The following is a 142,995-nucleotide window of genomic DNA, read 5'->3' as shown; positions in this document are numbered from 1 at the left end:
GTAAAAAATTCTGATGCCTGTGTGTCACAGAGCCACAAGGACAAAGATGCCTGCAGACCCTCAGGCCTTTGGTGGCCACTGAACATCAGCTCACCTGATAAGTGACACAGCCACATTCTCTAGGAAACACAGTTCATTATAGGTGACAGCTTCTGTGCTGCAAACTGGAGTTACCTCTAATAAAAGTGATGACCTCAGACTGTAATTAATTGAAAATGCAAGCCCTGATGGCCACTTCACACCTCACAGGTTTGCTGACTGAAGTCCAGTGCAAGTCAAAGCGACTCAGGAAGAATTTCAAGCAGAAGAGCAGTTTCCTTTGCAACATAAAGCTGGAAGATGAGGGACTGAATAGTAAGCAAGTATCATCTACAACAAGATCTGGAAAAGTGGGATATTTTTCTATTTAAAATATCTCTTTTTATCACTTATTCTTCCTCCAAGGTGTTGTGACTCGACTGGTTTATTTTTTTAGCAGATTTCAGAAAAGATGGAACTTACTCCAGGAGAACATCAGCTTCTTGACCACATTGTAGCAGCACACCAAAAATACACAATTCCTCTTGAGGAAGCCAAGAAGTTTGTAGGTATCCAGCACCCCCAGCCTGCATTGCTGAGTCCCTGCTGCTGTGTATTTTGGCTATATCCAATGTGCAAATGCTCTTTTTGCAGCTACAGGAAACTGCAAGCCCTGAGGAAAGTTTCCTCCACCTGTCTGAGACAGCTGTTGTGCATGTGCAGGTGTTGGTGGATTTCACAAAAAGACTCCCAGGTGAGTTCCTTCCTTTGGGGAACATTAGAGGAACCAAATCAAACTGATGGCATGAACCAGAGAAAAATAAGGCTTCAAGAAAAGGCTTTAAACTGATTATTTGTACTTTTAATGTGCCATGAGGACAAGCTAGAAGCTTTCAGTTCAAAACTTTGCTATGATTAGATTTCTTCTCCATTTCTGACATGGAGTAGAGACATTTTCTGGAAGCATGTGGACCTCAAAATACCACCTTGAGGGAATTACTATCTCACCACATTCTCTGAAATCCAGTTGAGTCTACAATTTATCATAATCACCAAAGGAAAAAACCAGATGTTCCTTCAAAGGAAAAGGCAGCACAGAAGGGACTAACCAGGTGTTCTTATTCATATTTTCCTTTCATAAAGAACAAGGAAACATGCAATTAAATTCACTCCTGTTCAGTGTAAAGTTGACAAAGTAACATTTGACAGGGAGGGTGATAACTTTTCTTTGTAAAACTCACTGACAAAGGTCAATCACCATATCTAAAGCAGGAATTTGATGTCATTCAGCATCTGTGGGGCAGAGCTGAAGGAAGGGGTGAGCTGTCTGTTTGCTTGTGTTACACATCCTGCTTTGATCAGGTTTAAGAAAAAAAAATCACCGAAGTTCCTTTGCTCTTGAATTACAAGTACAGACAGTGAGCTTGTCAAAAGATGAACACAATTTCTAAAAAGAAAATAATGTAACAATTGATGGAGTATCCACAGTCACTGAACAATGCAGCAAATTAACCAGGTGTTAGGCCTATATCAGACATTAGCAAGAATGTTTTGATAACCCTTGCTTAGTCCCAGATTTTTTACTTCTATCTTCCTGTCAATCTTTTAACACTGAAAACTCCCCCTCTTTTTTTTTTTCCCTTTTTAATTGTCTAACCTGCAGACTAGCAAGAAAGATCCCAAGTCTTTGACACATGCATCATTTAACTATGGTTCCTCCTTTCCAATAAAGATATTTACTTTTAAAAAATCATTTTTTTCACATCATGTTGAGGGCTTAAAGGCAGCCCCAGCCTTCCCTGCTCCTGAACGTGCACCTTTCTCTGCAGGGTTTGAGAGTTTAGCCAGTGAGGACCAGATTGCTCTGCTGAAAGGGTCCACAGTGGAGGCAATGTTCTTGAGATCAGCTCAAATTTACAACCAAAGAATGAGTGAGTGCCAGCCATCAACCAGTGAAAGTAGGTCTGAAATACTTGACTTGCATCGTTGTGGGGTGAGTGGATGATAGCAGCTATTAATTACCTATTATACATTGTGTCAAATTTAACACAAGAGACCTTGACCAATAAAAAAGGAACCAAAGAACTTGGATCCAAGTGCCAAAAAGGATTTTACACCTTTGTGGGTCTGGGAAAAATTCACACATTTTCAGCAATGATACAGACAAATATTTAAGATTGCTTTAAGCTTGACTGGGAACTGTCATCTGCCTCGTTCCAGGTCATGTCAGACTTTCTGATCATGGGACGTGTTGTCATGTTCAAAACCTTGATAAAACCAATATTTATTCCATGGAAATGTGTCATAATAAAGAGAGGCCAACTTCTACTACTACCACAGGTAATGGAGGTCTCAGAATATAAACATTGTGAATTTTTTGCTTTACTGGCCCTACTTTTCTTACACTGAGCTACACTGTCCCTATGGCCACTGTTCCATCTCCTTGCCTCTCTTCCTCTCTTTTCTCTTTCCTTCTCCTCTCCCACTCCCTTGAGCTGCTCTGGCATTACCTCCTCAGGTATTACACACTGGCATTACATCCTCATGGCACGGAGAGGTGTCTTATGCTTGCTTATACTCCTTGGGTAATATACACATTCAAAAAAATACACACTACCATAAAACTTTTGTTATTATTTTAGCAATTAACATTGTTTTCACAAAGTTAGTTAACTATTTCATGCAATAGAACAGCCCCAAGCCTCTAAAGATTCACAGAATCACAGAATCGTGGAACGGATGAGGTTGGAAGGGATCACAGTCACCTGGTGCCAGCTCCCTGCTCCAGCAGGGTCATCCCAGAGCACATGGCACCGGCTCATCTCCAGATGGGTCTGGAATATCTCCAGTCAGGGAGACTCCACACTCTCTCTGGGCAATCTGCTCCCTCACAGGAAAGAAGCTTTTCCTCGTGTTCAGGTGGAGCTTCCTGAGCATCAGTTCCTGCCCGTTCCTCTGGTGCCATTGCTGGTCCCTGCTCTCCCTGCAGACAGGGACACCCAGGAATGAGGGCCCCTCTCAGCTGGGGCTCCTCTCGAGGCTGAGCAGCCCCAGCTCCCTCAGCCTTTCACAGAATCATGGAATCACTTAGCTTGGAAAAGACCTCTAAGATCACAGAGTCCAACCATTCACCATTTCCTTGTAAGATGCCCCAGTCCCTTCACGAGCTCCACAGCCTCAGCAGGGTCTGCTCCAGGAGCTCCATGTCCCTTGTCCTGGGGAGCCCAGAGCTGGACACAGCGATCCAGATGGATCCAGGGAGGGTCACCTCACACCCTTCAGGCAATGATTTGGAACTGTTTCTGCACTAACATCCTCATTATTCTGCACCTTTGCTGGTTGTTTTTTTTTTTTTTTTTGTTTGGTTTTGGTTTGGCTTGGTTTTTTTTAAGCAAAAAATGTTTTTTATCCATTTTCAAGGCATAACTGAGGAGTTCATCACCGCCCTATTCTACTTCTACAGAACCATGGGGGAACTCAAAGTGACCGAGACCGAGTACGCTCTGCTCGTAGCAACAACAGTGTTCTTTTCAGGTAAGCTGGGAAGGTGACAACAACGAGCTGTCACTCGCCCCTGGGGAGCTCCTATTCGTCCCCTCAGGGGCGGCGGCGCCCGAAGCATCCCGCTCACCGCTCTCTCCGTGCCGCCGCTCTCCCGCAGACCGCCCGCTGCTGAGGGACAAGCGCCATGTGGAGGAGCTGCAGGAGCCGCTGCTGGGGATCCTGTACAAGCACTCGAAGCTGCAGCACCCGCGGGACCCGCAGCGCTTCGCGCGGCTACTGGGGCGCCTCACGGAGCTGCGCTCGCTTCGCCACGCCCACGCGGGGGCGCTGCGCGCGCGGGACCCGCGCCTGGCAGCGCCGCTGCGCGACCTCTGGGACCTCCACTAGGCGGCGCCAACGCCGCCGGCCCGCGCGCCCCTTCCCGCCTGGGCTGCGCGCCGGCGTTTCCCGCCCTTTTCGCCCTCCCTCAGCGGCCGCCGTGAGGCGCCGGTGTCGCTGCCGGTGTCGATGTGGGCGGTGATGTCGCTGTTGGTAGAAGTGTTGGTACTAGTGCCGGTGCTGGCATCGGTTTGGGTGCCACGCTCAGTGCCGGTGTCAGTGCTGGTGTCGATGTCGGTGCCAGTGTCACTGCTGGTGTAGGTGGTGGCAGCGATGTCGCTGTCGGTACAAGTGTTGATGTCGGTACCGGTGCTGGTGCCGGTATTGGTTTGGATGCAGTGTTCAGTGCCAGTGTCAGTGCTGGTGTTGATGTTGGTACCAGTGCTAGTTGTCACTGCTGGTGTCAGTGTTGGTGTCAGTACCAGTGTTGGTGCTAGTGTTGGTATTGGTACTGGTGGCAATGTCAGTGCCAATATCAAGTGTTGGTGTCACTGCTTTTCTCCAGGCCCACCAAGAAAAACCCGTTCAAACGGCTCGTGTGGCTGTCCCTGAGCACTGGGCAGGGCCCGCACCCAAAGCCCAGTGCGCCCTCGGGCTGTGGGGCTCTGTCAGGTCACTGGTGCCACCAGCTGTCCCCAGCCTGGCTGCAGCGGGTGGGGGACACCAACAGGGACATGGGGACACTGCTGGGAGCCCCCGGGCAGAGTCCTGACCCGAGCACACACATCCCGACCTGTCCTGGGAAGTGTTCAAGGCCAGGTTGGACCAGACTTGGAGCAAGCTGGGATGATGGAAAGTGTCCCTGCCCATGGCAGGGGTGGCACTGGATGAGCTTCGAGGTCCCTTCCAGCCCAACCCATTCCATGGTTCTGTCTGTGTGTGAAATTCGCTGAAGTCATTTCTCTGCAGACTGCCAAGACTGGTGCTGGAAGGAACATCTTTGACTTCAATTTCAAAGACTTCTGCTGTTATTCTCTATGAAGACTGAAGGAAATCATTATCACGATCATCTGCTCTGTGTTGTAACTGCACATCACCGATGATAAATCCATGTTTGATGTGGGTGATCCAGCAGTGAGCAGTGCCCCACTTGGATGCTTGCACTGGCTTTGAAGTCCTGCTTACACCAGACCAAATGTGCAGTGGAAATGTTCTGTCACCAAACTGAGTTATATGAATTAAACAAATTATTGTTTCATGTCGAGGTTCCTTACAGAATATGTTTAGATTCAAATGTGATATTCTGACAGGAGATGAGTTACACTATTTATCCTATTCTTTTGTGACTTGAAAACCTTGTAAAATGGCATTTTCATACTAAAACATAGACAGATGTGGTGTTTAAAACTACCATGGGAGTAAAGAAAAAAAATAAATATCAACTACTGGACTTTAAAGAAATCATTTTGCTTCATGAATCCTTTATCATGCACCTGTGCTCAGATAAGCAGCAGCTGATGAATTCTTCCCATCAAAACCTTCCACTCTGGCCTTTGCCTATAAAGCAAACTACAAAACCAGTGGTTTGAAAAGCCACTGTGAACTATGAAGCCAGAGAGTTCCAAAGCCATTACCAATATTGGTAATTTCAAAAATTGCAGGCAGTTGATTTATTAATTAAAAATCGTATTTTCACATTAGCTGTAATTGTTTTTTTTCTTCTGGATTTTATAACCCTTTACAAATCTACCCCTAGGAAACTAACTCTTAAGTTTGTGCAGAGTTTTAACAAATGCCCAGGTGATGATTTTAATTTGCCATTCACTCCCTGTACTGTGGCAAAATCACTGACTCAGGTAAAACTAAAATAAATTTTACCTTGCACATTCTTTAACATTTTTTAATATTGTCGAGTTTTAATATTCATGAGCAATCTAACAGTTTAGTAGCTGTAAATGTTAAATACAGTTTCACTGTTAGTTTTTTTTAATATGTTGACCAAAATCACTTCATAGTTCAGATATGATTTCACAGGAAGTAAAACTTTGCTCTGAAGCCGATGAAGAAGTCAGCTATGCATCAACTCTGCTTATCTGAACTCTTAGGGCTTCTTATTTGTTCACAATCAGTACCTCAAGTATTATTTAGTGAATATTTCAAGGCTAAATAAGAAGGCAAAGGGGAATAATAATTCTCTGTTTCCTGTTTGCAGCTGAATCACTTAGAGGAGAACTTTTGAAGATTACAAGAGGAAAAAACATCACTTAGGTTTTGCACACTTACAGTCAGGTTCCACCGAGGAAATTTACTTTTCAGAACCTGATTTTCAATATTTTAAGCAGTTTACACTAAAAGTATTTATAGAATATAATGCAAGTGCGTTTGATCTTTGTTAAAAATCTATAAATATATGTAATATTACATTTTAGTAGCATTTTTTAGTAAACATCCTATTTTTCTTAAATATAAAGTTGAACTGAAAATCCAGTTCAGAAAAGACAAATACTGAGCATTTACCTCTTCTATTCTGTCCCACCTGGGGCAGAGTTTTACCTTTAGCATTATTTTGATGCTGGGTTGGTACTGTTCATCCTTGACAATACTACAGGATTGCTCTGGATTGTCTTTGGTACTAATTTGTTGTTTGTTTTTCTGTTTAGCTTTGCCTCAGCACAGTGATTGTGTATCTCAGACTAACAGAAATATCTCGCACTTTCCAAAGAAATGAAACCAAATCCAAAGGGCTCTATGGTCTGAGCCAAACAGCAAATAGGATTATGAAGTATTTTCAGACCATAAATGGAGATTGCTGGCATATGATATGCAACAAAGAGATTTGCTGCTTTACTCTGGGGTTGATAGGAAATGCTGCAGTTAATCCTAGGAAAGAAAAAGAAGAGCAGACTGTGAATCTATAAATTTGAGAGATGAGAGCTGTGTTTTGGGCTGTTACAGAGACTGGCAATAGGCAGACTAGCTTTGAAAATTCAGCAGCCACAGTCTGTTTAAATTCAAAACCTGGCAAAACCACTTGTTTCTATGGTAGCATATCAGGATCTTATTTCCTTTTATCAGTGGAGGGCTGCAACTGGATGGACTTGGAAATAATTCCTCTACCAGAATACTCATCTTTCAGAATCTGATTGGTTTTGTCTGTTTTTCAGCAGCAGAGCTGCTGGTTTGTTTGTTTGTTTGCAAGTGTGGACATGTTTTTATTATCTACAGCTGCATATTTCATGGAAATAAGAGTGGTTCTGCTCTGTAAGTAACCTGCTCATGAGATCACAATGTTTTCTTTGTGTTGCACCACTACCAGGGGCAGAGTGAGTAGGAATAATGTCTGATAACTTCTCATTGTTCCTCCTTTTGTTTTTGGCACTGGACAAGTGATAGAGAATCCTATTAAATTACATATGAGCTTCTGGTATGCACTGAATTTCTGTAGCCCATTACAGAGACTCTTGGGGAATGAACCCAAGGATTTTATAATTACTAAATTCTATTTACAGATATCAGTTGAAGCACTTCCTGTAGAACATCAGCACACCATCATTCACTTAATGAAAGAGTAAAATCACTGATGTCAGGGAATGGATTGGTTTGGTTAACAGAAAGGTTAAAGATAAATAATTAACAGTGTAACTGGCTGTTCCAGAACAGGGCTGCAAAGCTGGGCTATAAAAGCACATTAAAAATTTCTATCACTGAGTCTCTGCAGGTCAGCAGGAGGGCAACCAAAGCAACAGATCCATGAGCACCAGACTGGGGATGATGGATTTTAGGAAACTGTATGGAAGAAGCCTCAGGCACTCACAAATTGTGACACTGGACTTCGTTGTCCTGCCTGTCTTTTGTCTGGCTGCTCCCCGTAGCTCGTGGGACCTCACTCCCATCAGAGAGGTCGTAGTGAATGAGCTCCACGGTCACAGCCATGAGGACAATCCAGGAGGTTTTTACCAGCTTGACAGTTTCTGTAAATGACTGAAGACATGTGAATATCAGCTTTTTGATGGGCAGGATAATGGTGCCAGCAAGGGAAAGGCAGCAGCCAGGAGCTGCTGTGACCATATCAGCATGGGGCTGAGCTGATAAGCAGCACTCACACTGGTCCCAAGCTCCACTCAGAGTCATTTATTGCCCTTGCAGATAAATTAATTTTCATTCTTAATACCTGGTCAGGTATTTCCCCAGTGCACTGGGGAACACTAACAATCTGAACACTAACCAGTGTTCAGAGGCTGGGTAAAAACATGGCAGTGAATAAAGGCACCACTGAGACCAAACCAACTGCTCCAGTGGCTGACAAGTGCCAGCATTCAGTGTCCCCTCACTGGGATGACAGCTCTGAACCTTCCTGACAGGGGGGCTCTGCACCCATGGAACCAGAGACATTGCATCTGTGCAATTGCCTTAACAACTAAATTTGTAATCACTGCAAACAATGAAATTGGGTTTGTGTGGCATGACCTATTTTATGTAACATCAGTAATTATGTTTTCATCCGTTAATTCTTTATCGCTCAAATCCTGTATCAATTTTCTGTTATTTTACCTGGCTGGTGGAGAATTACCTGGGTCAACACTTTTTCCTTAAAATATTGCCATTAAATTAGGACTTTCTTTAATGTTTTGAAATTCCCTCAGTATTACAGACTTCTTGTAATGAGCATTAGCTAGCTAATCATGTAGATTTTAAAGTATTTATTCCTTATATGATTTATTTAATAATTTTTGTTGCAGATCTGTGTGTGGTTGTTCAGTCACTGTGTTTTCAAAAGCATAAGTACTTTGCACTTACTCTGCATCAGCAGCTTGTCTTCATCTTGTAATGTTCCCTGACTTTATTATTGGCCTCTGGCCTCCCAAAGTTTATTTCCTACTCTTCAGCTTCCTGTGCAAGTTTTCTGCATTTTCTCACCTCTAACAGATATTGTTGTTGGTTTTCCTCTAATTTTGTTGCTGTAGTTTTTAATGTTGCACTCTCTTTTTCATCTTTATTATGACTTCCATGCCTTGTTACAATTTGCTACTGATGTCCCTAAATCTTGTTAAGGCAAATTCTTAAACCCTTTTTTTTTAACCCTAATCTCCCTCTGCCACCCTCCCCCTTACATTGAGTTTTCTGAGCTCAGAGAAATTGGCACTTTGAGGCAGCAAGGAGTGCATGTTCTCACACTCTGACCTGTTCTCTGCCTATGTTCTTATAGGGGGTGTTGAGACACTTTGAACCTGGCTGTGGTGGTCTCCAGGGTGCACAAATGCAGCTCCAACTGCCTAAAGCTGTCAGTCTTTAGAGGAAAGAATCAGCTGTGCATGCAAGGGTCACATGTGATATTTTTGCTTTAAGAAGCTGGTGTTTAAATCTTACTTTGAGCATTTTTTGTCCTCTCCAGGTTTTAGTTTTATGAATTTTTTCAGCTTGTGTCCTTTGAAATACTCTCTGTATTTGCCAAGAACAAACATTCTTTTCTGTGGTTAAAGCTTCAAAAGACCAAGCCCATATATGTGTATGTAGTGTGTGTGTGTGTGAACAGTGTATATATACACATTTACATTATCTGTGTGGGGTTGTGTGGTGTACACTGAGAGAATCTGAGTGTTTGTATTCCAGATATATCAGAAAAATACAGAGTTAATAACAAACTAGAGTAGTAGCAAAGTGAGTGTTACTCTCCTGTTGCTAAGTGAGGTGGACAGATGTTACAAAGAGTACAATTAATACTCTGCTGATGTCCCTAAGCCAGAAAGAGGTTTAAACAGAATTAAATTATATTTAATTCCAGAAAAATTATATGGTAGAAATTAACCCAGAATTAAAGACTCCATGAAAACAGAAAGCATTTGGCTACTCTTAATTGAACAAAACCTCTATTATATTATCCAAAAATGCTTGAAAAATTAGTTCAGGACACAGACCTGTGTGCAGCAGTCTGAAACCAGGAAAAGGAGACACTATTGTGCAGGAATTAGCTGAACACCAGTTGGGACCAACTGGATCACTCCTCCAACAGCTCAAAGTAACCATATTTACCACCTCAAACTCATGTTTTCCATGGTTTTTATGGCTATGTAAATCAGGGATGTGGCTGACCTGCATAAGACATCCATCAGATCAGATTCCAGATGGGAGTTAGGTGATGGGCTGGAAGGGCACGTGTTCCCAGAGCTGCAGGCAGGGAGCTCAGGGAGGGGCTGACACAGAATCCTGCCTTTGTTGACCTCTTCTCCCTCTTGCTCCCCCAAATGTATTTTCCCCCATCTGGGGACATTGTTTCATTGGTATTGATGCAATATTTTGTTTCTTACTCTGCTGTGAGGAGTGGTTTTATAAGTTTTTCCCCTATCAATCAATATTCAGTGAATTGTTTGTTACTTCAATATTTGCTGAGCAAGTTCCAGGCCAGCCAATTTCTGTCTTTGTTTGAGCAGGTGAGTGAGGCTGTGCCTGAGCAGGCTGCAGAGCAGTGACTTTGATTTCAGATTTGTTGCTTCCTGGGCACTGCACAGACTTAGAGAACCCCAGAATGGTTTGGGTTGGAAGGAACCTTAAAGCTCATCCCATCCCACCCCCTGCCATGGGCAGGGACACCTTCACTATCCCAGCTGCTCCAACCTGGAGCACTTCCAGGGCTGGGACAGCCACAGGTCCCCTGGGCACCCTGTGCCAGCCTGTCCCAGCTGGGCCTGGCAAGGAGCAAGCAGAGTGAACCAGACCTTGTTAAACCTTAGCAAAACACAGGTGTCAAACTCATCAGCTGTGATTCTGGAGGGCTCCATATCCATTCCAGCCTTCCTGCCATGGTGTTGCTGTCCTATGGAGCAATTAAATGAATCAATAATAACAACTTTTTAAAAGCACTGGTTAGTTTAAAAGCCTGAGGAGAGAATGACTGTTAATATAATTAGATTTCCAGCTCCAGTTTCCAGGTTAGGATATTATGGACACATTTGTTCCTATCACATTTGCTTTGTGGTTCAGTATGAATTTTCAATAGATGACTTTGTGATAAGAAAGCAGCAGTTCACATGCAATTATATAAACAGTAAGATCAGCCTGGAATTAGCCTGGAGAGTATAAAGCACACACAGAGCTTGTGCTGGGTCACTGCCTCTCCCAGCTCAAGGCAGAATCAGGTTCCTGTAATAGGGAAGAATTCTGCTGACAAGAGGTTGGTCTGTCCAGATTGGTGTTGCAGCTCCAGGGTAAACCAGCCTGTGTAATGGATGGCTTTGCTATGGGAAATTGCCAGCTGGAAGAGACTAGAGGGTGATGTCCAGATATTGGTAGACACTGGCATTTAAAGTTTATCATTTAGAGGCTCTAGAGTAGTCCTGAAATTGTCTTAAGAGCTAATCAAGGCTTTGTTCTCAGGATCCACCTGCAGGTCTGAGAAATGAGGTCAGCACAACAGACAGATACAGCAGGATTCATTGACTTGAACTCTTTGCTGATGTTCTTGATTGTAATTTGCTTGAATTTATTATTTAGTTCTTGGCTGTGTTCCCATCTCATCATGCCTCTAAGCCACTGGAAATTGAAAAATCCAGTTTTATGCCTGATACGCACAGCCTTGTCTTTTTGTCTCTTTAACATTTTATAAGATGCTTTCTTTAGAAAATTGTTTTAAAGCAGTGAGATTATTTTATTATCTCTGCTTAATTCTAGAGCTTATGTTCTCTTACATGTCACACTTTCAAATCTTTCAGCTCCTCTTATTTGTTCTGTGTCAGGACTTTATCACTCACTAGTGAGAAATTCCATGTAATGTGCTTTAGTGGGGGGAAAGTGAATTTGTTCTATGTTGTTAATGGCCTCTTTGCCCTTATTCTCTGTTTAATTATTTCAGTAGGGACTGAGATTGGAAAGAAATTGTCAGGCTGTAGCTAGAAATGTTAAGATTACCCCAGGTCTGTGACTGTCCTGGCTGCTCCTGTCCCATGCAGAGGACAAGGCTGGAAGGCACATCCCACTTTACCTGTGCTTTGCTCTGTTTGTTTGTTCTTCCCCATCCAGCATGAGTCCCTTCTTTGTGATGTCTCTCCTCTTTGGCCTGATTTTTGGACAAGCAGCATCACTGTGTGCTCCTTCTGAGTACACAATCCACGTGGAGAAGCAGGAATGTGCCTATTGCCTGGCCATCAACACCACCATCTGCGCTGGATTCTGCATGACTCGGGTATGAGATGTTTCTGGAACAGCCACCACTGCAAACCAAGGCTCTGTTCTCCCACAAAATAGTGTACAAATTATTTAATTGTAAAAGAGTTTATCACAGGCAGAAAAACTGCACTGTCACCATGTTTTCAAGTTAGCTTTTTGCAAAGGTGGGGATGAAAAATGCCAAGCTTGTGGAACTATGGAGCTGATAACACCAGTGGCACAACAGAGATCTGACTGCTGCTGCCACTGCAGAGCCTCTGGGGGCAGATTGTGAGGGGCAGATTATATTGGGTCACTCCTAATTAATGTAAATAGCTTAGGTAACTTCTGCTCCCACTGCTGCTGTCCCAGCTCTGCAGCAGCCACACCACTCCTCACAACTTCACTGTCCAACACAGCATTTTGAGTTCCAGCTTGGGCAGCAGGGAGCCAGAAGAGATCACAAAGCACAGGGAACACTCTGAGCCATGTGGATTAATTAAACCAGAAAAACAAGGGGAATGTGCCTGCGTGGGGAGGGAGCCCCAGTCACAATTAGAGCTCTGAACTCAGTAGTACCAGAGCTGGGCTCAGGTGTGAGTTTTGGCCTCTGCACCTCACAGGACGTTTCTGACACACATATGCCTCAGTGAAACAACACATTTCTCTTCTCTTTGTAGGACAGCAATGGCAAGAAGCTGCTCCTCAAGAGTGCTCTGTCCCAGAATGTGTGCACATACAAGGAGATGCTGTACCGGACAGCGCTGATCCCGGGCTGCCCTCTCCACACCATCCCCTACTACTCCTACCCCGTGGCTGTGAGCTGCAAGTGTGGCAAGTGCAACACTGACTACAGTGACTGTGTCCGTGAGAGGGTCAGGACAAACTACTGCACCAAGCCACAGAAGCTCTGTAACCTGTAAAGCTTTCAATGGGATGGGGGTGAAATGTACTGCTCTGCTCGCACCTCGACAGAAATAAAACTGTTTCGTATTCGGTTTGCAAACTGCTGTGCACAAACATTTATTCTGAAGGTGTGTTGTTAGGTGATTCAATTAATTGGGTGTTTTGAGTCAGGCAGAAAATAATGCTAAAGGCTGTATGTTTGTATTGAGAACCCAGATGAATTTACTTTGGAGAAGGAGGAGACAGAACTGTGTGAATGTATCAGCCTTTGCTCACAAATCCCAGATATTTTCTGAAGAGATGCTCAGAGATTCTTTATATTGACATATTTCAGAATTTGATATTGATTTATTTCAGAGTTCACCTATTTCACTTTATATATTTCAGAGTTTAAAAAAAAGGCCATACACACTCTTGGTATTGAACTTTTAAAATATATTTTGACACATACTTAGAGCCTTCAAATTAGCAGCAGTATTTTTCCATCTATGTATTATTAGTGTAGACACTGTAGATCTGTGTCCTCCCTGCTGTTGTCCAGATCTGTGTTTATTGGGAATGCTTCTCTACATGAATGGTATAACCCCCCCTTCCCTGCAGAAACAGAGTTTGAACTACACCTGTCTCTGTGAGCACTGAGGAATCACTGCAGCTTCAAAGCTGGCTGCTCTGTTCTCTGCAAGGGGAGCGTGCTGCCATCAAATGGAAAGCAAAACTCAAAAAATCCCATTTTTCCCCACAGGTGAACACCCCCCATCCCCCAGGAGTGGAAGGAGAGCTGAGCCCACCCTGTGTGCTGCACATGCACAGGTGAGAGGTGCAGAGACAGGAATAAAGAAAAGTAATGCATGTAATCAATGTAAGCTAACAACTGCTTCCTTTCCACTGAGATTGTAGCTCCCAAGAAATCACAGATATTCCATTCACACATTGCTTGAAATAGTAAATAAAGGAACCAGAATTCACAGGATACGAATATGAATTTAAACATTCTTAGAAAAGTCCTGCTTTCGGGATTGCAGTTTTCATGACGGTTCCTAGAATCTGATTCTCTGTTCCAAACACCTTCATTTTATTTAATCTGTAGCATAACCTGTGAGAAAGCCCAAGGGAAACTGCTGGTGCCCCCCTGGAGCAGGGGTTTGGACTGGATGAGCTCCAGAGGTCCCTTCCAACCTCAACCAACCCATGGCAATTTGAATGTGTGTCACGGATTCTACACAAGGTATGAACTCCAATTATATGTGCATTATTTGGTGATAAAGAAATACCTTCACAGGCAAAGTTTAAAGATTTAAATATTCCAAAAACAAGTTTGAAATTTACAGAAAATCCAGAGCATCTGCAGAAGCAGCCCTACTTCTGTAAAACAGATCCCTTACACATGGTTTAAACAACCCAGTCATAGCTAATTTTGTACAAGACTATTTCTAAAACTCTTCGGAGCAGGAGAGGTTAGTTACAATTAAATTACAAACACTTTCTGGTGGTGAGAATCTGGTATTCCCAGCCCCTTCTGTGTATCACACAGATGAGCTGTGATCTCCCAAGCTCTCCAAGGAAGAGCTGCAACATGAACTGCCGCTCTCCAGTTGGTGAAGAGCACAGGAGTGGTAAAAACACTTGGGAAATAGGTATTTATTGAACAAAGCTGCCCTTATGGTATCTGGTAAATGCCAAAGAAACAAAGTGTTCAGCTTTAAGATAAGCCAGAGCTTTCTCAAGATGTCTGGATTGTTAAAAATACTATTTAGCACAGGAATATATAATTCTGTTTACTACTAAGCAGCACTTGTACTTAGGAAAATAAAAAGAGAGTACTTGGCTATTTACAGTATCAGCAGCACTGCTAAGTTATTGTAATGTCCTTTATGGCCTGACAGATTTGTCTTCAGTACAAACAAAAACCAAGTCTACTTTTATGGTTAATGCCTATGGAAAATCTTTGAGAGAAAATAACTAATGTGCCTTTTTTTACACTTTAGAAAAACCCAAACTGAGACGTTTGCGTTGTGCTAACATATCTATTTAACCATATGCTTCCATGCCCTCCGAGGTCAGTGTTAGGCATATTCAAGTTTAAGACCCCCAGGCCCAGTGAATCCCTGTTCAGGTGATGATTCCTTCCGGACGTGTTTGTTACCTTCCGTTTATCCCAAGACGGTTTCCACATAACTCAGCCATGGATTTGCAGGCAATCCAAACATCCTCACGCAGGGTCCGTCCCTCAGCCCGGGTGGGGAGAGCACAGAACGGGCTGGGGGGGCCGCGGCTGCTCCCGGCGCTCCGGCCCGCGGCAGGTGCTCGGAGAGGAACAAACCCGGGCGCATTCACACGCGGAGCACGGAGAAGGAGAAGGAAAAGCAGGAGAAGGAGAAGCAGGAGAAGCAGGAGAACAAGCCCGCCCTACCCCGGGCGGAGGGAGCGGCCTGAGCTCTGTACCCGCGGGGGCTGCGGCGACACCGCCGGCCCCCAGGGGGCGCTGTGGCAAGGGATCTGAGGGGCGGGGCCGCCGCTGTTCCCCGCATGTAAAGCGCCGTGGGCGGCATTGGAGGTGGGGATTCTGCCTCTCTGCCCTGCTCAGGTGAGACCCCACCTGCAGAGCCGCCTCCAGCCCTGGGCGCCCAGCACAGGAAGGAGCAGGAGCTATTCCAGAGGACGTACCAGGATGATCAGTGGGATGGAGCAGCTCTGCTGGGACGAAAGGCTGGGAGATTTGAATTGTCCAGCCTGGAGGAGAGAAACTTCGGGGTGACCTTATTGAGGCCTTCCAGTACCAGAAGGGAGACTACAAGGGGGATGGCTTCACACAGACAGTAGGTTTAGATTGGATATTAAGAAGAAATTGTTCCCTGTGAGGGTGGTGAGGCCCTGGCACAGGGTGCCCAGAGCAGCTGCAGCTGCCCCTGGATCCCTGGAAGTGTCCAAGGCCAGGCTGGACAGGGCTGGGAGCAGCCTGGGACAGTGGGAACAGCTTTAAGGTCCCTTCCCGCCCAAACCATTCTGGGATTGTGGCCCCGCCCCGCCCGCAGCGAGAGCAGCCAATGGGGAGCGTGCACCGCCCACAGTGGGCGGGGCCTCCCCGGCATGCGGGTGCCTGAGGGGAATTCCGGCGGTGCCGGGTTTGGATCGCGGCGGGTCCCGGTCCTGATCCCGATCCTAATCCCAGTCTCGATCCTAATCCCAGTCCCGGTCCCCAGTCCGGGGCCCTGCCTGCCTCGCTGGCCGAGGGCTGCTCCGTCACCTGGAGCCCAGCCGGTGTCCTGGATGCTGCAGGTGAGGCGGGGGCAGCCCCGCGGTGCCCTCAGGGCCGGGGGGGCTCTGGCCGCGCGGATCGAGTTCTCTCCGGGAGTCGTTTATTCCAGGTTATTTTTATTAGGAAGTTGTTTCAAATTCAAGACACATAGCCGATAAAACGCCACTTCGGAACACATCATAGGGAAGTGAAAGCTAATTTCAGCCACAGAGTTAAGTTTGTTTTCTTTCAAAGCAAGAGGTAATTCTGCCACAGACTTGGCAGCATGAACCAAAATGCCAGTTCTGTCAGAAATCAGAATTTATGCTGTGCCATACACATTATGCAGGAAGTGGTTAGTGTTTTGGAGAACCTCGTGGCTGGAGCACCAATAGAGAGGAAAAAGATTGAAAAGCTTTATTTATTTACATTTTCTATGAACAGCATCTGATGCTGTTAATCCATAGCCTGCAAAGGCTGTGCAATACAGCATTTGAGGGCTTAAGACAACTCAATTTCTTTTTCAAGACACATGAAACGTGTTTTGTTATAAAACTATCAGTATCAAGACAAGTGAAACACTACTCTTCATTGTAGGGAAGTCACAGGGCTGAGCTTCATCAGCTGCTCTGTGATTTCTGAGAGGTACCAAAACTGGCTGAGGTTTCCCTGTGACAAAGGAAGCTCCCACTGAAATCAGTAACTTAGAAAAATTAGACAAGGGAGATGTGAATCAGGATGTTTAGAGACACTGTAAGGGCATCAACAACTTACATCTTTATGCTCTAGAACAAACGGACAGGAGAACAAGAAAATGTGTGTGATGTGCTTTCAAAATTCTGTCACCTGGAGAGATCTGATCTTTTGTCACTTTCCTCTGACACAGGTGCAAGGGACAGGATAAATGGGTATTTTTGCTGCCTTTTGTGGCAGTAACTGAAAAAATACCTTCAGTTACTAAGATGCAGAGAAAACTGCAATTATATTAAGCACCTCACAACAGCAGGAAACTACAAAAGACCTTTATCCCTGGATTCTGTTAAAGGCACTAGTATATGAATAACATGTTGATTTCCAGCTTAATTTATACCAATAACTTAGAGAACTAAACCAGTAACAGGTATTGTCCTGTTCCTGGTATGCAGTGCAAGTATCCCCTAAACCTAAATAACTGCAACCCTAGAGCTTATGCAGGAATGCTCAGAAAATTAATGCTTTCTTTAGAGGAAGAAAAAAACAAATCACAAACCCAAAACACTTCAGCAGAAAGTTTGGTGGCTCGAATCTGAATTTATAGAAAGTTTTTTTCTGCCACTTTTTCTTGTTTTCCTAAGGCACTGGGGTGGTTTTGTACTTCTGGGGGAGTGGAGGGCTGGGGAAGCAACAGCAGGTTCTGCAAGCTGCCTTGGCATTCAGTGCATCTCCAAGCAGGAGTGGGCATCTTCCAAGAAATCTTACTCAAGAAATAATAAATAAAAAGATAAACTCTGGTCCTGTCATTACATTCTGGTGCTACAACTTTGAGGAATGTATAGATGTGTTTAAAATGAACAGAACACTGTCATTATGAGGGGGAATGTAACACAAGGAAATGGCTTTATTTGCAGTCAGTTTCTATCCCTGTAGGACAACAGTCTTGGAACCTGAACCACTGGCTCTGGTGCTATTTTTACTGATTTTCCTGGAAAGCTGGCTTGTCCTGAGTGGCAAAAATGACACTCCACAATTCCAGTACTACCTTGGGACAACACACCCCAGCTGGGCACTACCCCATCATCTCTTCAGAGCACAACCACTGTAGGGACAGTCTCAGGTACACCTGGGAGCCAGGAGATTGCCTTGCTGGCTGCTGTGTTAAACTGATTTCTAAGGTTCAGCTTGAGACCCTCATGGATTTGCTGCCACTGCTCTCTTGGGAACAGGCAGCAGATCAGGGCCCTGTTTCCTGTGCTGCTTCTTGCAGAATGAGGTCCCAGGCCCTGTTTTTAATTAACATCCATTGCTAACCAGCTGTGACAGAGTGACATAAGCCTCACTTTTTTCTGGTGTGTGATTTCATGTGTCCCTGCCAGCCTAAAGCTCAGCCTAAAGCTCAGCCTAGACACAGCTCAGTCAGCAGTGCCTGCCATGCCCAGCTCTTAGTGCAGTGCCACAGCTCATGGTTGGATGATTGGAAAAGAGAAATCCATGTAAGAGACAGCAAGATGTGACAACTAAACCAGAGACTTGCAGCAGCAGCACTACCCCAAGTCCTGAAGTGACAGAAAACTGATGGGAGTTTTTGAGTTTGAGTTTCTTTGGGGAATAAGAGATTAAAAATAGATAAAAGGGTGGTATATCACACACAACACAAAACATATTTCCTGAAATCCCATTTTGTTCCACTGTGTTTCAGTAGAACAAGGAGCCCATGACTTGGAAATTCCAAGGCCTCTTGGACAAAGGTCTATTGGAATGTGTAGTTTAACTGAACTCCCCAGCATGTATGGAACAAGTGCATCAGGAATCTGAACTGGTGATCACCAGACCTGCTGCCATGGGGGTAGAGTTAGCAAAAAGCTGTTCTCTGAAACTGTGAATTACCTTGAGTAAGCCAAAAATTAAGAGATCCTGAGCCTTTGATGTAACTTCTTTTTCTGGGGACAACCTTTCTCCCTTCTAGGCTGGTTCAAAAGGAACATTCTCTTATGAATAAATATGACAAATAGAAAAATTAAAATATAGAAAAAACCAATGTAAACGCAAGCCCTGAGGTATTTCAAGCACACAGTGTAATTTTTATTCCTGACAATCTAATTTATACCTATGCAATCTAAAGGTGCCAGTAAGAAAACTTCCTGCATGGCTCTGTAAAAATGTCCCATCTTTCTTTCCTGCCTTCTGCCCCCAGGAGGGGGCGAGAGGTTGAGGTAAGAGCCCCGTGGAAGCTGTGATAGTCACAGAAGCAGAAACTGAGGATATTAAAGTGCTGTGTGTCATTCTCTGACCGCTTTCACTCTTGGTTTGGCTTCCACAGGCCAGTTAGATTCTCCAGAGATCTGACAAAGGCGCTGCTTTTCTGGACCTAGGCTCCACTCCTGCACCAGTTTGTAGCCACAGTGAGGCTTTTGGGATAAAGAGGCTGCTGAATGTTGATTTTAGTGGCCCCTTGAACTCACAGCTGGGATTTTTGGTCTATCTCAGCCTAGCTTGGGAAGCTTAAGCACACTCTGCACTGCAGTTGGTCCCAAATGACTGCCTGGTCTTGCCAGCTTCCCACCTCTTTCCCCCTCTTCCTATAGCCTGGATTTCCTTGGATGTGTTTTCTCCCCCAGAGCTTTCTGCATTTGCATGAAGGGTCCAGTCCTACAAAAAATAAATACCCAGTCTCTGCATGACAGTGAAGTCAGTGGGTCTACTCTTTAAGTTTGCTGGAGCAGACCCTTAGGCATTAATTGGGTTTTTTTTTTAAATAAAGTACAATTTTATTAGTTCTGCTCTGTTTGGGCTTTGGAAAATAAAGTCACAAAATGGATCATAGGTCTTTTTACAATGGCATTTGTGCCTCTGCTAGTTCTTGGCAAGCAGAGGCTCAGTGTGAGAGGGCTCTGAGCACTGGTCCCTGAAGGATGTGCACACACAACGTGTTCCACCTGCAGATATTTACCTGGACAGGCACTGCACATCCAGGGACCTGCTCACATCCAGAGCTGTTTGTAAGGAGACACATGCAAATGCTTACACAAAGTCTATACATGTGTAAACTCTTAATTGCACATATACAAACATTAAAAATCAAATTAGTCTTAGATGCACCTTTGCTCTTTTTTCATTAAAAAGGACATTTTAAACCCCTTTTTTTGTTCACTTCAGTTTTACTGTAGCTAATACAATTCACCTGATCACCTAACGGGATATTTTCCTCTCAGTATGTTAAAACACTGATTAAAATGCATTACAATTATTAAATTGGGTAGAAGAGCACTTCTTGTAAGCTTAGTCTGGAACTCCTGGGGCACAGTTGTGCAGTGACAGTTTTAGATCATTTCTCTCATGTTACGGATGGTACAGCACAGAACCATGCTGAATATCATGCCAAAGATCTAGAAGAGAAGGGATGTGATTTAGGGATCCACTTACAAAACAGTTATAAAACAATTTGCATATCAGACAATCTGAAGGTCCCTATGGCAGAGTAGTGACTGCTTCCATCTACAAAGCCCAAAACATCAGACAGTGAACATGGAGGAGGTTGCACTGATTTTATCAGCTTACACTGGTTTCACTGTACTTGGTTCTAAATGTCCAGCCAAGCACAACTGCCCCAAATATTAATGTTACTATCATCAATGTAAGTCACATAATAACTGGTGATAATAATATTGGTGGTATCCTGGTATTTCACTGGAGTGTTCTGAGTTTCAGAATGCTTCTACAGGGAATAGGACACACATTAGAGTAAGAGCAGAGGGTGATTGCAGAGCCCCCAGAGCTGGTGCTGAGCTCTGAATAGTTCCTGTGCTCAAGAGCAAGACTGTGCCTTAAATCTAAACCCCAGCTCGTGTCAGGGAACTTGGTCAGCAGAGGGAATGACGAAAGCAGAGAACAGTGGGTGTTGGCAGAGCTCTGCTTTCTTGCCACAGCTCAGTTCCCCAAAGCAGCTGCCTCCTGAGCCTGCACTGCTTGGGGTGTGAGATGGGCACTTAAAGCACTGGGTTCATGTCCCTAAGGATGGGCACAGCTGAGCTCTCACAGCCCAGCAAGTGGCAGAAACAAGCACAGACAAAGGTGCAGGTGCATTTCTGCTGCTGAAGAGGTTGTGGTCACTTCAGGACCTTTGCTGTGTCTGAGGTGGGGATCCAAGGGGAGATGATCCCAGTTCTGGTGTGTCCTTGATGTTATTGATCTCTGTCCCACCCCCACTGTATTTTTGAGTCCCCTCCCGTCTCATACAAACCCCAGGACTGTTCAATATGCACAGCATGATTTCTGTTACCTGCAGAAACCCTTCAGCTGCTTTTCAGTGTCCACTGTGAATGTCCTGCTCTTCCCAGCAGCTCAGGGAGTGTTTCTTTACTAATACTGTGGCTCCTCATGCTGCTGTCTGAGTCTGAACGAAGTCATGGCACAGACTAAAGCCTGGAGGGCCCCAGCCTGCCAGCCCTGCTGTGTCCTTGGGACAGGGTGACATCTATTGGTCACAGCTCTGTGGGTACTCTCTATTCCTCATGAAAACTAAGGAATGTATCCTAAAGGATTGAAAGCATCAGACTGCAGTTCTTTTGGAATACAGTAAATGCTGCTACAGCTTTTCGATTGGTTTTGCTTTTCCATTTGGTTCATGTGCACTCTGCTCTCCTCCTCTTAGAACAAAAGAAGATTACCATCACTTTGGACCCTGTCTAAAGACACCAAATGAACTTGAAAAGCACAGTCACACAGCTCTGCTTGCACTGATGGGGGCAATTCCCAGGGAGAAGACACACTGGAAGCAAGAAGAATTGAGGAATCTCACCAGCTGCTGCAAAACACCTTCCACAAATCTTTGAGTAAGGGGCAGGGTACTGGGCTCAAGGAAGATTGGAGCAATGGATTTACTCACTGTGATGCTAGCAATTGCAATTCCAACAATTCCAACTAAGCGCAGCTGAGTATCAATTACATTCTGAATTTCAGCCAGGCAGTTCTGTTAAAAACAAAATATTTTTTGTGTCTGGAAATCTATATTTCAATCAATTCTATCAACTGTTCTCACTAAGCAATGGATAAACCCAAAAATATTAGTGCAGTCACCAGCCTAATTCCTGCATCTAAACCTTGGGTTTTGCTGGATAATTTTCCCAGCATCTTCCCTTTCCTGGTGAGGCATCTGTACCTCTTGCCTGGAGAGGCTGACATATGCAAGTAATTTTCTTACACTCAGTTTTCTCCCTAAATTTAAACTCCTTTATATAACAGGCCATGCTAAATCAGGAGGTTTGGTGCTTCATTTTGACATTGAACTCACAAGCAGATTCCAGAAAAGACAGAAATTACAGAAATATCTTTCTTGACACCAATGAAGTTTCTAGTCAGGAGGCTCCATGCATGACTCAGGTGGGCACTTGCTAAAGTCCAGCCTCCATGGGGAATTTGGGATCCTGCTCTGTTCCCTCCTTTTCCCTTTTCCTTTCAGATGGTGCAATATTGTCTTGGCTACCATGGGATGCCACAAAGAGGTGTCATGACTGAGGGCAATATGACCTCCAGCTTAATTCTGCCACCACTCTGCTCCCTTCCATAAGGAATTTCATGCTGGAATTTGCAAGGTAAAAAGAACTTCTTCCTTTCTTTTACTTATAGAATGTCTCCAATTTTACTAAAGACCTGACTTGAAGAAGTGATTAGAACAAGCAGGACAGAGGACACTTGCCTTTGGCAGCTGGATGTTCTCTGGACAGGGTAGTCCTGTTGGTTGTTCCACACTACCTTTACCACAGCACTGGAGCTGAATGAGAGAGAGATGAAGGATCAAAGAGGGGAAACCACAGACTGATCCATAATGAAAATCAGTTGTTACTTTGTCCTGGTTTAGGGACATATTTTCATATTGAAAGTGAGACAATAAATAACTAAAAAAAAAAGAATCTGTACAGATCAAATAATAACCTTATTCTCTATATTTAAACTGCTGCTTCTGGTAGAGTTCCAACTGCGTGGGACAAAATTCTCAAAAATTAATTTCAATTGTGTGAGGCCACAGCAAACAGCCACATTTGTATTAACAACAATGACCAGAGGAGATTTTTATTGCAGTATTTCATAACAAAGCAAACAAGTGGATTTAGGAAAAGCAGATCCCTGGCTTACAAGAAAACGGGAGTTAAAGGGAGAATGCAGAAAGTTCAAATATCACATGCAGAATTATGGGCAATGCACAAAAAGTACAGCAGAGAATGCTGGAATTTTATTTTTGACACAACATCGTGCTGGGTTTGGAGACAGTAATAAATCAGAGTTTCAGAGGGTTTGTTTTTCCTGTTTGCCTATCTCCCACAAAATGCTTGGAATTCCTCTTTGGGTCAGAAATAAGAGCTATGGGAGAAGGACAAAAGGGTCTGAGGTTGTGAAATGTTTGTTCTAAAGAACGTGGGAATTGCTGTAAGGAGCAGCAAAGCTTGGGCTTGCTCTCCATGGGAGGCAGTGTAGATCCAGGATGGACACAAACAGGATTAAAGAAGTCACAGGTTGTAACTGATTCAGACATTCACTTTTTGGGTGGCCTGAACTGTGTCACACATGTGTGGTCTTTCACTGAGACTTAGTTCAGCCACACTGTAGGTCCTGGGACACAGGTCACGTTTTCTCTGACAGATGCAGAGGAATGCAGACATTTCTCTCTCTCTCTCTCTGCATTTGCAAGTATTTATCTGTGGATTTCAATATCCACAAGGGCCATAACAGTCATTTCTTCTGCACACAAAGACCAGAAGCATCAGCAATTTCAAAGCCTGGCTTAATTGCACTTTCAAATGTAGAGATCCAAAAACCAGAATTCTGACAGAGCCCTCAGGAAACTCTCAGGGTTGTGAGCCTCTGATTGGATTTGAAGCATATTCAGTTCTATTTTGCCACACCTGAGAGGGAGAAATTCTGGATTCTAAAGGGCAGTGTGAGAGTGGAGCAGTGGAGGGAGGTGTTGAGGGGGAGCAGTACTCACAGCCACGTGGTAGCGATAGATGGTACTGTTGGCCTTCCCCACTGGGTTTTTCATGTAGTCCTCATAAGCATCTTCATAGATTTTCTGGGCTTCCTGTATTGCCTGCAGAAATCAGACTTTCAGTGAGTTACAAATCAGTCTTATCCCCCATCCAAGACTTTCACCTTGTGTCCTCAACCTCCAGGGCAAAAAGTTGTGCCTGGTAAACAGGAATGGTGACTCAAAGGCCAGGAGGGTTTGTGGCCTGGTGGGATTCAGAGGCTCAGAGTGTTCACAGAGCTGTTCTGTGTTTTGGTTAAGCACTCTGAGTTGGGGAACTTCAGTGCCTAAATTTGTTTGCCCTTCTCCCAGGCAATGCCCTCTTTTCATACAGCCCCCCTTGATGCTCCTTCAAGGCTGAACCACACCTCCACTTTTTCTTGAAGAGAGGAGGCAAAAACTTCATCCTGATAACACAAGATGTCATTGGCTCCAGGTAAGAATGCCAGAGAGTCTTGCAGGGAAAAGTCTCCTGGAAAGTTTTCCTATGGAAGAGCCAGGTCAGTGGGCACTGGAATCCATAACTACCCCATCATTACATCAGAGGCTGTTTGCTACTTACCACTTTCTTGCCTATGAAGGCAAATACTCCAGCAGTGACCTCACCTGCAAATATCACCAACAGGCAAGCAAAGAACTGCAGAGGAAGAGAAAATCTCACATGAGTATGGCTTGTTCATGGGGGCTGCCAGCCAGCCCTCATCCTCCCCAGGCCCCAACAGCCCATCCTGAACCAGAGCTCTGAGGGGGCTCTGCACAGGGCTGCCAAGGCAGATTCCTTGTCACATTCAAACCAAGGGGAAATGGCAAAGATGTGGCTCAGAGGGAGCTTCACAAAAATCAGAGAATAATTCCAGGGAATACATCACAAGGGACAAGCAAGGGCACCTCTGCTGTAGCATGGTGGCTGCTGACTCCAGAGACACTGGAATAGCCAATAAAAGGCCATAAGACTGTAAAGATCTTTGCATTAATGACACCAAGCACTGAATGCTTTGCATGGTTTCCCTGCAGAGCCCAGGCCCTGGAAACCTTTTACTCACAGTTCCAATTAAGCACTGGGACTCCCGCGCTGCTCCACAGCACCCGAAAAATCCAACTGCTGACATGATGGCCCCTGCTCCCACCAGTACATAGAGTCCTGTGGAAAGCAGAGCCAGCAACCATTTCAGAGGGTTTCTGTCCCCAAAATCTGCTACCTATTTCATCAGCCCCACACATTTACAGGTATAACAAAGTCTCTGACTCTCACAAAACTGGTTACACAGAAAAGGTTCTCTGACCACAGGAGGAGAGCAATACTTTCTTCAGAGTTCTTGGAGAAGTAAATAAGACAATTTGAGATTAGCTCAGTTGGTTAGAGCATGGTGCTAAAAACACCAACTTTTCAGGTTTCATTCCTGGATGGGCCATTCACTTAGGAGTTGGACCTGATGATCCTTGTTGGTCCATCCCTTCCAACTGAGAATATTCTGTGATAAGAATCTGTGACTTTCACCTTCCTAGTTTGTTGTCCCAGGGACAGTTCAGTGCAGAAAGAACAAACCCCATACCATCCAGAACCCTCTTACACCTCTGCAATAAGCAATGTAAGGCAAAAAAAGCCCAGCTTTGCTAGAGAGCTTATTCCTGGGAAAGCTGGGGCTGGAAATGTGATGTAGTGGGGGAACTGAAAGGAACATGGGAGATGGCAGCATAGCCCCATGCAGATCCCAGCTGTAACCTGACACCTAGAAATACTCTTATTCAACAGGTGTGTTGGTTTTGGTTTTATTTATTTTTTTTTGTATGGGCTTTATCTAGGATAAAAGGAAATCAGAGTTCAGAGTTTTTCTTTCCTCACTTGTGAATGTAAAGTTTTTGATCTGTGTTTAGGCAACACTCAGGTTCCTGTGGGGGTCAGCTCCCACCAGAGCACAACCACGGGGCTGTGCCTTGGCTCTGGCACCGTTGGTGTAATTCCAGTCCTTGTCCTGTGCAGGATGTGCAGAAATCTGCCATGCTGAGCCACTGCTGGGGAAAAGAGCTTTATCTTCCTTCTCCTCATGTCCTTCTGGTGAGGGACAGGGGAGCTGCAGGCAGAGTGCACTAGAGGGCACAGTGAGCCTTGCTCCCAGCCGGGACTGCCCAAGCTTCCACTGAGAGCCTGTAGTCTGCTCAGTTACCACTGTAAACATTAATACAAAATCCGACCCAGGGTTAGCACAGCTGCTGGCATTTGCTGTTAGCAGGCCTTGTGTGACCTGGAATAGAAAATCCTACAGATGACAGTCTGCAATTGCTAGGAAAATGTAAAAGCAGTCAGTGCTTGAGTGCAGAGCTTCCATCCAGCTCCTCTGCCCAGTGGTGCAGCCTGCTCGGGGAAGGCCAGCTCCTGCCTGCTGCCCATTCACTGCCACATCAGCCTTCAGTCTCTGTGTCTATCCCAGTTATTGTGATCCTTGTCCTCCCCTCCCTCCTCCTGCCCCAGTTCCTGCTGAGGGATACATTCTGATAAACAGCAATAAAACAAGGAATTTGGCTTTGCCCTACTAATTGTAATATACACGGTGCTGGGGAGATGCTGCTTGCTGCCTGTGTTGGCAGTTCTTATTCCATGTTTTCTGGATTTTTAATACTCAGCCACCTGGGACTTCCTGGGACTGAGCATTCTTCAGTCTGGTACTTGTACACAGATGCACAGCACTGGTTTTTGCTGGAGTACAAAGATATCTGTGGCTCAGGGGAGAAAGGTCAGCCAGCCCTGGTGGAAGATGAATTGGAAAAGACAAAAAACCCTCGCTCAGGTGCAGAACCTGGTGCTCACCAGCCAAACACCAACACTGCCATTTCCTGGGATCTCCATGGTAACAAACACAGTGTCATTACAAAGATGTTTCCTGGACATACTCAGTGTGTCCCTCCCTACTCCCTCCCTGTACTTATCAGGCCACTTAGCAAAGATAAATTTGAGTAAGGACACAGGAAAGAAGTCTTCCCATTTCTTTTTGTTATTTGCAGCTAGGAAAGACAAAGCTCAGTGAGTCTGGGGGTGAGACCACTTTCAGGAATTTGGATTTGCATTTGTCAGAGAAACAGCCTGAGCATTTCACTCGAATGACTCAGAGCTAAACCACTACCTCGGTGAGAACTTCCCTTTTAAGGCGTGTTACAGGAAGAACTCACAACACTCACTAAACAAAGCTGAGCCCCAAGCTGAGCCAGCCAGGAGTTAAAATCCACCTTCTTCCATCTTCTGCTCAGGAGACTTCATCCCACTTGGTCCTTTCTCAGCCTGGGACTGCCACTTGGTGATACCCAGCTATTTCTAGATGGAAAATAATGTTGACACTTAAAATTTCCACAAAAATAATGATATTTTTACTTTTCTACTATATATACACACATGTAATCTTTCACACAGGAATAAACTTGTGATTTTGGGGTTGTCCTGAGGCCAGGACTTGGCCTTGGTTGATCCTTGTGGATCCCTTCCAATTCTGAATATTCCATGAGACACAGGAAGAGAAGCCTGAAAAAAGTTAAAGGGGCCAAGTTACTTCTCAGCTTGCACTGAGAGTTTTCCCAGCACCCACATCCAGGGATGCTCAGTGGAAGATGACTTCCAGGAAAGATGTCTGCCAGAGATTGAAATGTTTTAATTTATGGCTTAAACATCTTCAGGAAGGACTTTTGCCTCTTGTAGCAAAACTGTATTACAAAAGCTGCAGAGAAGACCACCACATCCTGACTGAGGCCCCACCTAACCCCTGTCACTCTCTCCCTGTCTGTGCCCTCTCCTTTTCTTTTTCTATTTCTTTCTTTTCTCTTTCCTTCTCTTTGCCTCTTTTACTATTAAATAAAATATATCAATTTCTTGGCACCAACATCTAACCTCATTTGGTTTTAACAATATTTTTGGGTAGATTTTGAACATTTCTTAGTTTGATCAGTTTTGTTCACAGACTTAATTTTCTTTGCTCTTCTGTGTTTAAACCAGTTTGTAAAAGTATCAAAGCTGTAGATGCAGAAATATCCTGGATAGTGTAAGTATGTAAGAAGGATCTGGTATTTCTTTTCCTAGAGGGCTGTAAACAGCCGTGTAGGCATGTTCACCTCAAATTCTTGATAAGACCAGACCTAAATTTAAAGTGAGACTCTCCAGAGAGAAAAAAAAAAAAAGCAAAGAGTGGCAATGTCTGGCACACAGCCCTTGGAATCCCAGCCTTACCTAAAGCCATCAAGCCCTGAGAGCTGTGAGGGCCAGCAGTGCAAATCCAGACTTTTAGTGGTTAATATCACACCTTGCCTTGCAATAGTATCCAGTGTCAGAAGTAGCTCAGCTTCACTAAAACCCATCCCTTCCTAAAAAGCAGGATGGAAAGCCTTAATCAGCTTCTATTCATCAGCACTTCCATTGTAAAATACAAAGCCTTGGCATGGCCTCCAGCTTGGCATCTACAGCACAGCAGGGAAACAAAAAAAAAGTCACTTTATAGCCACAAAATGGAACAGGTTTGAGAGCTACAAACTGACACAAAAAATTCACCATGCAGCTCAACATGGCAAAAAGAAGTGTGTGAGTCAGGTCAGGATAGAGAGCTTGTTTAGGTGAGTGGAAAATGATGAGAAGACTCTCCAGCTGCAGCTTTTTGTGCAGCAGAAGGAAAAATGTACAAGGTGGAAAGGAAGCAAAGGTTTGTGGCCTTTGTGAATTTTTTCCTCTCACCTCTTGTTGCCTCTGTTGATTTCCTGCAATTCTGCTCTTTGGTCTGTGTGTGCTCATGGAGAGGAGAGAGGGCTGGCACCTAAACTGAGAGCAGGGAATGCAGAGAGCAGGAACGCTGCTGTGGCACCCACACTGGCCCCAGAGACAGAGCTCTGCCATCTGTGATTGCAGAATATTGGAATATTTACTCCACCTGCATTTAGGACCCACAAACAGGTCACTGGCAGCCCCTGAATGCAAAGGGGTGAAGAGGCACATTCCAAAGATTAAAAATCCATGTGCGAATCTGACAGAAAATTGGTTGATTTAGGCAGCCACAGGGGGTTCTGGAGGAAATAGGGGCTTCTTTATAACCACATGAGGATGAAAAACAACGTGTCACAGAACTGGGGATTTTTGAACAGAGCTTATTCTCTTAATATTTTTTTAATGAGGAAATATTGAGGTTTTGGGGTGTGGTTGGTTTGGTTTTTTTTGCTGTGCTGACCCCCCCCCCCCCCCTTCCCCTTCCAGTTTTTTTATAGCTGTGAAGAGAAATGAAGACTTCTTCTTTTAGCAGTGAGTCAAGTGAGAGAACACCTGATAAATTGATTTCCCTTCTGGCTGTAATGTAGTGTGTGTTAGAGGAGAACCCCCTTCCTCTACAGTTGTTGTATTTTGCAAAGACAAATTTGGAAAGCCATAAAGCAGCAGCTTTTCTGTATATTTGATTTTTTTTGATTCATCCCATGGGGAAAATCATTCTTTCCTGAAAGGAAATTGTCAAATGGGGGTATTCCCTGTGAAAATTCCAACAGGAGGGATTCCCATTTTCTAGCAGACTCTGCTTTGCAATTACAAGGGGAATTAAAATGTTATCTGGCAGTGTCAGAGCATCCTGTGGCTCCCAGTAGTGAAGAATGGCAAATGCACAAGTCAGCAGATCTCTGGATCAGCCTCAGTGCTCGTGGCACTCAGCTCTTCCCTAAGATATTGTCTCCTCTGGAGATAAGGACACAGCCCTTGTTGGGCTGCACTTGGGGACAGGAGACCTGCAAGTCTGAAAAAGCACCTTCAAAAGGAGCAAGGGATTCTGTGTGTTGTTTCTGAGTGTACAAACCCTCTGTGATTAGCAATGCTAGAGAATTCCATCTCTTCAGACCAGACAGAAGAGAAGGATGGAATTTTATAGCTACTGGCTGCAATATATTTTTATGCATATCAAGAGTGAGGGAAGGATCAGCCTGGGCTGGAAGAGATGTCATTTCAGACTCTGGAAGAGAACCCACTCCCAGAGATACTTTTGTTTGTTTGTTTGTTTTTCCCCAGGTCTTACTGAAGGTTTGAGGCACAAATCCCTGCCAAAGAGCAGGAGCAGACAAACACACCCTGTCTCTGTCTGGCTTTATTTCACATGGCTTTCTTGTTTACCTGGCTGCTATGGGCACTTTCCATTTGAAATAATTCTCCTTTTTTTTTTTCCCCTCTCTTTTGGGCTGAGTAAATAACACTGAACAAACCCCCAACTGTTCCTACTCCACAGAGAGAACAAGCAGCTCTGTTCTGGGGGTGAGGGACCCAGCAGCAGCAACAGCAGAGCCTGGGACCCAGACAGGGCTTGAAGGGATTTTCCTGGGGTTGTGTGTTCCTTGCAGCCCCAGAGGCAGATGTCCTCCTCCACAGAAGGACTGAGGCTCTCCAGCCCTTAGGAGAGCACCAAGGAACTTCTAGCACAGACAAACTCCTGGAAAATATGAGAAACACACGTAGGAGTTGGAAAAAAAAAACCACCCAGACAGGGACGGTTGTGTGTGTGGCACCAAACTCAGCTCCTGAAACAGGCTTGTTACTAGAAATTTCCATTGTATATTTATTTATAAAATACATTTACAGAACTGGAGAAAAGCTGCTGAGGCCTCTAAAGTGACATGAATTTCTGGAGAAGTGGAACATACCCTTAATTTGAGCATAATGGATTTATCTGATTAAGTGTCTGGTGTGAATTCAGCAGAGATTCTGTGGTTAATCTTCCTGGAACCATTAGAGGCACCAGCCAGTGTGGAGGCTACTGCTGATGCACAAATCCTGAATTTCAATTTAAAAGCAGCCTCACTGTAATGTAACATCCCAGTCCAGTTCCTCCCTTTCCCCCAGAACACCAGCCCTTGTTACATATCTTGCTCACATGAACCCTAAATAATTATGGCCCAGGTTCACTGGAGGCAGTGTGTTCCCAAAGCTGTTCCCAAAGGCTCTGCCACCCCCACAGACTGCTCTGAACTCAGTGTCACTGCACACCTGTGCCAGCTGCAGCTGTCCTGCCCTGGCTGCTCTTCACAGGCCCCCATGGCAATGGATTCTGCCATTTACTGATGTGAATAGTGTGGGAAACCTTCCTCACATGGGAGCTGTGCAGAGTGCACACTGTGGTCAGAAGCACATGGTCAAATGTCTTGGTACTTTTTCTACTTTCACTTTTGACTAGAACCTTTTTGACTAGAACCACAGAGTGTTCAGGAGTGCACTGCAAATGTACACAATGATATTAAGATTTTTCAACTGGATTCCCATTTTCTTTCTTCAAATTTCCTGACATTTATATGCCTGCTTGGCTGCAGTAAACAAAGCACTTTGAAGTCAAGAGCAACTGATAGTGAGTCTAAGATCATGTTCCTGTGTGGTTGTAGCTAATTTAAAGTCTGGCAGTGTTTGTACTGCTTACATTATCTGTTACCACTTGCATCACTTTGTTGTCACTGTATTTCCTCTGCCTTTGTAACACTCAGTCATTTGGTATTCTGAAATCCTCTCGTCATTCTCTGCAATCCTCTCTAGATTAGGACACTCTGGGTAATCCTGTGTGTGCATGAGCCAGCTCAATCCAAACCCTCCTGAAGATGTTTTTGATCTGACAAGCCCCAAAAAGGAGCCTGAGGGCTTTTTGGTTGCTGGTTTGTTTTGTTTTGTTTTTTTCCAGCAGACAAAACACTTTCCTCTCAAGGGCTTCAAAGTGGACAATCCAAATGTATTTACAGCTCTGTCAGAGCAAAACACGGCACAGGACATTTCCCTTACAGGAGTTGTAATGGGCTATACTGGTTTGCTTGTTATGTAGGAACTGCTTCAGAGCATGTAGAGCTCTCTTAAAGAGACTCTGTGTGAAAAAGGAGCCTGAGCAACCCTGGAGTGTGGGGTGCTGCTCCAAGAGGAATCATGGAATGGTTTGGGTTGGAAGGGTCCCTAAAGATGAGGGAGTTCCAGCCCGTGACCGTGTTCACAGGGATCTTGAGATGAGGGAAGAGACGAGGATCTGACTCCATGTTTGAGAAGGCTTGATTTATTATTTTATGATATATATTACATTAAAATTATACTAAAAGAATAGAAAAAAGGATTTCATCAGAAGGCTGGCTAAGAATAGAACAAGAAGGAATGATAGCAAAAGCTTCTGTCTAGGACAGAGAGTCTGAGCCAGCTGGGCTGTGATTGGCCATTAATTAGAAACAACCCCATGAGACCAATCCCAGATGCACCTGTTGCATTCCACAGCAGCAGAGAACCATTGGTTACATTTTGTTCCTGAGGCCTCTCAGCTTCTCAGGAGGGAAAATCCTAAGGAAAGGATTTTTCAGAAAATATCACAGCTACAAGCCCCCTGCCATGGGACGCCTCCCACTGTCCCAGGCTGCTCCAAGCCCCATCCAGCCTGGCCTTGGGCACTGCCAGGGATCCAGGGGCAGCCCCAGCTGCTCTGGGTACCTGTGCCAGGGCCTCACCACCCTCTGGGGTTACATATTAATGTAACCAGCCACGTTCTGGAGGCATCCAGGGATGGGAAGCACCTTGATGCCCTTTTCCCTCCCGCAGCACCAGTGGCAGGTTTATCCCCAGGCACCTCCTGCAGGTGGCTCTTTCCAGAGAGCTCCCAGAGTTGCTGTGTGAGCTCTGGGCTGGGCCTGGGCAGCCTGAGCAGAACAGGGACTCCTGGAGCCTGGGTGCTCCCCGAGGGGGCTCAGGGCTCAGCACTCACATCACTGCCACCAGTGAGCAGGAACAAGGGGGGCTTCCAGCTGCCTCGAGGGAGGAGAAGGAAATGGGGTAACTGTGGGCTTGGCTGCTATGGAGTGGGACTGGCTGGGAGAAGCCACCCAGGAGGACAATTTAATGGGCAAAAAGCATTAAGTGCATTATCATGCTTAAGTGATTAAAGAAAAAAACCCCTCCTGAACCTCAGCATCTTGCAAATACACAGCAATCACCCCAATGCAGATGGAGAGATTGTCACATTAGGCTAAATTAGCTGGTTTGGCTAGAATTGCCTTTATTCTTGCCTTTATTCTGTCTGGGGGAACGCTAACTCTTAGGAACTGCTGCAAGGTTTTGTGATCCACAACAGAGACCGAAGACTTTGGAACAACTTTCATTTTTAGTAAGGTTTTCTCAGGGGGTGGTAGTGGTGGTGTCATATTTTTAAAGTGAATTTCCAGTGAGCAGCTTCCGTTTTCCACTCAGGGCCACTATCAGCCTTTTCTCTCTAAACCACTCTTCCTGAGCAACAGAAAAAGAGAGCTGCACACAGATGATAGGAAGAAAGACAATTTCATTGCTAAAGTCTTAAGTACTGACTAAAAGCCTCTCCAATACATGATGGCAGGATCATTTAATGCTATTCTTGTGGTTGCACATCTCTTCACAGGGGCTACTTTGCCAACAGCTCTCATTTTAAAGGCTGGTAGAGTTTGAGAGGTGGTGGATTTAGCAGAGAAAATCCTGTTGACTAAGGGTATAGTGCTTGACTCCAAAATACATGAATAGAACTTGAACAAAGTGAGGCACAGGAGCAGAGAACTGCAGTTCACATGGATGGAACTCCAGCCAGCTCCTGTTTGTATGGGCATCCACTGCTATGGAGAAAAGCTACTAATATCCTTCAGCTCCAGACATGACTTCATACCCTAAGGCACGCTCCATCCACGTACCTTGCAAAGCCAGCAGCATCACTCCTGCTCTCACTGACCCCAAGAAAAAGCCACTATCACCCTAAAACTTTTGTCCACAGCTGTTTTGGCCCTGATGGATGCCAGGACCACAGACTGGATCAGGGGACTGAAACAAAGAGAACAGATCAGAGCATAGGAGGGTTGTGAGCTCTGGCTGTGCAGGAGAAGCAACAAATCAGGGCTGAATTGTTGCTTCTCCTGAAAGAGAAAAGCAACCCAGAGCAACCCTGAAAGAGCCACCCAGACTGATTTGTTTGCATTCATCAGGTTTTGTTACCATTCCTGAGGGGGTTTGTTGAGTACACACACTTGACTTTTATTGGTGTTGGCAGGGATGAGACCCTCTGCACTTCATTTCTGAGGAGTACAGAGTTTGTCCTGCTTGTTGCCCTTTGTCCACCGAAAGCAGAGATGGAAGAATGGGGAACTGAAACTGATCCTTAAAAAGTCCCCATGTCAATTTTTGCTTTACAAGTGCTCTACTTGCACTCAGCAGCACTTGGTCTGTACTACTGTGCTTCAGTTTTTCTTAAAATTAAGACCAGCAGTACTACAAGGAATTAATTAAGGACCAACTAATTGTGAGACAGTAATGCTGACACCCTTGGTTCCCACAAGTATCTTACTTCCTTCTGACTCTTGCAGACCTTCCTGCCCAGTAAAAAATTTCCCAGTCTTGGTACAGGAGTCTCCATAGGGACGAGCAATCCAAGGGAATGCCCTTAATTCCACAGATCCATTTGATCTGTGCAGTGTCACAGACAACTCAGATAAAAAGGTATCTGCCAGCTATTGTCCTTTGATGAAATTATCTGGTTTTCTTTCATTTTTTCTCTCTCAAGTGCAGCTGAGAGAGGGATCTATGAACTCTACCAGAGCTGAACTGCAGCTGAACAGGGAAGCCACAGTTTTGCTTCATCACTTGAAGCACAGGCACAAGAACTGTAGTGTGAGATGGAGTAACATAAAAATACATCCCACTGTAGAGGGAACTCCAGAAGCTGGGGAGCTGCAGGGAGAGGATGTTCAGTTTTAGGAGCCTGCTCCAGTGTAGGATGTGTCTGGTAAAATGTCTGGAGGCTCCGTGGGTCAAAGTGTTCCAATTCCAGCCTTTTCTGTTGTAGGTTTTTCACTGCAAACTGCAGTGGGGAATATGGATCACCAAACACAAAACCACAAGCAACAGAAAGCTAGGAACACATATGTGCTTGCCCACAGCACTGCTGCCTGTAAGCTGTTCTCCAACCAACAAAAACATCTCAGTGGCTGGAAAAGATGAACAGGCCTGGTTGCCAAGTCATGGCCCAAACTATTCCAGGGGCAGAAAAGACAGCTGGGCTGCTGGTAAAGAACAGGGCTATTTAAGGAGACTCACTCTGGCCTAATGGAAAATGCAAGGATAGAATTATCAATTATTTTACACTAACCCAACATTTCAGATCCAGGAAAAAAACAATCACAAGGAAGCAGAAGAGAAAAGCTGGTTAGAGTCGGCTGGCAGCTCAATCCAGGTACAGAAAGAGCAGAATGTGCTGCCCTTTAGAAGAAAGAAAATGAACTGTTTTGCAGGAGATGGTGATTCTGGAGTGTTTCAATGCACCTGCACTGTTGTTCCAAGCACTGACACAAAGCTGATGTGATCCCAGGGCCTTGGGTTATCATAAGGAGCCACAAAAGCCATCAGTGGAACTGAGATAAAGAAATCATTTTTGGATGTATAGTTATATGCTGATATTTTAAGTCATACTGCTGATCTGCTTTCTCTTTCAGCCCTCAGGGCAGCTGCTCCTGGTGTGCTGCACAGTGTTCCATATTAAGAATTCCTATGCAAAACCCTGGCTGCCACCCAGAAAGCATGTTAGAGAGCAAACACACAGAGCCAAATAAACAACAGTCCCAGAGACTGAGAAAGGCCCAATACACAACTGCCAGGGGGGACTCTGAGCTGAAATCTCCTTGAGAGAGAAAGCTCTTCAGCATGATCTTCAAATGCAGCTTTGTCTGCTGCAAAGCCACTGTAACTGAACTTCTCCCTGTCCTTTTACCACAGCCTTGGCCCCAGACTGTTGACAGCCTCAGCACAGCCTGAGCCGTGCCATCAGATGCTCAGGAGTCACAGCATTTAGCAGGGTTTGTAATGAGGGAGGGAGGGCAGCAGAAAACTCTTTGGTTTTCTTTCACAGGAATGCTCTGTTCAGTGCCTATTACAGAAAAGGGCAAAACTTTGCTTTAGAATTCAGACCAAACTGCAAGTTTAAAAGAATTCTGAAATCTCTGTGCCCTGTTCCTCAGCACTTCCTCTCACAGTTACATATTTCAACAGGCAGCTCTATAAATACGTGTGGCAGCCCAAAAGCTGAATGTCATGGTGTCTGATGAAATTTTTACAAGAACATTCCTCAGGACTTCCCAAAATTAACAACTTTGAACAACTTTTTTAATTTCTATTCAGGGCAGAAGCAGACTACATCTTTTGGAGATTTAAATACACATGCACCAAAGAATATCTTGTTTACACTGTGTGTTCCAGGCTGTACTGGAGTTGTGGTGCTTATTCACAGCACAGGATGTAGCAATTTCTGCCTTCCAGCAGCACTTGATTTTGAAGGCCAGAACATCCTTTTGTCTTGTTTGCTCTCCTGGGACAAACATAAGTGGATCAGGCAGGGAAGCATTCCAATCTACAGCACAGGGAATTCAGCAGGTATAAAGTGGAGCTGGAAATGAAGTTGGTGATCTAATATGCTGCTGTCATAGCAGCTCAGATGTAAGAGAAAAAGTAAATCATACTTCCTGGCTCTCTGTGTCTGTGGAGCTGCTGCAGTGTGTTTTACAGTAACCCTCAGGTCCCAAACAACGTTTTCATCTGAATGGTTTTATTCAGCCTCACAAAATCCTAGGGAAACATTGCTGGACATCACATTCTCCCCATCTATTCCCATGGCTGCACAGCCAATTCTGTGCCTCTAGCCTGGCTGCAGATGTTAAAGAAACCTGGGCCTGGGGCTGTGGTGGATCTGAGTCAAAGCCTCCACTGAGAGCATTGGGGTATTTAAGGCAACTGCACAATCCTGGAGTGACAGGTAACTGCTGGAGGACACCTCTGTCACCTCCCAGTCCTTCCACCCTGTCAGAGTCACCTGATGGCCAGGGCAGGACCGGGTATTCACTCACACTTAGCATTTGTAGATGGCAAAAATGTTTGCACCAATGGGATTTTATTAGGTCCATCTCGAAGGGTGATGTATTAAACAGAAAAAAATCCAACTTTTCTGGTGTAAAGGTATGTTACAGTTGCCAATGCCAGAGAGCTGCAGTTGCTGGCAGTCCCAGACAGCTGCTATTTAAGGATATCTATAAATACGAAGCACAGGTCCCAAAAACCCACCTGGAAATCCCAGGGAGAAAGAAGTTATCTTAAACGCTAAAATTAGATGTGACTAATCCCAGTTCTGTGGGCACAGGAACAAGCTGATTCCTGCCCAGGCTGGATAAACAGCTCCTGAGATGACTGAACACCAGGTAATATCACTTTTCAGCTGTGGAAGGATTTGCTTTGGCACTTTGGTCCCACTGAGGCCTCCACAGGGAGAATTGCTGAGCAGAATTTTGCTGCTGTCCTGGTTCTGGGAACATTCTGAAAGGACACTTGTTTTGTTGGCTGGAAGCTGCACACAAAATTCTGGAGGGATATACTGGTGAGCCCCACAAGTCTCTGACCTGTCTCACCTTCTATTCTGAGAGTATTAGCACAATTCACTTAGGATATGAGGGGCTGGATCAAATCCAGGAGAAGAGATTAGTTAGGTCTAAGGAAGTGGCTGTCAATCAGAGAAAGGTCAAAAGCCATCACACACATGGCACACAGCACCAGAATATCCAGTTTTGTATAGGTCAGCCCAGAAATTGTTGACCAAGGTGTGTCACCTGCCCCAGGATGCAGCCAAGGCTGGAGGCTGCTGCCCCCCAGCACTGTCACTTACCCATGAAGAAAAGTTCCGGGGACTTTTTGTCTGTAGCAAACTCTGCCATGGGCCCACCGAAGCGCAGCCACAGCCCGAAGGCAATGACAGCCAGTCCTGCCAGCTGCAACACAAACACAGCAGTCAGGGCTGCAGTGACAAGTGGCTGCAGAGCATCACAGCAGTGTCTTGGCACCTTGTGCTTTCTTAAAATCCCACAGCTCAGAACTGCACTGTCAGAAAATTCATGCAGCACTTGCCAGGCTCTGATAACAACAAATTCCTATTACAGTGCAATGTACTTTCTTCTTTCAGCTCCTCAGTGTAGTGGCGCTTCTGAACTTACTAGAGACTCTCAAACCTTGTCAGTTATTTAATTATCAAAACTGGGCCTGAATTGTCATTAGAGATGGAATGGGGCAGGGGACCCCCAACAAAACTAGGAGGTGCAAGGATTGTTACTGGGTCGATATCTTGGATCACAGAAATTACAAACCAGTGATAGATGCTGTCAAGTGCAAGGGAAAATTCCCCTTAATGTGAACAAGACCAGGTCACAAAGGAGTGTCACAGCATGTTGTCTGAGGGAAAAGATCTACAGAGGTTTCAGCCTCACCACGTGCCAGACAGATCATCAGCCTGCCAGGCAGAGCTGTGTGACCTGCAGGCAGAGAACTCCAGCACCCCTCAGGGCAGAGCTGTGTGTCCTGGCAGAGAACTCCAGCACCCCTCAGGGCAGAGCTGTGTGTCCTGCAGGCAGAGAACTCCAGCACCCCTCAGGAGCAGAGCTGTGTGTCCTGACAGAGAACTCCAGCACCCCTCAGGGCAGAGCTGTGTGTCCTGCAGGCACCTCCAGCACCCCTCAGGGCAGAGCTGTGTGTCCTGGCAGAGAACTCCAGCACCCCTCAGGAGCAGAGCTGTGTGTCCTGACAGAGAACTCCAGCACCCCTCAGGAGCAGAGCTGTGTGTCCTGCAGGCACCTCCAGCACCCCTCAGGGCAGAGCTGTGTGTCCTGGCAGAGAACTCCAGCACCCCTCAGGAGCAGAGCTGTGTGTCCTGACAGAGAACTCCAGCACCCCTCAGGAGCAGAGCTGTGTGTCCTGGCAGAGAACTCCAGCACCCCTCAGGGCAGAGCTGTGTGTCCTGCAGGCACCTCCAGCACCCCTCAGGAGCAGAGCTGTGTGTCCTGGCAGAGAACTCCAGCACCCCTCAGGGCAGAGCTGTGTGTCCTGCAGGCACCTCCAGCACCCCTCAGGACCAGGCACCGTGTCCTGCTGCTGTCCAGGCCCAGAGCCCCAGCCTGTGGCACCTGCACAAACTGGACAAGCTCACAAACACCTGCTGCTTCCCATTGGGTGCCAGCCTGGCACAGGGCTCCCCTAACCTGTCCTGCATTCCCTGGCACTTGATCCATTGGCACAGCTCCACAAGCCAAGAGAGCAGGCAGTTGTACAGCTGGAGAGCTTGGGATCACAGCTTTCCTCACAGATGTGTCCTAGCAGAGGGTGAGGGTCCCCTGCCACCCTGTCACAGCATGGGGACCTCCCTGCTGCCAGCCTTGGGCTGCCAGGGCCTCTCCAGGCTGTGGAGTGCCCCTGGCAGTTCGGGATGAATGTCCCAGCCAGCTGAGGAGATGATTCCTTCCATCTCAGCGAAAAGGCAGATAACAAAACACAGTACTTGTCACTTTTGAGAAACAAATAACACAAAGCTTTGTCCTTCTGCTGCCTTGCAGCTGCAGCTGGGCAGCAATCACAGTGCCCCTCCAGCTCGAGCACAGCAGCACTGTGTCCCCGGAGCACGCAGCGCTGTCACCACGAGGGAACAGCCTTTGGTTTAACTGTGCTTCAAGCATAAAGGAGACAAAAGCCCAAAACTGCTTGGTCCAGAGAGGCTGAACAGGATGACTTTGTGGTTTCTTTTAAAAAGACCCCAGTGAATCAGAAGGAAAGAAAAAGACATTTAAGAAGATAACATTGCTGATTGTTTTCTGGAAAGCTGAAGGGAGAACAGTGCATGAGGGAGGGAAAGTGAGAGAAGAGAAAGCGTGAATTCAGCTGCGTGGAACTGTGAGACTATTGAAAAGGTGCAATGTGGGAAGAATGGACACAGCATTCCCTAAATCTCTTGGGGTGATGTGATCCTTTGTCTTAGGATGATCTTGTAGCAGCTGTTGGCTCCCTATTTGAAATGACATTAGTAAAAAGCACCGTGATGCTGTGCAATGTTCTGCTCACTGCACTCTACTGGGGGAACCTCTCTCAGCTTCCTCCTGCAGCCGCGTGGTTGCCGGGGAAATGATCGCTACTTTAAATGATCAGTTTAGACAGATGCCGTCTCTGCTCAGCAATGTCATCTTACACCGAGCCGGCGCTTTATTTCCCTAGGAGCGAGCAGAAGCCGGGAGCGCAGTGTCAGCTCGGGGAGCCGATCCCGCAGGGCTGCCCGGAGGGAGCCGCGCCCGTTCCACCCCCCGGCACCCCCGGCACCTGCAGCAGGTGCCCGGCCCCGCCCGGCCCCGCTCCGCCCGGCGCTCACCCAGAAGGTCAGGTTGAAGATGAAGAGCAGGATCTTGACGCAGCGCATCCCTCCATAGCCCACGCCCATGGCGGGCGCTCCGGCAGCAGCTCCGCGGCGGCTCGGCCCGACTCCGGCGGGGCGGCCCCGGGGGCAGGTGCGGGGCCGGGCGGGGCCGGCGCTGCCCGGGCGGATCCGCCGACCTGGGCCCGCCCCGGGGCGGACTTTGTGCCCGGCGCCGTGCCCGGGGGTTCCCGCGGCCGCAGCTGCCTGGGCGGGGCACAGGCGGGGCCCTCGGGCACCCCCTGGCCCCTGCGCTCGCTGAAATCCCTCTGTGTGTCTCCCAAAGACGCTCAGATCTTGCAGATGCTGCCCGCAAAATTACACGCAGGGTCAAGAATGTGATGTCGTTAAACTTGTCTTGGTTCATAGCCATAGCTAAGAGCCCCTCAAGTTCATTTTCCAATCATTTATTTGTTCTCTAATTTGACCCAAAATGCTGACTCTGCTATCAAAATCTTAAAGCTTTCTCATCTTATTTTTTTCAGCTGCTCCTTCGAGGTCTCCAGGAACTCTGAGTCCAAAGTTACCTGTGGGGCTTTGAGACAGGGGAGCATGAGGTAAGGTTGTGTCTCTGGAAAAGGGATGTCTTCTAAGTTAAACATTTCCTCTCCATATTTAACAAATAAAACACTTATTTCCTATATATGTATATATATATATATATTTAGTTTGTGCTCTACTCATAACTGTAGAGTTCTATCTATTCAGATTATTTTCAGGTTTTGAATAAATTTTCCCTGAGGTGTGTATGGAAACTGTGCAAAAATGTGTGGGAAAAGATGTTTGGTGTTGTTATTTCAAATTACACTCCACTAATGACACAATAATACCAAAGGACGTTGGAGGCGGTTTCCTTTTTCACTCATTTTCCTCTTCGTTTTCAGTTGCGTTAAAGCCTGGCCATATTTTGGAAAAATAATCCCAAACAGTTTATTTGAATTGCAATGACAGAGTTTAATTAAGAATATCTTATTCCATTTGCAATGAATTGCAATGCAATACAGTTTATTGGTTTAGTTACTTGGTTTTTTTTAAAGAAACATTGAATCTACCTTATAACTCAGAGTAAAACCCCACAATTTCCCTTTTTTGCTTCTGTGATGCTCTGCTAGATGGTGTTGACCTACCAGGTCCAATGTATTCCTTCTAAAATAACAAAAGCATGAATGCATTTGAATAATCAAAATAACTTCAAGACAATGAGATGCATCAAACAGTAGCAAAAGTCTTCATTATCCTCTGATACATTTGAAGCAGAGGGAAAACAAGAGAGTGGTTTTGCCTTGGATTGTGATGGCAACAAAAATAAATAGTTTTTTTAGAAGTCTTTTATTAGGCTTCTCTATTTCTCTAGTAATTTTCATGCTGATTTTCTCTAAAAGTGTAGGAATGAAGCATTCAGCCTTCATAAGTAGTAGGTCTCCTTCCCACATAATTCTTGCAATGAATTAATCCCAAGGTGCTGCTTTTCAGCACGTGATTCTTGGCATCTCCTGGAGGCAGCTCACAGCTTCCTCTGGCACTGCCCAGGGGTCACACAGGTTTGGGTGCCCAGGGGTCACACAGGTTTGGGTGCCTGGAGACGTTCAGGCAGGTTTGGGTGCCCAGGGGCACAGGGTTGGCAAAAAGTCACTGATGGGGCTCTGCTGGGCTCGGTTTTAGGGCCGGTGTCTTCATAAATGACTCAGATCAGGACTCAAAGGGATACTGAGAAATTCTGCTGACAACACGAAACTGGGAAGAGCTGTTGACTCCCTCGGAGGCAGAGAGATGTTGATAAACATGAGGGCTGGGCAATCACCAACCATGTGGAGTTTAATAAGGGCAAGTGCTGAATGCTGCACCTGACGAGTTGTAGGATGGGGTAACCCTGGATGTATGGGCAGAGTGGGGAGTGAGGCTGTGGAAGGCAGTGCCATGGAAAGGCACCTGAGGTCCTGGTGATGGCCAGTTGAATCTGGGTCAGTGTGCCCTGACCAGGAGGGACATCCCTGTCCTGGGGGCACCAGGCACAGCATCCAGGCTGGATGGGGGAAGGATTGCCGCGCTCTGCTCTGGGATGAGGCAGCCTCGCCTCCAGTGCTGGGGTCAGTTTTGGGTGTCACAACATCAGAAGGATATAAAGTTGTTGGAGCTGTCCAAAGGAGGGACATGAGGGTGGCGAAGGGTCTTGAGGGGCCACAGGAGGAGCAGCTGAGGGCACTTGGTTTGTTCAGCATGAACGAGCCTGAGGTCAGAGCTCCTCCCGAGGGACAGCGGAGGGACAGCTCCGACTGCTGTGACAGGGACAGGACCCAAGGAAGGGCTGGGGCTGTGCCAGGGCAGGCTGAGGCTGGATCTCAGGGCAAGGATCCTCCCCCAGAGGATGCTGGCACTGCACAGGACCCAAGGAAGGGCTGGAGCTGTATCAGGGCAGGTCAGGCTGGATATCAGGGAAAGGTTCTTCCCCCAGAGGGTGCTGGGCACTGCCCAGGCTCCCCAGGGAGTGGGCACAGCCCCGAGGCTGCCAGAGCTCCAGGAGCGTTCGAACAACGCTCCCAGGCATGCACAGGGCGGGGATCTGGGGCTGTCAGTGCCGGGCAGGGGTTGATGATCGCGGCGGGTCCCAGGCCGCTCCTCAGCTCCGTGACGGCTCCGCGGGTCCCGCTCGGGCCCTCACGGCCGGGCCGTGCCGCGGGCGGCAGCGCCCCCTGGCGGTTCGGCCGTGCCCGGCGCGTCCCTCACGGCCGCGGGCAGCGCCTCCTTAGAGCAGCGGCGCTAATTGCGGGGCTCCCGGCTCATCAGGGCATCTCTGCGGAGAAGCACAAAAGTGGTCAGTGTTCTCATTTCGCAGCCTGTTTGCGACAAATCAATATCGTTAAGGGAAGTAGAGAGGCATTGACTTTTTTATCAGTAGGATTATCAGGTTGTGAAGGAGGCATTTGCTTGTTAGACAATTCAGTGTTATTCCATGAGCTGCTGTAGTTAGTCCTGTTTGCTGGACAGGACTAACATTTCCATCTGGAACATGTCCAGCTTCAAAACCCATGGATTTTATTGCTTTTTATATTAAAGACCCTTCTGTTATCAAAGTGTCCTTTCCCCCTGAGGTAGATGAAACAAGCATGTGGATGGATATTTGTAACAGGCCTCAAGTCTGGCAATTTCTTTGCAGTTAGATTTAAATTATGCAGATCCTAGGGCAAAGACTATTTGGTTTTGGTTATTTTCTGATTGCAGACTATGCTAGGAAACTTTTCAGCCAAGTGTTATCCAACTGTAGCACTAGGTGTTCAGATACTGCTAAACACATGGAATTACTTGTACTCGTAGTGACAGATGGATAAGAAACTGTTCTTGCTAGAACAAGTGCTGTTTAATTTCAATTACTAAAAGAAAGCTTGAGTTATTATTCCCATAAATATCATCCTGACTTGAGAATTAAAATATTTTAAAATGTATTTGTGTAAAGGGAGGGGGTGAATGTTACCATTTTCCTTCCAGTTCTGCCCTACCCTTCCTCTGTTTTTCAGTCTTCCAAATGGTTCTCTGGTAACGATTAACCTTTCAGATATCAGGAGAACACAATATTCTTTTTCCTTTCCAGTGTTTGACTGTTTCCTAAGTGGCTTACAAATCCACTATGAACAGCAAAACTCCTATGAGTGTTTCTTAGCTCTGCAGAGGATTGTTCAGATTCACAGAATTAAAGAATAAAATTATAGAATGGTTTGGGTTGGTAGGACCTTAAACTCATTCAGTCCCACCCTCTGCCATGGGCAGGGACACCTTCTACTATCCCAGGTTGCCCCAAGCCCTGTCCAGCCTGGCCTTGGACACTTCCAGGGATCCAGGGCACAGCCACAGCTTCTCTGGGCACCTGTGCCACAGCCCCACCACCCTTCCTGGCAAGGATTTATCCCCAGTATCCCACCTAACCTTGCCCTCTGGCAGTTTAAAGCCATTCCCCCTTGTCCTATGTGCTTCGTGTTCCTCAGCTGCTTCTATGCATGATAAGGATGCAAATTCCTTTTTCAGGGTCCAAAATAGCCCTTCAGAGAAACATCAGCCAGGGAGTGAGGAGGAGCTTCCTTAATAAAAATAATCTTATTCCCTGACTTAAATAATCTTATTCCCTGATTTTCGTTTATGTGGAACTACAACTGATTTTAAATTCCAAGCAAACAGCCCCAAACCCATACTGGACTGCCATTCTTCCAGGGACAATGAAACTTGCATCACACCTTTGGCATCCGTGGTGCTCTTTCCATTTCCACTGAGTAATTGCCGGAATTCTGGGCCTGGCAATTCTGTCTGTCTCTGAATGCAGCTCAGGAATTGCTCCCTGGAATACAAAGGAGGTCAGAAGGGAGAGTATTTCTCCAAGTGTCTGGGCAAATCATCTGCTCCTTTGTTTCCTTCCATGCTTTTATTTTTTTTTTTTCAATATATTTACTTGCTTTGCATCAAGCACTTGCATGCTGGGTCAGTCTGCAAAGATCACAAGGGGCTGATGGGAACTGCTTGGATGCCCTGGCAAATGCACTGGCCTTGTTTTCTTTTCTCAGGAGTGTTCAGAATATGCTGTGCTTCAAATCCTGGCCTGTCTCTGAAAGCTGCTTCTCAGAAAATGCATTGGAAAGGTGTAAAATCCCAGAATCCTGTCATTTCTACAGCAAGCATGATCTAGATATTATTTCTAGCATCACTCCTTAAAGGCCAAAGTGGGTAGGAGGGTAGAACACAAAGTTTACTTTTCTGCTCTGTTCCAGCAAGACTTTCCCAATCCCAGCTTGGTGTTTTGAGTCCCCTCCCAGCTCTCCACTAAACAAATGAGAGGGGTTCATCCAATTACCAGTTATCTTCTCTCTCTGCAGATTCCATCTCATCTTGGGCCTGGTTTCTCTCTACTCAGGTAGATGTGAGCTGCACAATCCCACTTGGATTCAGCAACTCTTGCTGCTGAGTCCCTCTGCAAGGTGCAGAGGTGCCTGACACTTACCCAGATGATCACTTGTGTGTGATTTTGGTGGGCAGGAGCACAGCATGACCTGGTTTGCAGGCTCTTGTAACAGGCACAGCCTGCACAGCCTCTAAGGTGTGGGTGTTCCAAAGGAACATTCCCACTAAATCTTCCCTTGCCAAGGGAAAGGAGCTTCCATATCACAGTTCAGCATCTCTGCCCTGCTCAGGTGAGACCCCACCTGCAGAGCTGCCCCCAGCCCTGGGGCCCAGCACAGGAGGGACCTGAAGCTGCTGGAGCCAGTCCAGAGGAGGCCCCAGGATGATCAGAGGGCCGGAGCAGCTCTGCTGGGAGGAAAGGCTGAGATGTGGGATTGTTCAGACTGGGGAAGAGAAGCTTTGGGGTGACCATTTTGTGGCCTTCCAGGAGCTGAAGGGCTGGACAAGAAAGATGGAGAGAGACAAGGTCCTGGAGGGACAGTACAAGGGAGAATGGCTTCCCACTGCAGAGGGCAGGGATGGATGGGATGTTGGGAATTAGGAATTGTTCCCTGGCAGGGTGGGCAGGCCCTGGCACAGGTGCCCAGAGCAGCTGGGGCTGCCCCTGGATCCCTGGCAGTGCCCAAGGCCAGGCTGGACAGGGCTGGGAGCAGCCTGGGACAGTGGCAGGGGTTGAATGAGAGGGGCATTAAGGTCCTTTCCTGCCCAAACCATTCTGGGATTCTGTGATGTGGCAAGAGCTGGAGTTGGTGTGCATGGGAAGAGCCCTTTCACTTGACTGCCATAGCAATATCCCATTCTCAGCAGTGGAGTTTCCATGACCAATACACAGGGAGGAACTTTTGTCCCTGGTTTATGTTGTTTCTGGACATGAAGTAGACTTTGAAAAAGCAAGCTTAATTGTTTCTGCTCCCCATTAATCAGTAGCACATTCTGGGCAGTTGACGTTGATTTATCCATGAACCATCTCTGACAAAATGTAATGAATGCTCATGAAATGTTTTAATTTGGCATCATTTCCCTGGAAGGATTAGAAAAGTAAGAAGATGCTTTGTTTCCCAGGAAACCTGGCCTGGAAGATAATAACATGATCTGTCAAACTGTGAAAAACACGAAGGAAAAACAGGTTATCAGAAGTGTTGCTCAAGTTTAATTAGAAGGAATTCTGTTACGTGTGATGGCTGAGGTTTTTTTTGAGTTAATCTGGCTGTTTGGGTCAGCATGGAAAATGAGGTATGGAACTGATTCCATGGTGAGTCACAGGGGGTCTGGGACAGCTGGACAGGGATTAATTCATTTTGCTCAGGCCAAAGAGTCTCTGCTGTGGATTACAGTGGGAGCAGTTCCCAGGAGAAGGAGGTCCTTGGTTGCATGTGGATATTTCTCCTGTATTTACAGCCTTCCCAGGGAGAAGGACAGACACTTTTATCCTCATTCTTACAGACCAGATACCTGAGACACTGCCTGCTCTCAATGCCCAGTGGCAGAGAAAAGGCTTTTTTCCAGAGCTCTTGTGTGTTCATTGTCTCTGGACCCAGGAGGTTTCCACAGGTCCAGGGGACATGTAACACAACCAGTGTGGAGTGGAGAATTTCTGCAGAGATTGGGCCACTGGAGTGATCCCAGAACTGTGAGTTCTTGAGTCTGGTCCTAGCTCAGCCCCAGGTTTACTCCCATATAATCTGTTGTTCTCTTTAGGGAATTAAAATCTAATACATATAAAAGGGTCTAAGAGTGACTTATTTCATAGTGCTCTGGGACTGTTTATTACAGAAAGCCTATTAAAAAGCTCTGCTAATCTCTGAGCTGTATTCCATCATCTTTTCCAACCTTCATGATTCTAGGAGCTAGGGGAGGGTGTGCAGCTCTGCCCTTAGCCTGGAAAGTAGCAACAGCAGAAGCCCAGGGTGCTGTACAGAGCTCCAAACACTGCCAGCCATTCCAGGAATACCCCTGGGGCAATCCCCTGGGGGCATGTGGAATTTCATGCAGTCAGCAGGAGGTCCCAAAGGCCCTGACTCACAATCTGCATCACAGGAGGGAACAAGCTGTTGCTGCTGTCTTGACTTGAAAATTGTTTGAGCCAAGTAGGAAAAGGAAACTGCTCCAAAGGGCAATGGAAAAAAAGAAAGTTACTCAAATTCAAAGCTTATGCCTCAGGATCAAGGAAGTTTACTAGACAGGTTTTAAACTGCACATTTCTGTGGTACTTCAAAAATGCATCACGGCTGGAATGTGAAATCAGAGAAGTGAGTGCTTTCACTGCCATCGGGGACTGGCCTGATTTGCAGCACCATGAGAAATACCAGTTCCACCAGTGAGGTCTGGGAGCCGGGTCAGCTCCGGGGAGGGAGGGAGGGAGGCATTGCTGGGTGTGCTCCCTCCAGCAGAGCCTGGCTGCAGTTCAGAGCTGCCTCCAGCTGGCAGGAGGGGAAGATTTCACTGACAGCGGGGGCTGAGTGGCACTCGCAGGGTTTGCATCTCCTTGTGGTGGTGGAGGGGGTACCCGGCAGACAGCAGCAATCCTCAAAGAGAAGTGTCTGCTTCCACAAAACTGCTTTGAGCTGGGAATTGGTGGAGGCTCAGGCATTTTTTCAAGTTGCAGTAGAAGGACAGCAGATGATGTATGAGCTGTAGCAGGTGCTCGGTTTCACTCCCTGAAACCCAAGGCAATCTGAACATGTTTATGGCCTTTAAGGAGGTAAATTTGTTTGTTGGTATACCAGAAGAAAACAAGAGAACTGAAAAAGCCTAGAAAGCCCATTTATTTTCCTATTTCTCGGAGTATTGATGGATTTCCATCAAGAAAGGCAGCTTTTAAAACAAACAGACAACACCAAGGAGTCTAAAAGCTTGGTCATTATTAACATTTGGTTATTGTTATATCTGGGGCACCACCATGCTGCCTGCTCTACCCTTACTATGAAATGTGATTTTCTCTTGGCACAGAAAAACTCTGCCTGTATTGTATCAGAAGAATATTTGGACATAGCATTCAATTATCTGAGTAAGTTTTGGTTTCTGTTCAAAGAAATCATCACTCCAATGTGTTTACAAAAAATGATTTTGTTAATTTTTTGGGAAGATTTCTCTGCTATTTAATCTGTCCTGCAGGCTACAGGATGGCAAGGGCTCCACTCTTAAACTGGCAGCAGCAGTGCCTTTCTCCTGCTCCTCCTCCTCACTCCTGGAGTCAATTTCTTTGTTGGGCTGCACCTTGAATTCAATGGTTTTAATTCAGCTCCTTCACATGCACATCAGTGTTGGGGGAACTTTGGGCCTCAGCACTGATTAAATGTAAAATTATCCCTGCAGGATGAGCTGCTGAGGACAGAATCCCAGTCAATGACTAAGGAGTCCAAAGAGCTTTTCTGAATTCTACCCCAAGTTACTCCTTTGCAAGGACAAACCAGAAGGGAAAGATCCAAAATGAGCTTTGTTGTGTGAATGGTTTCTTCTCAAATAAACAGAAATGCTGCTGACTTTTCCATTTTCCATGGAAATTTGCTAGAAAGCAGGGGAACTGAGGAGAGGAGGAACTTTAAAAAATGATGTATCCAAAGCTATTCTTGTGCTATTTATACAAAGCCTTTGCATCTGTAACTGCATGTTAGAGAGGTACAAAATGTCCTTCCAGAGCAAATGTACTCAGACTAATTCAGACATATTTGGCAACTCATAAAGGTGTTTAACTGTTGGTGCATCTGGGTAGGAAAGTCAAGGACTTTTGACTTTAAGACTGAAATCAAATGCTAATAGTGACTGATGTTAATCTCAAGAACTTGCCACTAAGACCAATTTTTATGCTAAGTCAAATCAATTCATGTCTAAAATCATTTTTTATTACATGTTAAATACAGAAAACCTCATTGAGTTTTATAAACCTCCTCCCCTTCCTCAGTTCCTATTAACCCCTGTAAGAAACACTCATCAGGACTGTTCAAATATTTGCAGGTGTGGAAAGGAAAACCATGGCAGTACCAGGACACAACTCCTATTTCACATGGATCCCTGTTTCAGTCATGATAGAATCTCATTTTCTATCCCATTCACATGAGTGCTGCTTTTCTGCTTCTGGCTGGAACACTTGAAGGAAATTTATTGATGTGATTGTGGTGTGATGCTGTTTGGGTACAAGAAGAGAAAATTTCCATCAGGGAGAGCCGATCTGAGCACAGCTGCTGCTGCTTGGAAACTTGCCAGTGTTTTAAATAGACTTCTCCATTTTCCCAGGTCTCAGAAGTAATAGAAAAGGCTGTTAAGAGTGGAGTAGGATTAAGTGTTTAGGGAAAATTAGGGGAAAGGTATTGGAGTTTTCGTGCCTGGCTGTGAAGCACAGAGGAGAACTGGAGAAACCCATTTCCAGTGCTCCAGTCTCTGTAACCATGAGCCAAGGGACAGGACTCTTCCCTTGAAATCATCCCACAGCTCAGCCTGCCCTTATTTCCATTATTCTCACTCTCAATTTTCTTCTTCTGATCTTCTTAAAACAAACATCACTGAATTCCAGCAGGCCAAACTGGGAATGTGCTCCTCCTATTCCTACCCTTACATTCCCAAGCTGTTTCCTTTAGCTGCCCATAAAGTGGCCAGGCCATTGGTGCTACCAGAACATACATTAATGACTCTGGCATTTCTTTCAAGTCAGCTCTGAGAATTTCACTACTATGCAAGATGTCTGAAACAATATCAGTCCCCAGGCTGTGCTCTTCCCATTTCCACCTTCAGGCTGGAAAAAACAAACCCATTTGGTGCCTGAGTCTGTTCGCTCACATGGTGCGCACACGACTGGAGCTAAATCAGAATTAGCTAAAACAGGAAGCTTATTTCAAAGCCTGTGCAGCCCAGCCAGGAAAGCTTCCAGAAACATGTGCTCTGAGATGATCTCAGCACGTTCATTATTCACACTGTGAATAGCTTTAAAAGGGCCAAATTTCTTCGGGTTGAATCAGCTAGGAAAGTAATTCAAATGGAGCAGTAAGGATTGCTTGGGCAGTTCAGGAAATGTTTGTTGGAGCCACTAAAAATGCAGGAGGTAGAAAAATAAAATCGACTTTGATAAATATGTGTTCAAAGTTTGGGGTTTCTTATAACAAGTAAATAGAAGTACCATATTTTTTTGTAGAATGATGATGGTCTAAACCCTTTTATATCAAGAAAAACTATCCAATAACAGCAACACTCCACAAGCAGATATAATGGTCATGAAAATATCAGACATGTTGAGTAATTTTGCTATTTTGGGGATAAAGTGAAAGTAGTCATAACTGTAATTCAGGAACTTTATTTAAAAATATCATAATCACCATTAATTTTGCAGTCAACCTGTTTTTCACAGTGGCTTAAGTCATTAAATTCTATGGGTCCATAGAAATGTTTCACACCAAAGACAAACCCTCTCATTTAATACAGAAAACTTGCAAAAAGCATGGACTGAATGTTCTGAAACCACACTAGAGGGCACTTGAGCTGCTTCTTCTTGAGTAGATAAAGGTCAGAGTAGTAGGATGCTTATCCAGGAGCAGCAGTGGACTCAGTTGAACATGGGAATTACCAGGATTTATCAATATTAGGTTGGTAGAACAATCTGGGATTTTCCCCAACTGCCTAATGGAGAGATTAGGGTCTAAATTTTGCTTGTAGGCACTATAAGCATTTAGGAGGAAATAATGTAAAAATTGCTGGTTGATTGCAATAGTGTTTTGTCTTTGTACATGGATCAGCCACAGAAATGTGGGATAATTTGGGAGTTTCAAAGAAAATCAGGGCAAATGTCTGGAGAGCTGAGCTGCTCTTTGCTCCCACTGTAAAAGTCTTGCTCCTGTCCTGTCCCCATTTGGAGGGTGATGCCCTAAAATGATTGATTTTATGGGAATGGAACCAACAGCACTTGTCAGCCTTTCTGTAAGGATTCCATAATAAATACTGAAGGCTGGAAAGGTAGTGAAGACCCCACTGCTTATAACTCACTTTCAGAGGTTTGGTTAAAAAAAAAATTAGTGTGTTGATCTGGTTCCCAATGTGGAAAACACCCACAGAAGTCTGAGTGTGTTTAGCTGGAGCAGAAGAGGCTCAGGGGGAATTTGTGGCTCTGCACAAGTCCCTGACAGGAGGGGACAGCCAGGGAACAGGGACAGGAGAGGGAACGGCCTCAGGCTGGGCCAGGGAGGTTTAGGTTGGATATTGGGGACATTTTTTTCACTGACAGAGTGATCAGACACTGATTTATTTTTTTTCATTGAAAGAGTGATCCACCCAGGGCTGTGGTGGAATCACCATCCCTGGAAGTGTTCCAAAGTCATGTGGATGTGGCACCTGGGGACAGGGGTTAGTGGTGAACACAGCGGTGCTGGGGGAATAGCTGGACTTGATAATCCTAAAAAGCTTTTCCAGCTGAATGATTCCATGATTCTCTGAGCTCTCAGGGATCAAGGCCTCCCTACCTTTGATGCTGGGCCCACATTTCAAGGTCCTGGAGCCCAGAACAGCTCCTGGGCACCCTCCCTGCCTGTGCAGAGCCTGGTGGGCTCAGGTGCTGCTGCACAGCCCCACTGACAGCTCATTTCCTGCAGATTTTCCTGTTGATGATGATGTGTCTGTAAAACAAACTCAGCTCAAGAACTGGCTGCCTCTGAAGCAGGAGGCACAGGAGTGGCTGAGTTTCAAACAATTCTCCTTTTGCCCTGACAGGTACAACCAAACTCCAGCTCTCAGCACCTTCACTCTGTCATCACTGAAACAAAGCTAGGAGCTGCAATTAAATTTCTGGGAGATTTACAGACTTTCTGGTAAGTCAGGTCTCTTATGAAGGACAGAGACACTTTGTGTGTACTGTGGAACACCCATTTGTTTGTGGATCACTCTCCCCCAGTCCCAGGGAATTGCTGGCCAGTTTTGTGACCTTTCTGTCCGTGTTTCCTGTTCCTCAGCCTTTTGTCTTTCCCCTTCCTGTGCCCTTGTGAGACCCCACCTGCAGCAACTCTTCAAAAAACTACGGGTAAATTGCTATGCTACCCCTTCTGCCTTTCAGTACATGTTTCCTCAGGAGTATCCAGGAACAGTGGGGGTTTTCCTGCTCCCAGCAGTGAGGTAGGACTTGTTTGTTGACAGGCTGACACGTGCAGCACGTCCTTGCAGCAAGGACAAGCTGTGTGCAGAGGAAAAAGCCTTGGGAGAGCTGGACAAGCCCTCACAGGATCCAGGAGCCACCTCAGACCTCTCTGCATTCCATTCAAATGCCAGGTGTGCTCTTCTGATGTGGCTCCAGGAGCAAGGAGGCACCTCCATCCCTGTTTCCATGAGGAGAGGGGGAGGATGTCTCCTGGCAGATGCTGCCTTTGCTTTTTTGGAGCACTACTGGGTTATGCTTGGAACCTGTTAATGAGATTAATGCAAAAGCTGAGTGGGATGGAGTGGATGGAGACACAGATCTGGTTTTTACTACTGACATATTGATCTAATCTTTCCATGGATATCCTGGATATTTATGGCATTAGAACACACCACTAGAAACACTGAGCACCCAAATCCTCCAATTTTTATCACTTTTGTAAAGCTCCTCTTTGAAGTATCTTGAAGGGGATTTTTTGCAGTTTAGCTATAATCAGAATTTAGAGCACATGGGTAATAAAAGGAGTTATTCTGTAGTAACCTCCTGAATGGTAACAGTGCTGTGTACTTTGGGGAACTTTTCTGTCTAAAAGGAGCATATCCTTTAAAATTGAATAAATTTTACCTCCCTAGGAGGAACTTTCTATGCCTGGAATAAGAAGAAATTACCTTCCTTCTGCTGAGTGGAAGTTTTGCAAATATATTTTGTTGGTGGTGGGTTTTTTAATTAGTTTTCTGTTGGTTTTTTTTACGCAAATATCATGACTTGAAGTTTTTGGTGAACTCCCTCCTTCCCAAATGTTTTTGGGTGGAATAGAGGACAGAAATGAAAGTTTATTGAAATTCTGAGGTTAATGACTTTGTTCTTTAGCTTAAATTAGATTGTTTCCATGACAATCCTTCAGTTAATTGCACTTACGCCACTTGATACCACAATTTCTCCTGGGCTTCCTGTGCTGATGCATGTGTGGCCTGACAGGAGATTTCTTAGCAAAACAACTGAAATTGCATCAGGGAGGACTCAGAATATGGAAAGGAAAAGAGAAGAGAGCAAGAATAAGAGAACAATGGACAATAAGTGTGAGTCTGACCCAAACTGCTGGGATGCACATGGAGCTAGAGGATGATTTAGGCACAAAGGAAGGAATGAGAGCAAAAACTTCTCCCCTGGGTTCAAAGCTCTTGGTAAAAGCACAGGAGAGACCCTCCAGTTGCTGAGGTCAAACATGGAGGAGATGAGTGTATAGAGATTTAGGATGTCTGGAACTGTCAGCTTTCCAATTAAATTACAAAACAGTGCTCTGAACATGGAGAAACATGCAGGAAGAAATACTGTCATGCCATATGACTTGATTTGGACAAGAGGTAAATTTTAAAAATATTGCATGGGCAGAATTGGCAACAGATCTGGAATCAGAATTTTGGCCTGTTACTGAAAAAGCAGCACTTGAGATTTTAGATATGGAAGTCCTTCTCTGAGCTGTGTGGCTGAAGAAAACAAGATGGATGCAAGTCAAGATCTGTGAGAATTTTCTGGAAGTCAGTCCTTTTCCTTGGGTGTTTTTGGTAACCTTCACCAGTTCCCTGTACTTAGTGCCTATCAGGTGAAGTTGGGTGATGTTGTGTTGGCCAATATTTTCTTTTACATAACCTGGATAATGTAATGGGAGCTCTGTCAGGAATTTATGAATGGCAGCAAAGCTGTAAAGTGCTGCCAGAATGGGGGAGGACAGAACTCTATAATTACAAATAACAGACTGGGGAAAACCTCTAAAAAAGTAGCTATAACTTAATCACAGCATAGGAGATCAGGGATTAGTGTAGAAATAAACATCATCACAGGGACAGCACTGGGAGCAAATAGCCAGGTAAAGTCTGCAGTGAGGAATTTGGGAGATGCTGTGAGCTGAGCAGAAAATGCTGCAGGGAAGGAGGCAACCCCTGGTTAATGTGGACAGGTCCCAGTTTGGGGGTGACCATGACAATCAGCACCCACAGCCCCTGTGGGGTTCTGCTCCCCAGGAAAGGTGGGGACCACTAGGGGACAACCCAGACCAACTTTGAGCTCTCTGATCCCTCCTGGAGCTGTAAGCATGAGATCATTCCATGATATCTCCTGCATATGTCCTACATATGTCTCAAGTCTTCACTGTGAACTCTGCAAATACTGCAAAGAATAATATGAAAGCACAGCCCAGATGAGATGGTATCAGAATGTAGGAAAAAAGTTTAGAATGTAGGGAAAAAAATCCAAGTGACAAAAGCTGGATGAACCTGGAAAGTTTCTCCTTCATAGCCTTGTGATTGGAATCCTGCTTTCTGTCTGTCTTTGGCTGTGCTGTTTGATTGCTCAGAAATGGGAGAAGTCTGAACCCATTTCCTTGATTCTTACAGTCAGAAGCTGAAAGAATAATATAAAAGAATAGTATAAAATCACAAAGAATAATATAGCATAAATAAATAAATAAAAGCACAATAAATAAATAAATAAATAAATAAAAGCACAAATAATAATATAAAATCACAGCCCAGATGAGATGGTATCAGAATGCAGGAAAAAAGCTTAGAATGTAGGGAAGAAAATCCAAGTGGCAAAAGCTGGATGAGTCTGGAAACTTGGTCCTTCATAGCCTTGTGATTGGAATCCTGCTTTCTGTCTGTCTTTGGCTGTGCTGTTTGATTGCTCAGAAATGGGAGAAGTCTAAACCCATTTCTTTGATTTTTACAGTAAGAAGCTGAAAGAATAATATAAAAGCATAAAGAATAATATAGCATAAATAAATAAAAGCACAAATAATAATATAAAATCACAGCCCAGATGAGATGGTATCAGAATGTAGGAAAAAAGTTTAGATTGTAGGGAAAAAAATCCAAGTGACAAAAGCTGGATGAACCTGGAAAGTTTCTCCTTCATAGCCTTGTGATTGGAATCCTGCTTTCTGTCTGTCTTTGGCTGTGCTGTTTGATTGCTCAGAAATGGGGGAAGTCTGAACCCATTTCCTTGATTCTTACAGTCAGTGGCTGAATGTCTTTTTTCCAGCCCTCCCCTGCACTTGCAGGCCAGGTAGGAAACTTCTCATGGATGCTTGTGGTGATTAAGGCTGCCTTGCAAAACTGCTGGTGCTGTTCAAAAGCTGTTGGAAATCAGGATTTCTGGTGACTCTGATGTTGGCTTATATCTGGATTTCTTCTGTGACTTTCACAGGTCCTTGAGAATTAAGCACTTCTGCTGGAATTGTGGTGTGGGAGGGTCACCATTCCCAAATCTTTTTTCTTCCCACCCACATCTCCTGAGTGTTTCTGTGCCTGCTGGTTGTGTTTCAGTTGTGCCCTGTTGCAAACACCTGGGGGGACACAGATTTGTTCTGGCTCAGGATGTTTTAATGCTTTAAATGTAAACATATTTTTTTTAGTGTAAAAATGAGACCATCCACCAACCTTTCCTGCCCTGATGACTGCCAGCTTCTCCTGATCCTGCAGAGGGAAGGACATGGACAGGGTGGGTTTAGATCAGGTGTTAGGAAGGAATTGTTCCCTGTGAGGGTGTCAGGCCCTGGTACAGGGTGCCCAGAGCAGCTGTGGCTGCCCCATCTCTGGAATGTCCAAGGTCAGGTTGGACACTGGGGCTTGGAGCAGCCTGGGACAGTGGAAGGTGTCCCTGCCGTGCCAGGGGTGGCACTGGATGAGCTTTAAGTTCCCAACCCAAACCATTCTGTGGTTCTACAATTTTACAACCCCATGGATACAATGCTTATCATTGAACATTTAATTTTTTTTCTTTTTCTGAGCAGTAACTTCAGCATCCTTTTTTGGTGGCTGCAGTGGATTCTGGGCTGAGCTCAGATATCAGGGTTCTGTATTCCTGGTGAGATGTCAACCAACATTTAAATGTGCATTGAGTCCTGCCTGATAAACCTGGCAATTTGCAGCTTCCCCATAAACACCACTTTGCATAGCAAATATTTTTCAATCAGTATCATCTGTCTTGCAGGTTTTGTTTCTTCCAGGATAACAAACCCTTCCTCTGTTTGCAAGAGTTTTTGCTCTTTCCAAGAGTTGCAAACCATTTACTGAGGCTGCAGCCTCAGTAAAAGGAACCATACGGCTGAGTTAAGATCCTCCAAGGAGGAATATGGCTGGAAGCAGCTCAGGTCTCTGCACTGAGCTGTTAAGGCTGAGCTTCCAAGTTTCTAATCAAAAGCTGAAACCAGATGGAAGTAAAATGTGAGGAATAATATGAAAAATATGTTTCTGAGGAGATCAAATGGAAGAAAGAAAATGAAAATTTTCTCAACTGACTGCAGAATTCCTTCAGAAGCAGCTTTGGAGGAGTCACCTCGTTCCTCCTACACCTTTATTTTGTCCCCAGGTGCACCCAGGTGAGGCCAAGTGGAACCTGTGGAGCTGGGGCTTTGCCACAGTGCTCCTGCCAGCACTGACTAGCTCAGGTTTTCTGTTACTAAATCACATTTAGGTACTTATCAGGTTTTCTGTGCCACTAAATCAGATTTAGGAACCTACCAGGTTTTGTGTGCTCTCCAAAGGCTCTCCCTGCAGTCAGCAGCTGAAAGGACAATAATTGAAGGTGCCAGCTCTGCAGGTGAAACTCTGTTCTTGTTTCTTTATCTGAGGCAGTTAGGATGACTTCTCTGAAGAGCAAGATTTTGAAGGACCTGAAACCTCCTGATCTGAAGATCCAACAATTCAAGAAGGAGAAGGGAAAATAAATAATTAAATCTCTCTGACAAGCAAGATGTGTCCTTATTCAGAGAACAGGAATACCATTCTTTCCTTCTTTGGGGAATACATGAACAGAAAAATGAACCCAGAGACAATAACATAAGAGTGTTGTCAAAGTATTCCAAAAAATAACTGAGACTTGTGCAGATGCCAAGTCTAACTTTGGCTGATTCTCTTTTTTAGGAATGTTGTACAGCAATTTTCTGAATTCTATTAATATAACAAGCAAACAGACTTTGGATGCTCTGGATCTACATTGTGGGAAGTAAAGGTGATTTCTTGGTGATTTCATAGAGTCCAAGAGCCTGCATGCTTTTGAAATATGAACTTAAATGTTATTTATAAATTAAAAGATGGTTAAAAGTTTAGGGAAGGGAAAGAGGGGCACAAGGCCTATGGAATATGCTGGTGATGGTACAGGATGTGTGCAGGCCATGATGAAGGATGATTACAACAATAAATTCTGTTTATTCCAGCCTTGCCAGGGAGGATGGAGAGGGGAGGTCTGCCCATGGCTCTGAGCTGACTCCTTTCTGTAGCCCTTTGGCTCCTGCTACAGCAGCTCTGTGGGAATGTACATTGCTGTGTCCTTCTGCAAAACGAGGATGGGAGTGAGCTGCTGAACCTTCCACCACTGAAGTGCATTTGTCTTTCCCAGATGTGGTTTCCCAGAGTCCTGGTGACACTGGTGTGTCCTCAGGCTCCTTGCAGGGCTGGCAGTTTTGGTGGTGAGCTCCAATACAGGAGGCTGAAATGTGGTTTTGATTCCTTGCTCATTCCCAGCTCCCTCTGTGTCTTGCATTTATAAAGGAAGAGGCTAAACAGGAGCACAGGTACTTTTACAGTGATACCAAAATCCTGTTTAGGTGCTAAAAGCAGCTGGCTTTGACAAAGTTAAGAAGGTTTTTGGGTTTGCTGCTGTTGGCTTAGGGGTCCTGTATTTCTTATCTCTGTTTTTCTCCTATTTTGTTTTCCTATGCTGATAAAATGAACCAAGAGCCTTGAAGTTTCCCTGTCTCTTGAGGACCAGACTGTCCCAGAGGCACCACAATCCCCAGGTTGAGAGCAGTGGGCTCAGCTTTCTTCTGTTACTGCTCCAAACCATCCCTCAGCTGCAGCCTGAGCCCCTGTCTGCAGTGTCAGGGTTGTCATGGAGGAGCAACACCACCTTCTGCTGCTTCCATCACACTGTTTATTAAGTATATATTTATATATAATATATATTAAAACGGGAGTAAAATGTGAGGAATAATATGAAAAATATGTTTCTGAGGAGATCAAATGGAAGAAAGAAAATGAAAATGTTCTCAACTGACTGCAGGGCTCCTTCAGAAGCAGCTTTGGAGGAGTCACCTTGTTTGTCCTAAACCTTTATTTTGACTATATATATAATAAATAAAAGAAATTTCACTTTGACCTCTGGCTTAGAGAGGAAGGCAACTTAAACACTAAGAATAAACATAAAATGGAAGACAATTGAAGCATCACCAAGCCATTCCTACGTATTCTGTTTATCTTTTGCTGTGGATTAAACTGCTTGACAAAGGATCTTCTGTGCCTTCACAGCAAAGATGCGAATGAAAGTAACAGGAATTTAACAACAACACTGAATTAGTTCTTGTAATGTTACCTGTCAGCAGTGGCAGACAAGAAGCTGTCTCCAGATGATTTCAATTTCACACATCTTCTATCTTCTAAACAGCTTTAGGTGAGATTCCAGCAATCAAAGAGGGTAGGAAAAGCTGAGTAATGGTGTCACCCGAGTCAGGAAATGTATTGCTAAGCATGCTGTCACAATATGACTGCAGGAATGCAGGTTTAATGAACTTCTAACAAAATGTGTGTCAGATTTCCAGGCAGAATTCACTATTTTAGTGTTGTGTGGATGTGTGCAGAAATCTGCAGAGCAATCTGCTGGAGCAGTGAGGAACAAAAATTAATAAAACTCATTTGAAGGGGCTAAAAAGGCAAGGCTGTGCAGGTTGCAGAGTCTTCATTCAAAGTGAAGGAAAGGCAAAAATGTCTTTGAGAGTAGAAATGTTTTGAATGAGAAGCACAGCCTTGAGTGGAATCTGCAAACTGAACGAGTCCAAACAACTCTCACAGAAGAAAGGGAAAACCAGAAGGAAGGAGACAAAAACCCCAAGATACTGTTAGGAAATGTTGCTCTAAAGTAGTTGATGAGGAGAAATGAGTAGGGGCTTCAGTTTTTAAGGCCTCAGAGGCTGGTTAAGCTCTGGCTGGTGCAGCACAGTGGAGGTGCTAAGACCACGTTCCTGCTTCCAATTTCATGCTGCATTTGCACTTTCCAGCTCTCAGTCCTGATGTTCTTATCTGTCCTGCTGGATCACTGAATTAGGAGTAGTCTTGGGCTAAGGATTTCCTAAAGCTCTTGAAACCTAAAATCTAGTGGGTCAGGAGAGAGTGTTTGAAGAGAGGGTTGAGTGATACCTTCCTTTTCTGATCTCCCCATGTTTCTTCTTTCTGGTTTCCATTTCATGGTGGTTGAGTAATGTGAGCTCCACCAAATGGTTGGTATTGCAGATCTTAGAATTCCAAAGTGCTTTGGGTTGGGAGGGACCTTAAAGCTCATCCAGTTCTAACCTCAACACCTTCCACTATCCCAGGTTGCTCCAACCTGGCCTTGGATGCTTCCAGGGATCTCTGGAAATGACATCTTATTTTTTATTCCAATTCTTATTACTCTTTCTTTTAATTACTATTAATAAAATTTTCTTTATACCATTTTAAAGTTTTAAACCCACTCTACCTTTCTCCTAATCCTATCTCACAGCAAAAAAAAAAAAAACATTAATAATATTAAGAAAATATTATTTTATATTGATATAATATAAGATATTTTATTATTAATATACAATTAATTATATAGATTATAAATATTATCGTATTGATAAAATATTATTGTTATAAAAATAATATTAATACATTAATAATTAACCAACACCAAACCTGCCACACTCTTTAAAATATTAGCCAAAAAAATCTCAAAATTGACAAAATCTCAAATTAACAAACCAAAACCATACACAGGGGCAGCTACAACTTCTCTGCCAGGCCCTCCCCACCCTCCCAGGGAAGAATATGAATGTGGCTGCACATTTGCTGGATGCTCCCATTTCTTTTGGCTCCCTAAAACCAGACAGAGCATTCCAAGACACCTTCCTGTGACACATTTCTCCAGGCCTGGCTGTAACCTTGCCTTCTGTCCTAGGCAGACCACAGGCACATCTCTCAGGAGTGTTCTTTGCTGCAGGACTTTGTCTAAACATTTTCCCACTGGATCTAATCCAGTCTGGGATTGCAACTGTCGTGAGAATGCAACAAATCATTCTGGGAAGTCTCTAATTTTGCCCCTATTGGTCAAAGAAATGTTTATGCACAGCCAGAGCCACATGACAGAGGAGAGGGTACTCTTGAACCCTGTTAGCAATGTGTACTAAAAAAATACCAGAGCTCCCAAGTTTTTGTATGAGTAAATGGCAAAACTACTGTTTCCTAGTTTGAACAACCCCTGATTTGAACATCACTGGCAAAAAGCCAGGAAAGCAACTGGAGTCAGCCCAGAAACATTTTTTATCCTTGTGGCTGCTTTATTTAATCAATAAACAAACAAACAAAGCCCCTCAATAAACCAACAAAAAAGCCTTCTCAAAAATGTACTTTTTCTTTCAAAGGGTGTTTTAGGGCTTTACAATGAGGCTTGAGATGTGGTACCTACACAGAGACTGCCAGGGAAATGTGAAACACAAAATAAATGCTCTAAGTGCATGTGGTTTTGCTCATTTTCCAGTCCTGCCTCAAATAAATAATTGAGTAAATAAAGCATTGTTCAGTTCCTCTCTAGGAGCTCCCTCACATTCCCCAGGTGTCTGCAGAGGGCCAGCCTTGCAGACAGCTCTCTTTAGCAGTTTCCCAGGGGAGGGGACTGCAGAGCTCTCACACATCCAGGGCAAATGGCCAAGAAATTGATTATTTCCATGGGTTGCTCTGAATCCTCTGGAGGGGTGGGCTTACCTCCAGTTCTAACTGATGCTTGGGCTGAAAAACAGAGAATTTAATATATGTACCTGAGGGGAAGCTCTGAGTGACAGAGGCTGTGTCAGGGAAGAGCACTGGTGCTGTTGCAGCCTTTCTGCAGGAGCTCTGCAGGGTAAAATATCGTTGTTCCCCCAGCCACCACTTCATCAGAAACACTAAAACTGGCTGGGGTGCTCCTGCCTCCAGCTGCCATTTCACTTTAGGGTATTGACAGGAAAGATCCTTTGGGAAGGAATAAAACCTGGTTTGAAGGCTCAGATTGATGGAACACCCACCCTGTGCATGGTCACCTCCTGGGGAAGAGTCACAGCATCTCCTGGGTGACAATTTGAGAAATAAATGAAGGTTCATGGCATGAGGTGCAAAGCAGGTAACTGAATTATAAGAAAAAAGAATGAGAGCTGCTGCTGTTGAGGAGCATTTTAGAAATAATATTAATAAGCAAGATCCTGAACACAAAAAAAAATAGTCTGTGAAAATAAAAGAGAAATAAGAATGGGATGGAGAAAATTGGCTAAACCAAAACAGAAACTGGGCCATGCTGAGAAAGTGACAGTGTGAAGTGTTTGTTGAATCACCTTTGATGCTCAAACACAAGATCCTGTTACAACTGGTTAACACAAACGCAGGGCTGGTTGATGGATGGGAAGATAAGTGCTGTATACTTGTCTGAAGAATGATGGGTTGTTATGAACATTAAGAATAAACTATTACAATCAACACCATTATTCAGCCCAGTGCTGAAGGAGCCAGAGCAGATCCAGTTTACAAAAATCCCATTTATTAATTTGATTCTCCCTGTTTGCCCTCGCATGGCTTTGATGTTCCGAAGTTGGTGTTTAAGCCTTGCTGATGACAGCTGTATTGGGAGTTATTAATCACCAAATGAATCATCTCTTCACTCACATCAGACAGTATCTAAGCAGTTTGATAAACCTGAAGGTGATCTGAATTTAGGGAAGATTAGATAAATAATATTTTTTTTCAATTTGTCCCAAATCCTCTGTAGATAAGACAATCTGTATCTTAAATTCTCCAAATAAATGTCTGGCTTCTTTTAAGCAAATCAGACAATTAGGACCTATAATGTCTTTACTACATTGGTGAAATAGAAGCAATTTGTACTTCAAGTGCAGTTTTCAAGAAAGTTTTTGGGTTGGTTATACTTGAGGTGCTGGGGACTCCATCTTGCATTTTCAGAAAGAAAAATCTCTTGATGTAACTTAATTGGATGATCCTAAAGTGACAGAGAGTAGGTTAGATCAGATGTTAGGAAATTGTTCTTCCCTGTGAGGGTGGTGAGGGGCTGGAATGGAACTCCCAGAGCAGCTGTGGCTGTCCCTGGATCCCTGGCAGTGTCCAAGGCCAGGCTGGACAGGGCTTGGAGCAACCTGGAGTAGTGAAGGTGTCCCTGCTCATGGCAGGGGTGGGATGGGCCTTAAGGTCGCTTCAACTCAAACCACTCCATGATTGTATGAAAATGGGGGTTTGTCAGCAGTGCTGAGCTTATAAAGGATCTGCTACTTCTGGAATGTGTTGCCTTAATTTTCAGTTCCACTCTTCTCCCTGTGCTGGCTGTAGAAATTGCAGTCAGAGTAACTGATTGCACTCAGGGCACAGCAGAAAACCTTTGACTTCTCTGAGAAGCTTTATTGCCACAGAAAACTTTTAACTTCTCTGAGAAGCTTTATTGCCACCATTCTCCTGGCTCTCAGCTCTCTCTTACTGCAGCAGCATGGATGAAGCATGAAAACTCCAAGAGAAGAATGTCAAGAGCAAGTAACCCAAATGTTTGGTTTTTTTCTCTTTCCCACGTCAGCGATTAGTCACTAATTGTATCAATCCCTTCAATGCATAATGAGCTGCATTCTGTGCAGGTCACTGTGCTGATGTGGCCAGGGTGGAGCAAGAAGAGTTAGAAATGGCTTTTCTGCATCAGCTCCTGGCCTGGTGGCAAGAAGGGTTTTTGCAGTTCAGTGGCAGAGCTGAGTGTGGCAACCCTGCCCCTGCAGCTGGCAAACAATGCTGCAGGAGCTGCTGCTGGGCTCTGGGGATGCTGCTGGTGCCTGACTGGGCTGTCTGGGCTCCCAGCTCCTGCAGGCACACAGCTGAGGAGTTGTTTGCTTCAGCCTGACAATAACCCTGGCCAAGTTTGTTGTCTTTGGCTTCAGGGATCTGCTTTGGGAGCGCACTTTGAAAGGAAACTTCAAGAACTCTTGACTTCCTAGAACAAGAGGATTGGGCTTCTATCATTCCCCAGTAAACAGTCCCAGTTTAGAACAGCACTTTCCCATTAGATACTGCTTTTCCTGTGCTACTAATCATCTAAATTTATGGATATGATTCCAAAACCTCTTTTCTGCTCTCCTTGTCTATTCTGATTTATAGTCTTGAGAAGTTAATGGAGGACAAGGGACTTTCCACAATATTTTGCATTCTGGTCACCTTCACTTCTTCATTTTAGCTCATTACAGCTGTTCTGATTCAGAATATTTTTAACAAAGCCTCAGTTTTACTGTTTGCTAAACAGTATTTGTGGCTAAAAATTTCTTATAATTGTTGTCAGTGACGTAAAGGCTTTTAAAAAATTTGTGCAAAATCTGTCTGCTTGGCTTTTTACTACCTTAATAAGAAAATGTTTTCCATGGTTTTCTGAAAAGTATTCTGGACCTTGTGTGAGAAAACAAAATAAAAACTTGGGGTTTACATTTATAGGTTTGATATAGTGCACATTGTCAAGCAAATTAAGCACACTCTCTTGTTATTTCCCTTTTGAGCAGCTCCTGCCTGTGTCCAGCATGTTCCACCCCACTTAAAATGTCAACTCATGGCATCTAAAGGCTTGGAATGCACAGGTTTTTAGAAATTTGGGTTCCAGTCTCTGTAAGGAGCCTAGAACCAAAACAATCCTTTCTAGCTGGTGACACGAATACTTTTCCTTTCCCTTTTCTTCCTGTGCATCATCAATCCAAAAAGAAAACAAATAGAGCTTGAATGTCAGTGCAACAGATCAAACTGAATTTTGGAATGAGTGCTCAGTTGAGCCCCTTAATCAGACAAGCCCTGTTCTAATTAGAACCTGTAATAAAAGGCTCATTATTTATTGCTTAATAGACCTGTCACCAGGGAATTGGGGTTGTGCACACTCCTTCCTTCCTGCCACAGCTTAACTTGTTCTCAGACTTGGACTCTGTGCAGTAGAACTGGAATATACCCAAATCCAATGATTCAAGAGGAAAAAGGGAAACGGAACAAAATCCCCAGAGGACACATCTGATCAGTAACAACAGCAGATGTGTTTTGCACAGAGGTGCCACGAGCATCTGTGTTCATCCTGGGCTGAAAGCATCACCTGGGCTGAGGTTACCCAGAGCTTTCCAGCCCCTGTGAGTCACTCCTGCACCCATCAGCCTGGATCCCAGCCCCGGGGGCAAGATCTTGCTAAATGCCTGTCAGGGCCCCCCGTGTGTGCTGGATTATGGAAATAGAGATGATAAAAAAAGAGGCAATCCGTGAGTCAGTGTGCTCAGTACAGGCTTGCCTTTTCCAGGCAGAAGGAGCCTTCAGACAGGCACCACTTTGCACAGTGGGTCTGGTGGGGTTTGTGCAGGAACTGCTGGCAGTATTCTATTTAAAAGCCATGTGTGCCTAAGCAATGCTTCAAAAGAAAAAGCCATTCACATTTGAAGCAAAAATCCATTTCACTGACTGTAAGAGCCTGAATGAGGGATGTGGGACTCCAGGCAGCTCTGCAAAATGCAGTTTATTCCATCCAAGATGTCACAGCAGTCCAGGGTTGTGGGTGACAGAGCTGTGCCCACAGCTGTCAGCTCCAGCTGCAGGCAGGCCTGGAGACCCTTTGGCTTTGGTCACAATGCATTATAGACTTTTCTTTTGGTCACAATGCATTATAGACTTTTCTTTGCTGAGCATCCTAATACAGTAGAACCAATCTATACCTTAACTATTATCTATAGCCCATCATAACTACTATAATTACCATATTCATGTTACTGTTTTCCAATCACTAAAAGTCAGTACATTACAGTTTAAGCTAGAAGTTGTTTTCAGTTTTCCTGCAGTGGAAAATTCTGAGACTTTTCTTCTATTTGCAGCTTTGCTGCCTTGTTTGCCTGTGCTCTCTTTCTGCTTAGTAAAAACATCTTCTTGTTTGGGGTGGGTTTATCCTTTGCTCTAAGCCATAAAAACCCCTTCTAACTAACACATCCTCTGCCTCTTTAGTTATCCAGTGAGACTGGCTCAGCAATTCCTTTCTTCTATATCAAAACTTGCTTCCATCTCTATTCCTTCATCAGATTCTACATTTAAAAATCTTTCTGCTAAGCACACATATCTGTGAGACTTCCTTGTCAAACTTTCATCCTTCCCAACAACTGATTTAGACATGAGCAGATGTGGATTGGTTTTATTTTTCTTTTGGTGTAACGGAAATTTTTTTCTTTTGGTGTAAAGGAAAATTTTTTCCTCCAGAAACAGTTTGTCAGAAACACAACAGAATAACCTCCTACTCCGTCCCACCCACTTTAATTGTCAGACTGCAGTGTCCCCATCATTCAGACAGCAAAGGTGCACAGCAAAACTTGGCAGCTTCACTGTTCCTCTTCATGTCTCAGAGAGTTTAGGGAAAACCTCCAAAAGCTATGAATTTCTGATTCCCTGGGGAGTATTTGAAATCTGGAAGGACAAGAAGGAGAACTCAAAGAGCACTGAGGAAGTGCTGAATAGATTGTTGAAGTAAAGACAATTATTGTAGAATAGTTATCACTGTGAGGATAAGGACTAAATATTTTATCTGGTAATTTGAGACCAAGGCCTGGGTTCTGCTGTAAAATTGGGCATACAGGAAAGATTTGATCATCTGATCTTCTTTAACACCAACCAAACCAAAGAACATCCATTTTTCTAACAAGATATTGGTCCTGCCAAGATTCCCTTCTGCTGTCTAAAACCAATGGATGATGTCTCCATCCATTAGAAACTGGATAATTCTGTCTTGTATTTTCTTAGTTTCAGCCCTGTGCCAGGTGTTCTGCTGGAGTGTTTTCTCTATGTATTAAACTGCTGCTCAGTGGTTATTCCGTATTTTGTTCTGCTTTGGGCTACATTCAGGGTTCCTTAGGTTTTGCTGATTCCTTTTCACTTCCCAAAGCAGGGTAATACTGAAGTGTCAATGTACAATCCTTGATGGTTTTACTGACCAAGGGGTTCAGGATTGAATGTCAGGCCCAATGATTTATATCAGGCTGGAGATGCCACATCAGAACATTTGTAGGCACAGAGACACTGACTTCTCCAGAGCACAGAACTCCTCAGGAAAACAGACTGAGAAAAGTGAAAACATACACACAGTGATTCCAACCCCTGCAAGGAAATTCCCCAGTGGTTGTAATTGCTCTCCTGAGGTGTAGCTTGCTAAGGAAGAGCTGGCAAGGGTGTGGCTGCTGCTTAATTACATGTTTGAACAAGGGATTAGAGAGTGGAGCAGCAGTGTCATGTAAGGGGTGAAAGCAAACCAGGAGAAAGCAGGACTGTTATGTAAACCATCTCTTCTCTGTCAGTGGCAACATTTCCTGTCTGTATTGCACTGAAGTGAAAATAATCACCCAGGCCCGATGAAGTGCAGCCTGGGTGCAGGTGTAGGAGTTGGAATGGGCTTTTTGGCATTCCAGGCTTTCTGGCATTTCTTGGCATCCCCTCAGCAGCAGGAGTGACTGAGTAACCTGTGGGGTTTTAGATGGGTTGGTGCCACCTCCCACACCCCCCTCAAAAAAAGCCCCACCAAACTAATTACAGCAGTGATTAGAGGATGAGTCCCATGCTGGCTGATGGAAACTGATTATGATCCATCTCTCTAGAGATTGATCTGTTTTCCTCCAGGCAAAATTTAACCTTCACTCCTTAGTCAGACCCACTGAGCAGGAGTGAAATTGTGGGTGTCAGCCATGTGGCATTTGGCTAAAGGTGAAACCAGATTGATCTGATTTGCTTTTTAAATGTAAGGATCTTGCTTTTCTGTCCTCAGACTCTAAAGAGAATTCAGATTCTTGAATTAGCAATGATGTAATTCTCCCAATCAAACTGCTTCATAGCAGTCCCTCTAGTTGATCTCCTTTTGGATGAAGTAGCTTTATGTTTTTTCTTAGCCATAAATATTTTCAGTCCTTATATTTAGAAGTAGGGCTTTAAGAAGAAATGAAGATGCTCCATCTTTAGGGAAGCAGTTGGTTATCATGCTTATATATATATATATATATATATATATATATATATATATATATATAAAATTAAAACTGGTAGACTTCTTTTCTTAAACAGTGGGAAGAGAATTCAGCACTCAGTGAGTAGCACTTGTTCCAAAAGCTGAGGGCACCAGAGGAACTCCTGGGAAATGCAGAGAGCTGTGAGTGAGCACTTAGTGTTGAACAAAGTTGGTCTGTGGAGATCCTTCCTCACAGGTTTTTCAGTTATTGTCACCTTACACAAAAAGCTGAGCAGGGCATCAGCTCCATTCTCCATGCTGAGCTACAGTCTTGACTCATCATACAGATTCTAATGCAGCTTTTACAAGTGAAAGTAAATTATCTGAGTATGGATGGTCCTGTCAGCCCTTGGATACAGCAGAAACAAAGCAGATGAGCTGATTTAGGTGCTTGGCAGCTTTTATTTCAGCAGTGTGAGTTGAGCTGTGGTGTCACCTGGCCCTTCTGTCCCTCACCCCTTCTCCTGCAGTTGTGGGTTAGGTTTGATCACCTGAGACCTCACTCAGAACTCAGCAATTTCTTGCTGAGCAATTAAATCCTGCAGTTGTTTTCTTCTCTCCCTAAAGTGACATCAAGAGATTTCCCTCTCTGCTCTGCTGTGTAGCCTCTTGGTGTGATCTCTAATTAGGGATGGTGGCTCCCAATATTGCTTTCATTATCATGGAATCCTAGAATGGTTTGGACTGAAAGGAATCTTTAGGATCATTTTCTTCCAACCCCTGCCATGGCAGGGACACCTTCCACTGTCCCAGGTTGCTCCAAGCCCTGTCCAAGCTGGCCTTGGACACTTGCAGGGATCCAGGGGCAGCCACAGCTTCTCTGTGCCAGGGCCTCAGCACCCTCACAGGGAGGAAATTCTCCCCAAAATCCCATCTAAATCTACCCTACTTCAGTTTAAAGCCACCCCCACTATCACCAATGTCCTTGTCAAAAGTCCCTTTCCAGCTGTCCCGAGGAAGAAAGGCATCACTTTCAGGGCTTTTGAAGAAATGCCAGGTCTTACACATGTTTGGAATTACCAAAGGCATTCAGAAGACACTTTCAATTGCAGTTCTCTTATGTCAGTGGTAAAATCATCTCAGTCTCCATAAACCTAGGAGTTCTGAATGAGCAGCAGCTCCATTCTTCTCTAGTTCCATTGTGTCAGTTCTAGAAAACAGTTCTACAGCAATTTGTTACCTTGGCTTTAAGGGCACTGAGGAGCACAGCCTGCTCCAGTTCCATGCTTTCCTCTGCCTCAGAACACTGTGTGTCACTGATGTCCCTCCATCCCTCCTGTGGTTGTGACAGGGTTCTGCTGCTGTGTCAGGGCACCTGTGACCTCTGTGATTTCCTTGCCTTCCCCTGTTCCAGAACAAGTTAATTGGAGGATCAGGACAGCCAGGAGCCTGCCTCCTCCTCAGCATTTCAGATAAGTGATTATTCACAAAAATATTGCAAACATGTTGTTCTGGAGAGAGCCATACTTTCTCACTGGGACATTGCTGCGCCACACCATAAATACTTATTGGAGGGGAGTGAAAAATGGCAGAGATGGTCAGGGGTGGTGTCTGTGCCCTCCACGTCACACAGAGTGGCACTGTCCCACCAGGGAGCACCTCTTGCTTGGCCTGGGTTAATTGCACTGGCACTGTTTTACCCCAGCACATTTTCTCTGGAGATTTTGCTGCCCTGCTGTGCTGCTTACGTGGAGGAAGCAAAGGTCAGCTCTGCTTTTTGCATTAAAGCAAGAACCGTGCAGGAGGGGAGCCGAGCGTGGCTGTGCCCTCTAGGATTTGGAAGGGACCACGTTGAAAAACCTTGATGGTATTTGTTTTGAAACAGTTTCTGCAATGGAGAACAGCTGCTCTTCCAAGGGAAACAAGGAGAGGATCTGCAGCTTTTGGAGAGCGCAGTGAAACGCCCAGCACAGGCCTGGGGCTCCGCTGGGTATTTCTGGAGGTCGATGTCCCCGACATGCAGAAATCTTGAGCACAGGGTTATTTTGGGTCCTTGCTAAAACACAGCCTCAGTGATTTTTTTGTTACTTATTTTTGGATTTTAGTCTGTCATGCATGAAGAGACTTGCTCTTATGGCAGGTCCCATTACCAGAACGCTGGCTTGAGAAAATTATCAAATTTGAATTATAAGGCACTTGAACTTTTTTAATTTATGTAAGTATATTGACATTTGAAATCCCATCATTCTGATATAGTTCTGAAGTAATGAGCTGTAAAATACCATTTTAACACAAAAGTACATACTTTGAGATTCTATTCTTGTGCAGACAAATGTTCCAAAATAATTCAGAATGGATTATTTTTGCAATGAAAGTAACAGTGGGCAATTTTAAAATATGCACTAATGTTCTTACTTACAAAGAACTTATAAATTCTTACTTATAAATTGATCTGGCAACAATGAAAAATTAGCGTTTCTAACAGGACTTTACTAAGATGATTAATTATATATGATTAATACCTTTATGAATAATTAGTAACACTGGAAGCAAGTTTTGAAAGTTCTGTTTTGGTCTCTTGGTATTTGGACAAAAAATTTCAATTGAAAATAAACCTACAATTAACTGGCAGGGAAATTTTCTTGTAGAGGAGAGCAATACCTGTGAAAACTGTGTGGAAAATGTTTTCTTTTTGCTGAAAGCTCGTTCAACACCCCAGAGTTGTAGAGGTGAATGACACTAAAACAAACACTCATTTTAAAGAGCTCTGCCAGTAAATAACTTACAAAACACCAGAGGTTTCCAAAAGAGTTTAATAAATAATGAGGTTCTTTCTGTACTGTATAAACTATAAATATACCATGCAGTCCTTTATAACTTAAAATAATTTACAGGCTGAGGTAGGGGGGTCGGAGGGCGCGGGCTCAGGGCCTGGCCGCCTTCCTGCTGAGCACGCAGACGCAGGCGGTGTCGATGCGGATGAACCTCCAGGCCGCCTGCTTGCCCTCCATGGTCAGGGCCTTGACGAAGGTGTGGGTGGTGGTGCAGTACGAGTTCCAGTGCTTGGCGTCGATGCCGCGGCACCCGCCCGACACCGGCTTGGGGTCCCTGCACTTGGTCTCGAAAAAATACTGCTTAAAGACGTTGTTGTTGATGTTGACCTCGCCCAGCACCGTCACCTCCTTGCCCTTGATGTCGGTGGCCGTGGTTTTGTCCCCGACCCACATGCTGACGCTGTCGCACACCGAGAACTCCCCGCGGTGCAGCACGGGGTGCGTGCTCCTCCTGCTCCTGGCAGTCCTGTTGAGAGCCCCCACGCCGCTGAGAAATCCCAAATTCCGGCCCTGCCCGGCCACCGGCGGGGGCTCCGTGCTGAACAGCACCCGGGGAGAGCGGAAACGCCGCTTCCGAAAGATTTTGGGGTCCACGGTGATGTTTAGAGCTTCTCTCCTGCCGGGGCTCCACGTGGTGTGGCCGTGGGACGTCTGCGGAGCCTCCTGGGCAATGCGGTGTCGGTCGCTCCGGGTGCTGAGCAGGGAATGTTCTGCAGGAAACTCCAGTGGGGCATTGTCCTCTGACTTGGGAGCTGCCTGTGTGCCGATCAAAAAAGCTACAGTCAGAGTGTAGAACAGCATGGGCATTACGTTATGACCTAGAACGAGACAGAAAGGCACTGTTACTGCAGTCAGAGTCTAGAACAGCATGGGTGTTACATTCTAACCTAGAACAGGAGAGAAAGGCACTGTTACTGCAGTCAGAGTGTAGAACAGCATGGGCATTGCATTGTGACCTAGAACAAGACAGAAAAGCACAGTTACTGCAGAGTGTAGAACAGCATGGGCATTACATTCTGACCGAGAATGAGAGAGAAAGGCACTGTTACTGCAGTCAGAGTGTAGAACAGCATGGGCATTACCTTCTGACTAGAATGAGAGAAAAGGGCACTGTTACTGTGAGGCAGGAGGGCACAAACTGCTGCTGTTCTGGCCATAAATTTATCAGATACCCAGGATCATACGGATTTCATCAGGTACTCATGTGAGTGCCAGATGTTGTTCTTCCGGAAGAGCTCATTCAGACAGCATCAGTGTTCTTAATAAAGCGAGAACATTAGAAAATAATAGCTAGATTATTATTAATTCCTCTGGTATTTGTCGTTAGAGCACTGTTTATGAAGCACTTGTTTGGTGTTATTAATGTGGAGACCATATGGTGACAGCATGTTCCCAGGAGTCAGATCTCTAGTGAGTTTTGCAGCAACCTTTTTGGCCAGGGCCGGTCTCTTGGCTGCACAGGAGTGAAAGCAGAAGCAGTCCCTTGGCTAGAACAGCTGTCCATTCCCTAGATTTGTCTGCAGAGGTGTCCTTGGGGCTATGGTGGGGGCCACCAAGCCAGTACCTCGTGCCATTATCACACCCTCAGCAGCCACACTCACCTGCCACATGGCCAGGCCTCGCTGCAGGCTGGCTCAGCAGCCTCCAGCAGCTGCCAGCTCTCCCAGCTGCCCTTTCAGGACATACCACATCACTGAGTTAGGGCAGATAAAGCCCAGGCTCCTTCCTTGAAGAGCTCAGGTATCTGTGTCACAAGGGCAGGTGGGATTTTTCCACATTCAAGGGCAAATATGGGAGCACTGTGGATACCAAACTACCTCAGCTTGGATACAGCACAGCTACAGCAATTGTGGCCAAAGTACTGGAAATTCTGGACAGGGAAACACCTGGTTTTTTTCAGAATGCCACGAGCAAGAACTCCCCAAAAGTCCCTGCAGAGCAGATACAGTGCCAGTGCTGGTCCTTCCTAAACCCAGAGGACAGGCACATCTGTTTGAGTGTGGAAAAATGCAAGCCAAATGTCTAAACCTTTGCTAAGACCCATTTCATGCAGGAAGAGCAGCAGCAGCAATACCTCGTTGGGCAACTACCATGTGCTGACTAATTCAGCCACATGTTGGGAATGAGAGACATTCAGAAATGCTCTGGAATTGCAGTGAAGGGCAGACATTGTATTTCCTCTGTAAAGACTTAATAAGCAGAGACAGGGTATAAACAGAAAAGCCCAAGTGAGGCTCCTCCCCGTCTCTTTGCCTTGTTTTCCTGACATGTCTCAGCTGGCCCCGAGCTCTGCCGTGGCTGGCCAGCAGGCAGGGAGCCCCAAAGCCACTGGACAAACAGGGTTTTGTACCAGAGGAATCAGGCTCTGCAGTTCCACTGTGATTTCCCAGAATTTCTCTGTGTTTTTGCTGGGTGTGGGTCAATTATGGTTGCAGTTCCCCCTCTCTGTGGAGCTTTGTCAGATTAGAATCCCAAGCAGCACTAAAGGACTCCACCAGGGTGCTATGCCAGAGCATAATCCTGTGGAAAATGCAGAACAACCCTAAGATGTCCCACAGGATCTGGTGTGTCTTATCTCAGACAGGAGCAGAAATGACATAAACAGCAAGGTTTGTGCAGGGCTGAGCAAACATTCAGGGAACCAGCAGGAGACACCAAGTGAAGCAGTGACTGAGGAGGGAGGAGAAGCAGAGCCCTGGAGGGGAGGAAGGAAGAGAAAGGCCAAAAGCCTTTGTGTGAGCACTTGTCTGTGCAACTGCTGGGCTGGAGGCATTGGGGACAAAATGATGACGAGGAGAGTCAAATGTTTGTCACAGAGCAAATCCTCACTGTTCCAAAGGCACTTTAAATTTGTTTAAAGCAAGGCTGAGGGTTGCTGCTTTCCCACGTGCTGCTGGTGCTGGAGCACTCGTCATCCTCTGTATAAGGAAACAGAGCTGGGTGTAGCTCAGAGCTTGGCTGTGCACCCTCCAGAGAGTAACTCCTTGCTCCACAACCAAACTAAAGTCAGATGGTTCATTACATCTCTCAAAAGTCAAGCTTTCCCGACAGAAATGTTAATGGAAAAGGTTTGCAGAATAAAATCCAGGCACAATTTAGCCATGCCAATAGCAGCCTCAGTGTATTGTGTTTATGCATAAAGCCCTTTTTTATTATTTCCTTCTATAGGAAAGAGATGCTGCAATGTCAGCAAAGAGCTGGTTCTGGTTTTGTGCTATACAAGATTTGCTGCTCTAAAATGCAGCTACATTTACCTCCCTTCCCTGGGTTTCTTGTGTGGCCTGTGCTGAGATTTTTGATTTAAGGCCATTAACACAAAAGCAGAAAGACCTTGCCTGCCTTTTTTCTTTAATTGCCTTGTATTTCCTCTCCTTGTGCTAAATCATTCTGTGGAGTGTGGCCCAAACAGACAGAATGTATCTGGGATATGTGGCAACTTTTCTGAAAATTCAAAATAGAATTTCTTTATCAATTAATGAGTTAGTGGAGAATAGAAAGTGACACATTAAAAAAGTGAACTCAACTTGATGACAACACAGGCAAGAGAAGTTAACATGAAAGAATAGGTGTGCCTTGGGCTGTGAGGGTTGTGAACTCTTTTGCTAGCACACAGAGGTATTTCACAGGCTATTTTTGGGAGTTTGGGGTGTCTCTGCCCATGGCAGGTGGTTGGAACAGGATGAACTTTAAGGTCCCTTCCAACCCAAACCATTTTGGGATTCTATGATTGTCTCTCCAAACTTTGTCCCATGATTAATTATTAGAGTCTCTGATGGTGCTTTCTGGAGATGCTCCCAGTGGATGCCTCATGCAGCCACCTGGACTTGCAGGGATGTGCAGCTGCCAGTTCCAGTGCTGGGGGTCCATGGGTGTGTGATGGGAACCCTGGGCACAAAGGTGTGGAGGGATAGAGTGTAAGAAGATAAAGATAGTGCAGAAGGTAATCTCACACCTGAGGAGTTGCAGCTGTACTAATCACCAAAGATTAGGAACAGGCCTGCCCTTGACAGGCCACAGCTGTGTCCAGTAAGAAGATGAGTGCTACAAAAGAGTTGGAGTTTGTTGGTTGTGCTGTGAGGAAGGAGTCAGTGCTGCATGGAGCTGCCTGTGAGAAATCACTGAGAAGGTATGGGAGCTTTGCAGTAAGATGACAACACAAAGGTTATCACAGGCATTGTAATGTCAAAATTACACCACTTGTACTGACCCTACTTCTGTGCTTGGCCAGTGTCATGAACCCTTCCTCTGTTACCCTGGCCCTGGGTGACCCCAGGCTGCTGGGGCAGTGAGTGTGGCTTACCTGTGAGTGGACTGCACGAAGAACTGCTCCCCCAGCAAGGTCCTTATTTCATCCAGAGCTGAGCCGGGCTGGGCTGCACCTTGCCATGGGGCCCTGCTGCTCCTGCCAGCTGTGTGTGCTGTGGGTCACTAGGGCAGAAGGGTTTGTGTCAGTAATCAGCCACAAATCAGAGTTCTCAGTGCCATCCCCCCATGGCAGCAGGGGCACAGGGACAAACCCCCCTGGCTTTCTGAGCTGTGCCTTTTCCCTGTCACAGCATCAAGGGAAACTTGTTCCTCTTGTCCAAAGCAGTTCCAGACTTTGCAGAGCAGCACATTTGTAAGACAGGGCTGCCTTTACTCAGCACCTTTACTAGACTGTCATTATTGATCCACTGCTTCCCACTCCTCTCAGACACCTTCCAGGCTCAGCAAACCAGGAGTGGGCAGCAATAGCCGATGGCTCTGCACCAGGCAGAGCAGCCAGGCACCAACCAGGGCTCACAGCCCCAACATCTACTCTGGGAAGCAAATCCGGTTACAATTAAATTCAGGAGCAGAATCACAGATTGCCATTATTGGCAGACAATTATCTGATTGTGGCTGATGTTTGAGAGGAATTGAAGATACAAAACTCACAGGCACATAAAAGCAAATCCTTAGGTGTTTGTTGTGTTGCTGCTGTAAGGGCAGCAATGACTCCTGTCTTAATCACTACATTGGGAATGGTCATACAGACCCCAGCTAAAGGAAAACCATTCTTTTCTTCACCAATTAAATCCATCACACTGACACCTTCTGAGCAAAACACATTTTCTGGTTGTAAATTCATGCCACTGAAAGGGATAGAAATAGTATATTATTAATCTTATTATTCAATAGCTCATCTACTCCATTTCATGAGGGAGGTAGGGGTTGGATAAGGTAAATAGAGGTTGTATAAGGTACTCCTGCACTGCAAAAATCCTGCTGCATCAGACTGAAGTGCATTTGCTAAGGGGAACAAGCTGCTAATGCAAAAATATGAATTGGACTCACTTTCCACCTGCACAGTCTGTCAGCGGGAGCACTGGCTGCCAGCAAAGGCAGCCACTGGGTTTGGCTCTTACAACACCCAGGTACAAGTTCCTTGATGTTTAAACCTCCAGCTGAAACCTTCCCAGGCTGTTTCCATCAGAGCAGGGCACAGGAGTCACCCTGGTACGTGCACAGTGGTTTGGGCACCCTGCCTTGCTTGGGGCTGTGGCTCAGGCTGCCCCTGGCTGTTGCAGGGTTTGGGAGCTGAGCTGCTTCCACTCGTATCAGTGTGTCAGAAAGGTCACACAGAGTTCCAGAATCCAGAGGTTCATGCTACAGATGGAGTATGCTGTGTTTTTGCAGGAATGTACAAGTGAAGTAATAACCCTTTCAGTGAACTCTGGAGAGTTGAGTACCAGTAATGATAGAGCTATAATGTGCTGGCCACTGCCAAAAATAATCCAACAACTTTTCCAACTGTTCTGCCACCCTAAGAAAACACTGTTTCAGTTCCAACTGGCTGGTTTTTAACCACAAAAGCATTTATTTTCAGCAGGACTTTTTTTAAAAGTTCTTTTACTGTCTTTTTCCCGGATTCCTGGCTGTGGTGGAATCCAGTAAATGATGCAGTGTTATTCAGCATCCATAGACTATTCCTCTGTTCTACCACTCCCAGACATTCATAAAATATCCTACTGAAGTGAGTCTTTTTTCAGGATGTACCTGTATACAGGATGGCAGACCTGGTGGGTAAAAAAACTCACTTCAGTCTTATTCTTAGTCTCAGCACATGTAGAGTAGAATTAAAGACTCCCAGACCTGTTTGGGCACAGGGTGCCCAGAGCAGCTGTGGCTGTCCCTGGATCCCTGGAAGTGTTCCAGGCCAGGTTGGACAGGGCTTGGAGCAGCCTGGGACAGGGGAAGGTGTCCCTGCCATGGCAGGGGTGGAATGAGATGAGCTTTAAGGTCCCTTCCAGCCCAAACCATTCTGGGATTCCAGGATTCCATAATTCTGGAGAGTGGGGAAATGGATCACATCAAAAAGCAAAGGGTTCTGTGTCTTGAAAAGCTCTTTGCTTGCAGGATCTCTAAGTGCAAAAAGTGCCAAACAAAATATGTTTAGGGATTCCCCTTTTGTTAAAGTTACCCACAGAATGTAAGGAGAAATGGACAAACAGGAAATGTTGCCTGGAGAGTTATTAGGAATGAGAATTTAATAAATTTACTAAATTAATTGCTTCCAATGAGAACAGCAGTCAGTGCAGCCTTCTCACTGCACTTGACCAGATGCCATTAAAGCAGCTCCTACACTGAGAAAAGATAAATTAATGCTTATTTATCTCAGTCAAGCACAGCAAGTAAATTATTTTCTAAATAAAAATAAACATAGTCAATAAACATAAGCATAGAATGTTGTAATCTAAGGCATTATACAATTTGGAATGTTGTTTTCTGTCGTTCTTGAAGTTGTTGGCATATTTTAGGGATGTGTAAAAAATAAACAGAGCTGCTTGGCTGTCAGTGCAGCAAGTGGGATCGTGGAGGTCACCAAAATAAGCAACAAGTAGTGAATTAATTTTCTCTCATTGCTTCTGGTAGTGAGAGAGAAATGAGGGAGGCAGCTGCTGCTGGAGCTGCTGGTAAAGAGAAAGTGCCTCTGGCACATCTCTAATGGAAACATTTTCACCAGTATATAAGTTACAGGAATTAAAATTTAGCAGTAGCAACTCAAGGAAAAGATTTCTGAGCCTTGGGAGGCCTTGAAGGGAATCCTGAAGCCATTATGACTAAGAGCAGTGTCAGAGGCACAGCTTTGCCTTGATCTTAGCTGATGAGCAAGAAAATGGGAATCTCTAATGGACCCAACATTTCATTCCTCCATTATATCTGCAGTGACTCAGCCTGTAAATAAGAGGTTTATGAATGCTGGAGAGCCAGCTGGAAGCTACCTGTGTCTCATACACTTCCTTTTTTTTTTCTTTCTTTTTTTTTTTCAAATGCCTCCAGCACTGAAATGTTCCTTTGAGGATTTCTAGGGAGAGCAGTAGACTGAGAAAAATTCTGCCCTGCAGGAGGGAGCATCATCATGTCACCGTGACCCTCCTCGTCATCAGGATGTGCACCCAGCATCTGCCTCCAGAGCTCTGACTCAGCCTGGGCCCAGGCAAAGATAATCACAGGGATGGTTCACAGCCCACTGAGCCTCTGGGAATTTGGGGTGCTCAAGGGGGAATTGCTCCATGAGTCTCAACCCCTCCCTGGAGGTGCTCAAGGCCAGGCTGGACAGGCTTGGAGCAGCCTGGGATTGTGGAATATTCCTGCCCATGGATCCTTGAGGTCTCTTCCAACCAAACCATGCTGGGATTTTGTAGGGTGGGGATGCACCAAATCCAACACTTCTTAACACTTCTTAATATTTATTCTATATTTATTGGGGTATAAGTAATGGAAGTGGCTTATTTGCAAGGGCCTAATTTCATCCCTTCTTGCATCCTGAACCAGTCCATCAATATTTCACCTGCTGGTTTCTCTGTAGAGAAGTCCAAATAGATGAAAAGTGTCTTTCCCATCACCTTCATTGACACCCCATTCCCTCAGAGCATTTGGTGCTGAGTGAGGCCATCTGCTGGGAGAGATCCAGCCTGGAGCCACAGCTGGAGGTTCCTGACAGGAGGAGGCAGGTCTGGTGTCGTTATAGGACACAAAAGAATACACGCTCACACCGTTCTCAAGGTGAAAGAGAAAAAAAAGGGCTGCTTATTTTTTGACTCCAACATTTATAGCTTTCCAAAAGTGACAGTGGATTGGAGGGTGACAGTGGCACCTCTCCAATGCCACTGGTTAAACTAACAGTCTATCAACTCTCTCTTCTTCTATAAAGGAATGCAAAACAATGAGTTATTTACAGAAAGTGTGTGAGAAAATTCACTACAAGAATGTCAACATCAGAAGGCTTAGAAAATCTTAAAAACTCAGGGTGACAGTCTGGTGACATGGGACAGGCACAGCTCACCTTTAGAAGCTTCACTTTAAAACTCCTGAGTGGTAAAACAAAATCAAAACTTCTAAGAATATAATAATTTGTTTTGCTTCTCAAGTTCGTTTTACAGTGTTTGGCATCATGATACTCTGGCCTGTAGAACTTGCTCATGGGAATTCAGAGGCATCAACAGTCATGTAAAATGTGATTCCTTTGGGAAAAACCCCATGCTCTTAGGTCAGGGTGGCCATACCAGCAAAGGCTTGTGACAGGATGCAGCCCTTGCTGTGACAGAGTGGCTGTTAGTGAGTGTTAAACATGCACAGAGCCACCCTGACAGAGCAGAAAGCTTTATCCTGCTGCAGATAACAAAACCAAACTGACAGTTGTTAAATAAAAGATAAAGAAATTGTCTCTGTCAAGATAAAAATCTCTTTAAGTAAAGTGAAGGGAAACACATCACTTAGAAAACTAGTGACAAACTGAAAATAAATGGCAGAAAACAGCTTTTGGAGGAGCATGTGAATCTGATTCTCCTGAAGTCAATAACCTCAATGGCATAAAGCTGGTAAATTAAATGAGCTAGAAATAAAAATCCTGTCCAGGAGTAAGTTATAGGAGCATACCAGGGTTGTATATCATCCCTATATTATTATCCAGAAAGCAAATCCTAAAATCAATGATTGGCATGTGATGATTGCTTTGGAACTTTCCATATCGCCTTGGAGCTGGATGTATATATTTTATAGGACTCCAGGGTTTCATATATCCTAATTCATAGGCACCAAGGAGTGACTAAAGATCTCAGGCACTAACTGACAGGAAAACTGCTGCAGGATAAATGGGATAAATCCATCCATATAAAGTTGCTGCCTCCATCCTACCCAGCTGCAGCCAGGATGGGATTGCTGCTCCCTACAATCCCTGTCCAAACACAGCAGGACTCATTCCCTACTGCTGCTTAAAACAGTGAGTCCAGAGACCTTCCTGGGGCTGGAGCATGGCTTGCCCTTCTCCCCTCTACACCCTTCCCAAATGGATTTAAATTTGGGAATAGTTGGCTTGCTATATTTGGTCCCGAGGTTTCCAATACAAAATTACCAGGAATGAAAGAACTGGAATTTCAGACTTCACAACACTACCAAAACCAAACTGGAATTCAGCTGGGAACAGAAAGTATGAGGGCAGTCAGACTGTGATGTTACATCCCCTCTTACAGCCAAGAGTAGTTAAGGCAGAAAAATACAATATCTTTAGGGCCAGTAAACCTTTCCAACTAGTGATCTTATTCCAGCTATTCAGAAGGGAATATAAATCCTGATTCTTTTCCAAACCCTGATTAATAAAAACCAGCTGAATCCCAGCAGCAATGCTAGCATTTCATTTTTATTCAGGCCCATAATTTTCATTTATATTCTCCTTTTTCACTTTTCTACAACTGCATTAACAAACTTGAACACAGGGATTTTAGCAATTGCATGTGTTGTAGTGTAAGGCATCAGTGTAGTGCCTCCAAAAATGAGGTAGAAAACAAAAATGAGCTGGGATGTCATGATCACATTCCCAAAGGTAGACTCCATCATCTTCAGAGTTTCTCTGGATCATGAATTTGGAAAAGAACATTATGTAAGGAGAAGGAGCTGCCATAAATTATGGCCATGACTTTTCAGACTTTCCCGTTCTATTAATTATTTACATCCAAAAGGAATTTTATCTTCTACAAATCTTCCAGTGTGTTTACAACTATTTTCAATGACTCAATAATATTTTAATGGGGCAGGAATTCTGAGAAGTTCCAAAGGGAAGCTGAAGGGTGTCTGTCCTTGGCAAGTCAGAGTACAGAAGGATGCAGCAAAGGATGGAGTTGAGAGAACTTTAAAATCTCTGTTCTGCTGAACTGAGGGCCTGGCTGCACCTGATAAAAACTTCTGTAGCTGTAGCAATTCAAACTGATGTGCTGGATTTTTTTTTTTCCATTAAAAAAACCCTTAAGGATATAGACAAAAATCTCCAAAATTAAATCTTATGACATGGAGGTGCTCTTGTGTTCCCTCAGAGTGCTGAGATAGGGAAGAAACATCAATACTGGAATGGAATATTGCTTTGCTTGTGTAGGATTTTTCCATCCAGAAATGTCGAGTGGTTTTACAAACACTTAATAAAATGATCCTCCCCACTCACTTATGGTCAGTAGAATTTACTTGTGTAGCATGTGAAGAACCCAAAGAATAACACAGGATTCCTGCCAAGCAGTAGCAATGTTCCTCCTCTCCACTGCTCACCTTCCTTTTGTTGTTTTTTTTAATTTCTAGGATGTTCTTTCCCATTTTTAAATCTCTTTTACTTTCATGAGACCTACAGAATTCAATTGCCTTCTTTAGGGATTGAATTCCCTCTCTTATGATTTACTTTACATTACAATAGGAAAATCATGACAAAAACGCCTAAAATGACACCTTTAGAAATACAAATTCCTTATTTTTATTGCAGCTAGAAATAGGTATTGACCCCAGAGAAGTCACAGTCATTCTGTGCCCTTCTTATTATAACTCTCAAGGCATAGGCATAGTACTTTGAACTAAAGAAAAATGTTAATATTTTTCCTTCAACTAGCATACCCCAAGGTGAATTGTGTGTACAAAAACCCTCAATCATTGGACTGTTGCTCATTAGCTGTTTGATTTCTGTATTCTTTGACATATCCTGTACATTTGAGAAGTATATTTCCATATTTTCTGGACAACTGAACATAAATTTTGTGTCCTGCTGTACGTGAGGCGACCTCCAGGATTTGGGCAGATATTTGTCTGTCTGCTCATTTTAAAGCCTGAGTTTTTTTCTGCAGATTGTAAAGATGTGGTAATGCCCAAACCCTTGTACTCCACCCGCCTTTCCCATTTGAAATTGAGTTCAAAACAATTTTTTTTTAATTCCTAAGCACTCCACTACAGAGGTGTGAAATTCAGTGGGTTTTAAACTGAGCCGATGTAAATAAATAGTGATATACTAATATATTACAACATTTTAAAATATATTAAGTAACAGTCTTAGTGTTAAATGTAAACTAAGCAAATACTTTAGTTAGGTGCAAGAAAACCTTTCAGCTTTGAAGGTTTTTTGCTACTTGCTGGTGGCTTAAAAATTTAGTTACCAAAGAGGTGGAAAAAAGGGTTTTCTTTCCCTGCACAGCAGGAACCTCTTAGATGTGGTGTAGTTTTGAAATGAGAGGGTAAAGACCTCCTAAGAAACAGGGTAGAGATTTCCACAAAAAATCTGGAAACACCACCAAATAAAACAAAGGCAACCACAGAAACAGTGAGTTATCAGATTGCAGTGTCATCTTGTAATGTTCTCTGCAAGCACAAGTAGTTCTTGCAGGAGAAATAGGAGTCTCCTGTCATCTAGGGTCGTTTACCAAGAAAAACATGAGGATTTTACAATTGCTTAGACCTTTCAGATATTCCTCCTGATGCTGTGGCTCATCTGAGCACCATCAGAAGGAAACAACAAAGGGGGTTTCACCTTGCAGCTCCTGCACTCCAGACAACAGTGCTGCTTCATTTTCCATGAAGGGACAGAGCTGCTTTGGAAACTGTGCTGCTGCTGGAATTTTTACCCCTGGGCTTTCATACTTTGTAGGTCTGTACTCAGCACTTACTGAGGATTAAAGCCTGCTTTCTGTGGAAGTGTGTTGACACCATGCAAAATGCTCCATACCTACATTTTCCCCTGTATGTTTTTCTGAGCTCAGCCTGGGAGATCATCTTGATTACTTGGCAGCAGAGTAAACCACTGCAAAGCACAAGTGTTCAGGATGTTTGGGAAACTGATCCTATTTCTTCCCATGCATTTATTTGCCTTATTGTCCTTATTTGTTCATTGTATTTTAGTGTCTGCATGCCTCAAGTGGTAGAAAAACAAGAGTGGTTTTGCCAGTGTTTGTAATCCATGTGAGTACCAGCTCCTTCTCTCTTTACCAAAACCCTTTTCTGCACCTTTGCTTATGGAGTAGATGGATTAAAAAGCAGCAGGAGAGTGAGACAGCCATCCCTCAAAACCTATTCTCTGTCTCTCTCACTCCTGCCCCCGGTCATGCCTGTGTGTTGACATCCTCTGTTTTGCTTCCTCTCCAGCTCCGAGTGCTGCTCCACGTGCTCTCTGACTCTTTATGTGCAAGGCTCTTGCCTTCTCCTGTCACACATTGAGTCCAGCTGCCTCAGAGCTGCTGCCCCACACAGTCTTGTCTGCAGCACACCTGGGACCTCTTCAGCATCTTGGCTTTCATCTGCTGTGGAAGGTATTTACTCCTTGCTGTGGGATTGTTTGAACTCATTGCTGCCTTAACTCACAATGCCAGACACCTCTAAAGAGGGGTGGTAACAAAATGTGATGGATTCTGTATATTAGCACCAAAATATATATTCAGAGACACTAATCCAAGTAGTGTTTCCTTGCACTGAGCTAGCACAGAGATTGATTTAGGTGTTACTTCATTCCTATGCTCTGAGAATCTCAGCTCTGCTTCAGCTGCCACCCCAACACCAAACCTGAGGCCAGAGAAGCACAGCCCAAACTTCAGCACTCTCAGCATCCTGAGTGTGTCAGGCAGCTGCTGCACAACAAATCTGCTCATGCTCCCAGAGAGCAGAGACAGTTTGAACTGGGGCCATATTTCATATTTCAGCTGGACCTTGTGGGCTGCTGGGCACAGACCCAGCCAGCAGTGGGGAGTAGGAGTTTTCCATCTTTGTATTATGTCAGAGTCTGAGGGGAGGCAGCTGCTGTGGATGTTTTAAGATAGGAGGTTTTTATTCCCTGCTCACCCATTTAAGGTGAAATGAAATTTAAGGTGACATTTCAGTGTGGGAAGGGGTTTGTTTGTCTGGATCTTGAACCTCTGGAGCCTGACAGCTCTGGAATATCCTCACCTCACACAAAGCTTGAAGGGTGTAACACACAGAGAAATGAATGATGCTCCCTTGCTGGGAGCCTGCAGCTGTGGCTGGAATAAATGTCTTTGAACATTGATTCAGCTCTCCTGGCCACACAGACCCTCTGTGCAAAAGGACAGCTCAACAGAAGAGTGTCTGCAAAGGAAAGATCAGATCCTGTCTGTGCTGTGGGAATCCTTCAAGCACAGAACAGACAGCAAAGAAGTTTAAATGAAGTTCAGCAACCTTTGCTTAAGAACAGGAAACAGGGAGTTGGACTGACCTGGCACTCTCAGCAGCTCTTATAAATCTGTGTTTGGCAGCTCACTTGTGTGAGGAGGATTTGAAGGGTCTTTACATTTTCTGGCATCATCTGGTGGTTGAAAGCATTTTTGCTTCAGTACAAATGATAATGGGAAAGATGCCTCTTTTTCCTTTAAACTGTGCCCTTGAGTGTTTCTGTCACATTTTCTAGAACTCTCTTTGGCCCTGCTCTGAGTCTGAGCAGCTCTGAAACCCTGAATTGCAACACAGTGCTATCACTGATAGCATTGGACATCTTTGAACTACTCATCCTTCATCTTTCTGTGGGGCTCACTGACTTCCCTGTTATATGGACGTGGAAATTAGGGAATTCTTAAAAAAGTAAGCCAAGATTAGAAGATTACTGTTCCTGTGTTTACCAGCATATTATTTTCCTTGCTAGCTTTTATTATATTAGATATGAACCTTTTTTCCCCCATTTCCACAGTGAGAACAATCAGTGGATTGAATGTGGGAACTCCTGGATGGGAGCAATTAAACTGCTGTAGTGAGTTTCCTCAATCTACATTCACCAAAGCAATCTTGCAGAAGCTGGTTAAACAAAAGTTAGTGCTGTGTCACAGCCTTAGAGAAAATAGGGGGAAGGAATGAGGGCAGGAGGGGCTTCTGAAAGCTGTGGAGTGGTACCTTCATATAGCAAGGAGAAGCTACAGAACTAAAAACTTTGTGAATAAAATGTCAAGGCTGCACCTGGTAAGTGAAATATAGCTTGAAGTTCACAGGATCATTAAGGCTGGGAAAAACCTTTAAGATCATTAACACAGCACTGTCATGTCCACCACTAAAGCACGTCTCCAAGCACCACATCCTCATGTGTTTTGAACATTTCCAGGTATTCCACTCCACTAGTGCCCAGGGCAGCCTGTGGCAATGCCTTCAGTGAAGAAATTTTCACCAGTATCCAATCTTCCCCTGGCCCAGCCTGAGGCTGCTCCCTCTCCTCCTGTCCCTGCTCCCTGGAGCACAGCCCAACCTCCCTGGCTGTCCCCTCCTGGCAGGAGTTGTGCAGAGCCAGAAGATCCCCCCTGAGCCTCCTTTGCTTCAGGCTGAGCCCCTTCCCAGCTCCCTCAGCCCTTTCTGGTGCTCCAGACCCTTCCCCAGCTCTGTTCCCTTCCCTGGACATGCTCCACTCAGATTATGCTTCTTTCAGTTTAATAAGGGAAAAATGCTGCAGAAAAATGCACGAGTGCTCCTGACAGGACAAGATGTTGGGAGCCTTTGGTTGGCAGAGACACCTTCCACCATCCCAGGCTGCTCCCAGCCCTGTCCAGCCTGGCCTTGGGCACTCCAGGGATCCAGGGGCAGCCCCAGCTGCTCTGAGCACCTGTGCCAGGGCCTGCCCACCCTGCCCAGGGAACAATTCCTAATTCCCAATATCCCATCCATCCCTGCCCTCTGGCAGTGGGCAGCCATTCCCCTTTTCCTGGCACTCCAGGCTGTCCAGAGTCTCTCCCAGAGCCGCTTTAGGCACTGGAAGGGGCTCTCAGGTTTCCCTGGAAGCTTCTCTATTCCAGGCTGAGCATTCCCAGCTCTCCCAGCCTTCCCTTGTAGGAGATGATGTTGATCCCAGTACAAAATGGAGCCTGTTATTCAAACCAGTGTGGATAAAAAGTCATGGCCTACATGGAGGAGAGCTATCTTTGTGCAAGCTTTGATGTTAAAAAATAGTAACTTGAACTCACAGATGTACTGATTACCCTGCTAAAAGAAGACGTGGAATCTCTTCTCAGAATTACAGCATTTTAATTAGAAGAATGTGAGCAAAGCCTTAATCTTGTTAGTAGGGATAGATACGGATGAGGCAGAAACAAAATCCACAGCAACACAGTCCAAACACAAAAAGCTGTCTTGGATGTTGGTAACAGCACCAGAACTGCTCCCTGCCACTGCTTTTCCTGCAAGACTAAGCTTGACACTGACTAAGTTGGAAGAAATTGCTCTTCTGCCTTGTAGCACTGAGCTACATCACACACAGCTGTGTGAAAAAAAATAGCTGAAATGTGGGAAAGGTACTTCAGGTTTACAAACCAAATCCACAGATACTTGAATATTCTCTTTAAAGTTTCTTTGAGCCCTTCTAAATTCTTGTGACATTCAAGGATCAATAAGAATCTCATCTGTAGCTGATTCTGACAGATGTTAATCTTTGCCTTGGCTTTGCAGTCTGCTTGAAATAGTACTTGTTCCTTCATGTCAGGCCTCTGGCAATGCTTACAGAGCAGGATTACAGTCTCCAGTCAATCCCATTTGTACTGTCATTAACTTTCTAAACTGTTCCCCATAGCTGGCAATCTTTCCATGCTTGGAGATCTACTTAGTGGGAAGCTGGGAGAGTGATGGGTTTTGCCTGTCTGGAATCATTGTGCCTTTAATTGAGATTTGTTTAATTTTGTCATTAAGTCCATTTACATTGTAGGCATTTCATGACCATGATTACACACTGTGACTGTACCCTGGCTGTGTTTTATGCCATTTACCTAGTAAAGAAAGAGAAAAAAGCTCTGTGTTTACTTGAGATTTTTACAAGTAGCCTTTGTTTTTTTCTTCCATTTACTTATTTAATAAATTAACCTAATTTTTGGACTGGAAAAAATTGCTCATGTGCAGATTCTGTGCTATGTTTCTAAGGAAATTACTAGATTTATTTGGCAAAATACAGGTGAGGATTCCATACCTGCTTGTCTGGAAGGAATTGTCAGAACCCATAAACATGGGAATTATGGTTGATTCCAAATTAGGGACACATCTCAATCAGAAAGCAACAGGAATGGGAACATTTCTCCTGCAAACAAGGACTTTGTGTGAACAGAAATCCCTGGGTGCAGCTTTTCTGAGTGTGTCCCTCAGTCCCAGAGGTGTGGGAGGGCTTGGAGCAGCCTGGTCCAGTGAAAAATGTCCCTGCCCATGGCAGGGGTGGGATGAGATGAGCTTGAAGGTCCCTTCCAGCTCAGACCAGGGTGGGATCTGTAATTCCATGATTCTCTGACAGGTCAGGTGCTGGTTTTTGGTTTTTTTTCATCCAGGACTTCAACAGTCAGGGGTGCAGGTGACTTTCCTTCTCCCAGAATGTGAGTCAGGGGTGAGCAAAGCTGTGGGAGTTTCAACACGAGTTCGATAGTGATCACTCCAGCAGCTGGGGAAGCCAAAGTCTTGCTTCTTAATAGGAGAAAAGAAAGCTGATTAATCAGCTGAGTCATCCTGCTCTGCCTCAGTGCTGGTATGAGTGGCATTCCCTATGGATCAGCCTATTCTGAGGGAAAAGCCAAACCATAATCAAGGCTAATTGACTGAGCTCAATCAAATGTTTCAAAATACCACCCATGAGTTTGACATCAAATAAAAAGCAGGGATATTCCCAGGCAGACAGTTAATTGCTTCCTGGAAACCTGTTCTTTGCAATAATTTGGAGATTTTCACCAGTGCTCCCTTTTATTTCCATTCCCTAGGCTTACAGTGCAATGTACAGATTAACAGACTGGAACAAGACACTTGCCCTCTCACCTTTCTTCTGAATGATGCTGCAGTGCTGCCTTGTCTCTGAGACAGAAAATTTGCAGCCTCCAGGAGTTAAAACAACTTTTTAGAAGGTTTTAGAAAGATAAATAATATCAACTTCTTGCAGCTATTAGTACTAGCACTAAAAATTGCAGTATTTTAGAGCAAAGCCAGTAGGCTCTTTAGTCATTATGTTTAGAGAATTAATCCCAGAGGGATATTTCTATGGGTTTTGTTTCTTACATCCAGCAGAAACTGTTTCAAAGAGGAGCTGAAATGTCAGACTTGTTACAAGAGTTTGTCTGGTGGAAAATAACGGTGGAGTTTAAACATTTGTCTGATGTGCCCCAGGTTGTGTGCAGTGATGAAAAATCAGCAGCACATCTGTAAATGAATCATCGTTTTCCCTGCACGCACATGATTGCACAATTTTATCAGCTGCTTGCTTTGATGAATATTTGATATTTGTCATGTGTAGCTATCCCATCCCATTGTAATATCAGAAATTCCAAGCACGATTAACAGCTGAATTTGATGTCACAGTTAACGAGCCACAGTCCTCCTGTGACCCAGGGCAGCAGCACACAGGGTGAGCCAGCCTTGAGTCAGCAGGGATAGCAGGGCTGCAGTAACAGCACCAACATCTGGCTACCAACCCTGCAGCTGGATTGGACATTTCCTCACCTGGCTGGGTGTGCAGAGCAGGTGGCACAGGACCTCAGGTGAGGCCTAGCATTTGAAAGAATCAATATGGAATCCTGGAATGCTGTGGTTGGAAGGACTTTAAAGCTCATCCAGCTCCAACTCCAACACTTCCCACTGTCCCAGGTTGCTCCAAGCTCCATCCAGCCTGGCCTTGGGCACTGCCAGGCATCCAGGGGCAGCCACAGCTGCTCTGGGAAACCATTCCAGCCCCTCCCCACCCTCACAGGGCAGAATTCCTTCCCAATATCCCACCTAAACCTTTCAGCCTTTCTGTCCAAGCCAGTGTTTGGGTTTCACAAGGAATCTGGGAATGCTCAATCCAGAACTTCTGAAGTTCTCCTTTGTAGGAGCACCGGGGGTAGGACAGTGGGGACAGATGGAGAGGAGAGATCTCTGCAGCCAGGGCTTGGAACTTGTGGGTTATTGCAAAGGGCCTGGGTGCAGGGCCCTGCTGGGAGCTGCCAGCCACAGCTGGAGCAGGACTGAGAGAAGAGAGGGGGAGAGAGGATGAGAGAGGGAGAGAGGTTCCTGTTACAATACAATAAATCTTCTGTGTTGAATATTCTGATTCTCACTGACCAATCTAGTACAAGATACAAATCCTATAGCATTTCCATACAGCCTATAAGAATCATTACATTCCCATACTGTGTTACATTTTAAACCCTAAAAACTCCTCTTTGGGCCCTTCTGCCAAGCTGGCAGGGTCTGCTCTGACCCTTGGGCCTGTCTGCAAGCAGAGGGTGTTGTTCCATCAAAAGGGGATCACCTTCAGCTGGCCACACCATTGTTTTCCAGTTGTTCAGTAACTGAGGGATCTCAAAGCTTGCTTTCATTTCAATCTCACTTATAGTTTCCATATTCTCAAAATCTTTTGCCAGACAATCATATTTATAAGGCTTTCCTGTCTCATCTTCCCCAACACTCCTTCAGTTTCTGGGATCCTCTGGGAAGGTCCTGCTGGGACCTCCCAGCCCTGGGATGTGGGTTTGACCTTTGTTGTGGGGCATTGGTCACAACAGGGGCTGCAGAATGATTTCATGGGTGTGGTGGTGTTCAAGCAAAGGTTGGGCTTGATGATTTTGGAGGTCTTTTCCAACCTTAATGATTCTGTAATAAATTCCATGCTCTTTTTCCCCACATAATCATAATTCTGGTTTGGATTTCACTTAAAAATCCATCACTCTTCTGCAGCAGGACGTGAACACAGGTGCCACAGGCTTCACCTCTTCTGTACCTCCACAAAACACATCCAGAAAACTCCAAATCTGAATTTCCATGGGGGTTGTGCCAATATTAATTAGTACAAATAACCTGATATATTTGAAATTAGCTGTCATTATAACACTTCACCCCATATGTAACCAAGTATTTTCCTTGTCTGGATACTTGCTGTGCACCTTGTATTTATTACAGTGTTATTTGTTAATGCTTTTGTGTGGTGAATCAGTTGTCAGGAAGAATCATTGTGGTTACAAAAAAGCAGGTTTATTGTGAACTATAAGGAAGAAAATATGGATGAAGATGGAGTGGGAGGAGACAGAAGATGACATTTGTAGCCAGATGTGATTTGTAGTATGAAAATATTAAATGCTGTTGAAAAGTGGGACTCCACAGATTATTGACATAATTGTGGCAATAGGAATAAATTTTCTTTGGTATTTGCCTATTTTTGCTACAATTTTCCTCAGATGATGAATACATGAAAATTTTACATTGTCTAACACAAAAAAATGGCTTTTTATTCTGTTTTTTAAAATAACATATGTCTAGCAGATTTCTAACTGAACCATCTTTTAAAGAAGCCTATTGTGACTGAATTTTGCATCTTTCAACTTTTCTCTGGGGTTTCTTTGCATTAGTATTAGGTTCAAAGCAATAATCAAGGTCTAAGCCTCACAAGATCATTTTTGCCTGCTTAAAATGAAAACCAGAGGGGAGTTTTGCTGATTAGGTGTGTATTTCATTTCTGTGCACAATGCCAGAGTTTAAATACATGTCACTTGGAAATGAGCTTTTGCAAATTCAAAGGGAGAGAGATGAACTTCAAATCTAAACTTTAAACCTCACATCAGTTTTCCTGTGGCACTGGAGATGTGTTATTTTCACAGAAAGCATTTCCTTTGGCTTTCAAGTGATGGCACAAGCAAGTGCTGAAGACTGAATTCAAATTACTCGAATTCTTTTTAAAATTTGAAATCCTGAACAAAGGGGAGACATTCTGCAGGTCATTAAATTGTTTTCTAATTTCTTTGCTTTCAAAGAGGAGGGAAGAAATGAGAAGGAAAGGGCCACACACTTTTCTCTCTCAGAACACTCAGAAAAAAGAAATGGTCTCTAGAACAGCCCTGCCCAGCACCAGGAACGTGCACCCAGGCAGAGCTCATGGATCAAACTCCCTCTGATGCTTTGGATTCTGGATGCTTTGCCAAAACCAGAAACTCACACTTTTGGCATAGATAAAGTGTCCTGGAATGTGAAGCTGAGCAGTGACCCTTTGCACTCTCCTCTTTACAGCTTGTGCCTGAGAAAATGATGAGAGGAAGGTTTGGCAGGAGGGACTGGGCAGGGAGTGTTTGGATCCAAGCAGAACAAAAACGTGGATGTTGAATGTTCAGTGCACTGATAACACCAATCATGGAATTCCAGGATGGTTTGGGCTGGAAGGGACCTCAAAGCTCATCCCATTCCACCCCTTCCACAGGCAGGAACACCTTCCCCTGTCCCCAGTAATGAGGGAAGGGATGGAAAAGATTTTTGACATGGAACATAAACCCACACCTCACTTCAGTGGCTTATTCTGTGCTGATTTGTTTCTCTTGATACACTTCATGTACTTTCTCCTCCCAGGTAAGAAGTGCAGTTACTGTGATCAGTTTTGCTGAGGGATATGGATCAAATTGCTTACACTGAGCAGAAACAAAAATAATCAACTTATTCCTTTTTAGAGAGAACCCTTCAATGTCCTCTCAGCACAGGACAATGACCAGGTGAAGAGCTTGATGTCTCTGGCAGGGGCAAATAGAAGATTCTAAGAGCAAGGTGAGCAAAATCTCAATAATTCACATAAACAGATTGTATGGCTGTGGGAATGCACCCACCTCAAACCCCTTGCTGGTCTGGTGCTGGGACGTAGAATGTCCCAAAAGGATCATGGAATAATGGGCAGGAAATGATGCACTGGGAAAATGCAGGCTGTGTCATCCACCACAGGGCAAAGCTCTTTGTGAACAAGCACAGGTCTTTTCTCATACCTGACTCATCCAGCACATAAAGTCGTCAAAGAAAAAGAATAAAAGCTATATTTCAAAATAGAAAAACATATATTCTGTGAGCCAGAGCTCTTAAATGTATCATAATCAAAATATTACGTAGCAATGAGGTGCCTGGCAAATCCCCATCACAAAAATTCCTGAAGAACTCTTTTTTTTTAAAAAAAGAGCCTGGATCACATATGGTTGTGTCAGGAACAAAATAAAATAGTCAAAGTGAAGCAGTGAACCAGACCAGTAAAAAAAAAATCTGTGTCACCTTTCTACTTATACAACAAGGGGAAATACAAAGTGATTAAGAACTGGAAAAATCAAAATAGTAGTTTTTCACCTTGCAAAGCCACAGTTGGCAAATAGAAAGTTATCAAACACATAATCTGCTTCCCAGCTGCATTTACACTGGGCTAATTTACTCATTGGAGGCCAGAACTGTCAGAATCAGTGTAATCTTTTTAAATTTCCTGGGCAGTTAAGAAGTTAATGGAGGCAGTTTTCACTGCATCCTCTTTAAGGCAGCAACATTTCTCACAAATATGGCAGATCAAAAGAAATTACCAGTCCTGAGTTCCAAACCAGATTCATTTTATCCATTAGTCATTCATTTAATTCATTCCTTTGATTTTATTCTTGGAGGAGCTTCATGTTTGCATAACATAAATGGTCATTATGGTTTAGTGGGCATCGTGGTGTTTGTCAAAGGTTGGACCTGCTGACCCTGGAGGTCTTTCCCAACCTTAATGACTCCATGATTCTGTGATTTTGTCAATAATACGTCAACCAAGGCCCAGAAAAAAAAATCAAAGAACTGGTTTTACTTTCTGGTTGTTTTTGTCTGTCTTTTGTGCTGGAATGCCAGTTAGGATTTTGATTCCTAGCAAGTCAACAGGAGCAGAATCTGAACTTTTATTGGCACGTTGTTATGGACCCCATGGGGACAGGAAATTGGATTTTGGAGCCAGGAAGATAAACGAGGGAAAGACTTTTTGGAACCAGTTTATGGTCTGTGTTGATGCTCAGTTTTAGAAAACCCTGAATTAAAGAAGTCTTGAACTACCTCAAGTGGTCTGATCACTGCAGGTTTGATTTCTGTCACACTGAGAAGGGATTGTGTCAGGGTTTGGTTGGAAGTCCAGGCCAGGGAGCTCCTCCCTTGGTGCACTGTCACCATGTCCTTTGGTGCATTGTCACCACCTCCCTTGGTGCATTGTCACCATCTCCCTTGGTGCATTGTCACCATGTCCTTTGGTGCACTGTCACCATGTCCCTTGGCTCCCTTGGTGCACTGTCACCATGTCCTTTGGTGCACTGTCACCATGTCCCTTGGTGCATTGTCACCATGTCCTTTGGTGCACTGTCACCACCTCCCTTGGTGCATTGTCACCATGTCCTTTGGTGCATTGTCACCACCTCCCTTGGTGCATTGTCACCATGTCCTTTGGTGCATTGTCACCATGTCCTTTGGTGCATTGTCACCACCTCCCTTGGTGCATTGTCACCATGTCCCTTGGTGCATTGTCACCATGGCCTTTGGTGCGTTGTCACCACCTCCCTTGGTGCACTGTCACCATCTCCCTTGGTGCACTGTCACCATGTCCTTTGGTGCACTGTCACCATCTCCCTTGGTGCATTGTCACCATGTCCTTTGGTGCATTGTCACCATGTCCTTTGGTGCACTGTCACCACCTCCCTTGGTGCATTGTCACCACCTCCCTTGGTGCATTGTCACCATTCACCATGTCCCTTGGTGCATTGTCACCATGTCCTTTGGTGCACTGTCACCATCTCCCTTGGTGCACTGTCACCATGTCCTTTGGTGCACTGTCACCACCTCCCTTGGTGCACTGTCACCACCTCCCTTGGTGCATTGTCACCATGTCCCTTGGTGCATTGTCACCATCTCCCTTGGTGCATTGTCACCACCTCCCTTGGTGCATTGTCACCATGTCCTTTGGTGCACTGTCACCTTCTCCCTTCGTGCACTGTCACCATCTCCCTTGGTGCATTGTCACCATCTCCCTTGGTGCATTGTCACCATGTCCTTTGGTGCACTGTCACCTTCTCCCTTCGTGCATTGTCACCACCTCTGTTTCCTCCAGGAAATGCCACTGTGAAATGTGGCAGTAACGTCCATGAGAGAGGGCAAGGAGGAATGGCTTTACACTGAGAGAGGGCTGGGTTAGATGGATATTGGGGACAAATTCCTCCCTGGGAGGGTGGGCAGGCCCTGGCACAGGTGCCCAGAGCAGCTGGGGCTGCCCCTGGATCCCTGGCAGTGTCCAAGGCCAGGTTGGACAGGGCTTGGAGCAGCCTGGGACAGTGGAAGGTGTCCCTGCCATGGCAGGGAGTGGGATGGGATGAATTCCCTTCTCAGCCAAACCATCCTGGGATTTTATATGATAAAACCCATCCCAGCAACAGTGTGTGCCTGATACATCCTGATTTGGGTTATCTGGTGGTGTCAAGCACTGTGCCATAAAATCTCAAAGCATCTTGGAAATGCTGGAGCCTGGGGGAATAAAGGAGAAAGGTGATAAACAGCTGCCTCCAAGATAAGGAACAGTCAGAGGTGTTTCATTCAGTCAGCAGTGGCCTGAGTCAGCTCAAAGGATGGCAGAAAAGCCATCAAACGTTATTTCAAACTACCTGCTGCAGTCATTTGAATTTAGACATTAAGGCAGAGCCTCCTTGGTGTGTATTCAGGGCCTGATTTCTCCTTGCACTGGGCAGCTTCCAGCTGTGTGCTGGCTCCAAGGACTGAGCAGCACTTTGCTGATTCTCTCCTGCTCTCCAGCCCTGGTGTGATCTCAGTGTCTCTCCCAGGAGCTGTTCTGACTCTGGGCTGCTGGAGCCAGCTCTGGATGTCCTTGGTGACTCCTCAGCTCTCTGCCAATGCACTCAGGTTCTTGGCATCCAGGATTCACTGCTGGCGTTGCCATTCTCTGCTGCATTTCTCAGGGTGATGCAGTTCTCAGAGTGAAAGGTTTTGCCAGTGTAATTAATGAGGCATTGCCCTGCTACTTTTTACTTGAGATTTATTTGTGCATAATATTTTTTGTGGAAGCTGTTAGAAAAGACCTGAGTTCAGTAAAAATTTTCAAATAAGATGCCAGCTCCCTATGAAGGCCACATTGAGATGAGATAAAATAGTATTTCCCCATTTCAGTGAATTTCACAAGATGCCTCAGGATTCACCGGCCCTTCTCCACTGTCTCAGACACTGATTTGCCTGAGGAGCTGTAAATCTCATCACTGATGTCTTTCTGTACTGGTAACATCCATGAACACTGGCCTACACGTAATCCTTGAGCAAACACCAAAATGAGAGATGTATTTTACCTCTTGCCATTCTTTCACCAATGAACTGGTAACCTGCAGCAAATATTAGTGTCACCTTTTTGGGGTGGGTGAGGTGGAGTATTTGACAGCTGAAGCACCAAGGAGAGGGAATTAGAGCAGCAGGTCAGGAATTCTGCCTCCTGCAGCCCCTGGGGATGGCTGGGGAGGGGGGGACACGTGGGGAGCAAATCCTTGGGCTGCTCTCCCACCCCGAGGTGGTTCTGGAAGCACAGACTGATGGAACCACAGGCAGCAGCTTTGCTCTCAGTGTGCCTGAGTGCTCCCTGCGGCCTGTGACCTGCAATATCCATGGGGGAGAATTACAGAGCTCCTTTATGCCCAGAGGGAGGAGCACCTTGTTTTGTTTGCCTTGACTTTGCCACCTGCCAGTTTTATTTCCTGCTCCTCGATTTTGACAACAGCCATTTCCTCTCTACATCTTAAGGACAACTGTGACTATAAATATCTCCCTCACACCCCTGCTCAGCCATCTCTTTTCCAGACTTAGAAATCATAATCTCTGTAGTTTCTCTAAATACAGAAAATGTTCCAGGCTTTCATCATCCTGCACCTTTTCTTGTTTTGCTTTATCTTTTATCCTTGTAACCAGTGACCAGAGGTACCAGCAGTGCCCAGGATTTGGGGATGGGATGGGTTTATATTGAGGGTCTGAGATCTTCTTTCCCCCAAATTCCTTTAGTATCAGTGGCCTTGGGCAGACAAGAGTGCACATAACTCACAGTAATTCATACTGTGATTTCTTGGCAACAGCAAAAATGATCTTGCTTTGCTTGACCACATAATTTTTGTGAATAAATTCACACACACACACACACACACACACACACACAAATATTTAATGAATTCTGTGGGGCTGCACAAAGGGCATTGTGGGGAGAGAAAAAGCCACAACACATCCCACAGGACATCTGTCCCTGACCTTTGGTTGGAGAAATGTTCTCAAATGCTTTGGCCTCTGTGACCCTGCCCAGGTCAGGCACAGCACAGGGAGAATTTCCTTCTGGCCAGGGCAGGAATGCAGTTGTAGGAGCATTGGTGACGCTTTTTGCTCCCACAGGAGCATGGAATCTTTCAGGTTGGAGAAGACCTCTAAGAAAATTGAATCCACACAGCACCACTGAGCCATGTCCCGAGTGCCACACCTGGGCATTTCCGAGCACTTTGGGTGTGTGGTGACTCCAGACCTGCCCTCAGTCCCAATACCTGGCAGCCCTATCAGGGCAGAAATTTTCCATAATAGCCAACCTGACCTTCCCCTGGCCCAACTTGGGGCCAGTTCTGCTTGTCCTGTCCCTGTTCCCTGGAGAAGATCCCGACTGCCCCAGCTGTCCCCTCGTGTCAGGAGCTGTGCAGAGCCACAAGGTCCCCCCTGAGCCTCCTTTGCTCCAGGCTGAGCCCCTTTCCCAGCTCCCTCAGCCCCTCCTGGAGCTCCAGCCCCTTCTCCATCCCCACTGCCCTGGGACAAGTCTTTTTTCTTTCTTTCTTTCCACGAGATAAATTGGTGGGAAGAGGTCTTGCCTCTTTCTCAGGGAATAGAATGAGATTTAATAAATATTTGGGTGTAACAAATCCTTTGCCCAAGCAGCTGCCGGCAGAGGTCAGCGTTGCTGTAGCTGGGCTGGAAGGGGTTGAGTTTCCCTGGCTTTTATTGGCCCCACGTTTGGGATTGACAAACATTTCCTACCCCACCAATCCAGTGCTCACTGTTGCTGCTAGAGCACTGAATCTTTTGGAATGCAACCATGGGTTTTAGGAACCCTTTATCTTTTTTTTTTTCTTTATCAGCAGTTTGTTTGTAAAATGTAGATGAAAAAAATCAAAGATTTCTGTTAACTTCTTAAAACTACCAGTATTTTTCCACGTGCCTTTAATTTAAGTCAGTAATGCTGATTAGTACATATGTAATATTCTCCTAGTCCTAAAAGAATTTTGTAAGGAAACAAAAAACCAATTAATAGAATCTGTGCTTGAAGGAACATTTATATGGCCAAAGCCATGGAGCAGTAAGGAAATTTGTGGGCTTTACTCTATTGATTGAAACAATCTAGTTTTTAATGTGTTCTATTTGACCCTTGTTCTAGACATCCCATTAAATAAAGATATTTTACACTTGAAAATGCTAATCTGAATACGTATTTTAGGTCTTTTTCTAAACTAGTTTTTCAATTAATATCTCGTGGTTATTTCATAGGCTGCTCAGTTACCCCTATGAAGTAATTGTTTATTTAGCATATGGGTTAAAATGATGCTTGTGCTCATTGTAACTCTCCACTGAACTTAAATTAAGACATCGAAAAATATAATTTCAGACCTTGGTGGGGAAAAGGGGCACTGCTGAGCTACGAGGATGAGGAAATAGAGCCACAGTTACTTTCTTTACCACCTTGTTGGGAGGGCCAGACCCCTCCAGGGTGAGTGGCTGGGATTGATCAAGCTGTGAAATCACTGGTTCTGCACAGATGTGTCAGGGGGCTCCTCTCCAGACCTCGCTGAGATTTGTTTTAAAATGATTCATATCTATGATTATTAATACATTCTAAGGCCTTTAGAGTCTTTCTTATCATACTTGAGAACTCTCCAATATATTTGATTCATCGTTCAAATCCCTTCGTTCCATCCCTGTAATCTCTTGGGGAAGTGCAGAAAATGTTGTAACCCTCTGAATTTCAGACAAAACTGTCTGAAATGGCATTTGGCAGGGGGATTTTAAAAGGCTGTTTGCCACAATATCTGAACCAGCTCAGAAGTGCCACAAGCAGGAATGTACAGACAAATCAGCTCCCTCTCTGTCTTCTTGCAGATCATTGTCACATTTTAGTTTGGCTTAGTAAAAAAAGTGCCCCAAAAACTTTATAGTGATACTCTAATGCATGAAAACATCCATAAATTATCTAACAGCCACAATGCAACTTCCAAGTTGTGACAACTTGGAAAACCAGCCTGACAAGCACGCTCACTTTTGGTGTTTTTCTAAAACTTCTTGAGCTTTATAAGGAGAATTTAAATTGAAGAAAGAACCGAAGCACAAACACTTTTTGTTCTCAGCACACAAATTCCTTCTGTCTCCCTGCCTGGGGTCCCTGTTTTTATCTGTGAGCAGAGTCTCAGCTAAAACAGTGTTATCACCAGCTATAAATCAATAAACATTGTCAGCTCCATCCTGTCACTACACACAGGCAGCAGGGAGGTCGTGAGCTTTTCCAAGTGGACATCCCAGAGGATCCATGGTCTCTGCTGAAGCACTGCTCTGTCTGCAGCTAAAAGGATCCTGCCTTGGGTCAGTCACGCTTTGATTTAGCAGAATTCCTATTTATTTATATTAGTAAAGAAAGAAAGGAGTTTTTATCTAGACTAGAATTATCACAGGGCAGGAAAAAAGGGAATAAGAAAGCCTCAATATTCAGAACAAAGCCGGTAAAGAATTTTCATATAGGTGCAACTGCTGTAGAATGCAAATAAAACTAAGTTCCCATATACCTGGATAAAAAGAATAAGAGCACTTGCATTTCCTTGAGATTAAGCTACTCTGGCTAAAGATGTTTTTCAAGCTCTAAGCTTATCCACAGCTGCCCCACCAACACCTTCCAGATGTGCGTGCGGCCAAACCTGCCTTGAGCAGATGCGATTTTCGTTTCCACCAACCCACAAGCAAGCAGCGAGCGCTCCGTGCTGCACAGACATCCCATCCCACCTTATCCCACCGCATCCCACCTTATCCTGCCCCATCGCATCGCTCCGGAGGAGGCTCCGGAGGCTGCTCCGGAGCGCGGAGCCGGCGCTGGCCGCGCTCCGGGGCCGCGCTCCGGTGCCGCTCCCGCCCCGCTCGCTCACCTGGGAGCCGCAGCGCTGCTCGCCGCTGCCCGAGGCTGTCCAGGCTGTCCGGGCTGCTGTGACACCCCTGTCCTCGGCCCCTGTGAGCCATTCACATCGCCGCTGCCGTGGCAGCCTCATTCAGCGCTCGGGGCTCCGCTCTGATTCACGGCGAGCCGGCTCCCTCTGGGTCCTAGCGCTTGTGGACGTGTGGGAGCTGCACGGGCTCGCAGGAATTCAGCGCTTGGCTCGCTGCCGAGCGCAGGCAGGGATGCACAGATGTGCAGTGAAAGTTTCAAAGCCTTGGCTGCTCTGGGAGTGCGCTCGCACAACGCCCCGAGAAGGCTCCGGCTCGGCCGTGCCGCTGGCAGCGACTGAATCCCTCTGCGAGGGGGGTTTGTCCTCTGCCTTCCCTCTCTGCATCCTAATCCTTGCCCTCGATTTAAAGATGAGGGCTCCCAGAGGGAAACTCCCAGCTCCCCGGTGGGAAAATCATCTCCAGAGCTCTGTGCTCGTCTCAGGAGTGGGGAACAAACCTGTAGGAGCACTAATGGTTAACTGGGGAAGGAGGGGACTGGTTCCCTACAGAAACCGTGCAGTCCCCATTATCAGCTGGCTGTAACTGGGGTCAGCCAAGCACTGGTTGAGAGTAGCAAAGAAATATTTGACCCTGACTTGAGGCAGAGAAAAAGATTATATAAGAATCCTTCCAAGTGAAATATTCTGTGTTTAACACGCTTACCTTCAGCAACAAAGAGATATGGAAATGTTTTCCAGCGTGTTTGAGGAGAGGGATTAAGTAGTTTACAAGGGAACAGCACTGGGATTTGGGCAATGGTAAATACAGGAAAGAAATGTAAAAATTTAAAACTTTGTAAAATATATATATATAAAAGGCAATTTGGCTAAAAACTCTACTCTCAAAAAAGTTGGCAGCTCTGTTGAGGATTATGAAGCAGCCCCTTAGAATTTCATAGTTCTTGTTCTGGCACAGTGGAACCTTTGTGATTACGCAGACCCAAGGAAAAAAAAATTAAAAGCAGATCACTGCATTTTATCTAAGTGGAAGTAATCAAACACTTTTTGATTCCATCCAGGAGAGGGCAGCCAGCTGGAGAGACTGGTCCTTAAATCCTTTGGGAAAGGGAAAGATGTGTGGAAGGCACTATGTAAAGAAGAGCAAGGAGGAAGAGTAGCCTTGAGATAATCAAGTTCTCTGCCATGGGGATGTGCTGCTTTCTGACCTGGAGCACCCCTATCCTCATGTTTCATTAGTACCAGCAGAAAAACCTTAAATTCCTTCCCCACAGAGCCAAAGTGCCTTCAGTGCTAGATTGATTCTTGGAGGTGATGTGTGTTTAAAATTGCCTGGAATATCCTTTAGGAAATTGCAGCACAAAATGCTGGATGGGACTGCTGAAATTGCCTTTCCCATTTGCCAGGATTATGCAGATTGCTTTGTTTTTCTCCAAGAAAAATGCTTCTGCACATGGTGGCAGCCACAGGCCAAAGTGTCTTCATTTACACAGGGAGAGTTTCTTCAGATGTTGCCTGCAAACCTTGACCTGGGGATTTGGCCAAAGCCTCAGGGTCCATGGCAGAACTGCCAGGCTGTGCCAGTGCTGAGCATTTCTCTGGCCTCATTAGGACATCCTCAGATTAGGACTTGGTGCTGGAAAATTGGAAAGAGCCTTAGAGCTCATTGTGACTGCAGTAAACAGCATCAGATGAGAGCTATAAAATGATAGGATTTTTTCTTTTCTTTACATAAAAGTTAGTGCACACTTGTGTTGAGCATCTCTATGAGTATTTCTTGGCAAGAACTGCCTGTTTTTTCTTAAAACTGTGTTCTCAGAAAACTGCCTGTTTTTTCTTAAAAGCTCCTTTGGACACAGTAATCAACAATACATTGTGTTTGTACTTAATCTGTATCACCAGCACTAATTTCTAGAAGAAATCCTCCTCTTGTCCCACATTCTCATTCCCCCTGAGCTCACCCCAGCAGGCTGATGGTAGCAGGGAAGGAGCAGGAGCTTGTCTGCTCTTCCTGACGTTCCCATGTCACCCAAACAAACACCAAGTCAGCTCTTGGGGAAGGTGTGGCAGCACTGCAGGGAGAGGAATGTCAGATCCCAGGGCATTGCTGTGCTCAGAGGTGAATCCTCCTCCCTCAGCAGTGGTTGGAGGCTCAGATTTAAGGAGGAAAGCCTTGCTCAACCCCTCCATGAGCTGAGGCTTCTCTTGCTTTGCCAGGGGAGGGATTGGAGTGTTAGGAGAAGGAAAAGATGTGCTCTGGAGTCAGAGAGGCAGCTGGATAAAGAGTCTTGTGAGCACAGGATGAATGAATCCTGATTACTGCTTTGCATCCAGTTATTTTTCTGCTTCTACCACAGTTTAAAGTCTCCCATGATCTCTTGGATGAGCTTCTTCTGTGAGAAGCTGTGGCTGCCCCTGGATCCCTGAAAGCGCTCAAGGCAGGGTTGGACAGGGCTTGGAGCAGCCTGGGACAGTGGAAAGTGTCCTGCCCATGTCAGGGGTGAGGCTGGGTGATCATTGATGTCCCTTCCAACCCAAAATGTTACAGGATTCTGCTGATTCCTCCTGGAATCTGTGTCCTTTGTGCTGCTGAAAGTCTTAGACAAGGCATTTGAGAAGAAATGTCTGTGTTCTTTTGGTTTAGAAGAAACAGCCTTCGAAGAAAAATGTTGTTTTTGATGAATCCTCATTTATTTCTGAAATCTTTGTGGGTTTGGAAGCAACATGGGCAAGTACAGCTGCTGTTCATAAAATCTTGGCACTTTAGAGAGGTGTCAGGTCACTGAGAAAGGGACCTACAGAGCATCAAACAGTTTTCAGAGATCCTGTAAAAGTATAAAGGGATGGGATGAACTTAACAAGTTTTATTTTCTTAAGAGACACTTATTTAAATATGTTATGTGCATTACATCAATATTTCCTTGTAATGCTAAGTCTTTACATGAGAAAAGCTGTATCACAAGCAACCCTCTTCCCCTGCCTGTCCTGGGGGTTCTTTGATGTGAGTGTGAGGAAGAGTTATAAACAGCTGAAATTAAACACTCAGAGTGGAAGATGGTGTCTGTTTTACCTGAAAGAATATTTAGCTTTTACACTTCTACATTTGCAGGAAGCAGAACATTGTTAACTTGTGTAAACTTGTCTGAGAGCTGTTCCCAGGGCTAAAGTGAGTGGAAAGAGATCACAGAATTCCAGACTGGTTGGAGTTGGAAGAGACCTTAAAGCTCATCCTGTCCCACCCCTGCCATGGCAGCGACACCTTCCACCATCCCAGGCTGCTCCAAGCCCTCCAGCCTGGCCTTGGACACTGCCAGGGATCCAGGGGCAGCCCCAGCTGCTCTGGGCACCCTGTGCCAGGGCCTGCCCACCCTCCCAGGGAACAATTCCTGCCCAAAATCCCATCCATCCCTGCCCTCTGGCAGTGGGAAGCCATTCCCTGTGTCCTGTCCCTCCCTCCCTTGTCCCCCAGTCCCTCTCCAGCTCTCCTGGAGCCCCTTTGGGCTCTGGAAGGGGCTCTGAGCTCTTTCTGGAGCCTTTTCTTCTCCAGACTGGGCACCCCCAGCTCTCCCTGGCTCCAGAGGAGATATTCAACTTCTACAACTCAGCTGGAGGAAGCTCACCCATGTTTGGCTGAGTAAAGTTAATCAAGAGATTGGAAGGAACGATCACAATGCAAATTCTCTTCTTGTGTTCATTACAGAAAATGGAAAAGTTGATGGAGGAACTGGGGGTGTGTTCTGATAGAGGAACTGAGGGTGTGTTTTGATGGAGGAATTGAGGGGCTGTTTTGATAGAAGAACCGAGGGTCTGTTTTGCCTTTAGGGGTTTTGCAGCACCACTGTGGGGCTGTGTGTGGGGGAGACGTTTCCAGCAGAAAGCAGAAGCTCACTTATGGGTCATGAATAAATGGGTCAGACAAACAAGTTCATTACTGATTTACTGTAGGGCTCAGTCTCCTGTAAATATTTTCTTAACTGTCTCTGCCTCATGGCTCCCCAGCTGAGTCGATACCACATGGGGAGTGCAGCTTGGGCATGTTGGAAAATCGATGGGAACACGCTGAATTCCAATAGCTGCAATCCAAACTGAGCAGGGACAGCCACTCATCTGTGCTGCACTGCTGAAGTGATTTGCACTCATCCTTTCTTTCTCTTTCGCTTGGTTCTGCACTGTACAGGAGAAAGAAACCCTTTGACTCTAAATGAAAACATCTCAAAAGCCTGAGCTGACTAAAATGTCTGGTGATGGTTCAAGTGCTGTTACAGACAGAACATAATTGTAGTGGCAGTGACATATAGACAGAGCTCTGAGAAAAACTCCACATTCTGCTTCAGACCCTGCACACATTTGCCTGACAGTTGTTTGAAGAGATAACAACCATTTCTTTCTGGAATGCACAGGCTTGCAGGCAATACATACTTTATTTAATATATGCTTTCATTACTGGCTCTAAACTGAAAGAGAGTGGGTTGAAATTAGATGTTAGGGTGAAATTCTCTCTGATGGTGCTGAGGCCCTGGCAAAGGGTGCCCACAGCAGCTGTGGCGGCCCCTGGATCCCTGGCAGTGCCCAAGGCCAGGCTGGATGGGCTGGGAGCACCCTGGGATAATGGAGGGCACCCCTGCCATGGCAGAGTTGGAATGGGATGGGATGTGAGGCTCTTTCCAACCCAAACCATTCTATGATTAATTATCAGTCATTCATTGTCAGAGAGGATCAAATGAGAGCATATATGCTATTTAAAAATATTACAAGAATTATGGATTTTGAGAATCAGCACTCAGATGTTTATTCCATGCTCTTCTATGAGAGAGTGAATATTTTTAAGAAATTCTGCTGAGTTGATGCAAAGTTTTTCCCCAGGACTGAGCTTTTTGTGCTTGGCTGAGTCAGGCTTGGGTGGAAGTCTGAATTCTCCTTGGAAACCATTGTTTGTCAGAGTTTGCTGATGCTGGATTTTGTTTGAGGTCTCTCTCCTTGGACAGAAGCTGCTCTGATGGATTTTTAGAAGGAGAACACCTGCTCTGGTGTACCTTTCACATTCATCTCCTTGACAGAGGCTTTTAAAGAGCCAGCAAAATCCATCCCTCCCCGGTGCTGGGGTTGGGTATTTTTGCCCGGTTCTGTCTGCCAACACTGTGCCAGCATCAATCTTTCAAACACCCACAGTCTGACAGGGGGATCCTGTTCTGGGGGGTGCCAGCACTGCCAGAGAAACTCAGCAGCTCAAGGACTCACTCCCCCAAAGGCAGCATGAAATGGGACCATTCTGGGGGAGGTCTGCATGCTCACAGAATTCACAGAACTCACAGAATGACCAGGATGGACGAGACCTCAAAGATCATCGAGTCCAACCCAGCCCCAACAGCTCAACTCAACCCCGGCACCCAGTGCCACATCCAGGCTTTGTTAAACACACCCAGTGATGGTGACTCCATCACCTCCCTGGGCAGAACATTCCAGAACTTTATCACCCTTTCTGTAAAAAACTTCTTCCTGATATCCAACCTAAATTTCCCTTGGTGCAGCTTGAGACTGTGTCCTCTTGTCCTGTCAGTTGCTGCTCCTCCTGCTGCTGGACCATGATTCCAGATCCCCTGGGAATCCATGGCTTCAGCATCACTCCTCTCCTTGCTGCAGAGGGTTTGGAAGCAGAGAGGAGCATCCCTGGCCTGGAGTGAGTCCTCCCTGCTCTGATGGATGAAATGGCCTCGTGTTTCCCCTCCCTGCTCCCCAGTGCTCCCCCACCCCTCTGGCAGGAGCTCTGCCAGCCCAAGCTTGGCACAGTGGGAATGGTTCTCCTGCAGGACCCTGCTTTGCTCATGACCTCTGGCAGTTGGCAGCTGCTTAAGGGATTTGCTATCTGCAGGTCATTAAAATCTGATCCTTTTTGCCCTGTTAGTGGGCAGATGACAAATGATCATGGCACAATTCCTCCTCCTTTCAGGGCTGGGTCCTCATGTGCAGCAGCACTGGGCCACAGCTGTGGGATTTTCTCCAGGGATGCTTCCATGGCCCTGGACAGCAAATTCATGTACACAACACCACAGGAACTGTGGCCACTGGGCCAAAGATTCTCCCACAGAAGAATCTGCTTTTTTCAGAGTGCCCCAAAACATTCCAGAGTGCCCCTTGACCTCCTGCTGTAGAACAGACCCCACGAGAGAACTTGCTGCTCTCAGGGAATGTTGCTTTCTTGCTTAAATCTTGTGGAGGGGGTGGGACAAACACTTCGGCATTTGAGTTGCTGGTATATAATTTTTAAGGGTGAAATTAGGCTTTTCATGAAACACCTTTTCCTGCTCTTTGGTCTGAACATGGTCTTTTTCTGTGAACACTCTGCTTAAAGCTTCCTTCACAGGCACTGGTTTTGCTGGAAATTTTTAAGAAAAGTTTTGTGGAAAGGAGACAGAAATACTAACTAGCAAAATGTCACCAAGCCGTGGAATTGAGGTACAAAAAGGTAATTTGTCAGAGGTAACAATTACCTGCAATAACAGGAATTACCTGGATGCTTAAAGTTCATCCAGGATTTGTCCAGGCTCTGCTACCAGGACAGGCTTTACCATAAATCAGCCAATTTCTTCAAACATTTCTGCCCTGTAAAAGTTTTCCAGCTACCTGTGCTTTACCATAAATCAGCAAACATGAGGGAGGCCACACTTTGAGGAGAGCCCCAGATTGCCCCCCAGTCATTCAAGATTTAATTTCCTTAAGTTGAATTCCAACTTTGTAAAAGAATCCCATCTGCAGGATTCTCCCTGGCCAGCCCTTCTCTGTGTTTCCAAGAAGGAGCACACTTAGGAATTGCTGTAAAACATGGCTCTCTGTTCCTAGCACTGTTGCAGGGCAGTAATTAAAACCAGGACTGTTATTCACTCTTTACATACCAATGCCTGGAAGCTGAGCTCTGTGGGGCTGAGTTCAGTGGGAAATGGACTGGCTGGGTTTGGCTTGGAATTTTGGTTGGATTACTCTTACTACTACTACTACCACAACTACTACTATTATTATTTTTTAAATTATTTTTATTTTCATTTAATTTAATTTTAAATTTGTTATTGTTATTATTAGTTACCATTATTATTTGTTACCATTATTATTTGTTATTTTATTTATTTCTTACCATTATTATTTGGTTTTTGTGCTGTTGTTATTTGTATTATTTATTATTGTTACTACTACTCGTATTTCCTTAGGGACAGAAAAAAAATTATTTAAATTTATTTTAATTTTAATTTTATTTTTAATTTATTATTGTTATTATTGGTTACCATTATTGTTTGTTGCCATTATTATTTGTTACCATTACTACTTGTTATTTTATTTGTTATTTTATTTATTTCTTACCATTATTGTTTGGGTTTTGTGCTGTTATTATTTGTATTATTTATTATTGTTACTACTACTCGTATTTCCTTAGGGACAGAAAAAAAATTTAGTGACTACAGCAGATTTAAAAGACTAAAAAATGCACTTTGTGCCCAGAAGTGACAGCTGGAGGTAAGATTTACTCACAGTGGTTGCAGGAGGGATGTTGAAGGCACACCCCTTTCCTAATTCCATTTATATCTGGATGAACCTGTAGTCCATGAACTTGTCTGCCTGGGGCACTGTTTGCTTCCCACCCTTTTCTGGCAGCAATATCCACGAGTTTGCAGCCTCTCTGTCAATCCTTGTGCTGCTGTCAGTGAGTGCCCCAGGTTTCAGCAGTGCCAGAGTTCCTGAGCAGCTCTTGCACCCCAGCTCAGCCATCACCTTCACCCCCTGCAGACCCTCCCCAGCCCAGGGAGCCCCAGCCTCTCAAGGCAGCTCTTTCATCTCTTTAATCTCTTTATTTGCCCTTCTGAGAGCCTTTTCTCATTCCCCTGTGCCCTTCCAGAGCCTGGAGCTGCTCATGGACCCGGTGGTGGATGCAGAGAGGTGCCCCAAGGTTTGTGCAGGTGATTTCTGAGCCTCACATATTTCCTGATTCATTTGCAAGCAGTGATGATATCCAATAAAACCATTTTTATGTGCACAGCATCAAGCCATCTGTTGCACTAAATGTTCATTAAAAAACCCCAAGGAATCCCTTCTCCATGTGAAGAAATCCTTTTCCATGCTGTATTCCAGCTCACTGGGACCTGTTTTCCAGTCTCTACAATCTGATCACCCCATCTTCTGGGCTGTCCTTTGTTCTGTTCACAGGCCAATTGTCATTTCAAAATTATTTTAATTTCAAAATTAATTTCAAATAATTATTTTAATTTCAAAATTATTTTAATTTCAAATTTAATTTCCAAATTATTTTCAAAGTTATTTAATTAAGAAGGAAAATGTGCTTGAAGAGGCCTCCCCTGTGTGGGGGCACCCAGGTGTTTTTGACCTGACTGAGGGAACAGCCCAGAGCTGGGTCACCAGGCTCACACCAGCTCATGGGAAATCTCTCTTTTCTGCACTGGATTTTATTTGTGGAATAGAGCAGTGCTACTGCTTTGTGAGGCTGAGCCCTTGTTTTCCTGGTGGTTTAAATTCTGCAGATACTGAAAAAGCTTTCCTGCTCTCACAGAGGGAGAGGGAGGTCAGACCCAGCTGCAGGTTTTCTTTGGGCATGTGGGTCCTGTCCCAGCCTGGCCACAAGTCCAGCCTACCAAGCACCTCTCACCTGGCTCAGAGAAGCTGGGTCTGTCTCTTTTGGAGGGAACCCATTTTTTTAGGGTGGTCATCACTGGTGAAACCACCTTTCTATCACTAAGGATCAGAATATCAGAGTTATGAACGTTGTCCTGGCATTTGTAAATGTTCTCTCCCTCAGTGTGGGTCTGACCCAGGCTCCAGCACTCAGCTCTCCTCCTTCCAGCACTACCTGGGCAGGTGCAGGGGATGCAGGAGGGAGTCCTGCTGTGAAATTAGGAATATAAAATAACATCAGTCTTGGAGGGAGATGCATTTGACAATTTATCCATCCCTGGAATTGTCCAGGTCCAGGCTGGACAGGGCTTGGAGCATCCTGGTCTAGCACAAGGTGTGGAACGAGGTGAGCCTTAAGGTCCTTTCCAACCCAAACCACTCTGTGATTTTATGATTCTTTTGGAGTTGGGATATTTTAAAGTAGCTGAAAAAAATTTCCCAGTTGGAGGGACCCTGCCCTGACACCAGGGCCTCAAAGGATGGACTTGCCCTTCATCATCTCTCTGTCCAGCATCTGCTTATCTATATTGATAAACCTCAATGAGGCTTTGGGGAAGGTTGAAAAAAGGTGCAAATAATCACTTTTAAAGCAAAGCTCAAGAAATATTTAATATCCTACTCATCTTCCAGGACCTGACTGTGTATTGTATAACAATGGAGATAATGAAAGTGTAAAACACTGTGGCTCCCTGCCAATGTTACAACTTGTTTTTACTACTAAAAAAGGCAGTAAACTGGGAGGGCACATCCACCAGTGAATTGCTTTGCACTTGCCCTGTTTCTTACACTTGTTTTCTACACTTCTTCTGGGCTCTGCTGGAGACAGAACTCCAGGCCAGAACTACTTCTGGTCAGAGCCAGTGTGGGAGTGCTCAGGGTGTTCAGCTGTTTTGTAGGAAAAGGCAAAATTCTGCCTGTGAGAATTATTCTGAGTTGAAAACTGAATGAAAACAAAGCTTTCCAGTTTTTCTGGAAGGAAAACTAGGCATGAAGTGAGGCCCTGGTAGGGCTGCCACACTCATCATACACCAGGTTTTTATTTCAGTATCACACACTTTGTCTCATCTTCACTGTGATTTCCACCTCTGGAGGGCTGGTAAATAGTCTGTAAAATAAAATCCCTTAATTATCAGCAGTGAAGTGAAGCTCTCAAGCAACTTTTAGGTATCCTGGACTTCCTTGGCCTTCCCAGGTCCTTCCTGGGACCACAAGGACTGGGGGAGACTGGGGAACACAAAGCTTTAAGAGAGAACACAAAGCTTTAAGGAGAAATAGTAGAACAGCTGGAGATGTGGGATGCTACAGAGATGAGGTGAAGTGGTGAGAGGCCAGGTGAGGTGGGCAGGAGGCACAAGGAACCAGCCAGAAATAAGTGTTTTCAATTGATTTCTAGTGTTTTCCATTGATTTCCAGTGTTTTCAATGGAATTACAGTGTTTTCAATGGGCTTGTAGGAAAAGGGAGAACTCTGGATTAAGGAAAATAGCTTTCTATGGGTTTTGCCAAACCACTGTAGTGGATCAAGCCTTGCAAACAGGAACAGCTTTGGATTTCAGGGACACTTGGACACACCCTCCCAGGGTGTCCTGAGGAGCCCCTGTGGCATTGTCCCCAGACCTGCTGGCACAGGAAAGTCCACCTGGGACAATCAGCCACCCCCCAATGCAGGTTTAAGCCATGCAGCTGCAGCAGGAGTTGGAAGTGCTCTTTGCATGCACAGAGGGAATCCAAACCAATTTGGGTTTGAGGAGAGCAGGGTTTACTCCAGGACACAACACAGATCATTGGACAGCTCACTCTTGTACAGAGCATGCCTTTTTATGGGGACATTCCAGCTCCAAAGAGAGCAAATTCTTCTCAAACACATTGTCTTAGTTAAACTTTTAATATGTTTTGATATTGCCAGCAGCAGCTTTATATAATGCAGTCGTGTAGCAAACAAAACTTTGTGCTCTTGAGGAATGGGAGCCCATGGGTGGAGGGGATGGGGTGGCACTGTGGGATTTGCAGTGGTTCATGCCTGGAATCAATGGGTTAATGAACTTCCAGTACTGCCTCGGGACTGGGAAGTACAGAATGTTCTGGAAGCAGGGGGAGAGGACCAGGTTTTGCCAGCTCACCTTGAGCCCAGGTTATAGATGGCAGGAAAAGCCCCACTTAGATCAAACCAGTTACAGACTGGGCTTCTGATCCCAAACCAGTTACACACTGGGCTTCTGATCCCAAACCAGTTACACACTGGGCTTTTGACCCCCAAACCAGTTACAGACTGGGCTTCTGATCCAAAACCAGTTACTAATTGGTGCTCTCACCCTGAACCAGTTACAGACTGGGCTTCTGGTCCCCAAACCATTGCTGAATGATGTTTGATCCCCAAACCAGTTACAGACTGGTGTTATGATCCCCAAACCAGTTACTAATTAGTGTTCTGATCCCCAAACCAGTTACTAATTGGTACTCTGACCCCAAACCAGTTACAGACTGGGGTTTTGATCCCCAAACCAGTTACTGTTTCTAACCTGGACATCAATACTGTTCCTTCCTGCCTTAGTGCAATGCACAGGCCACGCACTTCCCAAACACGAAGAAGATAAGACTAGAGCAGTCATTGCCATAAAAAGGAGTTTGGATGGTGGCACTGCTCAGAGTTTCTGGGGGCTCTCCCTCATCTCCAGAGCTCTGGGAGCCTGGCAGTGCCCTGGGTGACACCATGGGGACGTGCAGCTCCTGGTGGGGAGCATCACGCCTGGCTCCTGCCTGGCTGCCCACCATGTGCTGAGGGCTTGGCTCTGCAGGAGCTCCTGCCATGCTGCTGTGCCTTGGCACCCTTCTCCTTGCTGGGCTGGCATTCCTTGGAAGCACAGAACCACGTTGTGTCCTGAAGCTGTTCCTCGTTATGCACCAAGGGACAGTTGGTGTTTGGGGTTGTCCTCTTTGTTCTGTTCTTTTCAGGAAAGCAAAGACAATTTTATGTTGCATTTGTCACTCCACAAGCCTTTCCAAAATCTGGGTCATTCCAAATTCAAGCTGTCACATGGGTTAATTCTGCTTGGGAATTAACCTGGGAATTTTGAGTGTTACTACATTGAGGGCAGAACTCACACTTGGAAATCTCAGGTAATACATATGCTTTATGTTTTCCTGTTAAGAACAACTACTCAGGAGTTCTGGGAGTCCAGGGGAGCTTACAGGATATTCAAAGAATGCCTCCCTTATTCTTTGAGTCTAATGCTGATTTTATACCTGCAGCTCTTTTGTGGAACCTGACTTATTTTACAACACTGTGGTCAGTGGGAAAAGTTGTGTTGTGCGTGTGCTTTTCCATTTTCCATCCTGGATGTTCTGTTTCCACGTGTCCTGTGGGTTCCTCTGCCACTTGAGCACAGCACAGTGTCCTTTGGGACTGGAACCAGGCTTTGAATCAGCTCTGCTAATGAGGAGGGGGCATCCATTCACTGCACTTTGCTTGGGATGCTGGGGAATAAGGAGGTGTTGAAATTACCATCCATAATCTTGGCTCTAAGTGATCAAACAAATCATCATCCACATTTGTAAACCTTATTTTAAGTTCTTAAAGGCGTTGTCCAGGTAAAGCAAAAAGAAAGAGGGATCCAGGAGTTATCCTCAAGGTGGTGGAAAAATCTGTGACTTGTCTCAAGCACAGGGCAGGCAGGGCATGGAAAGACTGCCCAGTGCTGCAGTGGAAGTGTTCATCTCTATTTTTAAATTACTCCCTCTCTTTTAGAATTATGTTCAACACTGTGATGCCTCTGGGTGTCCAGCAGTTGAATTATTAGCACTTAGAGCACTGATGAGAGCCAGCAAACGAGCTGGAGCACAGCTGGCAAAGGAAGTATTTGTGTAAGAGGTGACTGACAGCAACTTGTCCCTGTCTGCTAAGTTTCTTCTGTGACTTCTGTGTCAAAAGTGAGTTCTTCAAAACCTCCAGCTCCCTCAATTTTTTAACCTGCTTGCTGGGAACAAGCAAATGTCTCTTTCCCAGCATTCTCCTTTTCACATTGGCCTTGTTGCAAGCAAGAGCTGAGTGAAAAGGAGAAAAACCCAAACCAGAACAACAACAAAAACCCCCCCCAACACAACCTTCATTCCAGAGTCCAATTTGCAATGAGAATCTTTGAGTCTATTTTTGTCCAATTCCATTTGGACAAAATTCAAGAATTTGATTTTTCCCATTGCTTTACTTTGTACTCTGGTTGACTCGGAAAGCCTGGGCTGAAACCAATGCTGAACCACAAAATTCAATTAAAACACAGGGAGTAAGCAGGGAGGAGAAATCAATGGGTGGATTAGTCTATCAGCTGCTGTTCCCATGATCTTCTTATCTTATCCTGCACTACGAGAAGAGCTGTTGGGAAGTGGAGTTGTTCTAAAATCAGCTCAGGCTGCTGTGTTCTCTCAGCACAGAGCAGAAAATTGGATCAATAGCCTGAGCCTATTCCTCTTTGCTTTCCTTCTAAACAGCTGGACTGCCAAATCCAGCCAGAGAATGGAGGCTAATCTGGGGTTTAATCCTCTGCTCTCCCACTATGAAGTTAAACAACAGAGCCTGGAACAAGCAGAAATCAGTACAGATTCCAAGCCAGGCTGGTTAGGGTTTACATATATTTACAATGTTTTAATATTTTTTAAACATATTTTGCTGCTGTTCTTGCATCTGTCAACTACATCAGATATTTGGAACTGATAAACAGAAATGTTTATCAATCCTTGAATTACCTGTGAGTCTATCAAAAAAGAAAACCTCAGGCAGGAGGGAAATGTTCTAAAATGAGAATATTTCATTTTTAATTTGTTCCTACTTCTAAAATAAATTTCACTTTTTATGTAGAACATAATAGGAGCACTTCTGAAGTTTTACATCAAAGGTCCTTGATATGAGGGGAAGAGAACAGAAAGGAGCAAGCACATTCTTGACCTTGTATGAGCTGTTTCAAAAACTGCCAATTATGACCTTTTCCATCCTTAATGAGTCTGTGATTGGTACCTGGACCTCTGTTTAAATAGACAAAGGAAAAGAGCAAAATATACTCTTTTTTATACTTTCTTTTTTACTCAGTAGCAATAGTAGATGGGTTTGCTGGTGGAAAACCGTGTAAGGCTGAATGGGGAGTCCTGACTCGTGGAATGGCTGGAAAACAGGAGGGGAAAGGGACTGGTGGTGGTTTCCTTCAGGTAACTCACTGCCAGGGATCTGCACTGAGCACAGCAACCCCCCGGGTGTCTCTGGTGATGGACAAACTGGGACATTCCACTGCAGAAAAGGCAGCCCAGCACATCCATGCACCTGCAAGGATTGGAACCCCCAATTGGAACACACAGGGCCACTTCAGTCCCTGCTCACAGCTTGGGCTCACAGAAAATTGGGTATTTTTGGCTGGGTTAGGTGGCAGATGGCAATGTTTTGGTGTTGATGTGGGAGAGGTGATGGAAATGCAACAGGATGGGCTTCATGGTCCCTTCCAATCCAAACCATTCCATGGCTCCTCCAGCTGAGTCTCTGCTGGAGCATTTATCACCATGGAAAGAGCAGGTTTGGGATGTGCTGTTCAGGTGGCAGCCACAAGCCTTGGTGCTGATGTGGGAGTTGATATTTGACGTGCAGCCTTGTGTAAGGATGGACTCTACTGTGTCCTTACAGGGAATCACGGGATCAGAAAGGATCCCAGACTGCTTTGGGTTGGAAGGACCTTAAAGATCATCCTGTTCTGCCTTGTAAAGCAGTGGAATGAAGTGATAATTGTGCTTCTGGAAAGTGGCTGCTTGTGTTGGTGCTGAAAACCAAAGGGTCCCACTGGGAACTTTTATAAGAGAGAACCAGCAAGGAGAGGTAATTCAGATTGAAGGGAGCAGCTCCCTCTGGCACCAGCAGAGGCATAGTCCAAAGGCATACATAAATTAATTTCCCCACGTTCTCTGGGAAGAGCTTCCTGGCATTTGGAGTTCTTTTGTGCTGGGAAGAGATGTGCTCAGCTGGGGCATTTCTCTTCCTTCAGCTTTGGATGAAGATGTGTTTCTATCAGGAGTTCCAGCTCTGCACCAATCTCTCAGGCTCTGCTCTCCAGCACCCCAAATCTCACCTGGTCCAGTGGGAGCCGTCCCTGCCCATGGTGGAACCACTCCAGGGTTCCTCCAGGAGTTTCTCTGCTGGAATTTTTCTCCCTGTGGGAAGAGCAGGTGTTTGGAATGTGGTGCTCCAGTTCCAGCAGGAGAATAAAAAGCAGAAGTGTCTCAGCAAACCTCAGCTATAGCCTTGGGTGCTGGAAATAAACCTTATCACAGAATCACAGAATCCTGGAATGGTTTGGGTTGGAAGGGACATTAATGATGACCCAGCCTCAGCCCTGCCATGGGCAGGGACACCTTCCACTGTCTCAGGTGCTCCAAGCCCCATCCAGCCTGGTCTTGGACACTTCCAGGGATCCAGGGGCAGCCCCAGCTGCTCTGGGCACCCTGTGCCAGTGGGAGCAACACCCCAGTCTGCAGCCAGAAATGGACAATCAGCATTGCTCTGGGTGCTTTCAATGTTTTCCTGAGCGTTCCTCCAAGAATATCTCATCTCTCTTAAGCACCTCCAAGCACCCATAAACACATCTTCCTTTCTGCACTTCCCTCAGTGTATTTATTTTTGCAGCAGGGAGGGGGAGATGGAAAATCCTCTGAGCAGTAGCCACAGAAGCTGATCCACCAGTGAGCAGGCACATGGCCAAGTGGATGCATGGGCATACATGTAGACAGCCCAAAGGACAGATGTATCAAATCAGATTTATGAGGTCAGTTTTCCCAGCCAATAAAGCCCAGATTGCTGTCTGCCCCATTATAACCTTCCTGTGTTTAAATGGATGTGAAACAGATAATCCAGCCTTTGGCGGGAACAGCGCTGATAAAACACAAACATTATTTCTGTAGCCACATAAGATTATTTTTCCAATTCAGCAGAAAGTATTGGCTTGAAGATTGTTAAAGAGGTCACAGTATTTTTATACTGGTTGTGTGTGAATAAAAATTTTCTCAGTCTGAGAGATGGATCAGAGGATGTGCATTAATTATTATTATTGTACAGTAGAGTACAGCAGGAAGGGACTGAATATCTTGGTGTGATGAGATCTGTCCTGGGAAAACCTGTATAACTACTAGCTGCTCCTCAAACCCCAAATAAAATTGTTCTGAGCCCCAGGCCAGGCTGCTGTTTCCCTCAGGCTGAAGATTGTACCTGTCAAAGTTGTTGTTCTATGAATGGGACAGGTCTCTGAGAACATTCCATCCCACCATTATAAATGATTATTGACCACATTATTTCCCCAAACCTATAAAATGAAATGCAAATCTCCTATTAGGAGGGTGGTCTATCCATTATCTCCAGGATAACTGCCTGAAAAAGTTGCATTTTTCTTTTTATTTTCAGTAAAACAAAATTTTACATTCTATGAGATTTTCCACAATTTTCCATTCTATAAGATCCCTTCTCTCAGCAAACAAACCTAAATTGGTTCAATATTGTTGTTTGAATCTCCATTTACTTATCCTATGGGAAAGAAATGTAAATTAAAATATGAACATTACATGCAAGACACTTCAAGAAGATATTGAAATTGTACAGTAAAAATAGCTTTCTGATGGGAATATATTAAATAACATTGAACATAAAGACTCATTGGCAGTGTCATTTGCCAGCTGCAAAAACAGCATTGGGATGGGAAACATGCTAGGAAGAAGCAGGCACTTGGGAAGAATACATTAGTAAAAATGCTATTTTTATTTAAAGTTCTATACAGTCAAAGTTCATCTTCCAATGTTTTCTAAGGATTAGGCTTTCAGTGACATTGAAACTTTTGGCCCAAACATTCCTGGAATCACATTGTCCTCTCTAGAACCAAATGAGGAGAAACTAATGCATTCTATTAAAGCGTATTGTTGTGAATTGTGTAAACTGGGGTTCTTTTCCCCTTCAGAATCTTCGTTCTGCCTTGTAAAGCAGTGGAATGAAGTGATAATTGTGCTTCTGGAAAGTGGCTGCTTGTGTTGGTGATGAAAACCAAAGGGTCCCACTGGGAACTTTTATAGGAAAGAACCAGCAATTCTGGTTCTTTCTTAGGTAATTCAGAGGTAATTCAGATTGTCACTGAAGGGAGCAGCTCCCTCTGGCACCAGCAGAGGCCAAAGGCATACAAAAATTCATTTCCCCACGTTCTCTGGGAAGAGCTTCCTGGCATTTGGAGTTCTTTTGTGCTGGGAAGAGATGTGCTCAGATGGGGCATTTCTCTTCCTTCAGCTTTGGATGAAGATGTGTTTCTATCAGGAGTTCCAGCTCTGCACCAATCTCTCAGGCTCTGCTCTCCAGCACCCCAAATCTCACCTGGTCCAGTGGGAGCCGTCCCTGCCCATGGTGGAACCACTCCAGGGTTCCTCCAGGAGTTTCTCTGCTGGAATTTTTCTCCCTGTGGGAAGAGCAGGTGTTTGGAATGTGGTGCTCCAGTTCCAGCAGGAGAATAAAAAGCAGAAGTGTCTCAGCAAACCTCAGCTATAGCCTTGGGTGCTGGAAATAAATCTTATCACAGAATCACAGGCTGGTTTGGGTTGGAAGGGACATTAATGATGACCCAGCCTCAGCCCTGCCATGGCAGGGACACCTTCCACTGTCCCAGGTGCTCCAAGCCCCATCCAACCTGGTCTTGGACACTTCCAGGGATCCAGGGGCAGCCCCAGCTGCTCTGGGCACCCTGTGCCAGGGCCTGCCCACCCTCCCAGGGAACAATTCCTTCCCAAGGTCTGATCTAAGTCTTCCTCTTTTCATTGAAAACTCTTCCCCCTCGTTCTGTTACTGTCTTACACCTTGGAGAAGAATCAGACACAAATCCTGTGTGAGAAGGTGGTTGCAGCCCAGAGGAGAGAGAGCTTTTGTCCTTTGGCTTTGGGGTTGCAGTTACTCCATTATTTTTTGTGATGGAAATGTGAAGCACATGGTGAAGATCACTTCAGACTTCTGACCTTTTCCACTTTCTTATTCCCCTTTCCTCAGCTGAATGGGGGAGGTGGTTATGGAGCTGCCAACAAAGCCTGTGAGGAGCAGATAACAATGAGGTGATAGCACACAAATGTCAGCCTCCATTAATCCCAGGACAGCCACCCGGATGCGTTTACAGCAGATAATCTCAACACAAACACAGCGTTCTAATCTCTGCCCTGGTGACTCACCAGCAGATATTGACCCTAAGGCAAAGATCAGCATCTGTTCCAGAGCTGTTCCAGCCTCTTTGGAAGGTGTTGCTTTTCTTTTCACCACAATTGCAATGTTTCTCAGTATTCAAGGGTCCCTTGGAATTCTCAGAAGTGAGAACAGCCAGCGGTGGAAAACACGAAGGAATTTCAGATGCAGTCAGAGCAATTAAAGAATTCTTCCCCCAGAGGGTGCTGGCACTGCCCAGCCCAAGGATCCCAGAGCTCCAGGAGGGTTTGGACACCACTCCAGGATGCCAGGGTGGGATTTGGGGTGTCTGAGTTGCTCTCAGTGATCCCTTCCAGCTCAGGATATTCTATGAAGTTAAGGACATAATCCTTATGTACAGCACTCCCTGGTTTTCTGTGGATGTTTTCTCTTGGGGAAAGGAGAAGTCTGTGCTCCAGAGTACACCTGTGCCTCTTCAAAACTGTTTAGACTGATGTGTAAATGCCTGGTTATTATCACAGCTGCTGCAGTCTATTTCTTTTCCATCTTTTTGTCCTGGGTGAAGTGGTTCCATGACCTGCAGCTCTCCAGACACACCAAGTGTGGATTTTTCTTCCTTTTTCTGGAGTTTGGCTGCTTGTTGTCACACGGTGCTGAGTGAAGGGAATTCTGCAGGGTCTTCCCAGCAGAGAAACAAAGGCTGATCGCTGCTGGTTAAAACTGGAGCTCAGCAAGGAAAAACCAAGTCAAAATGCCATTTCTGAGGTGTCAGTACCTGAGGAACAGTGATTTTCCTTCTGCAAAACTAAACTCAAGAGCAGCAGATCACCAGGTTCAACTTTTAATAGGCTGCTATGTTTGAAATTATGATGATGGGATATTATTTGGTATGATGACATCTTAGAATTTAAAAATTGTTCCCCATAGCCATTCCCATTTTACTTCTGCAAAATTAAGCACCAGAGCAGCAGATCACTAGGTTCAACTTTTAATAGGCTGCTATGTCTGAAATTAATATAATGGGATATTATTTGGTATTTATTATGACATTTTAGTATTAAAAAATAATTCCCTATAGCCATTCCCTGGAAAAGAAAACTAGGATGTATTGTCTGCCACTAAGAGATGAGAACAAATTCCATGTAGCTCCTGAAACATTGCCAGATGATCAATATAGTTTTTATTCTCACATTGTGTCTTTTTTTCACCTTTATTTCTCACTGGATTTCCAGCTTTAGATTTTTAAATATGCCAGGGTGGTTAATCTGCAGCCTCAGAGAATTAATGTCAGACAATGAGTTCTCCAAAGAGGGGTAAAGAAACCCAAATTCAGTCCTGGGAGGGGGGAAACGTGACTGAATGACACAAAAAAGGAGCTAAATGTTCATTCAAATACCGACCAAAACCACGGCAGAAAGTTCTCAGACCAAGGCTCCCAGGGGACAGGGACACACAACTATAAAATAAATACTGAGGAATATGGGACATAAAGAAATTCTAGAAAAAAACCTAATGCTGCCAAAAATATCACCTCCCATCCAGCCCAGATAAAAGGTGACATTTGTACATGGCCTCTTGCATTCAAAGAGAGCCAGGCTCTGAGTGCAGGAACCAGAGGTCGAAGTTTGGTCACCTAAATTTAAAACAGTGATGTGGAAAAACCTCTGTGTATCTGCTGCACTCCCATCTGCTGTCATCCTGCTCTTTTATTTCCAAGTTAATGAATTCCCTGGAGATGCAGCAGACTTGGAAGGGCTGAGGGGCACAATCCCTGCTCTGAGGGTCTCATTCCCTGGTTTATTTGGTATATTCCATCTCCTAAACATGGCTCAGAATTCCACAGCTGAGATCAACCACAGAAAACTTCAGTGTTTCCATCACTGATTTCAAGTAGTCTGGAAAGGTTTAAAATGATGATATATGGGATTTGGTAAACTAGGATTATTGACATCAGCTGAGAGACAAAATGTTCTGGAAATTATTGACAACATTGGTAAATTTTGGTATCATTGTTTTTTATTAATGAAGTTAAGGATTTAATTACCTTATAAAAATGTGTAAAATTATAGCATAGAATTGAAGTTGATAATTGTTATGTATTCTGCTTTCCTGACAAATTCTAATAGCAGCAAAGGGAGAGGAGCTCCACAGTTCCTCTCCATTGTCCTGTCCTGTCCTCCTCTCTTCCCCTTCCTTTCCTCTTCCTCTTCCCCTCTGCCACAGAACACCAACTACAGCCCCAGGCCTGGAGGAATCCAAGTGCTTTCATTGAAAAGCCCCTCTTAAAAAGTTATTTATTTTCCACTTACTGACAACTGTAAAATCAGTTACCTTCAGGAAAAATGATTCCTTAATCTCCCTGACTCTAGCAGGATGTTCAGTATTTATTCAAGTGGTGACAAAGCAATCTATTGCTAAGGGATGTTTTTGTTTCTTGTTGTAAGGGATCTTCACATAAAATTTCACTTGTCCTTGGTGTGATTCTCCATGAACTGATCTAATTCTGCTGGCAGGTGAACTGTACCTGCATATAGAAATATTTCATGCTGTTCTGTGCACTCAAACCTCAGACAGCAGAAATGCCCCTCTTCTTAAAGTGCTCAAACAGAAGTTCTGTAAGGAACTGTAGAAACTGAAACTACACCAAATCTGGGTTAAGTGAACACTCCCCTCTCTTTTCCTCCTCTTCAGCCTGCTTGGAATTCCTCATTTTCAGTAACCCAGCACTGCCAAGGCCACCACTAATCCCCATCCCCACATGGTTTTTAAGTCCCCCCAGGGATGGAGACTCCACCACTGCCCTGGGCAGTTGTGCCAGGGCTGGACAAGCCTGGAGAAGAAAAATCCCCAGCATCCATCCTGACGCCCTGGGCATTTCCTCTCTGCTGTCCCTGTCCCTGTCCCCACCTGGCTGTCCCCTCCTGGCAGGGAATTGTGCAGAGCCAGAAGTTCCCCCTGAGCCTCCTGAAATGCTTCCACTCTTTAGGTGGTTTCACTTAAATAGAACCAAATAAAAAGATGAAATTCTCCAGTCTGAAACAATCTCAAAATCACAGCCATGCATTTCAGAAAAGCAATTTCTGTGCTGACACTGCTGGGCTGTCCTGGTCCAGGAGAGGAAATTCCTTATGGATCTTTTAGAAAGTAGGAAGAAAAATGGAATTAAAGAGTTGATTTCCAGCAGGTCCTGGGGTCTGAAGCTGGGCTTGGGGTATTCAGAAGGGATTTAGGAATGGGAAAATAGCAAGGAAACTCTGTTTGCGTGGTGGGCTCTGCTCTTCAAACTCCCTGAGGAACTGCAGGAGGATGTTATTACATTTTCTGTCAAATGGAATGAAAGGTAAAGGTCAGTGTAGGGATGTGAAGTGATGCACCAGGATTACTTTTTTTAAAAAAAAACCCAACAAAAACTAACAAAAAACCCCTTCAAAAACCTAATTTTGCACTAAGAGTAATTGGCTCTGAGCTGACTCTTCAGAACCAGGAAAATTAATTACATTTGGATGATTTGTTTTTAATTGGTCTCTAACGTGAGGCAACCTGCAGAATAAATTCTGTGCCTGTGGAAATTGCCTGGGCACATGTGCAGGGATTCCACTGCTCCAGGGGAAAGGAGGGAGCTGGGAAAGGTCTGAACAAGGGGGAGGTGAAGGGGATGCAGTTTTTTATGCAGAAAGAAAGGAATAGATGGAATATTTTAGTCTGGAAAGGAGTAAAATAATGGGAAAAGGGAATAAAATGATGGGAAAAGGAGTAAAATGATGGGAAAAGAAGGGGGAAAATGGTGAAAAGGAGTAAAATAATGGGGAAAAGGAGTAAAATAATGGAAGAAAGGAATAAAATAATGGGGGAATGAGTAAAATAATGGGAAAAGGAGTAAAATGATGGGGAAATGAGTAAAATAATGGGGGGAAAGAGTAAAATAAGGGGGAAATTAGTAAAATAATGGGGAAAGGAATAAAATAATGGGGAAAGGAGTAAAATGATGGGGAAATGAGTAAAATAATGGGGAAAGGAGTAAAGTAATGGGAAAAGGAGTAAAATAGTGGGGGAAAGGAGTGAAATAATGGTGAAAAGGAGTAAAATAGTGGGGGAAAGGAGTGAAATAATGGGAAAGATTGGAGGAATTTGATGGAACTGAGTCCTGAGAGCCAATGCAAAGGTGATGCTGTGTGCTTTTACATCATGGGAAGCAGGGGGCAACAAATTCCACTCTCAGGAAAGAGGATGGATGGCTGTTCTTTCTTCCTGTTGCTGTAGAATGTTGGGAATGTGGGAAATTTCTGTAGATTTGGGGGGAAATGAACCCAGGCAGGACCAATGCTGACTTCTGATTTGAGAAACCCCTAAAATGCAACTTTCTGAGGAAGACAGAATACTCTGGAACCCTTTAATACATGTGTGTCCTACTCTTATCCATGTCCTTAAGATGATTGTAGGGAAGACATTTAATTAAGAGGGGAGATATTTAATTAAACAGTGTTTGAGCTGATCCACTGCCTGTGTGAAGCCAGCTTGTGTTAAATATTTTTTACATTTATCTGCCACGGTGTAACATGGAATTTATTGAGAAAGGAAGCCAAGTTTTGAGTTTTGAAGTTTATACATTGAGCAAGATAGATGAAAGCAGAGATTTTATTTCTACTTTTTTTTTTTTTTTTTGTCTTTACAGAGGTTTGAGTGGAAGAGGGAAACCTGTTTTTATGTCAGCTATTTACTGTGCATGGCTTTTATACTCCAGTTCTGGACAAAAGCACTTGCCTACCTGAGATACCTTAGACTGTGAGTGTAAGCACAAAAATCAGTAAAAGGGTACAAAAAAACAGTGGATAGTTACTGTAATACAAATTTATTAAGGTGAGAGAGTAATTTACATCCTGTTAGGATTCTGGTGATTGCATTTATGTATTCTGTAATGCATTGCATACATAATACAGTATATAATATAATAATAAATAATAGATAATAAATAAATAAATAAATATATAATTAGCTATATGTATTTATATATATATATAAATGTATATATTTTATATAAATTTATATTATTATTTTAGTTTTTTCTGGATGAGTCTTATGGCTTAGTTTTAGGTATCCCTGCATGGAACAGGTAGTTGAACATGATTATCCTTATGGTTTCCTCCTAATTTCAGTTATTTTGTGATTATTTAAGGAAAAATATTATGACTTTTATGGAGTCACAGCCCAGAGAAGACTCTTGGTGTGGCCTTGCTGAGCTTTCATCAGGCACTTTGAGCCCAGGCTGTTCCCTCCAGGCATGAGCTGGGAGCCACTGTGGCTTTTCTCCTGTGTTTCCCACATTCCTGCAGGAAAATCCTGCAGAAGAGCTTTTGGAGCACACAAAAGAGATGCCCAGGGTGTGGAGGCTGGGGATCTGCTGGAATAACAGCACCTCTGTGTTTGTGGGGCAGCAGCTGCCAAACCTTGCAGGGGTTTTCTGCTGATTCTGTTTTCCCCTTCCAAAACACACCTGGAGCTCCTTGGGAGCAGCTGCTCTCCCTCTGGCTGATGCAGGGTCAGGTTCTGCACTGCGTGGGACAAAATCTCCCAAAATCTCCCCAGTCCTTGCATTTTCCCAGAGCAGGACAGGAATTGGAAGTGGTCACAAAAATTGGACAAAGTGTTTGGTAGCTTTCACCTAAAACCTCTAATCATAACCCAACAACTATTGACCTGAACTTGAAAACATTACTGTACTGCAGCTGGTTATTTGTAATATCTGATTTTTAGTTGGTTGGAAATACCTGGGGTTTAGTTCATTGCAATATCTGATTTTTAATTTATTGGACAATTCTCCATGTTTATTATTTCACCTTGCTGTAGTGACTTAGGATAAAAATGAGGCTATAAGAACCAGGGTTTCTCTAAGAAATTACACAGTTATCATAAACCTTCAAAAAGCCTTAAGTAACAGTCATAAGTCAAAAAAATTTTGGAAAAACAACTCCATTATGGAATGCCAGTCAGGTTTTTGTGAGCAGTGGGGATGAGAGGTTCTGGACACTTGTGAAGTGTTGGGAAGGATGAAAGTTTGACAAGAAAGTCTCACAGATATGTGTGTTTGGCAGAAAGATTTTTGAATGTAGAGTCTGATGAAGGAATGGAGATGGAAGCAAGTTTTGATATAGAAGAAAAGAATTGCTGAGCCAGTCTTACTGGATAACTAAAGAGGCAAAAGGTGTGTTAGTTAGAAGGGGACTTAGAGCAAAAGATAAACTTACTTTAAACTAGAAGATGTTTTTACCAAGCAGAAAGAGAGCACAGGCAAACAAGGCAGCAAAGTTGCAAGTAGAAAAAATGTCTCAGAATTTTCTACTGCAAGAAAACTGAAGAACAACTTCTAGCTTAAACTGTAATGTACTGACTTTGAGTGATTGGAGAACAGTAACATGAATATGGTAATTACAGCAGTTATGATGGGCTATAGATAATAGTTAAGGTATAGATTGGTTCTACTGTATTAAGATGCTCAGCAAAGAAAAGTCTATAATGCATTGTAACCAAAAGAAAAGTCTATAATGCAATGTAACCAAAAGAAAAGTCTATAATGCAATGTAACCAAAAGAAAAGTCTATAATGCATTGTGACCAAAAGAAAAGTCTATAATACAATGTAACCAAAAGAAAAGTCTATAATGCAATGTAACCAAAAGAAAAGTCTATAATGCATTGTGACCAAAAGAAAAGTCTATAATGCAATGTAACCAAAAGAAAAGTCTATAATGCAATGTAACCAAAAGAAAAGTCTATAATGCATTGTGACCAAAGCCAAAGGGTCTCCAGGCCTGCCTGCAGCTGGAGCTGACAGCTGTGGGCACAGCTCTGTCACCCACAACCCTGGACTGCTGTAATGGAATAAACTGGACTCCTGGATGGAATAAACTGCATTTTGCAGAGCTGCCTGGAGTCCTGCATCTCTCATTGAAGCTCTCACAGGGAAGTGCTGCTGTTCCTCAGCTCAAACGTGATTTTCTTGCTCCATGAATCACAGGCCAGGGCTTGGCTCTGCTCCTACCCCTCGACAGCTGCCTGAGCGTGTCTGGGCATTCCCAGTGTGCTGTGGGAACCCCTCAGAGAGGGACAGGACTCTCTGCACTCACAATTAATTCCCTCTTTCCATCCCCCATCTCACTGAGGAGAGCTTTGGTGTAAGAGTAAGAGTGTCCCTGGAGAAGATTTCTAATTTTGCTGCCTGGTTGAGCTGAAGCTTTTCCAGAGCAGGCTGTGGGGTGGAGGAGGGCTGGGAAAGGTCAGGGATCCCATCTTGGCTCCTTTTTCAGCAGCTTGGATGGTGAAACCCCCCAGACGTTCTCGTGGGCTCTCTGCTGGCTGCGACAGACAGATCATTTCCCCCTCTAGATTTATAAAACTCTTTGGGGTTGTGGCATCCTCAGGGGCCAGGAGCAGCCAGGATCTGTGGAAATAGCTGGGAAAACTGCAGCCACACAAAGGGAGTGAGTGAATGGTGCAGGCAGAACCTTGAACCATCTATACTTGGAAGGCAAAATGTAGGAAATTTCATTCCTCCAGCTCCAAAACATTCCCCATTTTTTTTCTGTTGGGTTTTTAAAAATAATATTGTGTCCTTTTCGGGCACACATAAATATAGTGATGCTCCTTCTGTGCCTCATGTATTCCGGCAAACAAGCTGTCAGATTGCCCAAGTGGATGGTATATGTGGCAGGAGATTTATGAAACTGTTCCATCCTGCTTCTAAATAAATTAAAAAACGTCATGCCTTTTGGAAATCAAAGCTTTCAGAGCAGCGTTGTGGTTTTTGTTGCTCTAAATTAGTGAGATGAAGCATTTCATTTGAAAAGTTCCCTCCTCTGACAATTGTCGGGGAGTTCACACGAATGGAGCTTTTCATTTTGGTGGAGAAAACCCAAATTGTGTAAGTGATGTCATCTATTTTCATACTCTGTTTAGACAGCCTTGCAGACTACAAAGGACATTTTTTCTGGACTGTGGATCTGAGTTTTCTGAGGGAAAATATCAGATATCTGTGAGGAAATGTTAGGGTTTTGTGACCCTCTGCCCAGACACATCCCCGGGGCCTGCGTGAGAAGGGAGCACCCAGGAACCCCCTGTTTGCAAAGCAAGGTTAAAACACACCAAGCTGAACTTCACATCCCAGCATTTTTTATGGAAAGTGGAAACAGATGGACTAGACAAAGGCACAGTAATCATGTGTCTAACACTAACCAGAGGGAAGAAACCAAAGCAGCCATTCCCACATTGGTGCTTTTGCTTCTAGAAGATGTTCCTGCACTTCAACATTTGTTTGAAAACCTGAACAAGCCCGTGGGTATCTCCTGGCTGCTGGCCTGACAGGGAATTCCACAGGGATGGCCCTGCAGAAGGGTGAGGGGCTGGGGGGCATTAGGAAAGGCAGGATGATTTCTTAGCCTGAAACAAAATCTTTGCTTAAAGCAGGAAAAGGAACCCCAAGTAACTGATTATGAGAGTGAGCACAAGTCTGGTTAATCAGAAAATAATAATCATTTTGTCCAAAACTTTTCATGCTAGAGAAGAAATTTAGTAGTGCCTTACTACTGAGTTCAAGGAACAGGTGACAATATTCTGCACAGGTCTCTGTTGACACAGAAATATCTTTATAAAGCTCAAAAAGATGTCAAAAATAGTAATACCAAATTATAGTAAAAAATACCAAATTGTATTAAATAAATATAGTAAATATAGCAAATAAATAAAGAGCAAATAAATATAGTAAAATAGTAAATAAATATATAAATAGTATATACTTCTAGTATAAAGTATATAAATATAGTAAATAAATATAGTAAAAAAAATAATACTCAAAAAATGTCTGTAATTGAGAATCAGTGAATGAATTACAGTAACCCTTAAACAGCAAAGCCAAATGACAGAAGTTCTAAAACTTTGTTGTTGAAGGAAATGCTTTTCTGGCACATTCAAGGTATGCACCATAAATCAATGGTTTTGAAAAAGCCCATCTAGAACTGCTGTGTTTTATTAAATTATTTGCCTTAACCCATCCTATTGAATTCCATTATTCTGTTAATATAACAGAAATTAAAATTCTGAGCTTGGGTTTTGTTTCAGAGGATTTCTTTTGCTTTCAGCACCTGCTTCTACTGCTCATCCCTGTGACTGAGACTTTTCCACATCTGAAATATTTCCTGAGACCAGTTCATTCCTTTGTACCAGGTGGGTACTGACACAACAATTTAATAATTTCTATTGATTAATTAATTACTAAAATCAAACTTAGAAATTAACCAAAGCTTTCTTTTATTTTCTCTTATAATTTTTCCTTAACTGTGCCATATCCTACATCTTATTACTGCTCAGCATTTCTATATATTTGGATTTCTTCTGACCAGGAGCTGTTTGATTTGACAGATTCTGTATTTGCAGCATCAAAATATGTTGCTATGGAAAAAGTCACGAGTTCTAATTAAAAATGCAGAGGTCACAAGTTTCCCAGAAGCAGCAGGGCATAGATCCTAGGAGAAAAGAATCACAACATAAAAAATCCAGAGATATGTCATTCTGCAACTTTCCAGATCTGAAAAGGGAACAGCAAGCATTCAGGACAAAACAGGAGGCTGAAATTCATTCAGATGCTAACTTCTCCTTCCCACTGGCACAAGCTGCTTCTGGAAGTCATGCAGAGCACTGAGATTTGAAATGTCATCATAATCCAACTGAAACTGAGGAGAGAGAGAAATTAGATGGGCTTTAATAAAGAGAAATCAGAGCAGAAATCAGGTCATCCTTTCAACTCCAATACCAATATTGAATTAATTTTCAATATTGAATTAATTATTGAATTAAGGTCATCCTTTCAACTCCAATACCAATTTTGAATTAATTTTCATGTCATGGTGCTGAGGTTTTGATGAACAACCTGTGTCCATCAAAGTGGCCCAAAGTGCCTGATGAAAGCTCAGCAAGGCCATACCAAGAGTCTTCTCCAGGCTGTGACCCCCACACAAGTCATAATATTTTTCCTTAAATCATCAGAAAATATCTCAAATTAGGAGGGACCCATAAGGATCATCATCTCCAACTACCTGTTCCTGTCCTGAGCCTTTGAAAGATCATCACACTGGAAAACACCCTCAGGCACAGGGTGGGGCTTTGGGGTCGTCCTGTGCCTCAGAGCTGGGATGGATCATCCTTGTGGGTCCCTTCCAGCTCAGGATATTCTGAGATTGTAGTTTTCTGTGATTTTAGCATTTTTATCCCTTCAATACCTTGAGCTCTTTCACTATTTACAGTTTCCTCTCTTATAAATTGTTATTTCGAAACAATTCTTGTGGCTTTCCTCTCCTTTTGCTCCAGTTCAGCCAAACTAAAACCCACCAGTGCAAGCACAGCCTTGGGTCTGAGCTGCCCCACCTGTGACCACACAATTCCTCAATATCTGAATTGATCAATAGATCAATAGATCAATAGATCAATATCTGCATCAGAGCACAGGATTTCAGCTCAGCTCAGCTGTACCAAGCCTCTGCTCTGGTAGGAACATACCTGCTCTGTGCTAGGTTGGCCATTTCTGCAATATTTTGGTAAATTAAACAGTTAAAATATCGAATCATAGGAAATCTCAAACTGGAAGGGACTCACAAGGCTCATCAAAGTCCAATATTTCTACTCAAAATGTATTTAGCTTCTAATCTTTTGACAGTGTTGGAGCTCTCAGAGCTCCCACTGCAGTAATTTTTTATTTTTAAATGACAAATATTGTGTAAATATCTTGCATATAAATATAGTCCCCTGCCCTGCAGTAGCAGTTTTTCTCCCTGAACTCTGCAGTTTGGGGAAGTGGTGCTGCTACACCCAGAGCCAAGGGATGCCCGAGGGATGCCCAGCTCCTCTCTGAGAGCTGCTGAGTTTCTGTCTTGGGGAAAAGAGAAGCCTGATGATGGCTCCTGCTCCTCAGTTATGCCTCTGGATAGAAAAAATATAACATTTCCTCACAGATATTTGATATTTTCCTGCAGAAAACACAGAGCCACATTCCAGAAAATGTATTTTTGGGAGTGTGGGGAGGCCCTGGCACAGGCTGCCCAGAGAAGCTGTGGCTGCCCCTGGATCCCTGGAAGTGTCCAAGGCCAGGTTTGATGGGGCTTGGAGCAACCTGGGGTAGTTGAAGGTATCCCTGCCATGGCAGGGGTGGGATGGGATGGGATGGGATGGGATGGGATGGGATGGGATGGGATGGGATGGGATGGGATGGGATGGCCTTTGACGTCCTTCCAACCCAACCCAGACTGGGATTCTGGGACTCTGTAATTCTGGGATTCCATAATTCCATGTTTTGGTGACCCACACGTGAACCTTGTTCACCCACACGTGAACCTTGCTCAAGGTTTCAATTCTCTGCTAAAGGTCCCACCAAAGGTGCAGCACAAGGCTCACCCTTGCAGTTTAATGCATTTGCAGATCTAGAATTGTTTTCTCCCAGTTCCTGAGAGAATTCCAGAGTCAGTTGTTTGCCAGGGTTATTTATAGTTCTCTATCATGGCTGTGGCCTCAGGCCACATCCCTGAAACTGAGGAGAGAGGCAGTCAAGTGCAACACCAGAACATGGAACTGAGTTTGTTGCTGGCACAACTACAGAGACCAGCACTGGATCCTGTGTTTCAAAGCCTGTGTGCATCATTTTACTCTGATTAAAGATGCTATCATTGATAAAACAACAATAGAGATCCACCTCACCCTTTTTGGGGGGTTTTAAACCACTATATCTGATTAGGATGAGGGCTAAATGCCTTCCTAAGGGCTCACAAATGCTGATCTGTAGTTTTGTAAATTTAGACAATGCCATTCTGCTCTATTTAATGAGTCTTGTTTATAGTTCTGAAGTCTATAAACTGTGCTAATTACCATGAAATATTCCAGGCAGCTGCCTTGTAACTGTTTTACCAGTTTCCCCTTTAGCCCTGTTTTGTTTTTTTAATAAAGCAAGAACTTTTCAGATAGTTACAGACAATATTCAGGATTGGGATGCATATTTAATGTTTTTCTATTGAACTGCAGCAAGGTCAGCTCTTAAATTCCTTGCTCTAATTCTAAGCCAAAGTAGATGAGAAACTGTGTGAATTCAGATGGCAGCTCAGAGGGCAACTTTGCCTTGAGAAGGTACAAACTTTACCCATTTTTACATTATCCCTTTTAATAAGTGCTTTAATTGAGTTCATAATTTAAAAATATTTCCAATATTATATATTATTATATATTATAATATATATTATAATATAATATATTATTATATATTAAAATATACCCTTATAGTATATAATATATAGTATATAGTATATAGTATATAGTATATTATAGGTGGAAATATAGAATATTATATATAATTTCCATATATAAATATTTTACTCTATGATATTATATGAAACAGTTCAATATAATTATTTGAGTACTTAATATTTTATATTCAGTATTTAGAGTCAATAATTTATATTTGTTCTAGTATGTAATATAAAGTATGAAATACTTACTATATAACTCATGTTTGAGACAGAAAATAGTAAAGTTCCCATCTTTGTGTGCAGACAGCACAGCTCTGTTTTCTGTCATAAAGCAAAAAAACCCCAACATACTGCAGTCATTTTACATACTTCTATTTCCATGCTCCCATGTTAATTTGGAGGTATTTTTAGTGCTATCCTGGCTTTCCTATAAATTTATTTTTAAAAAACCAAGCAAGACGCTCTAAAAGAGCAAAAGGGAAGCTCTGGACATCTTTCCCTGAGTGGAGTCCCCTGAAAAATTTCTCAGCCCTGCAGATTTCTAAAAGGCAAGAAGCCAGAGAGAAACTGTTGGGAAGAGCTTGGAATACCAGGAAAGGCTCCCTAAACTGATTTTGTACTATAAATTCTGATTCGGGGTGTTGCTAAGTGCAAACAGAAATATTTCTCTGTCGCTTGCCAAACAAGCGGAAGACTTTGGGAGTTTCTTTTCAGCACTTGGAGCTCTGAACAAGGTGGTGGGAGGGGATTTTGCACAGCCTGGCAAGGCCTGGGTCCCTCACGGGGCTGGGTTTAACCCCTTTGGGTTTCTGCAGGGGGTGTAAAACCAGCTTCAAAACAGCCCCAAAACAGCTCCAAACCTGCCCCAAAACAGCTCCAAACCTGCCCAAAAACAGACCCAAGACCTGCTCCAAGACAGCCCCAAACCAGTCCCATCTCCTATCCCAACACAGCTCCAAAATAGCCCCAAAACCAGCCCCCAAACAGTCCCAAAATAGGCCCAAAACTAAGCCCAGAACAGCCCCAAGCCAGCCCCTAAACAGGTCCAAAACAGCCCCAAACCTGCCCCAAACCAGCCCCAAACCTGCCCCAAACCAGCTCCAAACCAGACCCAAAACAGCCCCAAGCCAGCCCCAAAATAAGTCCAAAACAGCCCCAAAACAGGCCCAAAACCAGCTCCAAACCTGCTCCAAAACAACCTCAAAACCAGCCCCAAACCTGCCCCAAATCATCTCCAGACCTGCCCCAAACCTGTCCCAAAACAGCCCCCAAACAGCCCCAAACCAGCCCAAACCAGCAGCCTCATAACTGGGACCCCCTTTATTCAAGAACCAGCCCCAGGACATTGTGGGGTGCTGGGCAAGGCCCTCTGAGAGCCACTGGGATAGGCACTGAAATTCAAATAAAATACAAATTCACACGGTGAGGATTCAAAAAATACAAATTCACTTGGTGAGGATTCCATGGGAAGGTTTTCCACAGCACAGTCAGGCCCAGGATGTTTCTCACGCGCCCTGATGATTTCACTTAATGAAGACAATTATGTGAACAAGTTTTTTGTGTGATTATAGGATGAAAAAAAAAAATATCTGTGGAGTCATTAAAAAAAAAAATATTTCAGAACAAGCCATATAAGGCACAGAGAATTCTGCCCTGCTGACTCGGGCCAGGCTGGGGACCAGCACTTAAAGGAAAAGGGCCCTTGGAACAGCAACATTCCTTCCCCTTGGGCTTCCCTGCCACAGCTTTGGCACTGATCTCTCACTGCTCCTTTCATGAGGATTTTTACTGTGTGCTCTTAGGCCTCTTATGGATTTTAACAGGTTTTTTGAAGCCCCTGATGCTGGGGTGTATATATATACACCTATGTATTAAATACATATTAATATACATTAAATATATATTTTTATATTTTTATATTTGTATTTTTACTGTGTGTTCTAAGGCCTCTTATGGATTATAACATGTTTTTGAAGCCCCTGAGGCTAGAGTGTACATACATATATACCAATGTATTTAATACATATTATTATACATTGAATATATATGATAATTTATATTTTTATATTTGTATTTTTACTGTGTGTTCTAAGGCCTCTTATGGATTATAACATGTTTTTTGAAGCTCCTGAGGCTGGTGTGTATATATGTATTTAATACATAATATTATACATTAAATATATTTTTTTTTCTATTTTTATATTTTATATTTGTATTTTTACTGTGTTTTCTAAGGCCTCTTCTGGATTTTAACAGGTTTTTTGAAGCCCCTGAGGCTGAGGTGTATATATATATATCTATATATACCTATGTATTTAATAGATATGATCATACATTGAATATATATAATAATTTATATTTTTATATTTTTATTTATGTATTTTTACTGTGTGTTCTAAGGCCTGTTATGGATTTTAACAGGTTCTTTGAAGCCCCTGAGGTTGGGGTGTATCTCTATCTCTATCTCTATCTCTATCTCTATATATCTATATCTATATCTATATCTCTATATATATACACACCTATGTATTAAATACATAATATTATACATAAAAATATATTTTTATATTTTTATTTTTGTATTTTTACTGTGTGTTCTAAGGCCTCTTATGGATTTTAACAGGTTTTTTGAAGCCCCTGAGGCTGGGGTGTATATATATACACCTATGTATTTAATACATATTATTATACATTAAACATATATATATATGTGTGTTTATATATTTATATTTTATATATTTATATATTTTGTATTTATATCTTTATATATATACACTATGCTGTCATCTCCACTTAACCTGCCTAAATAAACGAGAGAATATTTAAGCCAGTGCTCAAAACCCTTTGCCAGTAGGTGCAGAATGGCTCTGGCTGCCCCTCAGAGCTGCACCTGGAAGGAGCAGGCACTGCTGGAGGCTCTGCTCTTGGAAAAGGGGCTGGAAAACTCATTTAAACCTCATTTAGTCAGCATAGGAGGCTGCTCTGGGTGGTGGCTCTGCACCTGGACAGCCTGGAAGGGGCACTGATGCCAGGCAGGGACTTTGAATGGTTATTGATAGCAAGAATGAGTTTTTAATATTAAATTATTCAGTATTAAAGCTTCCTGAGTTTTATTTTTGACCTTATTAACATAATGAAGGCTTGGGCACAGACTGTGGCCAGCAGATCTCGTGCTCCTCTCCTGAGGAAAGGCTCTGGAAAATGGGTTTATTTGAAAAGTCCTCTTAAAATGCTGCTGTTCTCCCAGAGCCATGCTGGTTTTGGCCTGGAAAACTGGAGATTTGTGGGAGACACTTGGCCTTCCTGCTGGGATGTGTGGCTGGAGGGTGGATTGTGGAGAGCAGCTGCAGGAGCTCCACCAGCAGCTGGAGAAGGTGCTGGGTGAATTATGAGCAAAGTGTGATGAGAATTCTGGGCTTGGGAGGACCTGGCTGGGTGCAGGGAACAGGGAGCATGGAAGGGCTGGGGTTTGTGGGACTGTGCTCAGAAAGGGGTGTTTAACATCCTGCAATCCTGGAACGGTTTGGGGTGGAAGGGACCTCAAAGCCCATCCTGTCCCACCCCTGTGTGCCTGGGCTCCCACTCTTAACCTGGCTCCTCTGCAGAACCTCAGAAATGGGGAACCCTGGAATCCTTTGGGGTGGAAGGGATCTCAAAGCCCCCCCAGTGCCACCCCTGCCATGGCAGGGACACCTTCACTGTCCCAGGTTGCTCCAAGCCCTGTCCAGCCTGGCCTTGGGCACTGCCAGGGATGGGGCTGGAATTCCATCCCAGCCCCTCCCCACCCTCCCAGGGAACAATTCCTTCCCAAAATCCCATCATTCTGCCAGTGGGAATCCATTCCCTGTGTCCTGTCCCTCCATCCCTTGTCCCAAATCCCTCTCCAGCTCCCCTGGAGCCCCTTTAGGCCCTACAAGGGGCTCTAAATTCTCACCAAACACCCAATGCAAAACAATAACTAAAGAAACCACTGCAATACAACACTCTGAGTTCTTTCTGGAGCCTTTTCTTCTCCAGGTGAGCACCCCCAGCTCTCCCAGCATTTCCTCATCTGTGTCCATCCCTCTGCTGAGCTCTGGCTGGAGGAAGGGTCACACACAGATTTATATCCAGCAGGAAGGTTCCTCCTCTTGCTCTGCTCATTTCCACCCTTCCATCCATCCCAGGGTGCTTTTCCAGCCTCTCCATGGCTTTGTGCCTTGCTCAGAGCATGGAGCAGCTGATGGAACTGCCAGCCAGGGGCAGGGTTTGTATTGATCCCCACACTCCTGCCAGGGGCTACTGCCAGGGCAGGGGCTGGAAATAAAACCTGGGAAGTTCCTCATCCACTGTGGATCCTACAGGAAACGTAGTTAAATATTTTTATTAAAATATTTAAATTTTATCAATTTTTAAAAATATTTAAAATTTAAAATATTTAAATTTTATATATTTAATCCAATTTAAAATATCAAAATATTTTATATTGAATATCAAAAATATTTAAATGTTATCAATTTTATCAAAATCTAAATATATTTTGATATTCAATATAAAAATACTCAAATTTTATCAATTTTATCAAATTTAAAATATCAAACTGCTTTGATATTACATATCAAAAATATTTAAATTTTATCAATTTTATCAAAATCTAAATATAAAATATTTTGATATTCAATATAAAAATACTCAAATTTTATCAATTTTATCAAATTTAAAATATCAAACTGCTTTGATATTAAATATCAAAAATATTTAAATTTTATCAATTTTATCAAGTTTTAAAATTTTGATATTAAATAAGCCTTTACCAAGCTTTAAACACAAAAACCTGCTGATGCAGAGCTGTAGCCAAACCCCATTTTTGGTTATAATCCATGAGTCAATTCACTATTGTCAGTCTATGGATTAGGTGTGATTTGCCAAAAATAACTATCAAAGCAGGTCACTGTGAGAGATGTGTTTTTCCAGAGCCTGTGCTGATGCTCCTGTGGTATCCTGTGTCCATTGTATGAATTAATAGACTGTAAGTTCATCACAAATTGGGGCTAATTAAGCTGTCTTTTCACTGTGATCTTAAATATCTGAGGCAACTTGTGGCTTTTCCCAGAGCTGGTGACCACTGCTTTACAAACACCCACTTTAAACAAACCCTGCACTTGCTGAGGCCATGGGCTGTGCTGGGATCACTTGAGTGGAAAAAGCAATTTAGCTTTGGATTTGCTGTCTGCTGCTCTGGCGTGCTGCAGCCAGGCTGACCTCCTCAGAACCCCCAGTTTGCTTCAATTTGATCAATAATTTGGGATTTAGCAGCATGCTGATGTTTGTGTTCTGAGCTAGGTACAATTTAAATGTGTATTTTTCACCAATGAAAACAGCAACGTTTGCATTGCAGTGCTCAAGATTTATTCTGCCAGTGACATTTCCTCTTTGTCATCATTCCCTATAGGAAATCCTGAATAAATATGAGTTCACAGGTGCAGTTAACAAAGGACACAGACCAGTTTACCAGAGCACTCTCCCAGTAACAGCAAATTCCCAAAATCCCATTGCTTTCTGGAAGTCTAGCACTGACTGAAATAAACCCCACATGAAGCACTTTAGCTGCAGTGTTTCATAAATATGTCAGAGCCAAATCTCATGCACCAAATGTATTCAGTACCTGTGATCCTGGTTTTCATCAGTGCCAGTTCAGCATAATGTCATCATTTACAGCAAGAAACAAGAGATTTTGGGTTGTTGAGGGGTTTTTTGGTTGTTGGGGTTTTTTTTTGTTTTTTGGGGTTTTTTTTATGTAACAGCTCAAAAAACTGCCACAGAAATAATGGGGGAATTTAAACACCCCCTACAAACATATTTTATTTGAAAATTGAAACCAATGGGAAGTTTATTTATTACAGTGAGTTTGTAAAGGAAATTTCTTGTATCTCTTATAAAACTCACGAGGTTTATTGCAAGGCTTGGCAGTGAGGATCCCTGCTCCTGTGCACATGTGTATTTGGGAACAAGCACTGAAATTCCTTTTCCTTGCACCATGACCCAGTTGGGCACCCCCAGCTCTCCAGGCTGGCTCCAGAGGAGATATTCAACTCCTACAACTCAGCTGGAGGAAGCTCACCCACGTTTGGCTGAGTGGAAGTTAATCAAGAGATTGGAAGGAACGATCACAATGCAAATTCTCTTCTTGTGTTCATTGCAGAAAATGGAAAAGTTGATGGAGGAATTGAGGGTCTGATAGAGGAATTGAGGGTCTGTTCTGATTGAGGAATTGAGGGTGTACTTGGATGGAGGAACTGAGGGTCTGTTTTGCCTTCTGGGGGTTTTGCAGCACCACTGTGGGGCTGTGTGTGGGGGAGATGTCTCCAGAAGAATGCAGAAGCTCACTTATGGGTCATGAATAAATGGGTCAGACAAGTTCATTACTGATTTACTGCAAGGCTCAGTCTCTTCTAAGGGGCTCTGAGGTCTCCTGGAGCCTTCTCCTCTCCAGGTGAGCCCCCCCAGCTCTCCAGGCTGGCTCCAGAGGAGATATTCAACTCCTACAGCTCAGCTGGAGGAAGCTCACCCACGTTTGGCTGAGTGGAAATTAATCAAGAGATTGGAAGGAACGATCACAATGCAAATTCTCTTCTTGTGTTCATTGCAGAAAATTGAAAAGTTGATGGAGGAGTTGAGGGTCTGTTCTGATGGAGGAACTGAGGGTGTGTTTTGATGGAGGAATTGAGGGGCTGTTTTTATAGAGAAACTGAGGGCCTGCTCCTGTGCCACCATTCAGGGCTGCCCACAGGCCTGCAAAATGTCATTTTATCTTCCTGACTCCTTCTCCCTGCCCTAATGAATGAGGCACTCTCCCTGTTTGCCTCAATGAAGGCTTTGTCTTGGTCTTCAACACTCAGCATGAGGATTTTGATGATCACAATGAAAAACATGGAATTTTCTCCTCAGGCTGCCGGCACAGGAATATTCTGACTGAGGATGGAGCTGAAAGATGAAAAGCACTTGGATAAAACCACTGGATTTTTCCTCTACATATGAACCACCAAGGATGCTTTATAAATGTTATTTATAATGATTATTTATAATATTTGTAAAGATTATTCTGATATTCTGTGTAAGATTTGAGGACTTTTCAGTCTCCTTCTGGATTCTTGAGATTTAAAGATTATTCTGATATTCTGTGTAAGATTTGAAGATTTTTCAGTGCCCTTTTGGATGCTTGAGATTGTTGTACTGCATACAAAGTGCATTTAACTGCTCAACTCTGTCCTTGGAAATTCAGAGAAACTCAGGGAGAGAAACACTTACTCAAGGACCTTCAGTAAATTTTCCTCAAAAAAATTTTTAAAGGCATTTCTTGATAATAAGATAAATAACATGGGTGACTGTTTTCAGTCTACACTGATCTGCTCAGATGTTTAATTTCCTGTGAATATGGGCCCTAGAGAAAATAAACACAGTGATAAGAGCTTCCTTTTTTTTTTTTTATAACTTTCTCCCTCACTATGGATTCAGTCTGGGGGGAAAAAAAAGAACCTTTTGATGATAAATTATTGAAATGAAAACTCATTTACAAATTCACTAAAGGAAGGGTCACTGTAAGAAGAAATAAGGGCTGTCTAAGCAATGGTTGTGTGTCTCTGATGTGTTTTTATGAGATAAGGGAGCTGTTCCTAGCAGAATACAAAGATTTTTTTCCAGGGAAAAGAAGAGGGAAGCACTGGAGGCAGCAGGTGTCAGGATCCATGAATGATAAGAACACAAGAATAGGTGGAAAAACAGAGTTTGGACAGTGGTTGGCTGGAAACAGATTATTGGATGGCTGAAATATGGAAGAAAAATCTCAAAAGAGGGAGTTCAGAGGACAAGAGGAGCTTTAGACCTGAGGAAACTTCTCCTATTTCTGATTATCTCCAGCCTAATTGCAGAATGAATCATTTCTTCCACACCTCTCTCCTGCCCAGATGTTGCTGCAGATGGCAAAGAGAGCTTGGAAATGCACAGCAGGACTGTGAAACCAGCCTGGTTTAACTTCCAGTGACACTTCAACAAAACAAATAAAAGAATTCTACATATCCCTTTGCTCCCCACACCTTCTCCCCTCAGCTGGAGTTCAGGGCTCTCCAGAAGAAAAATGTTCTCACCCATCATGCCAGCCCCTCACAGAAACTGAGCAGGGAAAACAAATCATCTGCTCTGCCAGAGATCTAGGAAATATTTTCTAAATTGTATCACAGTAGAACAAAAAGCTTCCTTGAGCTGTAGGGTCTAGGAGAAAGGAGGTTATATATGGCATTAATTTTCTATTCTCTAATGGAAACCATTGTCTGACTTTGCCACAGCCGTGGTTTTCTAATGGTTGGGAGTAATTTGCCCAGATTAATGCTCTCTGTTCAATCCATTTAATGTGACTTAATTTCATAACACTAAAGGCTTTATCAGCAGTCAAAGTAACCCCTGCAAAACCCCAGCAGGCAGAAATGCCTGTCGAGTTTAGCTGTTGAGGCTGGATGGTGCTGCTGGGTGAAAAATGAAGGAATTGTTTGGAGGGAAAGGAGCATCAGCAAACCCCTGGCTCTGCCTGAATTCTTTGTGTTCCATCAGATGAGTTCTGGGGTCACAGCTCAGCCTTAGCCTCACGTTGGTCACAATGTGGGGTTTGTGCCTGAGCTCTGTCAGACTGCCCCAAGCCTGAGCTGCACAGAGCATAAATCAGTGACCCAGCAAAAACCAAAAATCCTCACTGGCTCTTTATCAGGTTCACTTTGGGATAGCACCTATTGCAAAGGTAAAGGCTTTTTCATTTTTCTATTTTATTTATTATTTTTATATTATTTTATTTTTCTTTTTTATTTATATTTTTATTTTCATTTTTTATTTTATTTTATTTCATTTCATTTTTATATTTTATTTCTATTTTTATTTCATTTTATATTTTATTTCATTTTTATCTTTTATATTATTTTATATTATTTTATTTTGATTTTGATTTTTTGATTTTTATATTTTATGTAATTTCATTTTTCTATTTTATTTATTATTTTTATATTATTTTATTTTTTATTTTAATTTTTTGCATTTTAATATTTTATGTAATTTCATTTTTATATTTTATTTATTATTTTTATATTATTTTATTTTTAATTTTAATTTTTTTCATTTTAATATTTTATGTAATTTCATTATTTTATTTTATTTTTATTTCTATATTATTTTCTTTTTTCATTTATTTATATTTTTATTTTCATTTTAATATTTAATTTTATTCCATTTTTATATTTTCAATTCTTTATTTTATATTTATTTTTCATTTCAGCTTCATTTTGAAAGTGTCAGCTACACAGGATCACTAAAGCTGCTGTGTTGGTTGGGGTTTTGCTCCCCTTGTTGTTGTCATCAGCTTTCTCTCCTCAGCCCATTGAGGAATATTCACTGTGAAATCTTTTCTGCCTGAGATGTTGCAGCATCCCAGAGTTCTGCCCCAGCAGAGCTCTCAGTCTCTCCCTGTCCTGCCTTCCTGAACCTGCTCATTCTGAATGCTAAATTAACCTTTGATTTCCTTTAATATTCAAGGCTGTTTTGGCCCCTTTTTTCCTGAGGCTCATCATAGGAAGCACCACTCAATGCTTTAATTGAGGAGAGGGAATTTTTGGAATTGTGAACATGTTAAATGTGGTTTTAGTGCAAAAAACTTCTCAGAAATCCCATTTTGCAGCCAGGATCTACTATTCTGCCTTGTCTCCCCTCCAAAAAATCACCCCAAAGTAGCTGTAAAACAACTGTTAACAACATTTCCAGGTTTTCACCCAGTTTTAGGAGTTGTTGGCTTTGCCAGGAGTTTCTGACTGAGCTCTTGCTCTGGCTGAGCCCTGTGGTTCAGTGCCCACTGTAGGATTCACACTCCATGTTCAGCATTTTGGGGGCTGCCAGAGTAAATGATGAACTCCTGAAAAACCCAGATCTGGAACTCTGACCCCTAAGGAAGGTTTGCAATCCCTCCCTCACTGCCCAGGGCTCTCTCTGTGCCCTGGTTCAGGTTTGGGCAGGGTCATTCCACACTCAAACCTCTCAGGAAATTCCTAAATTGTTGGAGGAAACCATGAGGAAATCAATCCTCATGGGCAGGGATGGATGGGATGATGGGGAATGGTTTGAAACTAAAGGAGTGGAGGTTTAGATGGGATTTTGGGAAGGAATTGTTCCCTGGGAGGGTGGGGAGGGGCTGGGATGGAATTCCAGCCCCATCCCTGGCAGTGCCCAAGGCCACATTGGACAGGGCTTGGAGCAACCTGGGACAGTGAAGGTGTCCCTGCCATGGCAGGGGTGGCACTGGGGGGGCTTTGAGGTCCCTTCCACCCCAAAGGATTCCAGGGTTCCCCATTTCTGAGGTTCTGCAGAGCCAGAGTGGGAGCCCAGACACAGGAGCCTGGAATGGGGCAGGGCAGCACCTCCAGGGTTTGTGGTGGTTACTCACCCACAGGGACCCACAGACAGCTTTGAAATTGTAAAATCTCAATGATTTTGAAGGAAAACTTGAGGAATTGGCCTCTCAGGCCAGAAGCCCCTTTCCTATCTCCCAATATTGCCCTTCCTCTTCACCAGCCACATTCCAACAATCCAACCCACACCAGAGTTTATTTGATCCCCTTTAGGTCAGGAAGCACAAAACACTCAAAACTGAGCCTTGGTGGAGTCTGGGGTCAGCTTTTCCTTGGATCAGGGCTGTGGCAAACACATTCCCCTTCATGATCAGGATTTCTCTTTCCCACCCACTGAGAATGACCCAGCAGAGGTGCTGGGGAAAGGGAGGCTGAGACCACCCAGCAGTGCCTCAGGCCAGCCTGGGTGGGCCATTTCTTCCTCCCCAGCTTTTTCTTCTGCCCTTTTTGATCCTTCCCAGTATGGACCAGTGGGTGTTTGTGGTGCTGCAGGGAAGGCAGAGCCCTGGGCAGGGCAGGTGGGGCTGGGCTGCTCCAGCTGCCCCATCTGGCACCAGCGTGGAAGGAGAGGGCAGGAAGAACCTTGGATGGAACATGAGGTGGATTTCTGTGCAGGAGTGGCTTTTTGGGAAGGGTGTGGATGCAGTGGGTTTGAGTTCACTCAGCCCAAGCCACTGGTGATGATTTCCTTATGCTCATTATTCCTTAAGAAGAAGAAAAGGGTTTGTGTTACAAGGAAACCCAAATGTTTATGGTGAGTTTCCTAAGCACGGAAGATGGTGCAAGCAAGAAACATATTAAAAAAATATCACACCATGTAAAACATCAAAACCCCACCAACCTCCAATCAAACACAAAGGAAAGATGCAGAGCCTCCTCTACAACTGACAGCAAATTCAAAATGCATTGTTTGATACAGCCCTGGGATGTCCACCAAAACACTCAACTCTGTTAGGAAATCTCTTTTATTTTCTGTATAATCTGTATATTTAGAGCTTGTTTAATGTGTTTCCTCTCTGCACTAATTTGTGATTTTTATTGCAGATTTTTCACAAAATCTGGGCAGAACTGATGTCACAGTAACCCTGTGAGAGGGGCAGTGTGGTGGAGGAAATATTTACAGAGAGCGAGTGGACAACTCCAGAGTCAGTGTGGTGTGGCACAAACCCTCCAAGCTCTTCATTTCTTCCTCCACCACTTCGTGTCAGCAACAAAAGGAAAAGCTGCTTTGTGATGAAAACACCAGGAATCTCCTAAGACTGAGAACATGTCAGAACTTTCTGTGCCTTGTCTCCTCAAGATAAAGGCTGGCTTCCACCTGGAAGTGTGTATTTTTAATTTAATTACGTTTCTCAGACTGTATTTTTGATTTAATTAAAGAGATGTCCATCTGGCTCTCATCCTGCACAGAGTTAGTGCCAATATCCATTAAAAATGGAAAGGAGAGAATCTCTCTGCAGAGGAGATCCCACACGGGACAAGCACAGAGCTCTGAGGTGGGACCTGCCTTGGGATGGAGCCAGGCCTGGGCGTCTTTGGGGTACCTGGGGAGGTGAGGGCAGCCTGCAGAGAAGGAAAGAGCTTCTGAGAGGGGAAATGGGCAACACCTGACACCTGCTGGGACCTCACAGCACCTGGGGTCCCTTCCTGCCCCCAGAGCTCTCCCTGAGACACCAAGGAGGAGAAACACCAAGCGCCATCAGCACTGACACTGTTAAAAGCTGCAGGGATCACAGAATCCTGGAGTGCTTTGTGTGGGAAGGGACCTTGAAGCCCACCCAGTGCCACCCCTGCCATGGCAGGGACACCTTCACTGTCCCAGGCTGCTCCAAGCTCTGGCCCACCTGGCCTGGGACACTTCTGCTTGGTAGTTTTTATTAATACACGAGGTAAAAATATGAATGATATTAATTTCTGCCCAAAGCACATCAGGTATCCCCTGGGATCAGCGTTGAGGATCGCTGGGGGTGCCTCATATGGAGATTTCTCCTGGTTCAGGTACCCGTGGGTGCCTGGAAAGGAGCCTCTCACTGGGAATTTGTCTGCTCAGGATCAGCAAACCTTGAGGTGTGTGCGAGGTTTTTGGTGTGGGAAGGTGTAAAATGAGAGGTTTTGGTGTCAGAAGATTTAAAATCAGAGTTTTTGGTGTCAGAAGGTTTAAAAATCAGAGTTTTTGCTGTTGGAAGGTGTGAAAGGAGGATTTTTTGTGTTGGAAAGTTTAAAATCAGAGTCTTTTCTATCGGAAGATTTAAAATCAGAGGTTTTGGTTCAGAATGTTTAAAATCAGAGTTTTTGGTGTTGAAAGGTTTAAAATCAGAGGTTCTGGTGTCAGAATACTTAAAATCAGAGTTTTTGGTGTGGGTAGATTTAAAAGCAGAGGTTTTGGTTCAGAATATTTAAAATCAGAGTTTCTGGTGTCAGAACATTTAAAAGCAGAGGTTTTGGTTCAGAATATTTAAAATCAGAGTTTTTGGTTCAGAATATTTAAAATCATAGGTTTTTCTGTCAGAATATTTAAAATCCGAGTTTTTGGTTCAGAATATTTAAAATCAGAGTTTCTGGTGTCAGAAGATTTTAAATCAGTTTTTGGTTCAGAATATTTAAAATCCGAGTTTTTGGTTCAGAATATTTAAAATCCGAGTTTTTGGTTCAGAATATTTAAAATCCGAGGTTTTGGTTCAAATATTTAAAAACAGATTTTTTTTTTGTTCAGAATATTTAAAATCCGAGTTTTTGGTTCAGAATATTTAAAGTCAGAGTTTTTGGTTCAGAATATTTAAAATCCGAGTTTTTGGTCGTTTCGAAGTTGAGCGCCGGCACCTCCGGCCCGGCCCCCGCGCGCCCTCCCGCGGCCGCAGCCGGTACTGCAGCGCCGCCGCTCCCCCGCGCCCCGCGGAGCCGCGGCCGCGCCTCGGAGCGCTCGGCCGGGCCCCGCCGTGTCCCGGCGGCACGGGAGGGACGCGGGACCGCCACGGTTGTCCCCCGGTGTCCCTCTTTGTCCCCGGTATCCCTCGTTATGCCTCTTTGTTCCCCGGTGTCCCTCGTTATCCCTCTTTGTCCCCGGTATCCCTTGTTATCCCTCTTTGTCCCCTCGCCCCGGCGGCGGCTGCTCTCTGTCTCCCCCTGGTGGCTGGCGGCGGTGGCGCATCCCCGAGCCCGTTCTGAGCCTTTTTCTCCGTTTTTTGTCTTTCTTTGCCCTCGTTTGCCCCGATCTGCGCTATTTCCACCTCCTGCTCACGTTCTTTACTTGGGTGTGTTGGGAAAATTAATCTACAAACATCAGAGGTTTATGTGCAAAAACGAGACAGAGGAGTCCTTTGACTTTATCCCAATAAAGGGAGAGGCCATGGGGCATTGCCCTGGGGTCTCTCACAATTTTGGAGGATGCAGCCTCATTTTTATCCCAATTTCACTCTCTCCATTTCTGAGGTACTTGAAAGGTACAGACTTCCCAAAACACCCGATACCAGAGATTCCCCTCTAATGTACAACCCTCCCTTTTCATTTTTAGTTCTTATGAAATTTAGGGGTTTTCCCCATTGTTTCTTTCATCTTTCAATGTTTAATTTCATTTATCAGCAAATCTAAAGTTTATTTGTAAAGGCAAATCTCCTTTGCCATTCATCAATCAGTGGAATCTTTCCCATTGTTTATCTCCCAGTGCTGGTTTTATCTACCAGCAGACCCACAGCTTGTTTGGCAAGACAAATCTGCTATTCCTCTCACAGGGATGCTCTGGGAAACTTGCTGGAAACCACCCCAATCCTTGAGTGCCCTTTGGAAATCTTACCTTCCTCCCTTTCCAGTTCTTCTGTAGAAAATCCCAGACCTGGGAGTTCTGCAGGGCTCCCTGGAAGCTGCTCTGGTGCTCAGTTACACATTAAAAACCGTCAACAAACAATTTTGTGCAGCAGGAAAAAAACAAATGCAGCAATGTGTGAAGTTCTCATTTCTATAATTACAGACAAATCCTTAAGGAATCATTTAAGCACACACTGCAATCATGTGGAAATAGCACAGTTGTTCACAAAATTTTGCAAGGAAATAAAAGCAAAGCTTTGTGTATTTTATTAAAGCAGATCAACTGCAAACAGAAACAAATATAATAAATAAAATTAAATAAAATAAAAGTGCTCTAAAATGCAGGATAATAACCCAGAGAGGCAGCAGGCAGGAGGGGAGTGTTAGTCCTTATACTGGACACAGGAAAATTGTCTTGTAGAGATCGCTGGGTCCAGAGAACACAGAGAACCATCAAGGCCAGAAAAGCCC

The 142,995-nt window shown here is 44.3% G+C and overlaps 4 protein-coding genes and 1 long non-coding RNA gene across 7 annotated transcripts in view; 3 read left to right on the top strand and 2 right to left on the bottom strand.

Moving 5' to 3' along the window:
- Positions 1-3,909, top strand: part of LOC118696291 (bile acid receptor-like) — an 8,976-nt gene extending 5,067 nt beyond the window's left edge. The window contains exons 4-10 of the mRNA XM_036398405.1: positions 250-389; positions 476-583; positions 673-772; positions 1,848-1,976; positions 2,239-2,358; positions 3,439-3,552; positions 3,680-3,909. Coding sequence (XP_036254298.1) covers positions 250-389; positions 476-583; positions 673-772; positions 1,848-1,976; positions 2,239-2,358; positions 3,439-3,552; positions 3,680-3,909 — 941 coding nt within the window. The remainder of the gene's footprint in view (positions 1-249; positions 390-475; positions 584-672; positions 773-1,847; positions 1,977-2,238; positions 2,359-3,438; positions 3,553-3,679) is intronic.
- Positions 3,910-7,038: 3,129 nt separating this feature from the next.
- On the top strand, positions 7,039-12,902 carry TSHB (thyroid stimulating hormone subunit beta). The gene is made up of 3 exons (XM_054517287.1): positions 7,039-7,101; positions 11,854-12,016; positions 12,660-12,902. Exons 2-3 carry the CDS (start codon positions 11,855-11,857, stop codon positions 12,900-12,902), a joined length of 405 nt encoding a protein of 134 aa, XP_054373262.1. The 5' UTR covers positions 7,039-7,101; position 11,854.
- A 3,335-nt stretch (positions 12,903-16,237) lies between these two features.
- On the bottom strand, positions 16,238-40,130 carry TSPAN2 (tetraspanin 2). 2 transcript variants are annotated; one of them, XM_036398535.1, is made up of 8 exons: positions 40,025-40,130; positions 37,508-37,610; positions 24,881-24,978; positions 24,400-24,474; positions 23,799-23,900; positions 22,512-22,586; positions 21,702-21,785; positions 16,238-20,202 (listed from the first exon to the last, which is right to left on the bottom strand). In XM_036398535.1, exons 1-8 carry the CDS (start codon positions 40,091-40,093, stop codon positions 20,137-20,139), a joined length of 672 nt encoding a protein of 223 aa, XP_036254428.1. In that variant the 5' UTR covers positions 40,094-40,130; the 3' UTR covers positions 16,238-20,136. The 2 variants fall into 2 exon arrangements, with proteins under 2 accessions (XP_036254428.1, XP_036254429.1); XM_036398536.1 differs by lacking the exon at positions 16,238-20,202 and adding an exon at positions 20,217-21,584.
- Positions 40,131-69,930: 29,800 nt separating this feature from the next.
- On the bottom strand, positions 69,931-98,354 carry NGF (nerve growth factor). Of its 2 annotated transcripts, XM_036398463.1 has the most exons (3): positions 98,161-98,354; positions 74,271-74,398; positions 69,931-70,788 (listed from the first exon to the last, which is right to left on the bottom strand). In XM_036398463.1, exon 3 carries the CDS (start codon positions 70,775-70,777, stop codon positions 70,061-70,063), a length of 717 nt encoding a protein of 238 aa, XP_036254356.1. In that variant the 5' UTR covers positions 70,778-70,788; positions 74,271-74,398; positions 98,161-98,354; the 3' UTR covers positions 69,931-70,060. The 2 variants fall into 2 exon arrangements, with proteins under 2 accessions (XP_036254356.1, XP_036254357.1); XM_036398464.1 differs by lacking the exon at positions 74,271-74,398 and having other exon boundaries at positions 98,161-98,189.
- LOC129046932 (uncharacterized) lies at positions 82,171-125,240 on the top strand. Its single transcript, XR_008508836.1, has 3 exons — positions 82,171-82,195; positions 82,379-82,542; positions 125,159-125,240. It is a non-coding gene; the product is annotated as an uncharacterized LOC129046932 (long non-coding RNA).
- Positions 125,241-142,995: the final 17,755 nt, after the last annotated feature.

Source organism: Molothrus ater, chromosome 25 (genome assembly GCF_012460135.2).
Source record: "Molothrus ater isolate BHLD 08-10-18 breed brown headed cowbird chromosome 25, BPBGC_Mater_1.1, whole genome shotgun sequence".
Lineage (NCBI taxonomy): Eukaryota > Metazoa > Chordata > Aves > Passeriformes > Icteridae > Molothrus > Molothrus ater.
The sequence above is the reverse complement of the archived record's forward strand: the minus strand, read 5'-3'. Positions and strand labels throughout refer to the sequence as shown.

Excerpts from the sequence above, each read along its gene's own strand:
- NGF (XM_036398463.1), bottom strand. The coding sequence starts at position 70,777 with ATGCCCATGCTGTTCTACACTCTGACTGTAGCTTTTTTGATCGGCACA.
- TSPAN2 (XM_036398535.1), bottom strand. The coding sequence starts at position 40,093 with ATGGGCGTGGGCTATGGAGGGATGCGCTGCGTCAAGATCCTGCTCTTC. Across the intron at positions 24,979-37,507 it reads CCCGGAACTTTTCTTCATGG|GACTCTATGTACTGGTGGGA; the intron begins GTAAGTGACAGT and ends TGCTTTCCACAG. Across the intron at positions 21,786-22,511 it reads AGAACATCCAGCTGCCAAAG|AACTGCCTGGCTGAAATTCA; the intron begins GCAAGTGTCCTC and ends TGTTTTTAACAG.
- TSHB (XM_054517287.1), top strand. The coding sequence starts at position 11,855 with ATGAGTCCCTTCTTTGTGATGTCTCTCCTCTTTGGCCTGATTTTTGGA. Across the intron at positions 12,017-12,659 it reads CTGGATTCTGCATGACTCGG|GACAGCAATGGCAAGAAGCT; the intron begins GTATGAGATGTT and ends TTCTCTTTGTAG.